Raw genomic sequence first — 144,179 nt, forward strand, 5'->3', positions numbered from 1 at the left:
GAGTGGATCTGTCAGGGTTGCAGTGAACATATGCCACTTAATGGTATGCTGATCATGAAACAAGCAAAGATCTATCAAGATGAACTGAGAATAAAAGATAGCTTTGAATATTCAACAGGCTCAGAAAAGACATGGTATTACATTTTTTTTAAATTGTGGTGATAAAGCATCTGTTGTTCATGAAGCTGTGAAAAAATTCATTGATGAGTTTGCCAAGATCATTGCTGATGAAAATCTGACACCAGAACAACTCTATAATGCTGATGAAACATCACTGTTTTAGTGTTATTGCCCAAGAAAGACACTGACTAAAGCTGATGAGACAGCTTCTACAAGAATGCCAAAGACAGAATAACTATGCTGGGATGTATGTGCTAATGTGTCAGGCATGCATAAGAATAAAATCGGTGTAATATGCAAAAGCTTGTGCCTTCTCTGTTTTCAAGAAGTGAATTTCTTACCAGTCTATTATTATGTTAACAAAAAGGCATGGATCACCAGTGACACGTTTTCTGATTGGTTTCACAATCATTTTGTACCAGCAGCTTGCTGTCTCTGCAGGGAGGAGGCTGGACTAGATGATAACTGCAAGATTTGTTATTCCTTGACAGCTGTTCTGCTCATCTTTGAGCTGAAATTCTTATAAAAAATAATGTTTATACTGTGTGCTTTCCTTTAAGTGTGACTTCATTAATTCAGCCATGTGACTAGGCTATCCCTAGATTGATGGAGAATAAACATAAAAAACTTTCTTGAATGAGACTCCAGTTGTTCATTTGTTGACCAATAGTGAAATAGCCAAAAAGATTCTGAATTAAGGTAATGGTGATAATAGCAACAATGAAGATGATGCTGTTAACACTGCAGATAAAGTGTCTATAGACAACATGGTTAAAGTATGTGATGGACGTATTGAAGGACTGGAGCAGCAATGCCTTCGTAACAGAACAAGAAATCATGTCCATTTATAAAATCAAAGAGAGATTTCTAAAATAAAAACCATTGTTAATGAGGCAGAAGGCTCTGGAGGAAACATTGTTAAAAGCCATCCAGCAGATTCTCTCATCATCCCTAGAGCACCCACTTCCTGGTGTCTCAACTGCTTCTGATGTTACTTCTCACCTAAAAAAATAAAATACAGTGCACAGTAACCTATTAATCAAAACACAGCATTGTAGGTGGTGGCTGAAAGCCTGCTGTTGTTTGTTGTTGCTGTTGTTTCACAGCTGATACACATGTTCTGGTGAAGTCATCGGGCTGGTAAGTTACCATGAGCACGTGATTTTTTCAGTGTGTTAATGGTATGTCATAGTTTTTACTGTTAAGTACTTACGTATGAATAAGCACAAAAAATGATTATTGGTGGCATGTGAATTTAGAATCAGGAATAATGATGATGCCGAACAATCATAGACTGTTCACTTGAGTGGCTGAGATTTGACACCTTTGCTTTTTTTGAATTTTATTTTTATTTTTGTAGAGACAGATTCTCACTATTTGCCCAGGCTAGTCTCAAACTCCTGGGGCTCAAGTGATCCTCTCACCTCAGCCTCCCCAAAGTACTAGGATTACAGGCATAAGCTACCACACCCGGCCTCCTTTCCTTTTGTATATAGTTTGATACACACGAACTTTGTTTTGTGAACAAAATCATTTAAAATATTGTATAAAATTACCTTCAGTCTATGTGTATAGAGTGTATATGAAACATACAAAAATTTTTTATTTAGACTTGGGTCCCATCTTCAAGATCTCTCATTATGTATATATAACTATTCCAAAAATCAGAAACAATGCAAAATCAGAAACATTTCTTGTTCCAGGCATTTCAGATAAGGAATATTCAACCTGAATGATACCATAAGATATATTAGGGTGTATTTGTATATCATATGTGACATATTGAATGCATATGAGGGCCGTATAAATAATGCTAAACTAGTTTATCTGGGGACACATTTTGTTCCTTTCCATTCATCTTCACTTTGAGGTCTACTAGGAATAGAAGGGCTTCATTTGTAAGGGACAAGTTTTGAAGGATGTTTATTGTCACCATGCTAACAATAATGATTGTAACAATAATTATAAAAATATATTTATGGACATTCGATAAATTCTCTTTTATGCTCTTTTAAAACATCTAAAACCAATTCTGAATAGCATATCAAGAGCTAGAGGCAGTTATCTGAAAGTGAAACTAAAGCAGATTTAGATCCCGTTGGATAAAGTCAAGTATTAATGAAGCTCAACATCTTAATTTCTACATCATTAAAACTGTTTATAAAAACATGATGTCTCACATAATACAAATAATATGATGCCACGCTTGATAAAATGGTCAAACTTCAAATTTCTTCCCTTGTATCTGAAAACCAGACAGTAGTAATAGCTTCTTTGGATGTTTGTTTTAGCCACTTTAGAATGATTTTAAATGATAAGCTTTCTATTTTGTCATACAAATTTATTTTCAAATTGGACTTTTAACAAAAGCCTCCAGGAGTGTTATGCCAATCCTCCAACTTTACCCTAGTTATCTGATAGGCCACACAATTTCTATCACATGTGGCTTAGCAGAAGGTGAGAGTAATAGCGGTTTAGACTGCGGATAGCTGAAGGCTCCACACAGGCTGAATGAGATAAAACCTGTAATGTCCTGTACGCTGTAACTGGTCTAAAGGAAGTGTTCCATAGATGATTGTTTTTAATGTTATTATGTCTACAATTTTTTTCGGTCCCTAAAGCCTTGGATAAAAAACCTCCTCATTATAAAATACATAGTCACATATGCACATGGCAAAAGAAAAAAAGCCTTATCTGGCTCTTGCTTCCACAGGGCTTCATTTGCTGTGATTTTTAGATAGAGGTGGTGATTGCAAAACATATGACTAATTGTGGTTGTCTTTAATTGTTCACTTTAAAATTATTAGTTACATTATGTAAATTTCACCTTAAAGTGTTTTAAAACAAAAAATTATAAAACATACAGATTTTCAGCCATTCTAATATTTATCAATTGTGTTTTTCTTATCCCAATATCTAAGCAATTTTTTAAAAAGTCTGTCAACTTAATAAAAAAAGGTTCTCCTGTCATTAAGCTCTCACTATTACAATTATTGTACATTAATGTTTGATTCCATTTTGAAATTTTCATATTTTTATTTTAACTTTGTGTCTACTAAGCCTAACATTATAAACTAATGAAGTTTTCGGGAACAATATATTTGCCATTTTTAATCCTTTTCCTTCAGAATATATTGTTACTATGTTGGTTAGCATATACAAATGCAACATTGTTGAAATATTTTTGTTTAATATAACTTCATATGCAAGTTAACTTGTTTAATATATATTTAAGCAGGAAGCCATCAGTGTTGGGGTGATCAGACCCAACACCAGGTCATGGGGGTGACAAAGTCCTGCGGAGTCAAAGGATTGAGAAAAAGACAGTTTGAGAGAGGAAGCTGGGACCGGGGGCCATCGCTATCATGGAGGCTGCGAAGGCCCTGAGCTCTGGGAGCCCACGCTATTTACTGGTAATCCAACAGGTAAACAGGTGGTGAAAATGTGGAGGTCAAAAGGGCAGGTGCATGATCTACAGCTGTGATGGTTCAGCATTTATAAGGAACATGTTCTGCTACTTGAGGTAATGGAAATACAATCGATCTAGGAGCCTAGTAAGGCTAGAAGCAAGGAGTCAGCAAGTCTAAACACATTCCAGAGGACATTATGCAAGCCCTGCCTCAGTTTCCCTCCCAACACTCAGCTTTTCCTGAACACGTCAGTCTGAGCTAGCTCTGTACTTTGAACTCCTACTTAACAAACTGCTATCTTAGTAGGTAAACAAACCAAAACCTAATTAAGGGATATAACAAAGAGCTGAGTTTCAGCCAATCACAAGCAGCCAAGTTTCAACAAATCACATGCAGCCACATTATTCCATCATGCCCAAATTAGGCAAATGCCTAGCTGTAGCCAATCTGGTGATTTACCTATTTTGCTCCTATATCTTGGCTATAAAATCTCACTGATCACACTGCTAGGCAGAGCTCTCTAAGTCTATTCTGATTCTGAGTGCTGCCCTATTTATGAATCATTCTTTGTTCAAATAAGCCCTATTAAATCTAATTTGTCTCAGGTTTTTCTTGTGAAAAATACAATAGTAACTTGTTAATCTTTCTAAAATTTTTGTGCCACAGTAGAAATCTCCTTTTTAAAATTTTTATTTTTATTTTTGTATCTCTACAGGCATGGCTGGCTTTAAATTACCTTTTGGATTTTATTCCGTTTACATTTTAATTTTAAGTGTGTTTCTTATAGACATCAGATTATTGAATTTTGTTCAGTGACTTATGCTTGTTATTAGAGTTTAATTTTTTTACTTTATATGTTTTAAATGATAGCTTTCTACTACTTCCTTTGCCCTGCTACTTTTTCTTTACTATTTTTTATTCCATTTTATTATGATGGTTCTGCAGTTGATTTGAAACTTTTTATTTTCCATTGAAATGATTATCTGCCAATCTGATTATATATCCTTAACAACATATTTTGATGTAGTTATCATTACTTTTAATATATATTTCAACAGAGTAAGTTAATCTTGAATATCTTTTTGGGTGTGATATGAAACCCAAATTCCATGCTGGCTTTTACCTTTGACACAGTTTGGAGCACTTGAAAAATATTATTTATATTTTGTGCTTCTCAAAATATGATCTAATGAACTCTTTTGTTTGATATTTCTAACCATTTCTTTTCCTAATCTTGCATTCAACCAGTCCTTAAGTAGATTTCAAGTCCTTGAAATCTTTAATTGTTTTAAACTCTCCATTTATCCTTTTGGGATTTTTTTAGCTGTGAGACATTATAGATAATTTTTTAAGGTTTGCTACCATTTTAAAAATGTACCTCTAGTCTTCAATAGAAAAATTGTCTTTTCCGATTGATTTCCTTGGGAGCCTGCCTTGTGCCTAAAGTCTGAGCATCAGGTAATTCTCGTCTATAGTAAGACATAGCTTGTTCCTTGAGGCTTTCAGTCTCCAGAAAAACAAGACAGTCGAAAGACACAGATGGACAAGAACAAGTGTTATCTGCCACATCAGACTGGACTTGACTTACCAAACAATTTCTATTATATGTTACATATTACGTACCTTTGAGAGGTGAAGCCAGCTGTTTCACTCACGTCCGTGTGAAGAGACCACCAAACAGGCTTTGTGTGAGTAATAAAGCTTTTTAATCACCTCGGTGCAGGCAGGCTGAGTCCGAAAAGAGAGTCAGGGAAGGGAGATGGGGTGGGGCCGTTTTATAAGATTTGGGTGGGTAAAGGAAAATTACAGTCAAAGGGGGGTTGTTCTCTGGTGGGAAGGAGTGGGGGACACAAGGTGCTCAGTAGGGGAGCTTTTGAGACAGGATGAGCCAGGAGAAGGAATTTCACAAGATAACGTCATCAGTTAAGGCAGGAACAGGCCATTTTCACTTCTTTTGTGGTGGAATGTCATCAGTTAAGGCAGGAACTGGCCATCTGGATGTGTACATGCAGGTCACAGGGGATATGATGGCTTAGCTTGGGCTCAGAGGCCTGACATTCCTGTCGTCTTATATTAATAAGAAAAATAAAACAAAATAGTGGTAAAGTGTTGGGATGGTGAAAATTTTTGGGGGTGGTATGGAGAGACAATGGGCGATGTTTCTCAGGGCTGCTTCAAGTGGGATTAGGGGCAGTGTGGGAACCTAGAGTGGGAGAGATTAAGCTGAAGGAAGATTTTGTGGTAAGGGGTGATATTGTGGGGTTGTTAGAAGAAACATTTGTCATTTAGAATTATTGGTGATGGCCTGGATACAGTTTTGTATGAATTGAAAAACTAAATGGAATAAGAGAAAGAGAAAAACAGGTATTAAAAGTCTAAGAATTGGGAGGACCCAGGACATCTAATTAGAGGGTGCCTAAGGAGATTCAGCATAGTCCTGCCAGCAAAGATTATTTATTTACTTTAAGAGTTAAGAGTGGCAGTTTGGGGATAGCACCAGGAGATATTAGCTGTGATGGCTTGGAGAAACAGTGAAAACCATCAGTGTAAACAAGAGCAGGGCATGTATGAGTAGTTGAGAAAGGTGAATAGGAGTATGACCAGACAGAAGATAGTAGGGATGACAAGTTTTCTGGGGCACAGTCCAAGTTGGTCTGGTGTCTGGAATGAGACTGGGGCCTAATAAAAAACAGCATCCATACAGGAGCTCAAATGGGCTGTACCCTGTAGCATTCCGAGGACAGGCCTGAATTCTGAGAAGGGAAAGTGGTAAAAGTATTGTCCAGTCCTTTTTAAGTTGCTGGCTGAGCTTGGTGAGGTGTGTTTTTAAAAGACCATTAGTCTGTTCTACCTTTCCTGAAGACTGAGGACCATAAGGGATATAAAGGTTTCACTGAATACCAAGAGCCTGAAAAAATACTTGGCTGATTTGACTAATAAAGGCCGGTCTGCTATCAAACTGTATAGAGGTGGGAAGGCCAAACCAAAGAATTATGTCTGACAGAAGGAAAGAAATGACCGTGGTGGCCTTCTCAGACCCTGTAGGAAAGGCCTCTATCCATCCAGTGAAAGTGTCTACCCAGACTAAGAGGTATTTTAGTTTTCTGACTCGGGGCATGTGAGTAAAGTCAATCTGCCAGTCCTGGGCAGGGGCAAATCCCTGAGCTTGATGTGTAGGGAGGGGAGGAGGCCTGAGCAATCCCTGCGGGGTAGTAGAATAGCAGATGGAACACTGAGAAGTAATTTCCTTGAGGATAGATTTCCAGGATGGAAAGGAAATGAGAGGTTCTAAGAGACAGCCTAGTGGCTTGTAACCTACACGGAAGAGGTTATGAAATTACGACAGAATAGAATGGGCCCGTGAGGCTGGAAGGAGATATTTTCCTTGGTCTAAGAACCATTTGCCTTGTGTGGGAAGAGATTGATAAGTGGAAGTTTCAGCGGAGGAGTAGGTGGGAGTGACCGATGTGAAGGAGAAAAACTAGCCGTGAGGGACAGAAGTTGGAAAGCTAGCTGCTTGTCTAGCCACCTTATCAGCATAAGCGTTGCCTAGAGCAATGGGATCTCACGCCTTTTGATGGCCTTTGCAGTGAATGACTCCAGCTTCCTTTGGGAGTAAAGCAGCCTTGAGCAGAGTTTTTATTAAAGAGGCATTAATGATGGAGGACCTTTGCATAGTGAGGAAACCTCTTTCAGCCCATATAACAACATGGTGGTGCAGAATATGAAAGGCATATTTAGAGTCAGTATAAATATGGATGCATAGTTCTTTTGCAAGAGTGAGGGCTTGAGTTAAGGCAACTAGTTTGGCTTGCTGAGAGGTAGTGGAGGGAGGCACAGCGGTAGCCTCAATGACAGATGTGGATGATATTATAGCATAGCCTGCCTTTGCTGGTGAGTGGCGATTAGGCCTTGTGGAACTGCCATCAATAAACCAAATGTGATCAGGGTGAGGAACAGGAAAGAAGGAAATATGGGGAAATGGGGTGAATGTCAGGTGGATCAAAGAGATACAGTCATGAGGGTCAGGTGTGGTATCCAGAATAATGTGGGAGGCCGGATTGAAGTCCGTGCCAGGAACAATGGTAATTGTGGGATACTCAGCAAAGAGAGAGTATAGCTGAAGGAGCCGGGGAGCAGAAAGCATATGTGTCAGGTGTGAGGAAGAAAATAGATTTTGGAAGTTATGAGAACTGTAGAGAGTGAGTTGAGCATAGTTTGTGATTTTAAGGGCCTCTAAAAGTATTAGGGTGGTGGTGGCTGCCTCACGCAGACTTGAGAGCTAGGCAAAACAGTAAGGTCAAGTTGTTTGGATAAAAAGGCTACAGGGTGCAGTCCCGGTTCTTGTGTAAGAATTCTGACTGCACAGCCCTACACTTCAGCTGTGGGTAATGAAAAGGGTTGGGATGAGTCAGGAAAAGCTAGGGTGTGGGCAGTCTCTAAAGCTGTCTTCAAGGAATGGAAAGAGGAGTGGGGAAAGGATTTAAGATCTATGGGGTCATTTAGGTTCCCTTTTGTGAGTTTATATAATGGTTTTGTTAGGATGGCAAAACCAGGTATCTAAAGTCGAAAGTATCTAACCTTGCCTAGGAAAGAAAGGAGTTGTTTTGTAGAAGGTGCTGGGGTTTGAGAGATCAGTTGGACATGATCGGCAGGGAGAGCACATGTGTTTTTGTGAGAATTATGCTGAGATAGGTAACAGATGAGGAAGAAATTTGGGCTTGACTGAAGTAATGGGGGCTGTCTGTGAAGCCTTGCAGCAGTACAGCCCAGGTAATTTGCTGAGCCTGATGGGTGTCAGGGTCAGTCCAAGTGAAAGGGAAGAGAGGCTGGGATGAAGGGTGCAAAGGAATAGTACAGAAAGCATGTCTGAGATCCAGAACAGAATAGTGGGTTGTGGAGGGAGGTATTGAGGATAGGAGAGTATATGGGTTTGGCACCACAGTGTGGATAGGCAAAACAATTTGGTTGATAAGGTGCAGATCCTGAACTAACCTGTAAGACTTGTCTGGTTTCAGGACAGGAAAAATGGGGGAATTGTAAGGGGAGTTTGTAGGCTTTAAAAGGCCATGCTGTAGCAGGTGAGTGATAACAGACTTTAATCCTTTTAAAGCATGCTGTGGGATGGGATATTGGCATTGAGTGGGGTAAGGTTGATTAGGTTTTAATGAGATGGTAAGGGGTGCATGATTGGTCGCCAAGGAGGGAGTAGAGGTACCCCATACCTGTGGGTTAAGGGGGGGGATACAAGAGGAGGATGCAAAGGAGGCTTTGGATTGGGAAGAAGGGTGGCAATGAGGTGTGGCTGTAGTCCAGGAATAGTCAGGGAAGCAGATAATTTAGTTAAAGTGTCTCAGCCTAATAAGGGAACTGGGCAGGTGGGGATAACTAAAAAGGAGTGCTTAAAAAATGTTGTCTAAGTTGGCACCAGAGTTGGGGAGTTTTAAGAGGTTTAGAAGCCTGGCCGTCAATACCCACAACAGTCATGGAGGCAAGGGAAACAGGCCCTTGAAAAGAAGGTAATGTGGAGTGGGTAGCTTTCATATTGATTAAGAAGGGGACAGACTTACCCTCCACTGTGAGAGTTACCCAAAGCTCGGCATCCGTGATGGTCTAGGGGGCTTCCAAGGTGATCGGGCAGTGTCAGTCTTCAGGCACTAAGTCGAGAAGAACTGGGAAGGAGTCAGTCGGAGAGCCTTGGGCCAGAGTTCCAGGGGGTCTAGGAGTGGCTGCCAGGTAAGTTGAACAGTCCGATTTTCAGTGGGGTCCCACACAGATGGGATATGGCTTAGGAGGAATCCCGGGCTGCGGGCATCCCTTGGCCTGGTGGCCAGATTTCTGGCAGTTGGGGCAAGCTCCTGGGGGAGGCGGGCCTGGAGGAACACCTGGCCACTGTGGTTTAGGTGTTTGGAAGTTCTTGTGTGCTGGAGATGTGGCTGGAGTTTGTCTCACAGTGGAGGTGAGGAATCGCAACTCAGAACTATGTTGCTACTTGGCTGCCTCTACTCTATTATTGTACACCTTGAAGGCGAGGTTAATTAAGTCTCGTTGTGGGGTTTGAGGGCTGGAATTTAATTTTTGGAGTTTTATTTAATGTCAGGAGCAGATTGGGTAATAAAATGTATATTGAGTGTAAGACAGCCTTTTGACCTTTTAGGGTCTAGGGCGGTAAAGCATCCCAGGATTGCTGCCAAATGAGCCAGGAACTGGGCTGGGTTTTTATATTTGATGAAAAAGAGTCTAAACGCTATCTGATTTGGGATAAAGAAAAAGCATTAACCTTGACTATGCCTTTAGCTCCAGCCACCTTTTTGAGAGGAAATTGCTGGGCAGGTAGGGGAGGGCTAGTCGTGGAATGAAACTGTAAGCCAGACCAGGTGTGAGGAGGGGAGGTGATAAAAGGATTATAGGGTGGAGGAGTGGAGGTTGAGGAAGAATTGGGACCTAGCTCGGCCTGGTGAGGACAGGAGAGGTCAGATGGGTCTGTAGAAAAGGAAGATTAGAAAGACTCAGTGATGCTCGGGGTTGGGACTGAGGGGACAGGCAAGAGGGAAAGAAGGAAGATTTAGGAAAAGTTGCATGGGAACAGAGATTAGGGAGGGACTGATGTGTGAAAGAATGCCTGGACGTCAGGCACCGCAGACCGTTTGCCCATTTTACAACAAGAATCATTTAGATCTTGTAGGATGGAAAAATTGAAAGTGCCATTTTCTGGCTGTTTGGAACCACTGTCAAGTTTGTATTGGGTTCAAGCGGCATTGCAGAAGTAAATAAGGCATTTAGGTTTTAGGTCAGATGTGAGTTGAAGAGGTTTTAGGTTTTGAAGAACACAGGCTAAGGGAGAAGAAGGAGGAATGGAGGGCGGAAGCCTGCCCATAGTGAAGGAGGCAAGCCCAGAGAAAAGAGAGTAGAGACACAGAGAGAAGGGGTCGGGGGTTTCTTGCCCCCTAGAAAAGTGGTACTTGCCTCCAAGGTTGAAGGAGAATGGGTTGGGGGGTTCTTGTCCCCCAGAAAAGCAGTACTTGCCTCTAAGGGTGAGGGAGAAGGGGTTGGGGGGTTCTTGCCCACCAGAAAAGTGGTACTTGCCACTAAGGGTGAAGGAGAAGGGGTTGGGGGGGTTCTTGCCCCCCAGAAAAGTGGTACTTGCCGCTAAGGGTGAAGGACCAAGGCAGGCGTCCCCAAGTGTTCAGACACCTCTGAAACGTGGGTAAATAATCAGGCAGGCGTCCCCACATGATTAAACACCAAGAAAAGACTGTCTTCGAGTCCGTGACCAGTGCCAGAGTTTTGGGTCCATGGATAAAATGCGTCTCTTTCATCTCTACCAGAAAAGGAAAGGAACAGAAATTAAGAGAAGGGAGAGATTGAAGTGTGGCGCCAAGATTGAAAGGAGAAAGAGGTTGAGGGATAGTGAGAGAGGTTGGAGAAGAGAGTAAAAAGAGGCCGCTTACTGGATTTAAAATTGGCGAGATGTTCCTTGGGCTGGTTGGTCTGAGGACCAGAGGTCATAGGTGGATCTTTCTCATGGAACAAAGAGCAGGAGGACAGGGGATTGATCTCCCAAGGGAGGTCCCCCGATCCAAGTCACAGCACCAAATTTCACTCGTGTCCATGTGAAGAGACCACCAAACAGGCTTTGTGTGAGGAACAAAGCTTTTTAATCACCTGGGTGCAGGCAGGCTGAGTCCGAAAAGAGAGTCAGCGAAGGGAGATAGGGGTGGGGCCGTTTTATAAGATTTGGGTAAGTAAAGGAAAATTATAGTCAAAGGGGGGTTGTTCTCTGGCAGGAAGGAGTGGGGGTCACAAGGTACTCAGTAGGGGAGCTTTTGAGCCAGGATGAGCCAGGAGAAGGAATTTCACAAGATAATGTCATCAGTTAAGGCAGGAACAGGCCATTTTCACTTCTTTTGTGGTGGAATGTCATCAGTTAAGGCAGGAACTGGCCATCTGGATGCGTATGTGCAGGTCACAGGGGATATGATGGCTTAGCTTGGGCTCAGAGGCCTGACAAGCTGGACTTCCTGGGTCGAGTGGGGACTTGGAGAACTTTTCTGTCCAGCTAGAGAATTGTAAATGCACCAATCAGCACTGTTAAAACTCACCAATCAGCACTCTGTCTAGCTAAAGGATTGTAAATGCACCAATCAGCACTCTGTAAAAACACACCAATCAGCACTCTGTGTCTAGCTAAAGGATTGTAAAAGCACCAATCAGCACTCTGTAAAAACGCACCAGTCAGCGCTCTGTAAAATGGACCAATCAGCACTCTGTAAAATGCACCAATCAGCAGGACGTGGGTGGGGCCAAATAAGGGAATAAAAGCTGGCCACCCAAGCCAACAGTGGGCAACTCACTCGGGTCCCCTTCCACATGGTGGAAGCTTAGTTCTTTCACTCTTCACAATAAATCTTGCTGCGGCTCACTCTTTGGGTCCACACTATCTTTATGAGCTGTAACACTCACCATGAAGGTCTGTGGCTTCATTCCTGAAGTCAGCGAGGCCACCAGCTCATGGGGAGGAATAAACAACTCTGGACGCACCACCTTTAAGAGCTGTAACACTCACTGCGAAGGTCTGCAGCTTCACTCCTGAAGTCAGCGAGACCACGAACCCACTGGAAGGAAGAAACTCCGGACACATCTAAACATCTGAAGGAACAAACTCCAGACACACCATTTTTAAGAGCTGTAACACTCAGCGTGAGGGTCTGCGGCTTCATTCTTGAAGTCAGCGAGACCAAGAACCCACTGGAAGGAACCAATTCCAGACACACCATCAGTAAGGAAGTGCCTGCCTTGCTGTTCTTTGATCTCTGACTCACTGCTTTCCAAACTGTGCCATCTTAGCTGCCAAATAAATTTGGTTATGATTTCTTCTCAGCTGGTGGCCTGAAAAAATATTATTGCTTTTGTGAAATTATGGCAAAATTAATACTTCAGGTCATTCATTTGCCAGACCTTACTTTTAACTCCCAAGAATCCAGACATACACACTTTATAAAAGTAATAGTATTTCAGCTGGGTGCTGTGGCTCATGCCTGTAATCCCAGGACTTTGGGAGGCTGAGATGGGCAGATCACGAGGTCAGGAGATTGAGACCATCCTGGCCAACGTGGTGAAATCTCTTCTCTACTAAAAATACAAAAATTAGCTGGGTGTGGTGGCACACGCTGGTAATCCCTATTACTTGGGAGGCTGAGGCAGGAGAATTACTTGATCCCAGGAGGCAGAGATTGCAGCAAGCCAAGATGGTGCCACTGCACTCCAGCCTGGCAACAGAGCGAGACTCTGTCAAAAAACAAACAAACAAAAGTAATAGTATTTCTCAGCAGAAGGCTCTCATGAAAATTTTATCCATTGACTTCTCTATAGCAGTCTCTCTAAATGTATGTACTCAGGCAATGCATTCTATAGAAACCAATCCAAAATATCCCATTAATTACATCTTTATCTTTCTCTCCTTTCTTCTCAAGACCTCATATTATTCTGCTCTTTTGTTTCAAACTTTTAAAATGTGACAAGTAGGTGCTGGGATGCATTTCAATGAGGACTGTCCCCAAATGGATTTTCATATTCCTTCAAGATCTCTGTATTAGAATTTGATGTCTTGACATTCTATAAAATGTGACATCTTGACATTCTATAAAATTTGATGTCTTGACGTTACATAAGATTATATTTAATTCACTACCTGTGAAAGGTTGACAATTTGCTTGCATTTCTATGTCTTTTGGTACTCTGATTATTCTCAGTTTGGATTTTGTTGGCTTGTTCCTGAGTTCTGTGATTTCTTTTTCTCTGTCATTAGCTGTGTAACTTAGCTGTGCTTTCACTTGCTCTGTTAGTCTGTTTTTACCATCATGATTTCTTCCTTCAGGATGTTGGTTTTGCTCCTACTGGACTGCTCTGCTATGTGACATCTTTTATAGGATTTATAAATTTCACACAATTTTTTATAGCGTTTTTTGTAATCTGTTTTGGTAATATTTTCTTTTAAGTACTCAGAGTAAATTACTCTACAATCATGTAAAGTCATTTTCAGGTGATCGGTATTTTTTTAGTTTTTTTTTTTGTCCCTGTAGTAGTTGCCCTACTACTAAAACAAGGGTTTTCAAAAATCTTACTTGTGTTCTAGGGTAGCTTGTTGACATTTGCTGCTGTTGCTGTGTTTTCCTGTTTCTAGTTGTATCATCTTGTGTGTTTCTCTCTGGATTTCCTTCTTTCTTGGATTTTCTCTTTTTTTTTGCATTCAGCTAGGAGGAAGTAGCTTGTCACCTGTTTGTCTATTCTTTTCAAAACTTTCTTTTGCCTTAGCTGAACTGGGAGACTGGGGGAAACTATTGAGGCATGTTTATGTGAGAAGGCAAAGAGTGTCATTCACCCCAATTCATCTTTCCCTCATGTTCATCTCAGATGCATTATTCTAGAATAATTCTCCATACTATATGACTTAACCAAAAGAGTTGTGATAATAATAATGGCAATAGTAATTGTGATCATTTGTATACACATAGGAATGCTACAAGTGTAGAGTGCTTTCCCAACTGTTACCTATTTTTTAACCTTGCAAAGCCCTTGGGTGTTTAGTGGGATGGGCAAATGGTTTCCAAATTTACAAATGAGCAAACTTAGTCCAAGAGGTTCAGTGACTTGCTGTTAGTCATATAGCATTGTCAGTCCTTGAACTTTGCTATTCTGGCTATAAAATTTGAAATTATTCTACTATCACATCCTAACTTTTAAGTTAATGCTACAGCTTTTAATTAAGCAGAAAAGATTCTCTCTTCCTCCAGTGAGATAGATTAATGTTACTCTAAGAGCATCTTCCTGACCCTTTGAAGTTGTGCTGAGTTGATAACTGATCTCACTGCTCACTTGTAAGTGGGATACTCGGAAGACCAGCAGCATGAGTACTTCCTAAAAAGAGTTAACAGCATAACTTAGATGGAGTTTATGTTCCCGAAAGTTTGGATGACTTTTGGAACTTGCGTTCTTAATTTTGATCAGTTAGCCTGTCAAACCACACAGGGGACCACTACTAATCAAGAATAATTATTCAAAATATGCTAGTGACAAGAATCATTTCATCTTTCACATTTCTATTTTATCTCAAACAGCCAACTGTAGGCTGTCAGCATTTCCACATGTTTGATCAATAACTTTTCCAAGCTGTAGTGAATAGAGCATGCTGATTAATTGAATGACATGACATTGAATTATAAGTGTGTCTACTTTCCAGTTGTATAGAAAACCGTAATGAAAAGTTAAAGGATAAAGGAGTCATTGTATTTTGGTTAGAGCAAAAGTGAAAGGCAGTCTACAAATTAACAACCTGCAAGGAATAACTGCTGTCTCTGAACAACTTCCTTCTGCCTACAGAAGCCGCCAGGGTTCCATCATCTTACTACTTGTCCAGGCCAAAATACCTGGCAATCATGTTGACTACTGTCACTTCTTCACAGCTGCCACAGTCAAGCAATCACCGGGACCTATAGTTTTGATTTTTTAATTTCTCTAGAATTTCACCCCTTATCCTCTTCCCCACTGCCAACACCTTAGTGAAGGCCCTCATCCTGTCTCACCTGGATTACTGCAAATATCCTCCTATCTCGTCTCCCTGCCCCAGCTCTTGTCCCTCTGCAGATCCATCTCCACACTGCTGCCACTTGATTTTTCTAATTGGCTTAAAATACTAAGTGATTTCCTGTAAACTTTAGGGTAGAGACTAATATTTCTTGGCAAGGTATGTGATTGTAATCTGGCCTTTGCTGATCTTCTCAGGCTCATCTCTTGACACAACACCTCCCTTGCCCTTCCTCTTTACCATTAGGCACTATCCATCCTAAATTATTTTCAGTGTCCCAAATATACCAAGGTCCATCCTGCTCAAAGCTGTTTCACGAGCTTCTTCCTTTTCTGGGAACATCCTTTCTTTTACTCCTAGCAACTGCTGCTTCTCTGTTGCTTCCAGGACTTCTTGCCGGAACTTTCTTATCATATGTCACTTGCTCTGTCAGAGTAGCGGCATTTATATTTCTGTGAATATTAATCTTTAAAAACTGGACTCTTAGACGCTTAACTGTGGGAAGCTCAGATGAAAAACAAACAAAAATCGTGAGTTAATTATGATCCTGCAAAATGTTGGAGCCAGCAGTAGACAATACAAGTCAGCAGTTTTAGAGACAGACGCGAACGTTGTGTGTAACATGGCCAATCTCCGCCCCCTTGTGATTGAGGGAGAATGTAAGTAGTGTGGTGTATGCTTGATGGAAGATGTTCTGCCTTTTTTAATATTGAAAACGTTGTCTTTTGTATCTAAATAAATGGATACAATTGGATCCATGGGGAAAGAACATAAAGACCTCCCTCAACACTGTGTTATATTTATGAAATATAGTGTGGATGAGGAGATGGAATAGATTTGCTTAAGTGGGTGGATCTGTTTCTGCTCTAGAGAAATATAAGAAATGGCTTGTGCTATTTTGTAGGAAAACAACAGGATAGGAAATGACAGAAAATACTATTTACTGAAGAAAGCATTCACCATTTTTCCTTGGAAAAAAGCTTTCCCCTGACTTTCCATTTTCTATTGATGATGTCACAGAGACTCGAACCCTCATGTTTTCTTTGTGACTGCTTTACTGGCTTCACTCTACCAGAAACAACTGCTCACAGGACAAATCTGGCCCCCATGTCTTTTTGTAAGGCCCCCAAAATTGTTTTTACATTTTTAAATGGTTGAAAAACTCTAGAGAAGGATAATATTTCATGACATGTGAGAACTGTATAAAATCCAGACATTAATATCCATAAATGAAGTTCTGTTGGAATACAGACATGCTCATTCATTTACATATTATCTATGTCTGCTTTCACGACGCAGCAGCAGAGCTGAGGAATCGCGACAGAGACCATGTGGCCTGCAAAGCCTAAAATATTTACTCTCTGGCCCTTTACAGAAAAAAATTTGCCAAGCCTCTGCTTTAAGTCTTAGTAGACTGTAAGCTCCTTGAGCCTAGGTATTGTATCTTTCTAACATTTACATCTTAAGAAACCTGTAACAGGCTGCTTAGCATGTAGTAACTTCTCAATAAACGTTTGAAGAAAAATAGCATTCAAAAAATAATACAGTACAAAATGAGTTTCTCCTTTTCCCTGCCGCAACTAACCCAGGGCCTTTACTAGGAGGGTCTCAGTACATGCTTTTTTGAATTGAGATTATTCTCCTGTTTAAATCAGTGCTTTTCAAACTTCACCATGAATCAGAATCACCTGGAGGACTTGATAAAGCACTGATTTCTGGGCCTCACACCTATGAATATGTGGTTCTAAAATGTACCCAGGTGGTGATGCTGATGCTGCTAGTCCCTGGACCAGTACATCCTGGGTTTGGGCCTGGGAATCTGTGTATCTAATAAGATGCTTAACTGTTTCTGGGATTTCTAGAGTCACCCCTTTGGGGATCCATGAGTAGAACAACATTCTCTAAGATATGAGTGCAGCTCTGTATTCATATAGTTAGTGCTGTATTCACAGAAGTAATCTTGTTTGCTCTTTTAGTTTTAAAACTCACATGACACAGTGTTAGGGTGGATTATTCATTTTTTAAAATCTTCAATTCTAGAAATGAAAGGAAATCAAGATAAGGTGAAGAGGAGATCAGTTGCCTCTGCAGAAGGTGTCTGAGAAGGTGATGTTGAAGGTAACAAACTTTGTCTCTGGATAACAGATCAGAAGTTGGAAAATACTGATCCAATGTAATTGGTTTTTTACTTCTTTAAGAAAATGACATAATCCTACGTATTATGTTTCCATTAAAATCTTCAACTGCTGAGAAGCCTATGGAAGTTAAGGAGAAAATCCTTTTCTTCAAAAATTGGAACATAATGGCAAAAATAGTTCTCATAATGACAAGAATGCCAGGATTTAGTGAACACTGTGTAAAGCTCTTAATTTAAAATTGTATTTCTTGCTGTGTGAGGCTCTAACAAAACTTTTCAGCTGTGTCGTTCTCTATCGGCTGTGATGTTAAAGGCGATTCTATGCTCATTGTCAACTCCTGTCAGTCCTGACTGAGTCCCAGGGAAGCTCAAGTTCACCTGGGCTGCACTGCTAAATGAACAGCCAGGGTCTAGGTAGGGACCTTCACAGAAGCAATATTTGACACAACATATTCCCTGTCCATTCTCCATAAGAATTAAGAAGTAGGAATGAGAAGCCACATGATGCAGTGAAGAGAGAATGGATTTGGAGCCAGACAACCTAGTGTTACATGGGACCCTGCTGTGTGCTTGGAGTGACCTTGAGAAAGTCACAACAACCTCTTTTGGCTGTTTCCTCCATTGTAAAATTTAAGGGGTTTTGTTGGTATCAGATGATTCTTATACGAAAGTGCTTTGTAAACCAGAAAACATGGGACCCACTTACTGCATTGTTTAATAGATAAACAAGATTCATTTCTAGAAGTCTGGAGGCCTGGGCCTGATGCTGAGTGTATATTAGTACAAGGTTGCTGAAGGAAAACAGAGAGAAAAGAAATATATAGATTTAAAATAAATGTTAAATGCTTTATAGAGCAGAACAAGACTCTATGTAAGAAATGAACCAACTATACGTTTTGCAGAGGGGCTCACTTGCTTTTTGGTAAGTGTGTGGTTTAGAATTTCTTAGATGTAGTTTATTTTTATTTTTTACCCCTATTACTCTATCTCTGTCAATAAGATAACTGTAGTAATGCCATATACAAAATTCAGTGAATCTTAATGCATTTCAGATTCCCTTTATATGATCCAGGATAAGAAAAGTCCTCATTTAAGCTGCTGCATTGTTCAATGCAAAATAAAATAGAATCTGGTATAACTTTACTTGCAAATTGACATCTCTGTAGCCTATGATTAGGACAGAATTCTTACGCATTTTGTGCTGGTTGATTTCACAAGGTGCCACGGGGTTAGACAAAAGGAGCAGATCTTCAGTGTGTGTCCTCAGCCAGATGCTGGAACAACTGGAAGGATCGCAGGTACTTTTGCAGAAATGTAGACATATAAGGTGACCTCAGCAAGAGCAAAAAGTACAGACTTGAAGTATTTCCAAACTTGAAGGGATTATTTTAATATAGGGTTGATTTAGCAAAACCGATGGAATCGATATTTATTTACTTAAAGAGCTGGCTGCTAGAGAAATAATATATAAAAAACACAGTCCCTACCCCCAAGCAGCTTCTGTTTTAGTGGGGAGGACAGGCACATTTATGCCCCAATGCTGTGAAACAGCAGCCTGGCTCAAGGGGTCGGGGGTTGACAGGGAAGTCTCATCAAGAATAGTGACATCTACACTACGACCTGAAAGATCAGGAGAGTTGAAATTCAGCAACTTGTGAGACTTGATTCCAAAAGATGAGGTAAACCAAACTGGTGCTGTTCTCAGGAATTCAAAGCCTGAGGATGTGGCAATGTTTATGAAGACTGAAATGACAGGTGTGTAAAGAAAAGAGAAAAGGAGAGGCTGGGGGCTGGGCGTGGTGGCTCACATCTGTAATCCCAGCACTTTGGGAGGCCAGGGCAGGCAGATGGCTGGAGTTCAGGAGTTTGAGACCAGCCTGGCCAACATGGTGAAACCCCGTGTCTACTAAAAGTACAAAAATTAGCCTGCCATGGTAGCGGGTGCCTGCAATTCCAGCTACTCAGGAGGCTGAAGCAGGAAAATCGCTTGAGCCCAGAGGCGGAGGTTGTGGTGAGCTGAAATGGCACCATTGCACTCCAGCCTGGGCAACAAAAGTGAAACTCTGACTCAAAAAAATAAATAAATAAATAAATAAATAAATAAATAAATAAATAAATAAAAATAAATAAAAAAGGGAGAGGAGAGGCTGGGGACATCCCTCTGACTAGTTATGAACAAGCAGGAGAAGCCCCTGAGCAGAGAGGGGAGGTGGGGCAAGTGCGCAGAGTGAAGCCAGGCAGCTGTGCAGGAGGCCTGTGGCTGGGAGAGAGGGTGCTACCTCGCTTCCACGCCGCCATCTGGTCTGGTTTCCAAGATGCTTCATGTTCCTATTATTTCCTGCCCTTGGCTTCTATGAGATTCCTCTATTCTCAGTCAACCTTATCTTTACTTGAACTACCCTGTATGGATCTTTGCGCTTTATAAGCCAGAAGATCTTGAAGTCAATGGGAGACCAACCAGAGAATTATTGGTCACTGCACTCTACGTTTAATGTCAGTGAGTGAGGTACATGTGGATGAGTGAGTAGCGGTGATGCCAGCTACTATGAGGACATCCAAAGGGAAGCTAACGGGGAACCTGCAGAAAGATCAGGATTGAAATAAATCTCATTGTTTACAGAAGAGTGAACCTCTGCCCAACTGAACCTGTGATTTGGTTATTCATACTTAACTGATTTTAGAGCTCAGAGGTGATAAAGAACTAGACAGAAAAGAAACCAGGTCTTCTGGCTCTTTAAGTGACTCAAATTCCTGAGATCATCAGGAAAACAATATCTCCCCTAACTCAATGCACCATCTACTTAGCTAGAAATACAAGAGTTATGCAGGACCCTGGAGCTCATCTAGCCCAGTTCACCTTGGGCTAGAGCTATATGGCCTTAAGCTAATATTCTCACCACAACATCCTTGAGCAGCAAGTTTCTTTTCATAGTCCCAAGCTCCTGCAGCCAACAAAAGAACTTCTTTTCTTCCCTTACAACTTATTCTATTCTCATATGCTTTATTCTGGCAAAGCACTACCAATTTCCACTCACCTAAATTAGAAACTGGAGTCATCTTCAACAAATTCCCTTTCCTTCTTGTACATTGGGATCAGAGTCCTGGCTATGTTTTGCTTTGTTGCCTTGAAGCAGCCTTTCTTCTCTTTCTTTCTTCTGCTACCACTGTCTGCCTGCATCAAGACCATCCCCATTTTGTGCTCTATTAGTAAGTTTCATCCCAAATCAATCTTCCTATCTTACTGATTTTTCCAGATCTCCTTTTCTATTTAAAATCCCCTCTAGAGTCAACTGCAAAAGCATGTTTTATTATACCACCTGGAATTTAAGGTTCTCTGCAGCCTGCTAAAAATGGCCATCTCTCCAACCTTATTTCATAATTATTTCTCCTATATAGTACACAATCTGAACCGTAATTTTATTGTTCTACAGAAATGTCACATTTGTTCATAATATAAAGCCTTTTTTATTTAGTGGCCTTTGCCAGGTCTGTTCCCATCCCTCCCTTCCACCTGTCTAAATTTTGTCTAGATAATTGACAGGTTTGGTATTCCTACATTCTTTATCAATCTTTCATTTCTTGAACTCCACTGATACTTGCTGTTGGTGACACATAAACCATCCAACCATGCATTGCGAGTGTGTGTCTGTGGGGGTGGGGGGGTGGGGGCGGCAGTTATCACTGTTGAGTGTAAGCATAAGGCAGGTTCTGCACATCTATTGAATTTACATGGAAATTGTGGTTCTATTGAGAAGAAAAGTGCTGATAGTAACTTTCTTTGGTTGGTCTTGGAGAAGGTTACTGACAAGATAATGAGTTGCCAAGGATGTTCATGAGCAGAAAGCAAGTGAGACCTGCATCAACCTATCGTAGCTGGTGCCAGGTGAGATCTGGAGGCCCTTTAAAGCATCTGTGCTAACACTTGGAGTGGTGAGGGCAAAAATAGAGGGCAGCCTAGGCAGGCAGGTCAGATCGCCAATGCCTGGTGAGCAGAGCAGAAGGAGCTAGGGCAGGGTGAGCTGCTGCATGCTGGTCTTAAAGCTATTTGAAATTGAGGCTGGTGTCCTTGACAAAGTAGACAATGTGCTTCCCCACAAAGAAGAAAGCTTATAAAATAGGTCAACCTACTACGTCTTTATAGAAACAAAGGATTCATAAGTGAAAGAATCAGATGGATCTTTTGATTTTGAGCAGCAATATTCTTATATATAGCAAACAATTACTGCTTAAATGTTTTAAAATGTACTTGCATATGTACCTATTGCAGGCATATTCATATGACAAAGAAATATTTTGGGCTTCTGTTATTTCTTCACTGAAAAGTTTTCTCAAAGGCAGAACAACAGAGCTCTGATTATCTTTTTGAACTTAATTCATTCTGGATTTTTAATGTTTATTTTCTTGATTAAAATGATTTGAATTTAAGGGGGCCAGACAATTTAATTAAGTGCCAGTGGATGAATGCCAACTGTCCCACAGTTTCATCTTCCCTTTTCCTTTCATGTATTTTTGTTTTGAATTTCTTTAGTTTTTTTCTGACTAACCAACGAAAATGCATGACTAAATCATTTATGCTTAATTCCTGGCTTATTTTTGCTGTATATTCTGTTTTGTTGGCAATATATTTTAATGGCTTTCTTCCCCTTAGCAGAATTTGTGGTAGAAAATTGCTTTTAAGGAAAAAAAAAAAAAAAAAAAAAGACCGGGCAGGACAGAAATTTTAAGCTAATCACTTAGTTTCTGAAATTTTAGCAGAAATAAACAAGTTGATTAGTTTGAAATGTAATTCATAGGCAATGAGTTAAAAAGAAATACTTGAGTTGCTGATTACAGCTAGTTCAAATAGACCCCCTGAAATGTAATTCACTCTTGGAGTGATTCCAAATGGCTTCTGTATTAGTCAGGCTTCTCCAGAGAAAAAGAACCTACAGGATATATAGAGAGACATGTAAGAGGACATTTATCATGCAAATTGGCTGATACCATTTTGGAGGCTGAGAAGCCCCACAATATGCCATTTGCAAGCTGGAGAACCAGGAAAGTCAGTGGTGTAATTCAAGAAGCAAGCTTATAAAATAGATCAACCTACTGTGTCTTCATAGAAACAAAGAGTTTCTATAGGATTTGTCAAGAAACGAAGGGTTTCCCCTTGAGTACTGGGGGAGAGAGGGTGGTTGGTAGAAACTCTGGAGTCTGAAAACCCAAGAACCAGGAGCACCGATGTCCAAGGGCGGGAGGAGATGGATGTCCCAGCTCCAAAAGAGAGAGAGAATACGCCCTTGCTCTGCCTTTTTGCTGTATTTGGATAGGAGCCCAGAGGTGATAAAGAACTAGTCAGAACATAACCCAAATCTTCTGGTTTTTTTAAGTGACTCAAATTCCTGAGATCATCAGGAAAACAATGTCTCAACAGATTTTCCTCAACGGATTGGTTCTTGCCCACCCATGTTGGTGACAGCAGATCTTTTTTACTCAGTCTACTGATAAAAATGCTAATATTTTTCAGAAACACCATGACAAGACTGACAAAAACAATCAAAAATAATGTTTTCCCAAATATCTTGTTGTCCCTTAGCCCAGTCAAATTAACACATAAAATTAATCACTGCAGTTTCTTTCTCTTCAAATTTTCAAAATTTTCCAAATGCTGTGATCATATTTCAAATAGTACTGAAAGAATTTTTAAGCAACATTAATCTGACATCAAATGCACTGAAAGGTAGTTTGTGTCTTGAATTTTCTCAGCACAGTATACATGTATTGAAAGGGGACATCCATTTGGATAAAGGATATTCCTGATTCTTCCTAGTATATCTGTATCTCTCTTCCCTTTTCCCCCTAATGTTTTTTTTCCTTTGGATAATTTTTATTATAGATAATTCCAAACATAAACAACAACAAAAAAAGAGCAGCATAGTAAGCCTCCAAGTACTCTAATACTTAGCTTCAAGAATTATCAACTCATGACCAATCTTGTTTCCTCTATACTCCTACCTATTTCTTCCTTCTCAAACATTGAGTTATTTTGAAGCAAATTCCAGACATTTAAGTTGTTTCAAGTATAAATATTTTAGTTTGATCTCTGAATTACAAGGATTTCTTTAAAAATGTAATCCAAATGCCATTACTACATCTTAAAAAAATTGAGATTATTGACTTCATCAAATATCCAACTCAAGCCTCATATAGTTTTTATAGATGTTTATTCAAATCAGGATTTAAACAAGATCTGTATTTTGTATTTGGTCTATATGTCACTTAATTCTCTTGTAATTATAGGTTCCCTTCTCTCTTGCTCCTTTTTTTCCATCACAATATAGTTGTTGGAGAAACTGATCGTTTATTTCTATAGATTTTCCCAGTCTAGATTTTGCTGTTGTATTCTCATGGTTTTATTTAACATCTTGTTCTGTGTCCTGTATTTCTTACAGTCTGGTATGTAGATCAGGAGGCTTGACCACAGTCTTCTGGCAAGACTACTCCCTAGATGTTATTCTGAACTCCTGTTAGGAGGCACATATCTGGTTGTCTGTGTCACTTTTTGTAACGTTATTATTGATCATTGGGTTCAGGTGTTGTCAGCCTTATGGATCTATTATAAATCCTCCATAAGTTTTTTACTTTACAAATTCAGTAGCCATTACTCTTGATCCATTATTTGAAGAAGGGTAGATTATTATTTAAAAAAAAACAATTTTGGGGTTCAGGTAATGACTTAATGACTAAACTATGTGGTTTTTCTGAGAGTTTGTTGTGGTTCAACCCTTATCTTTGTACATTTTAATGCGAACTCACAAGGAATCTTGAATTAACTGGTAGACACATAATATTGGTCTAGATAGTCTGTACAAAAACAAGCCCAGAGTGACCCCTGAGTCAGTGAGGAAAACATAGCTCCAAGTCTAAAAAAAGGTAAGATGTAAAAATAATAATAAAAAACTGGAATCAGTATATACTGCATTATTTATACATTAATATGTTTATAAAGAATAATACCACAGTGAGAAACACTACTGAAATATCCTCACCTTCTGCATCTTTCATTTCATTTAACTCTTAGCCTTTGAGGATGGGGGAGTGAATAATCCAATGCATTGATTCCTACCCTGATAATCATTGATGATTTTCCATTGCCCACCCTGGAGGACTAGGAGAAAATGAGAGGAGATCAGGTGGGAAGAGCTGAGAGTAATGATCCAAATCTATAGCTATGTGTGAAGCTGATTCATAGATAAATTGATTGTTAAGTGTGAAAGGTAAGTTAGAATAATCGGGTCTGACATATATCCCAATTCAGAAATCCCTCCCAAAGAATCTCTGTTAGATGCAAATTGACCTGTTTTTACACTCTGCCTTTTTATTTGCTGAACATTCTTATTTTTCACCATTGATTCATGTGTTCTTTGAGGGCAAGGGCTTAGTCTAATTAATCTTTACATTCCTCATAGGGTGTAGTACTGTTTAGCTTACTACAGATGCTTACTAAGCTTGTCCCAACTGATCAAAATTAAATACAGATATTTAATATCTTTTCAGCTGTAAAGGGGGTGGGGGTGGGGGCTCTTAGAATGCCTTCCACTTCGCCTTAGTGCCTAAACACAGACAGAAGACAGAAATGAGATAAACACTTCAAGCTACCCCTGCTATCCATCAACCTCTGCCTCTGGGCTCACTTGCCCTTTCTTACCAGTGATGTCAGGAGTTGATAACACGCTTCTGAAGGCCAGCTATGCCACGTGTGGGTTTTATCCCCCTTCCCATACTGACCTATTTAGAATTTTTTAAAAATTCAGTTGAGTTTTCAATTTCAGTATTCCAGATACTATTCAAGTGACCATAACAAGCCCACTAATCTCTCCTTAGCTTTTTCTTATTACAATTGCTGTTTCCAGTGGTCAAATAGGTAGCACATTATGGGAAGCTTAGAGGCCAGTGGGGAGAGGAATTATAGTGGGATGGGAGATACAGGAACCCAGGTCAGAAGTGGCAACCCAGAGGTGCAGATTGTTCCACCAGGCGGGCAATTTGGATAAGGCAAGTAATGTCAAGGAAACATGTGAACCTGGACTTAGTGGGAACTTCAAGGGGTGCCACCGGCTTCTACTGCCATGGGTGACCCAATGGTTAATCCTGCTCCCATTAGCCAAACCACCTTATCATATAGATTTAGTCTCCTTTCCCCGAAGGTCACCATTTTATTCTTAGGGAGATGCATAGACAACTTGCATAAGTTACGGCACTTTCATCCCCAAAGCATCTCATGTTGAAACTACTGTACTGAGGACATCTCCCAGAGTGACACATCACTTACCAATATCAAATCATTCTCTTTTCTGAACCTCAGTTCCTGCTTTCTGAGTACCATGGTGCCTTTTGCCTCCATTTACATATTTTCCCACTAAAATTTCTCACAGGTTTAATTCACATTTTCCTGTTTTACATTAACCACACACACATACTGGATAGCCCACCTCTCCTCCTTGCCCCATCTCTAGTCCAGGCTACCTTTGCTTCTGTGTCTACTTCTGCCTCTTTCTACACATTCTTCACCTGGAGTCACTATTATTCACATAAATTCATGCCCATTCAATCGTATCAGTTACCTTCAACACCACCGCCCAAACCACCACCACCGTGCTCCTTCTGTGGTTTCCAGCTGCTCTTTGGACAAAGCCTCAAACATTTATCTTCATCTACAACTGCATGATCTATTGTGGCTGATTCTTCCATCTCATCTCACAAGGAGCTTTCTGTACTTTGCCCACGCCAGAATTCATTCTCTCTAGTTAGAATGTCCTTTCACTGCTCAGCTCAAATGTCTCTTTCTTAGGGAAGAACACCCCATCATATGCTCTTATAGAACTTTTTATCTTTTAGCAATTATCTTTGTAACATATTTGCTTGTAAGCAAATTATTTAATATGTGTTTTTAAAAACCCTGTCTTCTTTTAGTGTACTATTGAATAGTCAGTACCTAACATCATAACTACTAGATGTACCAAAAAATAATAAATTTATAAATAAATTCACAAATTTAAATGGATCTATGTAATAAATTCTATCTTCCCTTATCTTCCCTTTTATGATAATATTATCAGTTCCAGAAATGTTATTTAATACAAATGAGGTGATTATGAGTTGTGTTTTAATTATTCTCTTTTTCATTCCTACCTCCTGGCCTTCAACTCGTGGTTACTTTTACCACGACTCCATGATACTACCAGCAGGCCATAAGTATCCCTCTGCGAGGTGCCATACAGGACCAGTGGGGTTTTGCCACCATCCTTCTGTTGGTCATGATGACCTGGTGAAGTCTGCAATGCTTAGCAGCATTCAAGGAGATTTTCTCTAAATGCAAATGAACTCTCTCTACGTGTAAAAAGAGATGCTTATAGTCATGTATTAGTCAGCTTGGGCTGCCATAAAAATACCACGGCAGGAATTAATTTTCTCATAGTTCTGGAGTCCAAAAGTTTAAGATCAGTATGCCAGCAGGGTTGGTTTCTGGTGAGGCCTCTCCTCCTAACTTGTAGATGACCACTTTCTTGCTGTGTCCTCAGATAATTTTTTTCTCTGTGCGACACACTCCTGTGTCTCTTCCTCTTCTTATAGAGACATCAGTCATATTGGATTAGTGTCTTATGGCCTCATTTAACCTTAATTACCTCCTGAAAGGCCCTGTTTCCCATTGTGAGTCACACTGGGATTTAAGACACATTGGATTTTGGAGGGACACATTCATTCCAGAACAACTCTTCAACATTTTCCCTAGGGGTCTAGGTCTAAATGGAGTCTACTCTCCTAACTACAAAACTTTTTCTCTTTTGGCTCTCACTGATAGGTAACCCCTATTTTAAAAGGCTCTATCAGTAGTTAAAGGATCACTTTCACTGTAGCATTCTTTTGTCTGTTTATTATCAACTCTAGGAGAATTAGATCAAAACTTTGAAATTAATATATATGCATTATTTTGCAATTGTCTAACTTTTAAGTTAAATATTTGACTTAATATAATGATAACATAATTTTAAGTACTAAAAATGAAGTTAAACAGATACAAATAGAGCAAGAGCAGGGATAAATTTAGAACTAAGATTTGAATAAAAACAATATTTATTTCTGAAAGTTTTGTAAAGTACTTAGGATATCCATACTTAAATGGAACCATAATGTAAATACTTCTGTAAATCTATTTATAAATGGGCTTTTTAAAATAATGCAAAAAAAACCATCCTTTAATAAACTCTGTGATACTAATTAGTTATATAAGCCAAAGCTCAAATTTAATTTTCCCAGTAATGCAGACCCTGGCCTTTTTATTTAAAATGGATTCATGTTTCTTCTCCCAAAATACCCATCTTCTTTTCATGCTTTTCTTTTTTCAATAACACTTACCATTTTCTGAAATATCATATGATTTGTGTATCTTGTCTACTGTTTGTCTATTTCAACTAGAATATAAGCTCCATGAGGTCAAGGTCTGTGTGTTTTGTTCACTAATAAATCTCCAGCCTCTAGAGCAGTGCTTACCATGTGACAGGCACTCAATATACATTTGCTAAACAAATACATAAATTAGCAATGTCAACTATCTGTTCAATGGGATTTGGATAGCCAGATCTTTTCTTTGTGATGTAAGCTAAATATAACTATAAAGTGGTGCATCAGAATCACCTGTAGGGTTTGTTATAGCAGATTGTGGGGACTCCACTCCCAAATTTTCCAGTTCCGTAAATCTGGGGTGACCCTTGAAAATGCGCATTTCTAACACATTCCTGGATTTTAATGATTCTGAGAGTAGAGAAGCCACACTTTGAAAAATACTGCTTTAGGGAAACCAACACGCAACAACATCTTGAAATGCTGGGAATAAATATGAATTGTTAACATCTGACTTGAGCTCCTGGTTTGGTACATCTGCTATATTATAATGAACCTGAGGAACACATAGAGTGGAACACTGGACTGCTATGCCATAGGTGGTTTCCTTGACTCCCTCCAGCTAATTAAGTAAAGTAGTGAGTCCCCACAGGCTGTCGTCTTGGTCAGGTGTGTTAAATGTGGAACTTCATGATGGCAGCAAACTCACATTCAGGCACGCTTTGGCCCTCCCCAGAGTGTCTTTGTTACCATGATGACTGAATGGAAATTTCTCATTGGAAGGCAACAAGACTTTGCTTTTGGTGGAATCTTTTTAAAATAATTTCTAATGCAGTGTTTAAAAATAAAGCAAAGTGGCTGGGTGCAGTGGCTGATACCTGTAATCCCAGTACATTGGGAGGCCAAGGCCAGTGGATCACTTGAGGTCAAACGTTCGAGACCAGCCTGGTCAACATAGTGAAATCCTGTTCCTACTAAAAATACAAAAAAATTAGCTGGGCCTGGTGGTGTGCGCCTGTAATCCCAGCTACACGGGAGGCTGAGGCTCAAGAATCGCTTGAACCCGGGAGACAGAGGTTGCAGTGAGCTGAGATCGCGCCACTGCACTCCAATCTGGGTGACAGAGTGAGACTCTGACTCAAAAAAACAAAACAACAAAACACACACACACACACACACACACACAAATAAAGAAAGAAAAGTATTCTTTATTGAGATGGTAAGATTTAGCCCTTCCATGGTGGCTTTCATCCTGAAATTTTGCTGCAAACATTCACTAATGCTTCAGGCAATCCTTGGAGGCAACTTACATTCTCTGTATTTTGTTTGTTCAAAGGTTGGAGACAGAGGTTTGGCTTCTCTCACATGTTTTTGTGGCCAGATCTCTGTCTTTCATGGTTTATTTATACATTGAAAGAGAGATGAGAATCGGCCCTTAAATGTCAGATTCTCCTGCTAGTTAGTAACCTCTGGCAGTGGGTTATTTTTTGCCTCAATTGTTATTTCTGACAATTCTATTTTTCATGTGCAGTGACTAGTTATTAAGGTGATGATTTTAAGAGCTCTATTTTTTATCATCCATTGGGCTAAACTTTTAGGAAAATAAAGGTTCTGCTTTATGGACATTCTTCTGTTTAAAAAAAGTGAAATATGTGCAAAATTGTCAGCAAAATAAGCACAACTCTTTTGATCTAGAAATTTTTCAGTAATATGTACACTGTGTTTAGTGTATTGGGTTAGATTTATTTTATAATCCTTAAAATTTTTGAGAAGGTGGGGAATCCATTACCAGAAAGACCTTCTTTTATTGGATAAGAAAGCACATACATAGAGTCTTGAAGATTAGACAAAATGTTTCTTTCATTCTCAATCCTATCAAATTCGCCTTGACCAACAAAGTCTTTCTGTCTCTTTCCTTCACTTAATATTTGTTGTGAGCCTACTGTGGGCTAGGTACTTGTCTAATTGCTGGGATAAGAGCATTGGGTAAAATAAAGATTCTAGCCTCATGAGTTTGGATTATAGTGGAGGGGAATAATCAATAAAGAAAACTCTATATATGTGTCCCAGAATTAAGTGCTGATAAATGATTTAGAGATGTCAAGACAGGGCTCTCAAGATGACACTTGGCACAAGTCCAGAAGGAAGTGTGGGAATGAGTCATTTGGATACATGTGGGGAAGGGTATTCCGGGCAGAGGGAAAGTGCCAGTGCTCTGAAGAAGCAGCATGGCTGACATAGTCAAGGAGCAAGAGGGAGATGATGGCTGAAGCAGAGTGTCAGGGGTAGAGTGGTACTCAATGAAGGCAGAAGGATACAGGAATGGGAAAAGAAATGAAGAGCCAGTCTCCTCATTTTTTTTAACTCCTCCAAAATCAATAGAATTGTTAACATAAGTTGGATATTGAAATGATAGATGTTTGATTGTTACAAGATAGCCAGGTACCAGCCGCTGCAAAATCATGCCAAAATGTAAAGACCATTGAGACTAGGAAGAAACTGCATCAACTAACGAGCAAAATAACCAGCTAACATCATAATGACAGGATCAAATTCACACATAGCAATATTAACCTTAAATGTAAATGGACTAAATGCTCCAATGAAAAGACACAGACTGGCAGATAAAGAGTCAAGACCCATCAGTGTGCTGTATTCAGGAAACCCATCTCATGTGCAGAGACACACATAGGCTCAAAATAAAGGGATGGAGGAAGATCTACCAAGCAAATGGAAAACAAAAAAAGGCAGGGGTTGCAATCCTAGTCTCTGATAAAACAGACTTTAAACCAACAAAGATCAAAAGAGACAAAGAAGGCCATTACATAATGGTAAAGGGATCAATTCAACAAGAAGAGCTAAATATCCTAAATAACTACCCAGATTCATAAAGCAAGTCCTTAGAGACCTACAAAGAGACTTAGACTCCCACACAATAATAATAGGAGACTTTAACACCCCACTGTCAACATTAGACAGATCAACGAGACAGAAAGTTAACAAGGATACCCAGGAATTGGAGTCAGCTCTGCACCAAGTGGACCTAATAGACATCTACAGAACTCTCCACCCCAAATCAACAGAATATACATTTTTTTCAGCACCATACCACACCTATTCCAAAATTGACCACATATTCGGAAGTAAAGCTCTCTTCAGCAAATGTAAAAGAACAGAAATGATAACAAACTGTCTCTCAGACCACAGTGCAATCAAACTAGAACTCAGGATTAAGAAACTCACTCAAAACCGCTCAACTACATGGAAACTGAACAACCTGCTCCTGAATGACTACTGGCTACATAACGAAATGAAGGTAGAAATAAAGATATTCTTTGAAACCAATGAGAACAAAGACACAACATACCAGAATCTCTGACACATTCAAAGCAGTGTGTAGAGGGAAATTTATAGCACTAAATGCCCACAAGAGAAAGCAGGAAAGATCCAAAATTGACACCCTAACATCACAATTAAAAGAACTAGAAAAGCAAGAGCAAACACATTCAAGAGCTAGCAGAAGGCAAGAAATAACTAAAATCAGAGCAGAACTGAAGGAAATAGAGACACAAAAAACCCTTCAAAAAATTAATGAATCCAGGAGCTGGTTTTTTGAAAAGATCAACAAAATTGATAGACTGCTAGCAAGACTAATAAAGAAAAAAAGAGAAGAATCAAATAGATGCAGTAAAAAATGATAAAGGGGATATCACCACCAATCCCACAGAAATACAAACTACCATCAGAGAATACTACAAACACCTCTACGCAAATAAACTAGAAAATCTAGAAGAAACGGATAAATTCCTCGACACATACACCCTCCCAAGACTAAACCAGGAAGAAGTTGAATCTCTGAATAGACCAATAACAGGCTCTGAAATTGTGGCAATAATCAATAGTTTACCAACCAAAAAGAGTCCAGGAACAGATGGATTCACAGCCGAATTCTACCAGAGGTACAAGGAGGAGCTGGTACCATTCCTTCTGAAACTATTCCAATCAATAGAAAAAGAGGGAATCCTCCCTAACTCATTTATGAGGCCAGCATCATCCTGATACCAAAGCTGGGCAGAGACACAACCAAAAAAGAGAATTTTAGACCAATATCCTTGATGAACATTGATGCAAAAATCCTCAATAAAATACTGGCAAACCGAATCCAGCAGCACATCAAAAAGCTTATCCACCATGATCAAGTGGGCTTCATCCCTGGGATGCAAGGCTGGTTCAACATTCGAAAATCAATAAATGTAATCCAGCATATAAACGGAACCAAAGACAAAAACCACACGATTATCTCAATAGATGCAGAAAAGGCCCTTGACAAAATTTAACAACCATTCATGCTAAAAACTCTCAATAAATTAGGTATTGATGGGACGTGTTTCAAAATAATAAGAGCTATCTATGACAAACTGACAGCCAATATCATACTGAATGGGCAAAAACTGGAAGCATTCCCTTTGAAAACTGGCACAAGACAGGGATGCCCTCTCTCACCACTCCTGTTCAACATAGTGTTGGAAGTTCTGGCCAGGGCAATCAGGCAGGAGAAGGAAATAAAGGGTATTCAATTAGGAAAAGAGAAAGTCAAATTGTCCCTGTTTGCAGACGGCATGATTGTATATCTAGAAAACCCCATTGTCTCAGCCCAAAATCTCCTTAAGCTGATAAGCAACTTCAGCAAAGTCTCAGGATACAAAATCAATGTACAAAAATCACAAGCATTCTTATATACCAATAACAGACAAACAGAGAGCCAAATCATGAGTGAACTCCCATTCACAATTGCTTCAAAGAGAATAAAATACCTAGGAATCCAACTTACAAGGGACGTGAAGGACCTCTTCAAGGAGAACTACAAACCACTGCTCAATGAAATAAAAGAGGATACAAACAAATGGAAGAACATTCCATGCTCATGGGTAGGAAGAATCAATATCATGAAAATGGCCATACTGCCCAAGGTAATTTACAGATTCAATGCCATCCCCATCAAGCTACCAATGACTTCTTCACAGAATTGGAAAAACCTACTTTAAAGTTCATATGGAACCAAAAAGAGCCCACATCACCAAGTCAATCCTAAGCCAAAAGAACAAAGCTGGAGGCATCATGCTACCTGACTTCAACCTATACTGCAAGGCTACAGTAACCAAAACAGCATGGTACTGGTACCAAAACAGAGATATAGATCAATGGAACAGAACAGAGCCCTCAGAAATAACGCCGCATATCTACAACTATCTGATCTTTGACAAACCTGAGAAAAACAAGCAATGGGGAAAGGATTCCCTATTTAATAAATGGTGCTGGGAAAACTGGCTAGCCATATGGAGAAAGCTGAAACTGGATCCCTTCCTTACACCTTATACAGAAATTAATTCAAGATGGATTAAAGACTTAAATGTTAGACCTAAAACCATAAAAACCCTAGAAGAAAACCTAGGCATTACCATTCAGGACATAGGCATGGGCAAGGACTTCATGTCTAAAACACCAAAAGTAATGGCAACAAAAGCCAAAATTGACAAATGGGATCTAATTAAACTAAAGAGCTTCTGCACAGCAAAAGAAACTACCATCAGAGTGAACAGGCAACCTACAAAATGGGAGAAAATTTTCGCAACCTACTCATCTGACAAAGGGCTAATATCCAGAATCTACAATGAACTCAAACAAATTTACAAGAAAAAAACAAACAACCCCATCAAAAAGTGGGCAAAGGACATGAACAGACACTTCTCAAAAGAAGACATTTATGCAGCCAAAAAACACATGAAAAAATGCTCATCATCACTGACCATGAGAGAAATGCAAATCAAAACCACAATGAGATACCATCTCACACCAGTTAGAATGGCAATCATTAAAAAGTCAGGAAACAACAGGTGCTGGAGAGGATGTGGAGAAATAGTAACACTTTTACACTGTTGGTGGGACTGTAAACTAGTTCAACCATTGTGGAAGTCAGTGTGGCGATTCCTCAGGGATCTAGAACTAGAAATACCATTTGACCCAGCCATCCCATTACTGGGTATATACCCAAAGGACTATAAATCATGCTGCTATAAAGACATATGCACACATATGTTTATCGCGGCACTATTCACAATAGCAAAGACTTGGAACCAACCCAAATGTCCAACAATGATAGACTGGATTAAGAAAATGTGGCACATATACACCATGGAATACTATGCAGCCATAAAAAATGATGAGTTCATGTCCTTTGTAGGGACATGGATGAAATTGGAAATCATCATTCTCAGTAAACTATCGGAAGGACAAAAAACCAAACACCGCATGTTCTCACTCATAGGTGGGAATTGAACAATGAGATCACATGGACACAGGAAGGGGAACATCACACTCTGGAGACTGTTGTGTGGTGGGGGTAGTGGGGAGGGATAGCATTAGGAGATATACCTAATGCTAAATGATGAGTTAATGGGTGCAGCACCCCAGCATGGCACATGTATACATATGTAACTAACCTGCACATTGTGCACATGTACCCTAAAACTTAAGTATAATAATAATAAAAATAAATAAATAAAATAAAATAAAATAAAATAAAATAAAATAAAATAAAGATAGCCAGGAAGGGGCCCTTACAAGAAACAAGTTAGTCCTACCTTGATTTTGGATTTCCAGTTTCTAGAACTGTGAGAAGTAAATGTTATGTAAGCCACATAGTCTATGATATTTTGTTATGACATCACAAGCAGACTAATGTATCATATACATATTTTTCCTGGATTCTCTATTCTGTTCTCTGATCAATTTGACTATTCCTAAACTGATAAGATATTGAATCAATTATTATTTATTATAAATGATGATATCTGTTAAACTAAATTCCTCTTGATTCATATAAATATTAGTTTCACAGAAAAAAAAACCCTTTGGTATTTTTAATGAAATCATATTGAATCTGAATATAAATTTGGGGAATATTGTCCTTAAAAATATTGAAATTTCAAATCCATGAACATGTTATATGTTGTAATTAAGCCTTCTCTGTTGTATTTCAATAAAGCTTTGCCATTTTATTCATAGAACAAAAATGATATTGTCTATGATTGGGTCAAAGAACTAAAATATGTTAGCTTTTCTCTGGAAACAGTTGCAGATTGATTATAGGGATTGTTTCTAATTTGTATCATTTCTTCATAGCATTAGAAATTTAAGACCTCAAGTTCAGCTTCTTACTTGTCACAAAACAGCTCATGTTGCATCTCTAGAAACTGTGCCCTTTATCAGGAATAACAATGAGAATTTGGGTACAGAATTTGGCTTATTCCATACTTCTCCATCAGATCCTCCTCCTATACCCATTCTACATGCACTAAGACTGAATTCAAGCATGTATTACATTGTGTAAAACAGTAATTTAGGAATTTAGATTTTGGTTGTGTTCTTTGTAAGCAATACTTTTTAAAATGAACTAATTTGCTGTTGACTATTAGGATTAGAATAATCACTCCATTGGAATGTCTGTACTATAGTGATAAAGGGAAATTAAAGATATAAAGGTTGATTATTCCATTTTCTTCTACCAGCAGTTAATATTTATACCCCGTGAGGACCATAGTCTGAACATGCACTAGGGATTTTCTTTATGACTCTTGCAGATTTAGGCTGGTCTAGCCATGTTGATTTGCAATAAATAGTGACATAAATCATGAAAATAGCCACTGTAATTTTGATTGGGAAAATTAATGTCATTGGATCTATTTTTATAGTTTGCTATTGCCTATGTCATTGAATGTGGTTTCCCTGCACAACAAGAAGAAACAGAATTAACTTTCACTTATGAGTAATATATTTGGTGTTGGTTTTCATTACAGTCTCACATGGTGTCTTGGGTTTTTTCATTATTATGTATTTTACAGTCATGGGTGTACTTGTAAATGTAGAGCCTTGGGTGGGTTAGGGATAGAAGAGAAGATCTATCTTGCCTTATAAAGACCAAAACAATGTCCTTTACTCATGGTATGAGGCAGTGAAGTCCCCCTTGGAAAGGTGATTTGAAGGCTTTTTTCCTAGTAGAGGTGAACATCTGTCCAAATCCATGCATCCATCCATCCATCCATCAATCCACCCATCCATCCATCCATTCAATCATCCTTCTATTCATCTTCTTTCACGTCATTCCCTTCATAACTAGCACAAATCATTAGTTATAGCTTTGGCACTGGGGAAACAAGCCAATTATTATGTCCATGTGGGGACAAATCTGCAGCTTGACCAATGGAGGGGACCACTAGCAACAATGTAGTGGAAATGGTAGGTGGAGGTTGGGTGCAGCTAATACATCTCCTCACTTAAGGAGGTGGCTTTGTCATCTCATGGATTTCTCTTCATGCCAGTTCTCAGTCTTGTCATTAATTTGCCTCCACACTGGTTCATGTCACAGCCTCCCAGCAATTTTCTCTCCAAAAGATCAGACTGGCACATGGAGGTAGTCAGACACACATTTCTCTCAATACACACATGCACGAACATACATGTATACACAAGTAATACAATTACATTGTTTACCTTTGTATTTATATCCGTACCTCACTGCAAAATGGATTTGGAGTGGGTTAGAAAAATGCCTATAGAATAATAGAATAGACTATTGTATGACCAAAGACATGCAGAATGAAACTGGACATTGATGTTGCCAGGAAGACACCTTGTATTTGGATCTAATATATTAAAGGTTTATATATTTTTATGGCATGTAGGATACTTTGTAGTACTTCTAAATTGCAGAATAAGCCATTGGGAAACCTGATAGAATAAATACCATATTTTAAGAAAAAAAAGGTCTTACCTAGGGAAAGAGAATGAATATATTTTCCACATTTTGTAGTGATGGTTCCATGACAAAGTTGATAATATTTTCCGTTCCAGCCTATGTTCCTCTGCAATTCCCTCACTGTCCAAGAACCACACTTTGTATTTTGTAACATCAGTTAACAAAAATTATTTCCATGCTATTACATGTAGAGCTTTTATAGTTTATACATCAGTCAGCCCAGGTGTTGTGTCATGTAGCGACTCTTATCGTATAGAAAGCTGTGACCAGGACTTGTCATTGTCAGTTCATCTACAACCACCATTGCCTTGGGCATTGTAATTGTTACTGTGTCTCTGGACTAGGCTTCAATGTGGCCTCTTGGTTTCATGCTTAGCCAGCTCACTGCTGTTTTTCTCTACCTAGCCCAGACTCAGTTGACTTCTCCATCTGCCGGTCTATCATTTATGTGATTAACTTTCCGCTCTGTTATTGATACATTCTCCTATTAGTAGTTACTGCATATTCCAAAGCTAAAGTTATTTTAAATCATTTTTGGTGGGGGTAGACTTGACTCTGTTGGAAAATATAGAACATAGATTTGCATCTTATCTTAAAAGAGAACATATCTGAAGATCTTACATCATTGCCCATCCAAAATAGTGTTTATGTCATTGTTTTGCTATGTGATACAAATCGTCACTTGCCTTTTCTATGATACTCTCACTTTAAATCCATGACCACAGACTTCATGTGGGCCTTTGGTACTCCCTTGATACCCTGCCCATTACCTTGGCCCACTCACTCTCCTTCGTTCTTAGACAATAATTTCATCCCTTCTTAATCTCCAACATATATCACTCTTAGGTGATGATTTTCCTTTCTTTTTCACAAAAATATAAATAATCAAAATGGGACATTCACAAACTCTCACCACCGAATGTCCCAGCTCACCTGCATCTGGACCATGCATTCTCCTTCCTCTTGTGTGCTACAGCCCATTCCCTCTCACTTACTCAAACGTCATGCATCATTGCTTTACTTGCACTTATTGAATCGTGACTATTAGCATACAAGCATGCTGCAATATCTTACACTTGTAAAAATCACCCTTTGGTCTCACATCATCCTTCAACTACCACCTCATATCTAATTTCCACTGTTACAGAAAAACTTCACAATTATTGCATATATATATATTGCCTTCATACCTCTCATTCCCTTCTTTTATTGTCCAGGCAGGCTCTCTTTTCACCACTCCATGAAAGTAACTTTACTGAAGTGACCAGCCATCTCATTTTCAAATCCAGTGGCCAATTCTCAGCCTCCTTTTGACCCTTCAGGATTATTAGGCTCAGCTCACTTTTCCTTTTTCTTTCAGACACTTCCTTCCCTTGTCTTTACTGTCCACTTAGGTTTCGTTTGGGCCTCACTGGACACCTTTTTTCAGTAGCATCCTCATTTTCCTGAATTCTAAATTCAATAATAACACAGAACAATAGCACCCCAGGGTCCATGGGCTTCTAACCTCTCAATGATCTTCTCTCTCTCTCTCTCTCTCTGAGGATCTCATGTAGTCTCAGGGCTTTAAATATCATCTACGCAGTGTCAGTCTCAACATTGATGTCTTCGGTTCAGACTTCTCCCCTTAACTCCCGATTCATATCTAACTGCCTACATTCCATCTCCTATTGCATATAAAATATGTATCTCAAATTTGCTATGTTCAGAACTGAACTTCTGATTCCCGCTACCCAAATCTGTAATTACCAGGCCAATTGTTCTAGTTTTTCAGATCAAAAATTGTAGATTGTCATAGACTTCCATTTATCTAACTTAATACATTTAATCCATCATTAATCCTCTTGACTGTTTTTAAAAATACATTCTGTCTTTCACCCTCCATCACTGTCACCCTATTTCAAGTCACCATCATTTCTTGCCTGAGACAGTTTTCTAAAGTGGTTGATCTACATTACATCTCCACAGCAACATAGGAGAGTTGCAGTTTCTCCAAATCCTAATCCTAATCAATATTTGCTATTATCAATCATTTTCATTTTAGCTAATCTAGTGGGTTTGAAGTGGCATGTCATTGTAATTTTCATTTTCATTATCATTAATGATGTTGATCAGGTTTCCCATGCCACCCTCCTGATACTCCTTATCTGCTCTCTCTCTCTGTTTTTTTCATTATACTTCTCACCTTGTCACATGATGAAAAATTGACTTACTATATTTATTGCTAATTTTTGACTCCCTGACAATCTCCCTTGCCAGCTAGATTGTTGTCAGGGAATTTTTCTCTCTATTCCTTGTTAATGTATCCTAGAGAACCTAGAATAGAACCTGGCATTTATTTGCTATTGGATGTGTATTTCTTGGGAGGATAGAGGATAAATCATTAGTGGTTCTATATTACTAGGAGCACTATTGCTGGAAATAGGAAAGTTTTCAAGAAGATTCACACAGAAGTGAGGTGGAAGGGTTTTGTCCACTATTTCCATTAATCATTCTTTCCCCCTTATGTTTTCTGTGTCTCTTACGGACAGAGACCAGCGTCTCAGTAGCATGACTAGTTGCAGTTAGCAGCTACATATGTAGCTGTATGTGCTGAACCATATGGTAGTTCTGAGAATTTGATGGAAATGAAAAATTACCATAAAACTGGCAAAGAATTCAAGGAAAGCAGACAGCTTTTATGGGAGTGGGAGGAATATACATATGCAGGGCAGTGCCTCTGCAGGAAGCAAAAAAGAAAAAAAAAAGAAAAAAGAAAACCAGTGGAAAATTATAAGACAAAGTACTCGATTTTATGTTAAGTGTAGTAAATAAAGCTAGAATAAGCCCTACTAGCTGCCTTGAGGAGTTTGGTTTTCCCTACTTGCCTTTCATCCACTCCACCATGAGTAGGATCTAAACATGCCACTCCCCTGCCAAGAGATAGTCATGATTCCTTTGTTTTCGATTCCATATTCCCTAGCAGAGCATTCAGGGCCTTCACTGGTTGGTCCCAACCATCTTTCCAGTTTCAGTTCTGGTTATTTCCCTTCATTTACCCAACCTTGCAGCAACACAGAAGTTCCAGGTTTTGAGCTCTTTCTTACCTGGACTTTTCATTTCAAGTCTACTTGTCTTCTCTTTGCTCCATTGGCATAAAATTTTTCTACCCTCCTCCCTTACATCTACAGACACACACACACACACACACACACACACACACTTCTGTATTTAGTAAAATCCAGCTTCTTTTATGAGACCTGATTCCAGTGTCCTTTCTTGTTGCAACACGCTTCCTTGATTTAAGCAAAATGAATTTCTTCCCTTCCTGTCCTGTTATGATACCTAATATGATATTAATACTTATTAATAGGACTTAATACAGTCCTATTTGGATTTTAGTTTTGTTTATGCATATCGCCATCAAATGAAACTGGAAACCATAATTCTCAGCAAACCAACACAAGAACAGAAAACCAAACACCACATATTCTCAGTCATAAATGGGAGTTGAACAGTGAGAACACATGGATACAGGGAGGGTAACATCACATACCAGGGCCTGTTGGGGGTGGGGGGCTAGGGGAGGGATAGCATTAGGAGAAATACCTAATGTATATGAAGGGTTGATGGGTGCAGCAAACCACCATGGCACGTGTATACCTATGTAATAAACCTGCACGTTCTGCACACGTGTCCTAGAAATTAAAGTATAGTTTAAAAAAAAGATATGAATTCCGAGCCTAAGTGTAGAGTCATAGCCATGTTTTTGTCTACTCCTTACATATAGTGAGTGCTTGTTAAATGTTATTGTATTGAAATAAAACTAAATAGAAAATAATGACTCATCTTGCCTTGTACTTAGAAGATGCTGAATAGATTTTTAAAATTAAACTACAATAACAATAAAATACATTTTGACATAGAGTGACTGCATCCTATGCAAGTTTATACAAATTCAACATATCAGATCCATTTTTTAACCAAATGCAGAAATAAAAGAGAAAGAGAGGGAACAAAATAACAACTTAAATAGTGTGGGTAACTTTGTTGCTATTGCCCTTAGTGAAGGCAATCCTGGGAGAGGGCAGGAGGTGAGAGATATGGAATTGTCCTTCTCTTAGTCAATTTTAGTTCCTGTGAGCCCTGAAAGTATAAGCAGGATTCTAGTGTTTAAAGATATGCATTTTTCATAAAACATGACCTCTGAGAAGAAAGCCAATTCCTGTATTTTATTTGATACAGCCATGTGTTCCAGATCTAGAGGGCGAGGTATCTCTTTGGGGCATCTTTACATATGGCCTGTCCCCCTCCACCATCAAGCTTTCTAATAGGGTTTCAAGAGTACTTTTGACTCTACATGATTTTGCTTTATTTGCTGACTTTTGAACTTAACTCCCACACAAGGTATCACTCCGCAGTAACCTGTAAGCATCATAGTACCAAGTGCAGGCCACATTTCTGGTAGAATATGTAAATTTATGGTCTGTTTGACTTAAAAGGTAATGGAAAAAGTAGATGGCTCTGAGTAGGGTAACAGATAGTTAACACTTATGAGAGAGGCATACCTAAGAAAGACTCAGCTACACATGGTGGCTCACACCTGTAATCCCAGTGACTTGGGAGACCCAAGTGGGAGGATTGCTTGAAGCCAAAGTTCAAGACCACCTGGACAATATAGGGAGGCCCCATCTGTAAAATAATAATGTTGAAAAATAAAGATTCAATCATTGTACTTATTCCCATTGTGGCAAAGAATGTAGATGGATATCCTAATAAAGGTCTCTAAGTGAATAATGATTTCTTGCATAGAAAATGGTGACCAGCTGTTCTTCTCCCTGAGTTCTAAACAGAAGGAAATGTTTAAAAGGATGCATGGAAGATTTATCTCAGACACAGAAAAGATTTTCTGTCTGCCAGACACTGAGATAACTTCTTCAGAGAAGTTATAGAATCTCCTAATGTGGAAACTTTTATTTTTAACCTCATTGTGTCTGGGATAGTTTATGTCAACATTTTTCAAAGTATGTTTCAGCACTTTCTGGACTGTTAAGAAAAGTTTTCCAAAGTATTCTGTTATAAAATGTATTTTAAAATCACTAAGTTTAACAAAGGTAAGCAGATTTTTTTTAACTGAAGTGTTTCACAGGGCCTTCACTATGGTCTCTGCTTTGTGCATTTCTGATGGAGGTAGGGGCATGTACAGTGAAAGCATTTCTAAAATCAACTTGATTCTATAACCCATTTTTCTAGAGGCATCTTTTGGGATTGGTGTTCCGTGTGACATTTTTGAGCTATGTTGATATTTGAAGGTAGTAGATAAATTAGTGGACTTTAGTGCAATGTTTGAAAATTTTCTCACTTGCATATTCCTGCTTTCAAAAACAACAACACAAAACTCCATGGAGATATCACTTTTTAAAGAGTCACCTAAATAAAAATTTCTTTGGAACCATGTATCTTCTAGTTTTAGACGTTTCCAGTGAGCTGCAGTGGAGTGACAACAATGAGTGTTCAGGACCAGAAATGAATGGAAAGATAATTCTCATTTTGGTTCCTGAGTACGTTACTTTTGATACCAGGAGTAGAGGCAGAAGCTATAATTATAAACAAGCATGGCTGTTTTTTTTCTACAGTAATGATTGTGGCTCTGCAGACTCACAATAAAGTGAGAGGCAACTCCAAGGCCATTCATGAGATGCTATAATAGGCAGAGGAGAGTTTTACCTAGAAGAGCTTACTCTCTACTATATTACATGGTAGCTTCTCCACGAAAAGCCAAAGATTCACCTTATATACTCTTCACATACTTATTATTACTGTAGTAAGCTTTCAAGTTCTTGAGTAAATCTTTTAAGAACTACACAAACATAACTGGAAAGATACATTGAAGAGAAGTTCTCTCAGTATCTGCTTAATTCTCAATTTGAAACGAAGCCAAAAGAGTAAATAGAAGGTGCAGTGAGGGAAGAAACACACACAATGAGATGGTATATTGTCTGTGTGGTCATTTACTTTAACACTATGTTGAAAGTGTGTGAAATAAGTTATCTTTAATAAAGTGCACTTTAGAGGCATTTAGCTAGCATGTGGAGTACCCAAATCAAGTCTGTGCTCCTTTGGGATCTAAATTAACCTAGATTATTTAGAGAAACTTTGTGTGTGTGTATGTGTGTGTGTGTGTGCGTGAGAGAGACAGAGAGAGAGATTTTAAGGAACTGGCTCACATGATTTTGGGAGCTGGCAAGTTTGAAATTTTTAGGACAGACTGGAAATTCAGACAAGGAGGGACTCTATGTTGCAGTGTTGAGGCAGAATTACTTCTTCCTCAGGAAACTTTAGTCTTCGCTATTAAGGTCTTCAATTGATTGGATGAGGCAAACCTACTTTATGGAGGGTAATCTTCTTTAAAGTCTACTAATTATAAATGTTAATCACATCTAAAAAATAACTTCACAGTAACATCTAGACAGGCATTTGACCAAACCACTGGACAGCATAGGCTAGCCGAAATGACACATGAAATTAATCATCACAGAGTCTACATGAGCACTTCCAATCCATCCCAGAGTATGTTCCTCAGTAGGAAGGTTGTTAGAAAATAATCTTATATTATTGAAATAAGTACTGGGCAAACCAAGCAATTGACTGGCAAGAGTGTACCAGCACCATAGCCCTTAAAAGAGAAAGGCCCAGCAGCCTTATAGATATAGAGCTGGAGCTCAGATTTGACTAGAAGGCGAGCTGGTACTGCCTCAGAGTACTGGACAATCTCAGAGTGAATCTGTCATTCAAGATTCTTGTAAGAGAGCCTGAAGGCAGAGCAGGCTGACAAGAGCTTACAAGAGCTTGCTCTTAAGCTTACAAAAGCAGGTGGTATAGGACTTTTTGTATCTTCTTGCTAATAAATGTTTCCATTCCAGCAGAATTTTGTCTAAGACTTTCTTTCATTCTTATATCTCAACTGACTCATGGCCAGAGGCTACAGGTTTCACAAAGGCATTGGCCTTTTGCAGATGGTCAAATTGGCTTATCTTGGTTCACAACAGGAGAACTTTGGTATTCTGTATTAAAAAGTGACTCATTGGAAGGAATGCTGGGGATTTCCTGTCTATTCCAGTTCACTACAGTATTTTTTTTTTTGGATGATTTGGGTCATTCTTCTGACTCCTATAGATTTAGTTCTTCACTATGTACTAAATATCTTTATGTAGAAATAATTGAATGCCAAGAGTTGTGGGAGAAATGGTCTTACGCTATTTTTTCCTGCTGTCTGAAACTCTTAAAGTTCTTAAAGGAATTTTCTAGGAAAGAAATAACCGTCAACTAGTAATTAATGTGTTTGGTTTTCACTCTTTAATACAATTTTAAGACTTATATGAATTGTGAAAAGCTCCTTCTTTTTTATATATGTTTAAGAGATGTAAGTTGATAAAAGGCAGTCCTTTTAAAGATGCATTTTTAATGTCATGAAACAGTGAAAATAGGTGTATGGATGTCTGAATTCAGAAAAATAAAGATACAGTCATGTGTGGCTTAATGACAAGAATATGTTCTAAGAAATGTGTTGTTAGGTGATTTTGTCCTTGTGCTATCATCATAGAGTGGACTTACACAAACCTAGGTAGTAGGGAGCTTACTACACACCCAGGCTATATAGTTAATATGGTTTGGCTGTGTCCCCACCTAAATTTCATCTTGAATTGTAGCTCCCGTAATCCCCAAGTGTCATGGGAGGGACCAAGTGGGAGGTAACTGAATCATGGGGGCAGGTTTTTCCAGTGTTGTTCTTGTGATAGTGAATAAATCTCACAAGATCTGATAGTTTTATAAAGGGCAGTTCCCCTGCACAGGCTCTCTTGCCTGTCACCATGTAAGATGTGCCTTTGCTCCCCCTTTGACTTCTACCATGATTGTGAGGCCTCCCCAGCCATGTGGAAGTGTGAATCCATTAAACCTCTTTTTCTTTATAAATTACCTAGTCTCAGCTATTTCTACATAACAGTATGAAAATGGACTAATACAGTAAACTGGTAGTAGTAGAGTGGGGTACTGCTATTAAGATACCCAAATATGTGGAAGCAACTTTGGAACTAAGTAACAGGCAGAGGTTGGAGAAGTTTGGAGGGCTCAGAAGAAGACGAAGATGTGGGAAAGTATGGAGTTTCCTAGAGACTTATTGAATGACTTTGATGAAAATGCTGATAGTGATATGAACAATAAGGTCCAGGCTAAGGTGGTTTCAGATGGAGATGTGGAACTTGTTGGGAACTGGAACAAAGGTCACTCTTGCTGCACAAGGAGACTGGTGGCATTTTGTCCCCGCCCTAGAAATCTGTGGAACTTTACACTTGAGGGAGATGATTTAAGCTATCTGGGGGGAAAGTTTTCTAAGCAGCAAAGCATTCAAGAGGAAGCAGTGCATAAAAGTTTGGAAAATTTGCAGGCTGCTGATGCAACAGAAAAGAAAACCCCATTTCCTGGGGAGAAATTCAAGCTTGCTGCAGAAATTTGCATAAGTAAAGAGGAGCCAAATGTTAATTGCCAAGACAATGGGGAAAATGTTCCCAGGGCCTCTCAGAGACCTTTATGGTAGACCCTCCCATCATAGGCCTGGAAGCCTAGGAGAAAAAGAATGGTTTCCTGGGCTGGACCCTGTACCCCCCTGCTCTCTGCAGCCTTGTGATGTCGTGTTCTGCATCCCAGCTGCTTCATCTCCAGCAGTGGCTAAAAGGGGCCAAGGTACAGCTTGGGCCATTATTTCAGAGGGTGCAAGGCCCAAGCCTTGGTGGCTTACACATGGTGTTGGGCCTGCTGGTTCACAGAAGGCAAGAATTGAGGTTTAGGAACATTCACCTAGATTTCAGAGGATGTATGGAAATGCCTCAATGTCCAGCCAGAAGTTTGCTGCAGAGGTGAAGCCCTCATGGAGAATTTCTGCTAGGGCAGTGCAGAAGGGAAATGTGGGCTCAGAGACCTCACATAGAGTCCCCACTGGGTCACTGCCTAGTAGAGCTGTGAGAAGAAGGCCACTGTCCTCCAGACCCCAAAATGGTAGATCCATTGACAGCTTACAACATGCACCTGGAAAAGCCACAGACACTCAATGCCAGCTCATGAAAACAGCCAGGAGGGGGGCTGTACCCAGTAAAGCCACAGAGATGGAGCTGCCCATGGCTGTGGAAGCCCACCTCTTGCATCTTCGTGACCTGGATATGAGACATGGAGTCAAAGGAGATCATTTTGAAACTTTAAGGTTTAATGACTGCTGTATTGGATTTTGGACTTGCATGGGGCCTGCTCCCCTGTCATTTTGGCCAATCCAATTTCTTTCTATTGGAATGGGTGTATTTACCCAATGCCTGTACCCCCATTGTATCTAGGAAGTAATTAGCTTGCTTTTGATTTTACAGGCTCATAGGCGGGTGAATGCTGGAATGAATTAAGACTTTGGGGGACTGTTCGAAGGCATGATTGGTTTCAAAATGTGAGGACATGAGATTTGGGAGGGGCCAGGGGCAGAATGATATGGTTTGGCTATGCCCCCACCCAAATCTCACCTTGAGTTGTAACTCTCATAATTCCCACATGTCGTGGGAGTTAATTGAATCATGGGGGCAGGTTTTTCCCATGCTATTTCCATGATAGTGGATAAGTCTCACAAGATCTGATGGTTTTATAAAGGACAGCTCTCCCGCACACACTCTTTTGCCTGCCACCATGTAAGATGTGCCTTTGCTCCTCCTTCTCTTTCCACCATGATTGTGAGGCCTCCCCAGCCATGTGGAACTGTGAGTCCATTAAACTTCTTTTTCTTTATAAATTACCCAGTCTCAGGTATTTCTTCATAGCAGTATGAAAATAGACTAATGTTATAGTAGAGCCTATTGCTCCTAGGCTACACACCTGCACTGCATGTTACTGCACTGAATCCTGTAGGCCATTATAACACAATGGTAAGTATTTGCTTATTTAAATGTATAAACATAAGAAAGATACAGTAAAAATACAGTATTATAATCTTGAGGGAGCACCATCATACATGTGGTCTGTCACTTACTGAAGTCCCATTATGTGGCACATGATTGTACTTGAGACATTTTAAAACACAGGATCTTTTCTTTATTTTATTAGTCTGTTAACATTTCCTGTCTAAGCATTAGAATGCAGGTATTTGACGGCACAATTAAAAGTGGAGAGAGGACTATTCATTCAAGTGAGTTTATTTTGAAAATAGCTTTTTAACTACTTCTTAAGCACCTAAATAATCCATCATACTTTATCACCATGTACTTAGAAGTAGGAAAGTAGATCTTGTCCAAAGAGATACACTATATTTTGATTTACGAGATACTTTACTTTTGGATAATACTTTGATTCATAATAGGAATCAACTACACTATTAATAGTAGTTCCCTGCAAAGCTCAGTTATACAAATAAATCTCTCACATTTTTCTGAGCAGCTAAGATAGATGCTTACCAGATTTATTGTTTCTTTCATACAATGTGTCCTGGAAGTAAACCAGAAATTTCTCTGCAAGTTTGTTGAATAAAGCTTGCTGAATTCTTATCTGCCTTAAGGAAACATTTCTCCAAATTACTAGTATCTTCACCAAGTGAATAAAACTAGAATTTTAGTCTCTGTCATTTGTTGATTTTAGCTGGTAGAATAAAGACATTTTCTATGTGTCGAAATTTAGTGACAAATGAATAACTCAAGTGAGAGTGACCCAGAAGATTTTGGTGGACAAATATTTTCCTGAGCAGTACTAAGTAATGACAGAAGGCTACTTGTGCCAGGCATATACATTTTCATAGGAACAAAACTATTAATGAATGCGTCTAATTTGCACAGATGTACATTAGCTCTCTTCATTTTCTCTACCCGTTTTCTCCATTTAATCAAAGCTAACTTCACCAATGGCTCCACTTGCAAATTTAAGCATTCTGAACCTAGGATTTCATGGTTTAGGACTTGCCTGACCATCATCATCTCCTTTGCTGCCAACCAGACTGAGGTGTGTTGAACAAGATGTAAGGCCTGGGTCTCTAAGCGGCCCCTCAATTGTAGTGCACCTTCCTCCTCCCACTGAGCTCTGGATTGGCTCTGAGCACAGGACTGGCATGTGGATGTGACAGGGGTCCTGGTATTTCATCCCATCTCCTGCTTGATGCTTAGTGTACCCAGCTGGCTTTGCTCCTGCCACATGTGAACACATCTCTCTTAGACCAGTACCACCATTTAGACTTCCCAACTCCACCTGCCTGAGTGAATGAATACCCGGCATTTACTGCCTGGTCTCAGCACACATTCCCCTCCTGTTGCCCCAGAAGCCATACTGCCTGTGATGATTAATTTTGTGTGTCAACTCATAGGATGTTCTTGGATAAGAGTAACAGTTAAATCAGTGAACACTGAGTAAAGTAGATTCTCCATCATAGTGTGTGTGTGTGTGTTCTCATTCAAACAGTTGAAAACCTGAAGAGAACAAAAATTAGTCTCCTTGAGCAAGGAGGAATTCTCCAGCTGACTGCCTTTGGACCTCATGTACGCTATAGGCTTCCCTGAGTCTCCAGCCTGCCAGCCCACACTGCAGATTTGGACTTGTCAACCTCCGTAATCCCATGAGCCAATTCCTTATAATAAATCCCTTTCTATATATGTACACATCCTGTTGGCTCTGTTTCTCTGGAGAGTTTTGATGAATACACTACCTTGTGCTGTAGTCCCTCAAACTGCAACACTATAATAATTGTATGTGTTCATATTTGCCTCTGTATATGTACATTATCTACCGTGGGAAAATGAAGCTTCATATTGACTTTGGATTAGAGGTCTGATAGATGATTTTATTTTCTATAATCATAGCAGAGAGTCAGCCAAAATGCCATCTAGCAACAGACCTCAGGTCTTTGCAGTTGTTGTTTCTTCTGCCTGAAATGCTCTTCCCTCTTCCGCTTATAATTGTTTGGTTATTCCTATATTTTAATCTAGATCTATACTTGAATGATCTTTTCAGAGAAGCTTTCTCTAACTACTGCCTAAAATAGCACTTTCTGTCATCCCACATAGCTTTTTCTGGATTGCTATTCTGTCATGACACTTACAGCTATCTGACATTTTATTGTGCATGTGTGAATTTATTTGTTGTCTAGCTCCCCTGTATCATGTAAAGTCCATGGACTTTGTTTTGTTCACCAATGTATCCCTGGTGCCAGGAGAGGGATTTGCACAGACTAGATTTTGGAAAATATTTGTTCAGTGAGTGAATAATTGGATGCACTTTCTATTTATTAGTAGTAGAATAATTGGCCCAAGGCTTGCTTACTTAATTTGAGCAAAGTCAGAATCCTAAAGCAAACGTTATGTGATTCTAGTGAAAAGTATAATACCCTGTAACAAATATGTTACAAGATTGAGAGATCATGAGAAGATTGTCATAAGGTATTACTGAGAAATTAACAAAAAAACTTTATGGAGTGAAGAATTGTATACTAAAGGGAAACATTGTAGTTGTGATGACAAGTAACGGAGTTTGTATGGATTTAATGTTTAGGAAGACCTTTATCCCGCCTGGCTGATTTCCAACCATGCTGTTTGTTCCTAGAGCCTCTGTGGTTACTGGAATGTACATGTTCTCCAGCCTTCTCTAGCTTTTCTTATTGAGAAGAGCAATTTCAACAGAATATTTGCATTATGTATGTTAAGATAAATAAAAAGAGAATAATATTCATATATAATTGTTTTTATTCCTAAGGTAAAATATTAAGGCTGCAGACACATGCCTGTGCCTGTTATTCCAGATGCTGAGTGCTAACATAATCCTGTAAATTAATGGGACAGGCTAATTGGTAAACACCTCATATTCTTTTGTTTTGTTTTATTTTTAGATTCAAGGGGTGCATGTGCAGGTTTGTAACATAGATACATTACATAATTCTGAGTGCTAAGATCTGGACACCTGTTGTGCCCATCACCCAAATAATGAGCATAGTTCTTGATATGGTTTGGATTTGTGTCCCTGCCCAAATCTCATTTCAAATTGTAATCACCAAAGTTGGTGGTGGGGCCTGGTGGTAGGTAATTGGTTCGTAGGGGTGGATTTCTCTGTTTGGTGCTGTTCTCATGATAGAATTGTCACAAGATCTGGTTATTTAAAAGTCTGTGGTACCTTCCCCGTCTTCTCTCTTCCTCCTGCTCTGGCCATGTAAAACGTGCCTGCTTCCCCTTCACCTTCCACCATCACTGTAAGTTTCCTGAGGCCTCCCAGCCATGCTTCCTATATGGCCTGCAGAACCATGAGCCAATTAAACCTCTTTTCTTTATAAATTACCCAGTATCAGGCATTTCTTTATAGCAATATGAGAACAGACTAATACAGTACCCAATCGGTAGTTTTTCAACACTTGCCTTCTCTGGAATCCCTACTGTCATATTGCTTATGTCCATGTATACCCATTGTTTATCTTCCATGTGTGAGTGAGAATGTGCAGTGTTTGGTTTTCTGTTTCTGCGTCAATTCACTTAGGAGAATGGCCTCCAGCTACATCCATGCTGCTCAAAAGGACATGATTTTATTATTTTTTATGGCTGTGTAGTATCCCATGGTGTATATGTACCACACTGTCTTTATACAATCCATTGCTGATAGGCATCTAGGTTGATTCCATGATTTTGCTATTGTGAATAGTGCTGTGATAAACATACAAATGCAGGTCTCTTTTTGGTAGAACAATTTATTTTCCCTTGGGTAGATAGATACTCAGTAATGGGATTGCTGGGTTGAATGATAGTTCTATTTTTAGTTCTTTGAGGAATCTCCAGCTGTTTGCCACAAGAGATAAACTGATTTACATTCGCACCAACAGTGTATAAACATTCCCTTTCTCCACATCCTTGCCAACATCTGTTATTTTGTTGACTTTTTAGTAATAGCCATTCTGACTGGTGTGAGATGGTATCTCATTATGGTTTCAAATTGCATTTTTCTAATGATTAGTGATGTTGAGCATGAACCTAATTAAACTAAAGAGCTTCTGCACAGCAAAAGAAACTAACAACAGAGTAAACAAACTACAGAATGGGAGAAAATATTTGCAAACTGTGCATCCAACAAATGACTAATATCCACAATCTCATATTCTTGACATGTAGTATAGTTGCATCTCGCTAGGTTATAGCATTGCTATGTCTGCATTCAGCTGGGAAAGTAAAGCCATAATGTTCCATGTTAGAGACACACAGTATAGAGACATTCCTAAAACAACATGATCCAGTCTGCCTGGCAGCCCCTGCATTGCAGTGTCTCGTCTGCTGGCAGAGTGCATGTTGGCTACATAACAGGCAAGCAGTAGACAGACTGAAATTACTTTCCATATTTAAGAATGGCTCTGGGGGCTAAAGTCAGAAAGCTGTGAGAAGAAGACAGGCTTTGGAGTCACGCAAACATCAAATGGAAACCAGCATTTTCTCTCACTGTTTGGATAAACTTGGCTAAATTATTTAATCTCCTTAAGCTGCAGTTTCTATATGTTTAAAGTAGGAATAATTTTACTTACCCGGTAAGTTTACCATGAAGGTATAAGGCATATAAGAATTATATTGTGAGATGATAGTTTTTCTCTTACTGTCTACCAGTTGCAGCTTATTAGATGTTTTGTTTTTATTTGTTTGTTTATTGTTGGGTTTGGTTTCTTCCCTTTGACTTGTCTGAGTCTAACCCTCATAGCACTTATAGAATTTATAATTTGGAAGAGACCTGATAGGACATTGAGGCCAACCTCCTCCTTTCATCTCCTTTTTCGGTCTTCTTAAAACACACATGTGTGTGCATTTGCACATGCACAGAGTTCTCTGCTTGCTTCCCCATTTCTGACTGTAACCACACTTAATGACGATAAAGTAACTTCATGTTATCAGATACTCCCCTGATGTCCACAGAGCCCTGAAATGGTTTCTTTCCAATTGGAAAAAGATTTATTCATGTTTATAATTCACTAAAGTCCTCCTGCTTCTCCTTAGCAATTGCTTAACTCAACCTGTGAGTGGAGTTTCGGTGCTGCACTCTGTCCTTTTCCCATCTTGCCTTTTCTAGAGAAGTGAAAAAGGCTGCATCTTGCTTCCCTTTGAACGTTCGAAAACATATAAACAGAATATATTTCACATTTCTATAAAGAGCTATTACTTGTTTATTTATGTTTGTAGTAAAAAAAAATTATAGCTGCACTCTCCCACCCTACTTTACCCAGAAAAGTAATGTTTTGCTCTTGGAAGATCAACAGTTCTATCTTTAACTGAGGTATAATTTATGCATAATAAAATGTACTGATTGTAATTTTCAAGAGGTAAGGAGTTTAAACTCATGACCTAGTTTTTGAGAATTTTAATCCTACTGATTTAAAACAAAATAAGACCAAACCAAAGGGTGATACATAGAGATCTGCTTCTGGCCCCAAGAACAGAAATGTAAAGTATCACTGTTTGAACACTCTGAATTTTCATCTATCTTCAGCTTTCTGATCATTATTGCATGTGGTAGTGCCTCTTGCAGAAGAAATTTGGCCTTTGGAAAAGCTAAATTGTAAAATTTGTAAATTATAAAATCTGCAAAATTGTAAAGGCTAATTCATTGGTGGTATTAACAAGTATAAGGTTAGTGAATTAAAAGTTTTGTGATCTTTTAAATAAACCTGGCCCTCTGCTTGACCCAATTAAAAACTCCCTGTTCCATTTTCTGTAGACAACAGCAAAGGCTTTGGACCACAGAGACTTCTTAAAGCAAAAGATGGCCCCAGAGTGTTGCCATCGGAAGATCTGCATGGCCTTCACATTTACTGGCTTAACATTTGTGATGAAAATTATTTGTGAGGGACCCAAAGAACTAAGACATATAGCAATTTTGTATGTAGATAATAATACTTACTTCTATCACATTGCTGCGAGGATCAAATAAGAATTTAAGTACCTGGCATAAATTTAGATTGCCAGGCTGCAAGATTCATGAATAGGAGTCACTTAACTAGCAAATATCCTATTTGATGGCCCAATCTCATGTTACTGGATTTATGAACATATTTCTCAAGAATGTCAAGAAAGAATTGTACAATCTGATGATGTATGGTGAGTTTCAGTTGATCAAAAATACTTATCATTTTCTATTTAAAAGCTTGTTTTGATTAATGAAAACAAGAAATATCTCTCAGACACGTTGATTCCTCTAAGCAAAAAAGTTATTATAGTCATTAGGGAATAAGGAGTAACAAAGAACCATGAATACAATTAAAAAATTTCAAACAGCACATGCATTACGCTGATGAAAAATATTTTCTGCAAGTGTCAATTCTGTTAAACTATTATGAGACACTCTTGTGCACTCAGCCTGAGAAGACGCCACCTCAATTTATGTCACATCTACTGTGTGTTAGTGGATTACAGACATGGAAGAGAACCTTAGTGAGAAGTTCCAGAGAGCCACACTAGTGCCTGAAAATCCTGGTGATAAACGTACAACCTGAGCCACTGATTTTTCCTAGCATATCACATTGTTATTGATGTGGTAGGACGATCGTTATTGAGGACCTATTAGGTATGTGCCTGCTCCTGAGATGAGAAATTTGAATAGATGGTGCATGCCTCAAAGAAACTTACACAGTAACAGAAAACACAGCAACATAAACGATAGAAAGCAGTGAGTTAAGACCAACAATAGAAGTTTGTACTGGGTACTGGAAATACCTTGAAGAGGTGGATGGTGGAGAGGGAGGTGTGTGTGGAGTAGAATAGTCAAGGAAGCTTTCCTGGATAAGGGAAGGTGAGTCTCAAAGGACGAGTGGAAGATCTAAAGCTTCCATGACCTGTTTGCTCAAAATCACCACTGTCTTGCTACAACATAAAAACTCAAATATGCTGTTTAGATCTGTATCCTCCGAGTTTCACTCTATGGATTGTAATCGATGGGAAGGAGGAAAGAAGCAGTATCTTCGTTGCTGCGAGAAGAGAGGCAGAAAGGAGAGGAGACCCAAGAGAGGAATGCTGTGACCCCCTAATTGCAGGCTTGTCTGTGTGTTGAGGTTTTGCCTCACACCTGTTGGGCAAACCTTTTCTGAACCGCTGTGTCTAATACATGTTGGTGGGACAGATTACGAATTTTCAGAATATGTGGGCTTTGAAGTAAATCCAGTGGGGAGTCTAAGTAAGCAGAGACTCGCCGTACTAGTTGTCAGCTTGGCAAGCGTCTTAATCCAGGGCCTGAAGGGAGAAGCTTTACTGTCATCAGCTCCCGGGAAGATGGATAAATTGGATGCAGACAGCTAGAGCCTAGAGCTGCCAAATAAATTCTTAGGACTGAAATATAACTGTGCTATACGCACAACTGTGAGAAATAACCCCACACTCCAGATACATCCGGATCCCGTTTAGAGTTAGAACATGTTGTATTAGAAATAATAATATTAATTAATATTATGAGGCCTATTTTCTGCCTTTGTGGGAAGGCAGCAGCCTGCAGTGGATGAAGTTCATGTTGTATGGGGTAGGGTGGCTGCTTCTTCTCTTGTACGTGCACCCCACACTGCAGGCCATGACTTGTGGCTGGGAAGAGTGAGTAGGTCTGGGTGTCTATGTGGATTTTTGTGTGTCTGTTTCTGTCTCTGTGCAGGTTTGCATGTTTGTGTGCATATATGTCTTTGTGTACATGTGTGGATGTATATGTACGTGTGTCTGTCCATGTCTGTCTTGTCTATATATGTGTGGGGTAGTATAAGTCTGTGCATCTGTTTGTTTGCCTATCTTTGTGCACATGTGTGGGCATGTGCATTGATCTGTGTCTGCCTTCATCATTTACATGCATGGAGATGTGTGGGGTGTGTACGCATCTGTGAGTGTGTGTCTGTCTGATTGTCCATGTCTGTATTGTCTGTGGATGTGTAGGAGGATTGTGCATATATATGTGTATGTGTGTGTGTGTACCTTTGTGTACATATGCAGACACATTTTATATCTCCGTGTATGTGTCTGTGTGTCTGTCTGCTTGTGTCTGTGTCTCTGTGTGTGTTTCCCCACTGTGCCCTGTGCTCTGCAAGCTGCGCTTTCAGGTGACTCTTCAGCCCCAGGCTGGGCTTCCTCTGCAGTGATTTACAGCCTGAGAAAACCTGCTGCTCTTCCCTGAGTTGCCTGGCCAGATGTGCGGCTGTGCTGCTGGTGTCTGAGTGACTCTCTGGGCTTATCCTCAGTCACCTAGGAAACCCTGACAGGAGTGTTGAGAAAAAATATTTACCTCCTTACAGCTCAGAAAGACTTGCCAGAGCTAGAAAATGAAATTCAAGCTTGCTAATACCTACTACAGGGCATCTATGAATATCACACCATTTATTTTCACAGGCTTACTTGAGGTACAATACGTCAGCAATGATCAACTTTGTTAATATGTAGGTAATAAAGTATTAAAAAATTTAAAAGTCACATGGTTAATCAAAGGCAGACAAATACTGTGTCAAAGTTGGCTGTATCATTAGCTGTTTTAATTCTCATATCTCTTCCCTTCTTAGTGTAATTAGGAATATGTACATTTCCATTGGTCTCTTTTATCTGATATGAATGGACTATGTTTATTTTGGAAAATGCCACAAATGCCTTCTTTCTGGTCCCTCACATTGTGTTTAAGTTTCATCTGAATTTATTTGGCTGAAATAAGCTGTAATTTTTTAGACGGTTTTGTCAAAATAAGATATAAAAATGTTTAACCAATTTTTGATCAAAGTTTGATCCCAGTAGCAAGAGTGGGCTCTCCTCCCAGTGTTCCTTATCCTTGAATATGCAGACATATCTCAGTGACATATTTTTGCCTAATTTTCCAATTCTTTACTTGGCAGTTGCATGTGAAACTTAAAGAAATATCTTAAATATTTTAAAACCAACTTGGCTAATTGGGGGGGAGGGAAGAAAAATAATGTGAAGAAAAGTAGAATGTGATGTTAAAGAAGAATTCATGACTATTATTATTTTCCAAAATTATCCTCATGGAATTTGGGTATTTTGTCACGGTCTTCAATTGAATGCTTTAAAAGTAAAGAAAAACACAGATTCACTCCCTGCATCTTCATGCCAGTGCCCTAGAAAAAGTGGAGACTGGTGGCCTCCACAGCTCACAGCTCACACTGAAATCTCCACCCTCCTTGTCTCATCATGGCCACACATGATGGCATAACATAACAGATCACAGACTTTCAGGGCTGAAGAGTCTCTGCAATCACTCAGCCCCACTGAGCCCTGAGCCTCCGTAGGCATCTAAAGACAGGAAGAGAAAAAGTACAGACCCACGACTTGCTTCTGGACCTGCTGCCTCTTGATCTGTGCACTTTCTTCCTATGCAATGGGACTCTTGGGCAGATTCTGAATGGCCACTGCAGAAAGGTTAACTCCACAGCAGGGAACGCAAGACCCTTACTTTCTCTCTTCTGCCCACATGTCTAGTTCAATTTTCTGCCATTCCTCTCTTGCCACATTACACTGAAAAAATACAGAATAGCCCCTAAATGCACTGTGGCATTTTATGTCTTCCTGTCTTTGTACATTCTGTCTTCTGCCTAGTATGCTTCTACTTATGGATATAATTGAGAGGTGCTGTCTTAGTCCATTTGGACTGCTATAACTAAGTACCATAGACTTGATGGCTTATAAACAACAGAAATTTATTTCTCACAGGCTGGAAGTCTAAGATCAGGGTGCCAGCATGGTCAGGTTCTGATGAGGGCTCTTTTCCAGACTGCAGGCTGCCGACTTCTCATTGTATCCTCTGCAGCAGACAGAATGAGAGAGAGCTCTGTGAGATCCCTTTTATAAGGAAACTAATTCCATTCATGAGGGTCCCACCCTCATGGCCTCATCTAAACCTTACTATGTCTCAAAGGCCCCACTTCCTAATACCTTCCCATCGGGGGTTAGAATTTCAGCTTATGAAATTTAAGGGTATAAAATTATTCAGTCTATATCAGGTGGCAAGCAAACTCTCCAGCTCAAACAGTCTCCCAGACTGGCACCAAAACCAATAACATTAATAATCAATTTTCTTTATATACAGCTTTGCTTCTCCTTGTGCTTCTCCTCTTCCCCCATAAGTCATCTGAGAAGACTGCTTAAATATTCCACGCTGCCTTAGTGTGACTGAAATTTCCAGCTGTTTTGCTGCCAGGAAGAACCGGGTGCCTTGGGAACAGTGAGGCTGAAAGGAGCAGGAAGCAAAGAATGAGGCTGTTGAAGGTAGGGTCTCCTTTGATTAGGGTTTTACTTAGGCTCAGCCTAGGGACTCTATTATACTAATATCCAATGTTTTTGGATGGTGATGTTGTGTCTGAGTCCCACATGTGAATGTTGAGGTGTCAGGCTTTCATTTGAGGGCTTTCTCTGTTGAATCCAGCACACTGAAGGTTTACATTGGTCTTTACTTACCCTGCCCTTCAATGAAAATTTGAAAATGTGGAGACAGTTGAAAGCCAATAAAGAATTAAATAAAAATTAATTTTCCTTCCTGACTGTACCTTTCAAAACCTGGATGTTCTGGTTATCAATAAACAAGTGGCAAACCATGAAAGTAGTGGCTTACGATGACATTTATTTTGCTCCTGAATTTGCAATTTAGGCTGGACTCAGTGAAGATAGCTCATCTCTGCCCCATTTGGTGTCAGCTAGGGCAGTTCTAAGATGGGAACTAGAAACACTCCAGGGCTCCTTGACTCACAGGTCGGGCTGGGCTGGAGCTGTCAGCACGATTACCTCTAGGTGGCCTCTTCCAGGGGCTTGCGCTTCTTCAGCTATGGCTGAGTTCAAATGGCAAGCATCCTGAGAAAGGGATCAGGCAAACTGCCGTATCTCCTTTATGACCCAGCCTTAAAAATGATGCAGAATCTGTTCTGCCACTTTCCATTCATTTAGGCACAAAACTCCACTCAAATTCAAGAAGGAGCATGTGGGACCAGAAATACTGCTGTGCCAGTTTTAGAAAATACAATCTGCTACACTGGAGCATAAATAAATTTTAATTGACTTGTTATTCCTGGTTTTCCCTTTCATTCCAGTCAGCAAACTCTTCTTCGGGTAGGTTTGTGGTGGCCAAGAGAGACTTTTACATGCCTACATAATTATTGCATTTGATTTCCTCTTTAATGAGATCTGCTGTCCATCACCATCATTTATTTGTTCAGAGAGAAAAACTTTTGTGCATATAAAAATTAGGTCTATAAGGATTTAAGGTTTTTATTACAATGGCTTTAAAAACAGCCTCACAGACTGTTGTACAAGATTAAATTCAAGCCCATTCACTTTACTTTATAATGGTTTGTGCACAACTGAAAGATTTATAGCAAATTTGAAATATTGATTTGAGTACATGTAGGTTTTCAGCAGCAAAAGTTTTTGCAAAGTTTTTGAGCAGACATGTACATTTTCTGAAATGTAGTTGAAGTAGTTGTCTATGTTGATTTGCATAAAATGATTGTGTTTGATTATGTATTATTTTAACTAACCTTTCTTTTTTCCAAAAAAAAAAAAAAAACAAGGAAAATCTCACGCCAATTTGGCCTTGACAAACATAAGGTTTTAAAGTTACAAACAGTGTTCAGATATTGGTGATTACATAATGCCACTTAGATTTGGAATATTTGTACTGTTCTGAAGCTTGTCTTTTGTCTCATTAACCTGCAATCATCCTAAGTTCCTCTTCAGATGCCTAGAAAATTCCTAAATCAGGAGATAAATTGGTTCTTCCATTAATCGGCTGTATGATTATAAGCAAGACACAAAAGTTCCTTGTGCCTTGTAAATAAATTTTAATTGTCTTATTAATTCCTGATTTTCTCTTTCATTCCAGTCAGCAAACTGGAATGGGGTCATTTGACTAAACAATCTCTGTAATTATTTACTTTATGAATGATGTATCAGAATGACATTTACTGAAAGAGAGTGCTATAAACCAAAATAATTTGAAGAAATAATTTTTTATTCTGATGTTGAACTAGGAATTAGAAATGACAAAACCATATATTTTACTTTGAAATGGATTTCAACCCAGCTACCTGGGAGGCTAAGGTGGGAGAATTGCATGAGCCTAGGGGTTCAAGTCCATCCCGGGCAGTATAGTGAGATCCTGCCTCTTAAAAAAAATTTAAGAAACTTTTAAAACTTAAACTTATCAAGTTTTTTCAAATTTATCAATTTATTAAATGGATATCAAAACTTTTTCATTTCCTAACAATCAATTACTCAAACTCCCTTGAGACTTTTCAGTGTCTTGTTCAAATGATTTTATTTAGGGAGCAGTCAGCCCTTACCTTGTTTTATATGACTTCACTACAATTTTGGAAACAGATGGTTACTTAATCAATACAATTTGATAAGGGCAAAAATAATACAAAGTTCTTTGCATCTTAAATGTGTCTTAAAATAATAGTTTTGGGAACCCTTGCCAGTGATGAGGGCTGTACCCTTATTACATACAGGCAAAAGGAGACAGGGACTTTTGTTCTAGGCCAGCTGCTAATGCCCAGATTTTCTTTGGGAGTTTCAATGCTTGTGATAGATTAAATGTGGACTTCATTAAATATTTATGACCATTCTGAAAACTTTTATTTCAACTTATATTTATAGACCTACTCTAAAATAGGCACTCAGTACTAGAATTTGGGGCTAAGAAAGAAAATGGCACTCAGTGCATGTCTTCAAGGAATCTAGTGGCTGTCAGGATGTCAACACTTAACCAGAACATGTAATAAGCTATAATATCCCTTAAAATGTTATTATATTAATTTTCTTTTGTATTAATCAAACATTCTTCTGATATTAAAAATAACTACAAGCTTTTTCTAAGCCTCAGATATAATACTAAGCACTTTATGTTCATTACCTCAAATATTACCCATTTTAATGGGTGTTTTGAGCATGGCTTCTACAGTCAGAGGTTCTAGATTCGAACCCTAGCTTCACCAGCTGTGATAATGACTTCAAGCCTCATCATAATGAGGTGTTTTGAGGGTTAAAATACTTAGCACACTGTCTAGAATAGTAAAGTTTCCATAAATGCTAATTAATTATAATTGCCATTGTTATGGTCAGTTCTATCAGGTAGGTAATACTGAAGAAAAAAGTGTGGCTTTGATCAGTCGAGTAACTTGCCTAGTGCCACCACTCTTACATAGTCTACTTGGAATGTTTATTTTTGTTTAATGCCAAATTCCTTAACCTCCAAACTATATTTGGAAATTATCCAGTTAATTTATATAGTTCACTTAACCTGTATAGTTATATTGTAAAACTTAGTAAAATATTTAATTTCTTTCAACTCTGTGAAGTGATCAAAACTTGATCCTTCCAACAGTCTTGTGATCAAAACCTCATGTTGTATGGTTTTGTGTGGCAAAGTTTGCTAGTGAGCAAACTGGTTTCTCATCAAGAGTTGTGTGTATCTTTCTAAAACCAAAAAAAAAAGAGCAGGAATTATGAGTGTCCTGTTTGAACAGGCAGGAATCTTTGTGGCTTGGATTATTCTTTCCAAAACTTTGTTCTCTTATTCTTATGCTAAGATTACATATTTATGCTTCTTTTTGTCTTTTATAAAACCCACATTACACTGTGCTAAATGTCCAAAATTTCTTAGGATTAATGAAGCAGAAATAGTTGATGAGGGTTCTCAAAGTAAAATTATAGAATGTGATCAGATATGCATTCACATGCCAGATTAAGGGTGATTTATTCACTTCAGTGCCAAAGAGCAAATTCCTAAGCTACTTTGGGAAAACATGGCTGAGAGGAATGGAAAAATAGACTGGTATGAGAAAAACTGAAACAACATCTCTAGATAGAATTAATCAAAAATAACACAGAATATGAGAGTAGAAATTGGATAATATTGCTAGAGAAAGAGAAAAATTAAAAATAGCTATAAGCTTAGAAAGAGATGCCATTTGACTGCTTAGTTCTTAAATTCATGCACACGAGACATGGAAAAATTTGAAGAGTGAGCTCTGTTATTCTTAGTTATGAGAAAATCTTCAAACCTTGGTAATCAATTTAAGGAGCAAATTTTTACCAAATAAGAATCTCTACAAAAACAATGCTGCAGTATCTATTTATTACAATACATAATCAGGGATGTTACTGTTGAAGTCACACTATTTTTGTTACTTGAAATGCAAGACCTCTTTTGGTGAGACCTCTATAAATGATAAATGTGAACCCCTGATTCTTCACAATCCTTAGAGGAGATAGATGGTTGATTGAGATTAAATATAGTTGTTGCTGATATCACCACCAAAATGGAAATCATTATCATGATCAGAAACCGAATTTAGCAAATGTAGTAAAAGAAACGTTGAACTAGAAATTGGTGTGCCCCAGTAGGCCATTGGTTGGTTAGTAATCCTGAATAAATGAATCATTTTCTCATCTGTGAAACAAGAGGCTTGGCCTTGCTCAGTGACTTCCCATTGCTGGGTGGAGTAACATTTTCAGGCTACGAAAAAGTTTTCAGGAGTGTGAGACCAAGTGAAATATGAAAACAAGAAGAAAAAGACAATATAGTGAATTTTTTATAAAGTTTATCTATGTCATTTTTACATTCTGAGATTGTTTATCCTACATTGTTAACAATGTCCTTTCTCTTATTAAATAATGGTAAAATCTGACGTCGCTTGTTAGGGCAAAATACCTTTTCTCTCCTTGTCCTTCCTTTTTTTTTTTTTTTCTTCATTCTACTTATTTGGAAAATCTAAAATTCTGGGAACCACCACTTTGTCTAACTTCTAAGGCCCCTTCCATCTCCAAAGTTCAATGTGTGTGTGTGTGTGTGTGTGTGTGTATCTGTGTGTGTTTGTGTGTGTCTGTATGTGTGTTATACAAAGTAATATAGTCGAGACTATGTGGGATTTCCCCACTGCATACATTGGACATGTCTGCCTATGTTTGATTAGATTAAGCCAGATGGACTCAGAAGGGAAAGGCATGGATCTGGAATCCGATGCTTCCTCTGAGGTGAGGCAGGAAAGAGAGGAAATCCATCTGCCGCAAGACAGGCTCTCTGGAGGGCCTGACAGTGGTCAGGAAGCTTTGGTGTGGAGCCTCCACTGTGAGGTTATGGGGTGTCCCTATAAGCAGCAGGAACAGGCAATGCTTAGACGTTCACATGGACAAGCAGCAACAAGGAATGTGTTTCAGGAGGAAATGGGGCTTTGGCCACTGAGGAGGACAATACGAGCAATGTCAGATGCCCCTCTTCTAGAGAGGACAGTACAGGTGGCTTACCAAAAGAGGCTGCAGTTCACAAGAGCAGGTTAGATGTCTGCCTGTCCATACAAGGTCATGAGGTGGACTCCACAACCAGGCTGAAGCCTAATAACTAACTGAGCAGAGGCTCCAGACCAGGGTCAGACTGCACAAGAGAGTGAGTGGTGCTCTGTCTAGAGTGTTGAGTTAGACTGTGATCCTCTGTATAAGGCATATTTGTTGGGAACTGTACAAGACTGAACCTTCTGAAATGACTTAAGTAGTCCCAGATTAAAAGGGGCAGGTCATAGGTACAGTAGGAAGCCCAGGAATCGGGTAGAAGATTTGAGCAGGATGCTTTGTTTGATATCTCACAGTGCCATTTGTTCTTCCCTGGGCAGGAAAAGTAGCTCAGGCTTGTCAAACAGCCATTCTATTGAAAACATCCTTAAGTAACTTCGTATACAATTTCATTGCTCTGAGGTCCACTGCATCACCCTCTGTATCTGTATATGCCTATGTGTATGTGTATGTGTATGGCTAAATTTACATTTGCTATGTATTCCTTTTAGTTTGGTCTTTCCCTCTGAAGTTTTTTTTTTTATTTCTTTTCTCAAGTTCATCAGACAATTCATTGCTTTCCTCTGCATAGATGCTGCGAACTCATAGATCTTGTAGCTGCAAACATTTAGAACCATATCAGACAGTGCTATAATTTTTGCTTCAGTGTAACTTAGAAAACTCAAGAAGAGTCTGGAAAGTCTATTTATTTAACCATATTTTTGCTTACCATGTTCTTTCTTTCTTCCTATGTCCCAAATTTTCTTCTTCTATCATTTCCTTTGTTTAGGAAACTTTCTTGAGCCATACTTTTAGTGCAAATCTGCTGGTGACAAATTGTCCTAGTTTTCCTTCTTCTGAGAATGCCTTGATTTCCCCTTTATTCCTGAACAATATTTTCACTGGATATAAAATTGTAGGTTGACAGTTTTTCTACTTCTTTCTGCACTTTCTTTCAGCACTTGAAACATGTTTTTCTGCTTCCTTCTGGTCTACGTAGATTCTGATGGAAAATCTAAGGGTATTCAAATTATTTTTTTCCCTGTAGGTAATGCATATTTTCCCTCTGGCTGGTTTCAAGAGTTTTTTTCTTTGTCTTAGTTTTCTGAGGTTTTTGATAAGCCTTGGTGTGAATTTCTTTGGTTTTTATCATGTTCTGGATTTACTCAGCTTCTTCAATCTATGGGTTCAGGTCTTTTGACAAATTTGGAAATATTTTAGCAATAATTTATTCAAATCCCTTTTTAGCTTCACCTTCTTTCTCCTCTCCTTCCAGAACTCCAATGACATGAATATTCAATGTTTTGGAATAATCCAACAGGTCCCTGAGGCTGTTCATCTTTTTCAGTCTATGTTTTCCTCTGAACTTCAGATTTGGTCATTTCTATTGTTCTACCTTCCAGTTCACTGATTCTTCCCTCTGTCCCCTCCATTCCTCAAACCTATCCAGTGAGGTTTCTTCTGTCAGTTATTATATTTTTCAGTTCCAAAATTTCTATTTGGTTCTTATTTGCATCTTGTATTTCCTTGTTGAAACTGTCTATTGCTTTGCTGAAACTTTCTATTTTTTCATTTCCTTGAAGCGTGTTTATAATTACTCACTGAAGCATTTTAATGATAGTTCCTTCAAAATCTTAGTCAGATACTTCTGACATCGCTGTTATCTCAGTGTTGGCATCTGTCAGTTGTCAGTTTTCACTCATTTTGAGATCTTCCCCGTTCTTTATTTGATTTGTAATTTTTATTGAACCTGAATATTTGGGGTATTATGTTGTAAGACTCTGGATTTTATTTCAACCTTCAGATTGAGCTGTCTTCCTTTGACACCTCTCTGACAAGGGAAGTGGGGGCACCATCTTGTTAATGCCAGGTAGGATTCGAATTCCAGATATGCTAGTGGGCCTCTGTTGATACCCAATGCGGTAATGGTGGAAGGCTCGTCGTGACTGCTGGGTAGGGGTGGCACTTCTGACTCCCCACTAGGTCTCCACTAACACTTCCCTAGCTGGGAGGAATAAGAGTGCCTGGTTACTGCTCCCCTGTAGCCTGCCTGACACTACATGAGTGGGGGCTGCCTCATGTCCACTGGTTGGTGAGAAAACTCTTGACTCTCCATTAGGCCTCTCCTGACTCCACCCAGGGGGAAGACGGAGAGATGCCTCATTACTGCTGGGTGGAGGTAGAAGCCCAGCCTCCCCATGCATGTGGTCTCCACTGACATGGGAGGTAAGGGGAAAAACAGGATTTGTTGCCACTCAGAGGGGATAAATGTCCCAGCTCCCTATTTGGCCTTCTCTGATACCACCTCAATGGGAGGGAGGTCAGGTAGGGGGCAAACTGAATCGGCTCCTAACAGCCCAGAGAAGGTTGAAGCCTAGACTCTCCACTTGGCATTTGTTGGCATGGGTGGTGGGCCAGTTTTTTTTTCCTGTGGTGTTTGGCTAGAGTAGAGCAATGGCTAAAAGTTCTCTGTTTTATCTGGCTGCCTCTTTCCTTGTCCTTTAACTAGAGAGAGCAGGCTTTCATTGGGCTTTTTTTTTTCTTTTTTTCATCCTTGTTGGCATTTTTGAGTTGCTGACTTTCCTAGTTCCAAATCTGGGATATATAAAGCAGAGAGAAAAGCCAGAGATCTCACCACTGTGTCACTCCTTGAGTCCCAAAATTCCTAGTCATTCTGCCTTTATCTCACCACCTTTCAGAGTCTTCTTAGATTTGTTTTATTTATAATATCTGGGCTTTTTAGTTGTGTTTAGCAGTAGGAATAGGAAAAAGTATGTCTATTCTGTTTTCCCAGAAGTGAAAGTCAATTGCCTACATTTTACATAAAATAACTTAAAAGATTGGTTATTGTTCTTGCAGTTGTTCTTTTATTTACTCACTCACTCATTCATGTAGTAGCACTGCCAAAGTGCAAACCACTTGCCACCTCTCGGTGCAGTAAGACTCAGCACTTCCAGGGGTTAGTGCTGGGAGGAAAGGCTCTGGGGGAGAGGGAAGCCAGGCCTGGCCTCTTTCTCCCCAAGCACGACTTCTCCTTGGCTTCTCCAATGTTCCAGCTAAGCCTGCTGCCACATTGGCTCTTAGGTTTCCCTAGACTCAGCTGGAACCAAATAAGACTGTAATAAGGCAAGGGCAGTAAATATTAAACATTTATTTATAGTTACATAACTAAGCTTGTGAATCCACGAAAGAATTTTCCAGGGAACAAAGTGCTGAGAAAAAAATTTTATAACATGCCATTTTAGAAAGCTATTTATTAGAAATAATCTCCAACTTGTCAAAAAGTTGCAAGAATAAAAATAGTAAAATGAAAACCATATACCCCTTACCCAGATTCACCTCTTGCTAATACTTAACTCCATTTTCTTTATCATTTGAACTCTCCCACACATGTGCCTGATCTCTCCTTTATATATACACACATGTGATATTTTAACATGCCATTTGCACTCTAATTCTATGAATTGACTCACTAATGTCCTTTATAGCATTTTTATCACTCTGGTACAGGATCCAGGCTGGGATCAAATATTGCATATATTTGAAGTGTCTCTTTAGTCTGGAACAGTTCCTAACTGATTTGTTTTTTAAACAATAAAATGGTAGTACTGTATCTGTCTCATATCATTAATGCCATTTATAGGTACTCTCAGCAGATTGTGAACTTCTTAGCACGAAAAAAGGTAGAATTCCAGTACTCTTTAGTAGAAAAAAAGGATATTTTAGCTGCATGTAATTAAATCAAAAAGGAAAGCCATAGCGAAACCATAAAAATTTGAAATACTTGAACCGAAATTAGAAAGTGGTTTATGTAAATTAAAATGGAAAGTAGTGTTCTTTTATCACTTAAAAACATCTGAGAGTAATTAATGGAAGTGTATTTGTACAATTTACACAGCAACTAAATGCTCACAAAGTTTTAAAATGACAGGTTTTAAAACTTGGCTTAAAAATTGTTTTATTCTAACTTGAAGAGTCAAATGTTGCTAATTTGCTTGTTTTGATACATCACCTTTGGCTGTGCATCATAAAAGTTTAAGAAAGGAAAGCACAGTATTTTTATTTATTTTAAGTACTGTATTCTGTGCAGCTTGTCAATAAGAACATATCCAAAATTAGAGGTACGATTAGTTGGCAAATGAATGATTGTTTATGTGCCAGGGATCACCCCACTCCCTCAGACTGCAGTGGTGTTTCTCAAACATACTTTGAAAATATACTTTAAATGCATCTTCACAGTATGGGGCAAAACTAAACACTTGGCAACCAGAGCTTGTCTCTTGGTTCTTGCATGTTAGTGGTTCATTTGTGCTGTGTATGGAAGGCTCTGGTCAGCATCCTAGCATTTTCCTTATAACCAGGACCAGCTGAACTCTGATTTCATCTCCCAGAAAAACACATTGTTTCTTATTGACTTGAATTTCTATTTTCTAAAGAAAGCCTTACTTTGCCTTGCCCTTAAGGACGAAGAGAGAGTGCTTCTCCAAATACCTTGAACTGACGAGGTCTGGATTGAACTTGACATTGAAAGATCTTTTGCACTGGAGAAGCAACTTAATCTCTGATTTATTTTAGGATTTTAAGCAATGTGAAACTTGCCAAGATATTTTCAAATCTGAGTAAAAATTATTTTATATGACTTATGATTTCTTTAAACAATATCTCAATTCAGTGGTTATCTTAGTCCATTTTGTGTTGCTATAATAGAATACCACAGATAGGGTAATTTATAAAGAATTTATTTCTCAGTTCTGGTGGCTGGAAAGTCTAATATCGAGGTGCTGCCATCTGGTGAGGGCCTTCTTGCTGATAGAAGGCAGAAGGTGGAAAGACAAGAGACCATGAGACCACAAGATGGAAGTTGTACACACTTTTATAACACACCTACTCTTAATGATAATGAACCCACTCCCACAATAATGACATTAACCCATTCATGAGAGCTCTGCCCTCATAAGCCAATCACCTTTTAAAAGTCCCACCCCTCAACGCTGTTGCACTGTGGGTTAAGTTTCCTAGACATAAACTTTGGGGACACATTCTAACCACAGCAGTGGTTTTGAAGAAATTATCTAGTTTTTATTTTATATCAGTGTTCTTAAGTTACAGCATATTATGGGACATGTTCTGGTGTCAGATTGCCCTTATCAGATGCCATCACTAGTAGGCAAGTCACTGAACTCCTGTGTGTCTCAGTTTTCTCATCTGTAAGAGGATAATAACAGTAGAGATTTCATGGGATTTTAAAAGCAGTAAAATGTTCAATTAGATGATTCATATAAAGCCAGTGTACTTCAGACCCGGGCATGAGGTTTTCATCCTGGGCTCTGGAATTCAGAGGGAACTAACCATTTTTATCTTCCCATAGTAGTGTTCTTTCCTCCAAAGTGAGAAATCTAGGAAATGTGGAGAGGTGTCAAAAAAGTGTTTGCCCCGTCCTCCAGTTCATGTTCATGTTACTCCTTCTAGAACAAGTTCTGGGCACCTGAACTCTAGCTTCCTGCCCTAATGCCTTTACATCTGCTTCAGAGCCTTTGCAGGCTTCTTTTTGGCATCTGGCTTCCTGAGGGCTGATGTATTAGTCTGTTTCACACTGCTGTAAAGATATATCTGAGACTGCGTAATTTAGAAAGAAAAGAGGTTTAATTGACTTACAGTTCCGCATGGCTGGGGATGCCTCAGGAAACTTACAATCATGGTGGTAGGGGAAGCAGGCACTTTCTTCACAAGGTGTCAGAAGAGAGACAGAGTGAGAGTGAAAGGGGAAGAGCCCCTTATAAAGCTGTTGGATCTCATGAGAACTCACTCACTATCACAGAAACAGCAAGAGGGAACCGCCCCCATGATCCAATCACCTCACACGAGTCCCTCCACCAACACATGGGGATTACAATTGAGATTACAATTCAAGATGAGATTTGGGTGGGGACACAGAGCCAGACCATATCAGCTGACTACCCTGCCTGTGCGACCATCTCTCCTCCTGAAGGAGGAGCAGTTAGCAAGGGTATTGGGGGGTGTTTGGATTTGTGGACTTGGATGTTGACCTGTACACACTTATGTCCCCTTGCAGAGTTGCACAGAGTGAGTGGGAAGAGAAGGAGGTGAACTGAGGTTGTCTTTTCCTGTGCTCCCACACTCCTATACAGAGCTTTCAGGAGGGTGAGAAGGCATAACTCCCAGACTCATGGCCTTTCAGGTTTTTATGAAGGAATATTTGTCCAATAGGAAAACAGAACGTGGTTTATAACTGTTTATCTTGATGAATAATTTTGAAGTAGACCAAAATAGGTCATGTGACCTCCATTTCTACTCTTGCCCCAGACCCTACAAATGCTGGGGTGACAGTAATTAAACCAGCGAGTAAGTGACACATAGTAAGAACTCAGTGAACACTCACCACCATCATCATCATTATTGTCCTCATCATCTTCTGCTCTATGTCACATGTAGCCATTTCTCTAAAGTGGGTGGAAAAGCAGCTCCTTCCATGTATTGTCAGATACCAGCTCTATTTCTTAATGACTGTTGAGATTTTATGAAAGAAGTCTTTAGGAATGCAGTGGGAGAAGCAGTGTGATAGGGGTTCAGCTGGGCCTATCACCTAAGATGACTCTCCCAGTCCTTTGCCATGGGTTGTGTCTGGTCTCTATCACACTGTAGGTCTCCATTCAGTTCTCAAAGACTCTAATGGCCTCATTCCCTCAGGTTATCCGGTACCGAGGTCACTCAGTAAACATAGATATGCTGACATTCAGTACTTCAACCTTTTTAAGGCTCTGCTTAAGATTTTCTTTCATATTTTACATGTTGCTGCCTTTAAAAGAAAGTTTACGATAGTTCTGTCTCATGGTAGGCTCTTGTCTCAATAAAGGTACCCACAGTCTAACAGCAGCCATGCCTTGGGGACTGAATTGTTGGCAAGCCACATTTTATGTCAAGGATTAAGGATTGCTATTCAAATCTTCCATAGATGATGCCAATAATCCAAAGATATCTCATCAATATTGCACCTAGTATGGTTCTGTTCTTTGTGATGGAAATATATAGTAAGTCCAAAGTTGATTGTAGAAACATAACCATTACATATAATGTGATTAAAGAGAATGCGTAACCCAAAAGGTTGCTTATGAGCAAATGAAAGAATTTTATATAGTATGAGGAGCAAGGTTATCAATATTTTTAGAAACTAAACCTATCTTTTTCTCTTATTCCAAGTCCTGAGACTTTAAGTAAACTTATTCTCTCAAGCCCTCTTATTTTATTCAGGAAGAGTAATGTGAGGATTATTCCACACAGGCTGTGAAGTATAATCTAGTGCATTGGTTTATGTAGGGACTGGAGTGGGATAACCTGACCTGAATTTCCTTTCTAGCTTAGCCACCTGTGCCTCCATTTCTCATACATAAGTTGGGGTCATAGTATTGTCTACCTCATAGAAACATAAAATAAAATCATATTTGGAACTGCTATATGATAAAAAAAGAATAGAAGCTATTAATACTACTTCTATGAAGTAACCACTAAGATACAAAAACAGGTGAGGCAGTGTTCCTGTCCTGTGGGAGATGGAAATTTGGGGCACAGACCTCTGAGTCCGTTTCAGGTAATGAGATAGCAGGTGATACAAATGAAGCAAGGTCAGGGTTTGTGAAAGAGCAGGCAAGTCCAACCAAGTCTTCAAGGTTATTTGTGACCATTAGTTAAAATTTGAAGGATGAGTATACCTCAAATTAGACATGATGAACAAAACCCAATAGCTTGCAGTACTATATGTCAGTGATTCCACCCACTTGCATGTTGAGGAGCTACCTGCCAATTTTTTTCATGATCCACTTCAAAAAAGTAGCAGAAATGTCAACCGTTTGGGTGAAGATGATATTTTGGGTGAAGCCCTACTTCAGTTTCTCTTCTGTTTCAAACTATAAACCCACTCAACCATTCCTGGGACATATGGCTCCACCAAGGCCTCTCTAATTATGTGAAGTGGTTTTGTTTGGCAATACTAGATGCAATCTTACTGAATACCTTAGCATAAGCCTTTGTGTTGGAGAAAATCCAAGTTTGGGTAAAGTTTCAGCCTTTTCAAATGAGCTTCTTTGAACACACACAAAAAAATCCCACTGTCTGATGCATTTTCAGGAGAGACAGCCACAAGGCCCCCCTTCAACTTTGTGAGTGATGCGCTCCCACTGGCAAGAACTACAAGGACCACAAGAACAGAGTACTTGGCTTTCATCAAGCTGGCTATTGCTAATTATAGATACCATTTATGGGGGCAATTACTGTGTGCCAGCATTGTACTTGATGATTTCTACATACTGTAAATTTAACCTATGAAATCCCATGAAGAATAAGGCAACTAACTTGTTCAAATTAACAAAGCTAGTAAAAACAGGAGCCAAGGTTTAATCCATATGTTATTTAAAGGTAAAAGATGTTAAACTTTATTACTTATTTTGCTTGGGAAAGGAGGACATTTTCCAACCTAACCTATGCCCAATGTAAGTAAAAGTATATATTCATAATCATAGCTGAAAGGAGCTTTATTTTTTATTAGCAAGAAGCTAGTTTTGTTATCTCCTAGCATCAGTGATGACTGCTGTATCCAGCCAGTTACAGTCATAGTTTATATTCCCTTACGTTTGTTTGGAGTAAAATAAGATGACAGAATTTGAAAATGTTTTTTCTCCAATCTTCAAACTACCAGGTAAACAAAAATAAAACATTTTCATTTTTTCCTCTTTCTTATTAACTATCCTTCCCTCTTGCCTGCCCTTTTCACTTTGCCCCCTCAAATCCAACCAACAGCAATTCCAAACTCTTTCCTCCCATGTAGTTCTCAAAATTATCTACTTTTATATTTCCCACTGTGACTACCTCAGTCTGCGCCAGGGAACAGACTTAGAATCAAACTCCCCGGGTTGGAATTGCAGTTCTACCACTTACCAGCGTGTGACTTCAGTCAAATAATTCAGCCTCTCTGTGCTCCATTTTTAATCTGCAATTTGGAAATGATAGTACATAGTTCACAGAGTTATAAAGATAACGGAATGTATAAAAGTACTTAGAATAGGGCAGGGCATGACATATATAAACTGCCATCTTTCTTAGCTTATTGTAAAAGGTCTAAGAAACACGGTCTCATTAAATTAACTACTTTGGTAGTTAATTTTACATGTCAACTTGACTAAGCTAAGGGATGTCCAGATAGCTGGCAAAACATTTTTTCTGGGTGTGTCTGTGATGTTTCCAAAAGAGATTAGCATTTGAACTTGTGGACTGAGTAAAGCAGATGGCCCTCTACAACGTACATGGGCACTATCCAGTCATTCGAGAGCCTGAATATAAGAAAAAGGCAGAGGAAGGGCAAATTTTCTCTCTCTCTTCTTGAGCTGGGACATCATCTTCTCCTGCTCTTGGTCATTGGAGCTCCTGGTTCTTGGGCCTTTGGACTCCAAGATTTACACAAGCACATCCCACCTCCACCACCAACCCCAGTTCTCCCTTCAGACCTGGACTGAATTATACCACCAGCTTTCTCCATTTGTAGATGGCAGATCATGGGACTTCTTGGCCTCCTAATCACATGAGCCAATAATCATATACATATGATTATTTTCATATATATTATATATATACGTATATAGGGAGACAGAGAGAATATATATACTTTATGTTTAAAATTTGTTTCTAGTATTTTCTTCTTGCTTTCTGTTATTCCATTCCTTCTCATGCTGCCTCCTCCCCATCACAACAGGCACCATGTATCCTATGACTATGGAGAATACCTCATTTTCTGCACTAACCTAGCCCTATGACTCCCCAAACCTGACACAATGCTCCTCCTTGATTTTAGCGTTAATAGCAGTTTGTGTCCTGAATCTTCCCTGATGACCATCCTCTCCCTATTCCATAAAATAACACCTACCAGTTCTGATCCTTCCTTCCTCAGATCCTCAATAGCTGATAACAGTTAATATGAAATAATCATTCATTCATAAAGGAAATATTATTTGCTGAACTCACATGAAGTGCCAGGCACTGTGCTAGGTGTCAGAGATAGGACAGTGAAGAAGACAGAGATCATGACCCCAAGGAACTTCCAGTCCACTGAGGGAAATCAGTGAACCAGTGATTTGGATATGGTGTGTAGGGACCCTAACTGGGGTAAGGATGGGAACCTATGGGAGCAAAGGGGACAGCCTCACAGAGGTGAAACTAGAGATTGAAGACCATGAGAGATGGCAGGAGGGGCATTTTTGGAAGTGCAAATCCCCAGGCTTGATACCCAGGAAAAGGCAAACAGGGCCCTTCAAGCTGAAGCAGCTGCAAATGACCAAAAGACCTCCCTTGTGTTGCCTTCAAGGATGATGGCCTCAGCATGGAGGTGCAGACAGAGAAACTTCTAACCTCCTATTTCTGTGTCCTTGCTGATGGAAAATTCCACAGGAAACAGGACAAAATGAAACACATGCTTCTGTGAGACTTGAGAAAGGTCTGGAGAAGGGGAGTTCCTCTACTCGGGGAAAGCTTCACATCCCCCTCCTGCCAGCAGCAACCTCTGGCAGCATTTGGGTGGCTGCACCTCCTGCACCTCATTAGAGAACATTATGCTCTTCCTGGTAATTAAGGGCAGGGGCTGTAACATTCATCAGATTGAGTTTCATATCCTGGCCTCTCACTTGCTGGATTGTGGCCTTGAATAAATCATCCAACCTCTTAGAGAAAAGCCTTCCTTTCCTTACCTGTGAGTCCAAGGACAATCCTACTTGCATTTATATGAGTGCTTGGCACAGTGCCTGGCATGTTGGAAGTGATAACGAAAGGTGACAATATTCGATTCTCCAAGTAAAGCTTATCAATAGTCCACAATCAGCACAATCTGTGCCGTGACTAGCAAAGTTTTGTCTAAACAAAGATGCAGAACTGGGCACTATATGATAGCACAATAGCATGACTATAGTCAATAATAACTTATTTGTGTATTTTAAAATAACTTATATAAGGTAATTGGATTGTTTGTAACTCAAAGAATAAGTGCTTGCTGGGACAAATACCCCCATTCTCCATGATGTGCTTATTTTACATTGCATGCCTGTATCAAACATCTCATGTACTTCATAAATGTATACACCTACTATGTACCCACAACATTTTAAAATCTAATATTAAAAAATTAAAATAAAGAAAATCAAGGAAGTAAACATGCAGAACCCTTTTTATATTTGCCAGTTTGGAAATATGAGAATGATAAGTTCAAAACCATCTATTGCTGAATGGATGACAGATTTTAATGCAGTGAGGAATTTAGTGATACTGAAATATTCATGTATTATTCAACTTAGGTGTTTTATATACCTTTGAAAAGTAATCATCTCTGTGCCCTTTTCATGTATGTATCTCAGCTCACTGCATTCCTAGTCCACAGTGGAGATGAGCCAATTTGCAACTTTCTCTGTCTGGCACTCTTCTCCCAGGTCATTTCAGGACTGACTTGAAGGGATAGCAAAAGGGCTGTAGCAAGAGTTGTGCTGTTTCTTTAGGCCTCAGTGTGCGGCACCTCTGTCTTTCCCCATTCACAGCTTCCCTAACTCAAACTGCATTGCCTCTTGGTATTATGCAACACAACAATGCCCGGCACCTATACTTGCTGTGTTTCCTGGGAATTATGAACAACTTACAAACCTTTGTGGGAATATGCCTATATATGTATTCTTATATTTAGAACACTCATTTCAACATAATAGTGTCAACAGCAGTGTTAGGAAGAGGAGCTATAAAGACAAAGATATCATGTCTCTGCCCCTCCACTTCCAGAGTGCAAAGCTGAATAAGAATGATTTGCCTGTACTGACTAATCATGTATGGATGTAATTGGGAGTAGAAGCACTAGGCTGGTGACCGAGATGACCAATCTTCTCTGATAAGATGAGCAGAAAAGGAAAGTCACCATAGTTTTCATGGAAGAAATAACATTTTGGTCGGACTTTGAGAGATGAGCAGGATTTCATCAGGTGGAGATTGGGGAAGATCGTACTGTCTGCCACCGGAATGTTGAGGCTAATGTCTGCAGCAGCAATAAGAGGAGGAACAGTAGTTGGGTAATGATTCTGGGTAAGGTAATCAGTGGACAGTGGGCTGTGGAGAGGGAAAATCTAAGGAAGATTACTGAATTAGGGAACTGTATAAAATATGTGATGCTTGCCTTCTTGTATCTTGATACCCTCAATGAAAAGTGGTTGAAAACCTGTTATTATTCACTTAGCAAAGCTTAGGGTATTTCCTGTATAGTGCTCTGGAGTGTTTCTATACCAGTAAAAGACGATAGGCTTCTTAGTCTACCCATGATAATTCCCCACTATGTAAGATGTAAATGAGGGAGCTGACGTGGCTCTGTTGCTGTCCTTGTTCATAGGTTAGTTCCACCTTCCTAATGCAGTCAGGGAGAAATCAGTACAATTCCCATAACTTCCTGAGACTTTCAAGACAGAGAATTCTGATTTAGCTATTTCAGTGCTTTGCCTCCTACACCCATTCATTCCTACCTCCATTTTCCTTAATTTCCAATTACCACGGCAATATGGAATACAAGGAGAAAAGCAAGATTTTAATGAGGGGAAGAGCTATTAATGAGTTCAGTGTTCCCTTGTTAGTGCACAGTCCCTGCAGAATGTCAGAGCTTGGGCTAATAGACAATCATGGGAACTAATTTAGAGCTAGAGAACCTTGCACAGCTGAACCCAGCTGTAACCCATGACTGAGTGAGAAAGGAGGATGGGTGAACTTGTTGAGGATGTTCACGAGTGACACCTTCATCTCTATGACATGATAAGCAAGGTCTTCTGCTGAGAACAGGAAAATCAGGTGGGTTGGGGCAATAGAGGAAAGCAATAAATGTTTGGAATTATATTAGATAATTGAATGCTAGCTGGCAAGTAGCAAGTGAAGGAATAACTGAGCAGCACTCATGTCTAAAATGAAGTGGAAAACGATGGGGTTATGGGGTGTCATATTATTCAGTTACATAGCTTTCACTAACAATATTTGATACCTGCCTTAATCCATTTATATTGCTATAAAGGAAACACATGAGGCTGGGTAATTTGTAAGGAAAAGAGGTTTTTCGGGTTCTCAGTTCTGCAGACTGTAGAAGCATGGTTCTGGCCTCTGATTCTGGTGACAACCTCAGGAAGCTTCCAGTTATGGCAGAAGGGGAAAGAGAGCAGGTATCACGTGGAGAGAGAGAAGGAAAGAGGGAGAGGAGGAAGATACCAGACTCTGTTTAACAATCAGTTCTCTCATGAACTAATAGATCAATACCTCACTCATTGCCATGAGAAAAGCACCAACCCATTAATGAGGGACCTGCCCCTATGATTTAAATACCTTCCACCAGGCCCCGCCTCCAATGCTGGGATCAAATTTCAACATACAATTGGGAGGGGACAAATATCCAAACCATATAAACAATCCAGGAGAAAGCAGAAAGTTGGGTTAATTCAGAGTTGGGGACTGATTAGGCTTGTACTGCAGAAAATCAAGGAGGACTTCTCTGCTCATGCTACAATGTGATTTCAGTGCTTGATGACTTCAGGCAGTGATGCATACGTCCCCACCTACCCCACACAAAAGTATCTAGGTGTATCAGTGTGAATGTATGTATCGTATGTATACTAAAGGGAGCTCATTTGTTTATGTAACAGGATTCAAGATTGGTAACATGCCTCAAAGCATTGTTATAGGGATTAAATAACCATATAATCTGTATGAAACAGCTTTTATGCCATGATAGATACTCAATAAAGAATCTAATATATCAACATTGTCATCCAGAACCCATATCTTTGTATCTCTACATTCTGCTACCATGCCATCAACTTTTTCCTTGTTCATATCCAGTGAGAAAAAAAAAACAACAACTCTTGCAAAGGGTGAGGAACCATTTTTCTCAAACATCTCATAACTTATTAGTAGGATTTGGATCATATTTCTATATCATCGTCTATGTCCAAGAGAATTTCATTTGCTTATTAACATTGTCTGCCATAACCGAGACAATCATTGTGGCTGGGGAAATGGGTTTAACATGGGTAGATTAAATAATAGATAGAGCTGACCAGGTGCAGTGGCCCATCCTGTAATCCCAGCACTTTGGGAGGCCAAGGTGGGTGGATCACTTGAGGCCAGGAGTTTGAGACCAGCCTGGCCAACATGGCAAGAGGCTGTATCTACTAAAAAAAAATATACAAAAAGAAAAAAAAAATCAGCCGGGTGTGGTAGCGCACACCTGTAATCTCAGCTACCTGGGAGGAATCACTTGAACCCAAAAGGCACAGGTTGTAGTGAGCCAAGATAATGCCACTGTACTCCAGCCTGGGTGACAGAGTCTGTTTCTAAATAAATAAATAAATAAGTGGATAGATAGATAGAGCCCACCCTAGAATTGCAGGTGGAGTTTACTTCCCTGTACAGATTCTGTGCCTATTACATCATGGCAGGGTGAGGGGTGCAGTGGAATATTTACCAGAGAGACAATCACAAAGTTCACTGTAATGGCTGAATTATTTAAGGAAAAAACTGTAATTTGCATAACTAAGATTAAACATAAAAGTCTCCTAGGCCCCCATGGAATTGTTTTATTATCACAAGATAGGAATGTTCTGCGTCACACTTACTGTCAGAAAAGCTGCTGTATTTGTTTATCGTGGGTGCTGTAACAAATTACCCCACATTTGGTGGCTTTAAACAACAGAAACTTATTCCGTCATAGTCCTATGGATCAGAAGTTTGAAATCAGTATCAATGGGCCAAAAATCAAGGTGTCAGCAGAGCTATACTCCCTCTGGAAGTTCAAGGGGAGAATCTGTTCCTTGCCTCTTTCATCTTCTGGTGGCTGCTGGCATTCCTTGTCTAGTAGCCACATCACTCCACTCTTCAAAGTCAGCATCTTCAAATCTCTCTCTGTTCTGTTTCACATGACCTTTTCCTCTATGTATGTCAAATATCTTTTTTATAAGTATACACGGGATTGCATTTAGGACCCACCCTGAGAGTCCGGGATAATCTCTGTCTCAAGTCCCTTAACCTAATCACATTTGCAAAGATTTTGACATATAAGTAATAGTCACAGGTTCTATGGATGGAGACCTCATATCTTTGGGGGCTATTATTCAGCTTATATTTAACTGTCTTTAGATCAATTCCTCTAAAATAATATTCAGTCTTGACAAAAAAGAACCCTTATATAACTAATAAACTAGTACAACAGGACAGCTAGAAGTACATTTTGCAATTACCATATTCCCTTAATTGTAAGAATTCATCAGCTAAAAACAGCTTTAGAGAGAGAGAGAGAGAGAAAGAAAACACCGACTATATTAAATGTCCACATCAATCCTGATTTTAGAAACATTATAATGTGGGAAAATACATATTTAGAATTGAGGAAATGTGGCAATTTATATTGGACATATCACCAGGGAGTTACATTGTTTAAAACTAGATATTTTATGGGTAATTACTGGGATTTTTCTAAAGAGCTATTAAAGGTGAATGGTAATGATTCCCTGAAAGTGTTTCAGAGTAAAGTCACCAAGACTATGACTAAAACACAGGAATCACAACTTTGTTGGTGTGTTGGAGATCCCAGAACAATTTCTAGAGGTAAACCTTGGCCATTTACTCAGGTTTTCCCTTAAGTCACTTCTGCTCTGATCTCTTTATGTTTTCCCTCTTGCAAAGAATGGTCAGCCACCTATTTAAAAAAAAATAGTGCAAGCCTCTAAGTAATGAGTAAATGAAGGAAAGAAGACAGGAACAAACTGAATTGACTGAGCATGCAGAGTGTTCTCCAAAAAATCATCTATCACTAAGTTTGTTACTCCTGCTTTCTGAATCTTCTACTTCTCTATCTCACTGTGGGAGGCAAGAGAATGACCCCCAACAGATGTCAACACCTTAATCCCCAACCTGTGAATATATTGTTACATGGCAAGGGGGAGTTAAGGCTGAAGATGAAATTAAAGTTGCTAATCAGCTGACCTTAGGATAAGGAGATTAGCCTGGATTATCCAGGTGGGCACAATGTCATCTAAGAACCCTTAAATGGGGAAGAGGGAGGCAGAAGAGTCAGAACCAGAGAGAAGGCACTATGCGAAACAGTGGGCAGCCACTGCTGGCTTTGAAGACCAAGGGAGCCATGAGGCAAGGAATGCAGCAGCCTCTACAGCCTGGAAGCAGCCAGGAAGCAGATTCTTCTCTACACACTCCAGAAAGGAACACAGCCCTGCTGACTGACTTCAGGCCACCAGAATGAGGTGATAATAAACTTGCATTGTCTTGAGCCACTAAGATTGTGGTAATTCTTTTGGACATTACCTTTCTTTCCTAGATTCCTGAAATAAGGCCTGATGTCATTTTCAGTCTTGTCTTCTTGTGATCCATGTCCACCTGCAGTCACAGCTGCCTTTCTAGAAGGGTATACAAGTAGTCTTACTCATTTATTTAATGTCATCCAGTGACTCTCCACTCTGCAAAATAAATCCCAAATTCTCTAATGTGACTCATAAGGTCCTTTCTGGGCTGCTCCACTTCCAGACCTTCCCCTATGATCCAGCCATCCAGCATTTCTTCCACTCCCTCAACCACCTCATGCTATCTTCTCTCTGGCTCCTCTGCTATAGATATTCTCCATCCTCCAAAGGCTCCTCCCCTAGAGGCCAATTTCTACCTCCTCTTCAAGTCTCAGCTTGGCTGGCACTGCCTCCTGAAAGACTTGCCTGGTCCCCACGTTTGGGTGAGGTATCCTATTCCCTGCTCCCCAAAGACCCTGATCACCCATCCTGACAGGCCATTTTCTGACTGCCCATATTTCCTGTCCTCATGTAAACTCCTTGAGGGTAGAAACTATAACAGTGAAACAGCAAAAGATCTAACAGAGCTAACCCCATTTTTTAAGGGGCCTTTACCCATTCCTGCATATAGGCTAGGATAATTTTAGAGCCCCGAGATACTATGCAAACACTATGTCCTTTTTAAAACTATCTAACTCTGAAATTAAAGGAGAAGTATGTCAACAACTAACTATGTTTTGCTGAAGATTTATAGGAGCATTGTGACCTGACAAAGGACAAAGAAGTTCCCAACCTCCTTGGATCCCCACTGGTGCCCAGACGTCTGCAGTCATTGGTCACCTCTTGATCTCAACCCCCTCCTCTCCCTGGCCCTTAACAACAACAACAACAACAACAACAACAACAACAACAAAATTCATAAACACGACATTTGTACTGACTTAAGATGGTACTTGAGGATACTAGTCCACCACCTTCTCAGGTTTTGGCTTTCCAAATAAACCTGCTTTTCCTCCCACTAACTTTTGTCTCGGGTTTTCACTTTTGAGCACAGCGCAGCTGATCCTGGGTTCAGTTACAGAACTCTAACTGTCCCCAGCATGTAGCTTAGTGTTTGGCACGTAATGGGACCTGCATATATATTGAATGACTGTACCCATTAATTCAGATCAGAGAAATGCATGAAATTAATTTAGCCAAACCATCTGGTTTCAGACGTGTCCCCCTTCTAATTGTTCAAGAAGGGCTCACAGATGCCTTTAGCTTTTCCTCTCTTCTCTCATTACTTACAACTGTACTCTTCACACTGTTGTCCAGGCCAGGCATGTCATAATTACCTCATTTAAGCCCTACTTTACCTCCCACCATAACTGTGTCCTTGAGATGATTCACAAATCCCCTGCACAGCCTCAAGGTCTGGAATACATTTGCTTTTTTTCTAAACATGGAGCCCCTGAGATTTGTGCAAACGAAAGCAAAAACATGTAGGTGGAGAGAGACCTTGAACCTTCATATTCACCATTGAATTGATTCTAATAATGGAAGAAACTAGAATTGAGGAAATAATCAAGTTAATAAAAGCAGAGACTAAAGCTATTCTGCATGTTATAGCTAATTTTTTTTATTTTGCAGAGGAGGTTGTGATTACAAGCTATTTTCATTTTTAAAAATAACTTAATCCTTTGTTTCATTGTACTGACATTGATTAACTGAGACCATTTCATCAAATATCCATGATTAAAAAGGCTGCCCTTTTAGAAAAGATAGACATGAAAAGAAGAAAGCATTTACCTAATGCTGGAATTCCCCCTAGAAGGATAAACTTTTATAATTATCCTCTGCAGGATCTAACTCTGAAGCAGTGCTGTTGCATCTTCTGCCCAATGCACCCTAAATTAGGAAAGCCAGATTGGCCTGATAATTGGAGAGTTACGTTTCCCTTGTGTGCCCTCAGATCTATAATTGGGCCCTGTCGTGTTCTGAGAAGATGCCTCAGGTAAGATGACAGAACCCTGAGCTCTATCTGCATCTCTGGCACATACAAAGAAACTTATATTTACATGCTAAGGCATTTTGTTCATATGCAGGTAGCAGGCCTGTTCGAATGAGCACAACTTCTCCATGGTTTTGAGTACAGGCTTATTTAATAAATCGCATTTTCGCTTATTTTGGAAGTCATGGCTTTCATAAAGATAAAGTACCATTTCAAATGCAAGTTCATAAAGCCATGAGTAAAGGCGTAATGTAAAATAACAAATTTCTAATTGTTATGGTTTTGTCTGTTTTCATTATTTTTTTGCTCAGAAGTTCCACTCTGCCTGTAATGCCTAAGTACACTACTTCCATGGTAATTTCCTGAAAGCCCAGGCTTTGAACAGGGAAACAGTCTACCACTGCCCTCAAATAAGTGCATGATACACATTTATACTTTTCAGACCATTGTGTATTTCACTCATCTCCTCCCACTATATGACATGGTTTTTTGTTTGTTTGTCTTTCTTGACAATGAATATGCCCTTGGAAGTGGCATAGTTCTTGCACTTCAAGTTTGTGCTCAGTATTTATGTCTGTTATTAAATGTGCCAACTTATCTTGTATTTTAGTTTTTCTGTATTTATATATAAAAATTTCTGTAGTTATACCTTAAGAAATGAAAATGTAACATCCAGTTGAATACATGGAGGTAAACAGGAGGTGGTTGTTTTGGGGCCATGCATGGTGGCTCACACCTGTAATATGAACACTTTGGGAAGCCAAGGTGCAAGGATCACATGAGCCCAGGAGTTTAAGATCAGCCTGGGCACTACAGGGAGACCCCATCTCTATAAAAAAAAATAAAAAATTAGCCAGGTATGGTGGCTCATGCCTCTGGTCCCAGCTACTTGGGAGGTTGAAGTGAGAGGATCACTTCAGTCCATGATCAGGCCACTGCACTGCAGCCTGGGCAATAGAGCAAGACCCTATCTCAAAAAAAATGGTGAGTTCTCAGGATATTTTTCTGAAAAATCACTAATGACACAATTCAGTATACAGTAGGCACTCACAGCTTGAGAAGAATTTACATGGAAATACTTTATAGCAATTAAAATATTCTACCAGATTAGTTACATTAGATTTAAAATAAAATGAGATAGTACTTTATTGCCATGCTGGAAATGTGAGACTTTTTAAAAATCCATATGCATATTTATATTGATTAAAAATGAATAGTTCTGACACTCTCCTCATATTTTTCCACCTGGAGGCAGTATAGAAAACATGATATGACTTATTGGGGAAGCAAAGATTTGGATACTGTGTTAATCCACAACTGAATGTAAAGCTCTTGGGTACTCCATTTACATCACTGTATTAGTCAGTGTTCTCTAGACGGACGGAACTAATAGGATAGATAAATATATAAAGGGGAGTTTATTAAGTATTAACTTACATGATCACAACGTCCCACAATAGGTCATGTGCAAGCTGAGGAGTAAGGAGAGCCAGTCTGAATCCCAAAACTGAAGAACTTGGAGTCTGATGTTCGAGAGCAGGAAGCATCTAACACAGGAGAAGGATGTAGGCTGGGAGGCTAGGTCAGGCCAGTCTTTTCATGTTTGTCTGCTTGCTTTATATTCTAGCCACTCTGGCAGCTGATTAGGTGGTACCCACCTAGATTAAGGGTGGGTCTGCCTTTCCCAGCCCACTGATTCAAATGTTAATCTCCTTTGGCAACATCCTCACAGACACACCCAGGATAAATACTTTGCATCCTTCAGTCCAATCAAGTTGACACTCAGTATTAACCATCACAATCACAATACTGAATTTTCGTGGCAGTCATCTTGAAAATGTTTCAGATCATTAATGTGTTTAATTTTGAACTTGTAGCAACTTGATACATAAACTTTGCTTTTGAATCATGCAAATGTGAGCAAGACGAAGCAGGGTAAATCCTCTTCTGCATTTAATGCTATCAGAAACAAGCAGAAACAAGGCAAAGATGTTTTTGTTTCATTGCTTTGCAATATCTTACTAAAGTACTAGCTAATACAATAGGACCAAAAAACAAAATAAAAGGTGCACATATTGAGGAGGTAGAAATCAAATTGTCCTTGTTTGCAGATGACATAATTATCTATATAGGAAATCTGAAAGAACTGCCAAAAAAAAAAAAAAAACTCCTGGAACTCAAAAGTAATTATAGCAAGGTTGCAGGATACAACATTAATATACAAAAGTTAATTGCTTTCCTATTTACCAGCAACAAACAAGTGGAATTTGAAGATAAAAACACAATGACATCTATGATACCCCTAAAATGAATACTTAGATGTAAATATAATAAAATATGTACAAGATCTGTGTGAAGAAAACTACAAAATTCTGATGAAAGAAATCAAAAGATATTCAAATACAGTAGACCCCCCTTATCCATCATTTTACTTTCTATAGTCTCAGTTACCTGTGGTAAACCACAGTCCAAAAACAAATGACTACAGTACAATAAGATATTTTGAGAGAGAGGGAGACCACCTTCACTTAACATTTATTATGGTTTATTGTTATAATTTTTCAATTTTTTATGAGTTGTTAATCTCTTACTCTGCCTAATTTATAAATTAAATTTTATTATAAGTATGTATTGTTAGGAAAAAAACATAGTACAAAACAGTCCCTGACTTATGATGGTTACACTTACGATATTTTGACTTTAGGATGGTGCAAAAGCAATATGCATCTAGTAGAAATCATACTACGAGTATCCATACAACCATTCTGTTTTCACATTCAGTGCAGTATTCAGTAAATTGCATGAGATATTCGAGATATTCAACATTTTATTATAAAATAGGCTTTGTGATAGATGACTTTGCCCAACTGATGTTCTAAGCACATATAAGTTAGTCTAGGCTAAGTTATGATGTTCCATAGGCTAGGTGTATTAGATGCATTTTGACTTACGATATTTTCAACTTACAATGAGTTTACCATGACTTAACTGTATTATAAGTTTAAGAGCATCTTTATACATATGGCTTTGTACTATCCATGGTTTCAGACACCCAGTGGAGCTCCTAGAACATATGCCTTATGGATAATGGGGGATTACTATAGATGGAAGGATATATTTCATATTCATGGATAGGAAGGTACAATATTGACAACATGTCAATTCTACCCAACTTGATCTATAGATTTTAATGCAATCCCAGTGAGAATTCCAGCAAGTTATTTTTTGGATATCAACAAAGTGATTCTAAATTTTGTGGGAAAAGGCAAAAATAATTAGAATAACCAACACAATACTGAAAAAGAAAAGCCAAGTTTGAGGGCTGACACTATCTGACTTCAAGGCTTATTATAAAACTACGGTAATTAGACAGTGTAATAAACAACTAGATCAATGGAACAGAATAGAGAGCCCATAACTAGACCCAACTAATCTTGACAAAGAAACAAAGGTAATAGAATGGAGAAGATAGTCTTTTCAACCAATAATGCTAGAACATTGGATATCCACATGCAAAAAAAAAATCTAGACACAGTACTTACAGCCTTCACAAAAATTAATTCAAAGTGAGTCATGGACCTAACTGAAAACAGAAAACTATAAACCTTTTAGAAGGTAACATAGGAGAAATATCTAAATGACTTAGGCTTCAGCAGCGACTTTTTAGACACAACACCCAAGACACAATCTGTGAAAGAAAAAAATAATAAGCTAGGCTTTATTAAAATTAAAAATTTATGACCTGCAAAAGACACTCTCAAGAGAATAAAAAGGGAAGCCACAGACTGGGAAAAATATTTGCACAAGACCTCTGATAAAGGACAGCTATCCAAAATACACAAAGAACTCTTGCAAACCCAACAATAAAAATAAAAAAAACACCAAATTTTAAAACTGGACCAAAAACCTTAAGATGCCTCACCCAAGAAGGTAACAAGACTGAATTAGTTCTCACAAGAATGAATTAATCCCTATGAGAATGGGTTGTTTTAAAGTGAGGTCGTCTCTTGAGTTTGGTCTCTTTACACACACCTGCTTTCCTTTCCACTCTCTGCCATGTTATGGGACAGCAGGAAGCCCTCACCAAAAGCCAAGCAGATGCCAGCCCTATGCTCTTGGACTTTCTAGCCATCAGAATCATGAGCCAAAGAAACCCCTTTTCTTTAAAAAGTTACCCAGCCTTAAGTATTCTATTATAGCAACCCACAGAATGGACCAAGACAGCAGGGTTTTGTTTGTTTGTTTACAAAACTAAACATACACTTACTATGCAATCTAGCAATTGTGGCCCTTGGGATTTACCCAATGGAGTTGAAAACTGATGTCTAACACACACACACAAACTGCATGTGCTATAAAAGTTTATAGCACTTTTATTTGTAATTGGCAAAACTTGGAAGCATCTGGAAACTCTTTCAATAGGTGAAGAGATAAGCTGTGGTACCTCCAAACAATGAAATGTTATTTATTGCTAAAAAGAAAAAGCTATCAAGCCATGTAAATATTATTAAGTGTAATAAGCCAGTCAGAAAAGGCTACCTACTGTATAATTCCAAGAATATGATATTCTTAAAAAGTAAAACTATGAAGAAGTAAAAAGATGAGTGGTTTTCAAGGGGTAGGGGGAGAGGGAGAGACAAACGGGCAGAACATAGAAGATTTTTAGGGCAGTGAAACTACTCTGTATCATAATATAATAGTGAATACATATCATTATGTATTTCTCTAAACCCACAAAATTTACAACCAAAGAGTAAACTAATGTAAACAATGGACTTTAGGTGATAACGATGTATGTCTTCATCTATTTTCTATTGCTATGACAGAATACTACAGACACAGTACTTTATAAAGAAAAAAGTTGTTTATTTAGCTTATGGTTTTGGAGGCTGTTGAGTCCAAAGGCCTGGCGCTGGTATCTGGCAAGGGCCTTCATGCTGCATCATAAGATGACAGAGTGCATCACATGGCAAGAGGTCAAGAGCAAGAGAACCAGAGAGAGCTTGCTTTGATGACAAAGCCGCTCCCACAATAATGAACCTACTCCTGTGATAGTAGCATTAAGCCATTCTTGAGGGCACAGCCCTTATTAATCCGTTAACCCATTCATGAAGGCAGAGGGTTACGTTTTCAGCACATGAAGTTTTAGGGGACACACTCAAACCACAGCAATGTGTCAGTGTAGGTTTATCAGTTGTAAAAAATATACTACTTGGTGGGGGATGTTGATAACATGGAAGACTAGACATATGTGAGGGCAGGCAGTATACAGGAAGTCTCCATATCTTCTACTCAGTTTTGCTGTGAATCTAAAACTGTTTTATAAATAAAGTCTCTTTCAAAAAAACAAAGTGTTCATCAGAAATTTTCCCAACTGTCAGAGAAATATAAATTACAAAGAAAAAAATCAGACCAAAGTTTCATGTTTTATAGAGGAGTAAAACATATGTATAAAATGTATTAAACATTCATATATCTTCACTGGGAGACAGTTTACCAAAATTTACATGACTATCTCAGGGTTATAAAATTATTCTTGTTTCTATTTTCTCTTTAAGATATTTTATTTGCCAAATGTTCTGTAATGAATATCTCATACTTTGGCTATTAGAGAATGTCATTCTAAACTGAACGGACACAGAGTAGGTGATATTAACTTTAACAATTAAAATTTAGTCATTTAAATGGCATTCTTGAGTGAATAGAAGAGTATTATGTTCCTCTGAAAACTATAGAATGGAAAGAAATGTTTTAGTAAGTTCTTTTTATTATCAAAGTGTATTTTTCTGTCAGATTCAAACTGAAAAATAATGCTATCCTTAAATCAAAGCTCAGAATAAGGATATAAAATTAGCAAAAATCACCAGTAGTTAATTTTACAGGATTATTGAAGCTGGTTAGGTACTCTCAGTTTTTCTCTGCTTACATTATAAAAATAAATTGTGTTTTATCAGCTATGCTCCTGGAAAGAAACATGTCTCTGGAGAAATGAAAAAAAAAAGCTAGAAATATACTGCATAGTAATTTTTGAAATATTTTATCTTCTCATACCAGGCTGCAAATACTTTCTGCTTTGACAATATCATTTTTGTGTGGAGCTCCTTATTGCAAATAGTCAAATGATGTTGGTCTTTTCTAAATAAAACATCACCTTTTAACATGCACTAGAGAGAATGGAAAAAACACAAGGACTATTAATCATTTTAATGGTTATTTACACAAGTAATTGGAAGATTGTCTTTACTTTGATATTGCTGGTTTTGTAGAAGTTCCTGAGGGAGAGATTATACCCCTTCTTATTTGTCCCATTCCCATTTTAACTACAGCATTTTTTATGTTCTCCATATACACACACAGCAGGCAGGATAATAATTGGGGAAATTCAGGGCTAAGATTATACTGTCAAAAACCAGTTCTAACGTATGTTTGTTACCGCTACAGTGACACACTGATTTCAAAGACAATAGTTAGACTTGACATCATGCTTATAGTAATCTATAATAATCAATCTGTTGCGTTGCTTATATTTTTTCAAATTAATACAATATTGATAGACAGGATGACCATTCTGCTTCTTTAACTTTTTTATTTTATTTTAAAAATATTTCAGAATTACCGCTGCCAGTTCCCTTTTTAGCATAGCATATTTTATTTCTGCAGTATGAGCAAAATCTGCCCTGGAAAATGTTGCCCCTACGGTTATGGATTTAATTTAAAACCTAAATTTAAAAAAATATCAGAACTATTTTCTTAAAGCTTTAACAAGCATAAGTACTAGCTTTCCTTTTGTGTGTGTGGTGGGGGGGCAAACTTTCTTATTTTTACTGATGCTAGCGCATTATAGCTTGTGGTTATATATTTCAGGAAATCAGAGAACCACCTGCCAGAGGCTTCAAGGCTCTGTAACTATTTGGTTTGGGGATAGTTACATGCTGTTGTGTACCAAACGACTCTAAGAATTAGTGGTTTAAAAAAACAATTTTTTATTTGCTGAAAATTCTACAATCAGTCTGGGCTCAGCTGGGCAGCTTGTCTCTACTCATTGTGGTGTCAGTTGGGCAGACTCATGTATTTGCAGTGAGCTGATGTCACGGCTGGGTCTGGGGCATCCAAGATGGACTTGCTCATATGTTTAGCACCTCATCTATGATGACTGGAATGAGTGGATGCTGGCTGGTCTTTCTTTCTTCAAAGTGGTCTTTTATCTTTCAGAGTCTCTCTCTGTACATGGCTAGAGATCCATGAGGAGAGCTTGAGCATCTTTGCACAGCATCTCAGGGAAGCAAGCAAGCAAAAGCAGAAGGTCCCAATCCCCTTAAAGCTTAGGCCTCATAGTTGTACAGCATTGCTTTTGTCATATTCTATCAGTCCATGAAATTAATATTAGAAGATACTACCCAAGTATATGAAATCAGGGCAGAGTGACTCATTTGGAGCCATTGTGTAACAAAAAAAAGTCCACTCATCTGACAAAGGGCTAATATCCAGAATCTACAAAGAACTCAAACAAACTTACAAAAAAAAACAAACAACCCCATCAAAAAGTGGGCGAAGGATATGAACAGACACTTCTCAAAAGAAGACATTTATGCAGCCAAAAGACACATGAAAAAGTGCTCATCATCACTGGCCATCAGAGAAATGCAAATCAAAACCACAATGAGATACTATCTCACACCAGTTAGAATGGCTATCATTAAAAAGTCAGGAAACAACAGATGCTGGAGAGGATGTGGAGAAATAGGAACACTTTTACACTGTTGGTGGGACTGTAGACTAGTTCAACCATTGTGGAAGTCAGTGTGGCGATTCCTCAGGGATCTAGAACTAGAAATACCATTTGACCCCGCCATCCCATTACTGAGTATATACCCAAAGGAGTATAAATTATGCTGCTATAAAGACACATGCACACGTATGTTTATTGCGGCACTATTCACAATAGCAAAGACTTGGAACCAACCCAAATGTCCAACAATGATAGATTGGATTAAGAAAATGTGGCACATATACACCATGGAATACTATGCAGCCATAAAAAATGATGAGTTCATGTCCTTTGTAGGGACATGGATGAAGCTGGAAACCATCATTGTCAGCAAACTATCGCAAGGACAAAAAACCAAACACCGCATGTTCTCACTCGTAGGTGGGAATTGAACAATGGAACACATGGACACAGGAAGGGGAACATCACACACTGGGGACTGTTGTGGGGTGGGGGGAGGGGGGAGGGATAGCATTAGGAGATATACCTAATGCTAAATGACGAGTTAATGGGTGCAACACACCAACATGGCACATGTATACATACGTAATAAACCTGCACGTTGTGCACATGTACCCTAAAACTTAAAGTATAATAATAATAATAATAAAAAGTCAGTTATCCTGAGGAATGCTTCTATCATTCTATCATTCCATTACAATAGATGCAAATAATAAATTAAAAGTATCTTCCTCCTCTAGTTACCATTCAAAATCAACTCACTATTCCTACACGAGAACTTCAAAATAGTCATCCAGGAAACCACAGAAGTAATACAATAAAACCTGCCTGAATAAAATACAGAAGTAACCCCCTAAGTGATGTGTACTTGGCCAACAGTTGGCTGATTAATTTTTAAAGTAGGGAATGATGAAACAAATTTTATGTGACCTTAAACATTTCATTTTAACCTAAAATGAGCAAACAGACATTTATTCATGAACATTTTAATGTAAGGCCAAGGGCTTTTCTTTGAATAAAATTCTATTGGTTAGAATACATGATATGGTTTGACTCTGTCCCCACCCAAATCTCATCTTGAATTGTACTCCCGTAATTCCCATGTGTTGTGTGAAGGACCCCGTGGAAGATAATTTGAATCATGAGGGCAGCTTCCCCCATACTGTTCTCATGGTAGTGAATACGTCTCACGAGATCTGATGGTTTTATCGGGGGTTTCCGCTTTCTCATCTTCCTCATTTTCTCTTGCCACCGTCACGTAAGAAGTACTTTTATGGTGAAACCTCATCCCCCATCTCTATTAAAAATACAAAAATTATCCAGGCGTGGTGGCATGCGCTTGTAGTCCCAGCTACTCGGGAGGCTGAGGCAGAAGAATAGCTTGAACCCAGGAGATGGAGGTTGCAGTGAGCCGAGATTGCGCCACTGCACTCCAGCCTGGCAACAGAGCAAGACTCTGTCTCAAAAACAAAAAAGCAAACAAACAAAACAAGAAGTGCCTTTAGCCTCTTGCCATGATTCTGAGGCCTCTCCAGCCATGTGTAAGGCCGATTAAACCTCTTTTTCTTCCCAGTCTCAGGTATGTCTTTATTAGCAGTGTGAAAGCGAACTAATACAATACCACTTCATCTTTCTTGGAAAACCCCACCAATAATGATAACTAATGATTATCAATTTTGATAGCTTTGAACTGGAATGAGAAACACAGTTGCATCTCAATCTGTTTAGAAAACTTCGATTTTTATACTTTCTTCCAGTCTCTTACGGTTATCTTACCCACACCTGCTTCAATAGCACAAATATTTAAGCAACCTCCTCATCATGATATTATCTTTCCATTTCACTTGCATAATTTTCATAAAAATTGCAATTAGTCCTTTTTACATTTATATTTTACCAACTTTCAGATAATTTAATTTATGTAATATTGATAGGAAGTACAACAGGATTAACTTTGGGAACCAACTCAGCTGACTCTTAGCAACTGTACAACTCAATACAGTGGGAGCAGAAGTGCACAGGCTTACTAGAGAATGTTTACTAGGTTGTGGGCAACCACAGTATGTTTTACAGAGGAAATGAGAATGTCTGTTAATCTGGTGACATGATAAGTGGAATTGTTTAAGAGTTTCTATTATAGGTGAAATACATCCTAGGTAAATTAGTAGTACAAACTATGAGTTTCACTATTATTCAGATTCTTCCGTGTGACTCAATTTTTGGTTGATTCATATGGGCTGGTCATCAATAACCTTGCATCCAGGAATGTAAAATAAAATTCTCTGTTGCTTGAGTGGTTATGAAGGTTTCAATGCTGCAACAGCAGATTAAGTTCTATTAAACATTTGTTCATCTAGATGCCCTTTCTCCAACTCTGCTCCCGTAAGATCGTGTTGTACCCAGGGTCTACACAATTTGCTCATGTGCCACAGTATTTGGTTATCAGCCATGGGCAGCCTGATAAAATGTCTATGATCCTCAGTCAACCTAGAAGGTCATTTTCTTCTGCAAAAGTATTTATTTCAGCACAAAAATGTATAGATTAAATAAGATTTGTTTGTTGTGGACAAATAAGGGATATGCTGTCATGCTCTGAAGGAAACCCAAATGTACTTGCACAGTCAAAGGGCTTTTGGAAATGTCTGGTCAATTCTCTATCTATCTGTTACTGAGTTTTTGAACAACAACAACAACAACAACAACAAAGCTGGAAGAAAAATGTGTTCAAAGAGTTTCAAGTCCTTTACTTTCTACTGGTAAACTAAAAGGAAGAAATAATGCTTTTGAGTAAGGAGTCTTCATTTCCATTTTTAATTTGCTAGCACATGAGGCAGGAAAGGACTGAAACTGTTTTGATTAAAATTAATTTAATACATAAGGTAGAGACTTTCCATGAGAACAGTGTCCATTAGTATTAAACTTTGTCATTTCTCCTGTAAAAAAATTCTATTAAACTGTGATAAATGTGGATTTAGTAAACAAAGTAACAAATGAATGGATATTGAAAAAACACCATATTATTTGTATTGTAATGCAATCTCCAAAAATCTAATCTGTTATAAATTAATCTCCTCTTCGATGATATCCTATGATATCACTTAATAATATTATTTTATTACAATTTTAAATGCAAAAGTTAAGTCAATAAATTTCCTGATACGAATGTTAAAGATTACAATTAACTGAATATTCTTAAAAGGTCTTTGCTTATTTGGAAGAACATTTAAAATAGCCCTCTTATAGCTATAGGTGACCTTGGATCCCAGCTGCCATGTGTTTCTGGAAGAACTAAAATACCAATGCCATTTGTTAGCAGGGTTTAACAAGCAGAGAGGAGTTCCCCTTTGGAGTGGTGGTGCCATTTTTGGATTCATCTACAGAGACCCCCAAATATCCTTTATGATGTTACAATTAAGAGAGTTGAAATTATTTTTCTCTTCGTGTTCATAAATATATGTGTTGCATCAAGTCTGGCAAACTAATAAATGGATGTTCATTAAATAAAAGAAATGAAGACTGGGTGCAGTGGCTCACATCTGTAATCCCAGCACTTTGGGAGTCTGAGGTGGGTGGATCATCTGAGGTCAGGAGTTCTAGACCAGCCTGGCCAACATGGAAACCCCATCTCTACTGAAAATACAAAAATTAGCCGGGCATAGCGGTGCACACCTGTAATCCCAGCCACTCGGGAGGCTGAGGCAAGAGAATTGCTTAAACCCAGGAGGCAGAGGTTGCAGTGAACTGAGATTGCACCAGCACACTCCAGCCTGGGCAGCAGAGTGAGACTCCGTCTCAAAAACAACAAAAAAGAAGTTAAGTGTTTCATTTTAAAAATGAACTAGAATGTCAAATTCATAAAGGTTGCACTTGTAAAGTAAATCGCATATTTTTTATTCTAAAGGGTTTGTTTTGGTTTTGGTCTCATACCTCTCTTTCACTTCACAGTTGAATGGACATTCATGGATCACTCTTCCGTGTGAGGTTCCAAGTGAAGGCTCAAGTCACTCTTCCATTCATGGAGTTCTGCCTACCCCCACCTCATGCAGAGTGAAAGCCCTGACTATCAGCCCTGCCTGACTTGTCCCTTCTCTGTCCCCATCGTCTGCTGCTAACTCTGGGGTCCCTCATTTCCAGCCACACAGGGCACCGTGAGACCCCTGGAACTCATACCACAGGTACAGCCCTGCCTGCCAGTGAATCAAATAGTATAAAATGTAAGAAAAACAAGGAAAGGCTGCATGTTCCTGTATGTTCCAACACTCTAGGTTCTCATGTAGGATAATATTTGGTGATTGAAAACTTCATAATCCCAGAATATTCAAAAGTGCTATTTTCATATTCCTTATAGATATGTATAGATGTACAAAGACTCTTTTTTTTGGTTGATTATTTTCATTTTTTTTTTTCCATGAAAGAACCTTTCAGAACTCAAGATTTCTGTGAGGATTGTAGGTGGCTATTCTAACCTATCTACTTGGGGTTCCAGATGGGAGGTCTGATCTAGTCTTGCCCAAAGCAGAACCTCTGCCCTGTCCAAATTGCTAGAGAAGGAATGCAGGAAATGCGCCTCCTCCCTGTGTCTTTCAAAGGACAGTTATTGACTAGGTACCTACTTTTCCTGCTACCACTGTCTGTTCCCTGAGTCAGGCCACTAACCAAAGTGCTATTTATGCTACAAAGTGTTATAACAAGAAAGGTTTCATGAGCACATTGACCTATCACATAGAAACCTGACTGACCTGTGAATGTTATAACGCTAGATGTAGAGTTTTAAATTGAGCATGCCTGGAATTCCACTTGATGCTGGCATTTTAGAGAGGCTTCAAGAAAAACTGTTCAGGTGCCTGTGAGATCATCTGCTTTGGATAATGAAGGATTGACACACATCAAAGTGTTCTCAACACACATTCTCTTATAGTCTCGAAATACAGAGAGACAGCTACTCATCTTTCACACCCAAAAGCACACAGTGTAAAAGAAAGTTGTCTCGAGTGTCACCGAATGTCACTGGGTTAGTGATGGAGAAATAATGGATGATATCTTGACTGACCGGAGGAAGTAGAAAGCCGTTAACAGCAGTGAAGAGAATCATTTTGGGAAATGAAAAAAGGATAGGAGAGAAGCAGAGCATAGACCTTCAGCGTAGTGTGGGTTCACTAAGGCTGTGGAGGCAGCTGAGTGCCACCACCCAGAGGTTCTGCAGTTGGACAAGCTCTGCTCCATCTACGGGTGACAGAGCCAAACTCCACAGGCCCACAACCCCCAGGGGTAGGATCAGAATGGAAACAACTGCAATCACAATTAATGCACATATTGCAAATACATAGTGGTGTGTGGTTTTATAGAAATCATATCATTTGTTTGTGTGTTATTGGTGTATAAGAATGCTTGTGATTTTTGTACATTGATTTTGTATCCTGAGACTTTGCTGAAGTTGCTTATCAGCTTACGGAGATTTTGGGCTGAGACAATGGGGTTTTCTAGATATACAATCATGTCATCTGCAAACAGGGACAATTTGACTTCCTCTTTTCCTAATTGAATACCCTTTATTTCCTTCTCCTGCATGATTGCCCTGGCCAGAACTTCCAACACTATGTTGAATAGGAGTGGTGAGAGAGGGCATCCCTGTCTTGTGCCAGTTTTCAAAGGGAATGCTTCCAGTTTTTGCCCATTCAGTCTGATATTGGCTGTGGGTTTGTCATAGATAGCTCTTATTATTTTGAGATACGTCCCATCAATACCTAATTTATTGAGAGTTTTTAGCATGAAGGGCTGTTGAATTTTGTCAAAGGCCTTTTCTGCATCTATTGAGATAATCAAGTGGTTTTTGTCTTTGGTCTGTTTATATGCTGGATTACATTTATTGATTTGCATATATTGACCCAGCCTTGCATCCCAGGGATGAAGCCCACTTGATCATGGTGGATAAGCTTTTTGATGTGCTACTGGATTCGGTTTGCCAGTATTTTATTGAGGATTTTTGTATTGATGTTGATGGGGGTATTGGTCTAAAATTCTCTTTTCTTGTTGTGTCTCTCTCAGGCTTTGGTATCCGGATAGTGCTGCCCTCATAAAATGAGTTAGGGAGGATTCCCTCTTTTTCTATTGATTGGAATAGTTTCAGAAGGAATGGTACCAGTTCCTCCTTGTACCTCTGGTAGAATTCGGCTGTGAATCCATCTGTTCCTGGACTCTTTTTGGTTGGTAAGCTGTTGATTATTGCCACAATTTCAGAGCCTGTTATTGGTCTATTCAGAGATTCAAATTCTTCCTGGTTTAGTCTTGGGAGGGTGTATGTGTCGAGGAATTTATCCATTTCTTCTAGATTTTCTAGTTTATTTGCGTAGAGGTGTTTGTAGTATTCTCTGATGGTAGTTTGTATTTCTGTGGGATCGGTGGCGATATCCCCTTTATCATTTTTTATTGCATCTATTTGATTCTTCTCTTTTTTTCTTTATTAGTCTTGCTAGCGGTCTATCAATTTTGTTGATCCTTTCAAAAAACCAGCTCCTGGATTCATTAATTTTTTGAAGGGTTTTTTGTGTCTCTATTTCCTTCAGTTCTGCCTGATTTTAGTTATTTCTTGCCTTCTGCTAGCTTTTGAATGTGTTTGCTCTTGCTTTTCTAGTTCTTTTAATTGTGAAGTTAGGGTGTCAATTTTGGATCTTTCCTGCTTTCTCTTGTGGGCATTTAGTGCTATAAATTTCCCTCTACACACTGCTTTGAATGTGTCCCAGAGATTCTGGTATGTTGTGTCTTTGTTCTCATTGGTTTCAAAGAACCTCTTTATTTCTGCCTCCATTTCGTTATGTACTCAGTAGTCATTCAGGAGCAGGTTGTTCAGTTTCCATGTAGTTGAGCAGTTCTGAGGGAGTTTCTTAATCCTGAGTTCTACTTTGATTGCACTGTGGTCTGAGAGACAGTTTGTTATAGTTTCTGTTCTTTTACATTTGCTGAGGAGAGCTTTACTTCCAACTATGTGGTCAATTTTGGAATAGGTGTGGTGTGGTGCTGAAACAAATGTATATTCTGTTGATTTGGGGTGGAGAGTTCTGTAGATATCTATTAGGTCCGCTTGGTGCAGAGCTGAGTTCAATTCCTAGGTATCCTTGTTAACTTTCTGTCTCATTGATCTGTCTAACGTTGACAGTGGGGTGTGTGAACTCCCATTCACAATTGCTCCAAAGAGAATAAAATACCTAGGAATCCAACTTCCAAGGGATGTGAAGGACCTCTTCAAGGAGAACTACAAACCACTGCTCAATGAAATAAAAGAGGATACAAAGAAATGGAAGAACATTCCATGCTCATGGGTACGAAGAATCAATATCGTGAAAATGGCCATACTGCCCAAGGTAATTTATAGATTCAATGCCATCCCCATCAAGCTACCAATGACTTTCTTCACAGAGTTGGAAAAAACTACTTTAAAGTTCCTATGGAACCGAAAAAGAGCCCGCATCGCCAAGTCAATCCTAAGCCAAAAGAACAAAGCTGGAGGCATCACGCTACCTGACTTCAAACTGTACTACAATGCTACAGTAATCAAAACAGCATGGTACTGGTACCAAAGTGGAGATATAGATCAATGGAACAGAACAGAGCCCTCAGAAATAATACCTCACATTTACAACCATCTGATCTTTGACAAACCTGAGAAAAACAAGCAATGGGGAAAGGATTCCCTATTTAATAAATGGTGCTGGGAAAACTGGCTAGCCATATTTAGAAAGCTGAAACTGGTCACTATTTTTCATTTAAAAGAGCAGAGAAGTACAATTTAAAAATAGAATTTCATTCAATAATTCTCCTACCCACTGGTACTTAGTTAACCCCTCAGCTATCAGGCCAATTCAGTTATTTATCAAAATTCATTCCCTGGAGGGAAACAGACAGCAATGGTCTAAGTGTAAGTTGTCTTGGAAAATAAACAGGACAGAGTCCTTCTAGGTCATTCCTAGAAGTCATCTGTATTAACTCATTGTGTGAGGTCAGGTTATTTAGTGGACCTCTCATTTGAGAATGTGTCACACTTTCCTAAATCACCTAAGAATTTTCTTGGATCTGTCTATTATGGACCAAGAAGGAGTACAATTATAGCAGAAAGTGACTATCTGAATTATTAATAATGATTAAGAGGCAGGCCATTAGGATTACCTACTTTTATCAAAGGGAGATTTATTGACTTGATAATTCAAATGTTATGGCGGGAACAAGGTTCAGTTTAAGATCACAGACCAAATGCTTCCCATTTGGAATAAAAGAAGATCTAGGCACTTGATGAATGGCAGACAGTAACATGAGTGAGAGAGTTTATTTGAATAATTTTTAGTTTTGTGAAAGTCAGGTTTATGAATTTCTAGTCATATTTTCCCTTTGATTTTTTTCAATATGAAATAGTAAATAAATATCTTATTTTAAGCATAGCTACCACTTTAAATAAATTAATGTGTAAGAATGGCAATCAGACAAATCATGGTGTGTACACTCAGAAAGGAAATTGCAAACAGGAGTAAGAAAGTTGCTGAAATAATAAAAAATGACCAAACTCTTTGGGTTTTGAAAAGATTATTTGAATATCTAAAGAAAATGACTGAAATCAAATATATAATTAAACTTTAATTATATAGGTTTCATCAATAAGTAATCTTTGTTTATTGTCTGGATTATAGTCCAACTGTATTGTTTTCTGACCTCAGCCTGTGGACTTTTGGTTGACATTAAGAATAATAGAGCTGAATGAATACGTATTTTAATTTACAATTTTCTATAACATGTAGAAAGCCAAGTTTTATACACTTTCTTAATGTCATCTATTCTGAACTGGCTTTCCATAATGCCATATTTTTCAGGGATGTAATATTCATGTTGTATAATAGGAAACAAATTTCCTACTGAAGAAATTGTATTAGTCCATTCTCACATTGCTGTAAAGAACCACCTGAGACTGGGTCATTTATAATGAAAAGAGGTTTAACTGGCTCATAATTCCATAAGCTGTACTGTATAGGAAGCATAGCTGGGGAGACCTCAGGAAATTTTCAATCGTGGCAGAAGGCGAAGGGGAAGCCGGCATGTCCTACATGGCTAGAGCAGGAGGAAGAGGCCGAGGGGATTGGGGGTGCCACAGGCTTTTAAAACAACCAGATCTCCTGAGAACTCACTCATTATCATGAGAATAGGAAGGAGGAAGTCTGTTCTCATAATTAAGTCACATCCCACCAGGCCCCTCTTCCAACACTGGGGATGACAATTGGACATGAGATTTGGGCGGGGACAGAAATTCATACTATGTCAGAAATGAGATTTCAGTAGCCCAGTTTCTTGAAATGTGAGTTTATTTCACTTCTGTCTCTGAGAACTGGCCCCTAAAAGCTGAATACATTGTCCAATGAAATGAAGTTAAGTAATTATCCCAGTGGAAGATTTAATTAGTAGCTATGTATTTATCATCCTCTTAGTGGGCTATTATCCCTGAAAGTTTAACTGAATCATCTTTTGAAAAACTCATAGATTTACTAGAGACACTGTCCTCCTTATACTTTCTTTAAAGAACACTGGTTCTTAGTAATATGACTAAAATAATAATTTATGTATTTTTAAATGATATATAGTTTACTTAATTTCTTCCAGCTATGGTTTCCTCACCTGTAAGGTAGGGACAATAATAATTTTAAAGGATAGTGAAGACTAAATAATTGAATGAATGGAAAAACACTTCATAAACTGTAAAATATAATGCAAAAAGAAAGTATCAGCCCCATTGTCATAGCTTATTTGGACTTATTTTGTTGTTGTGTTTCCTTCCTTTCATTTTTCCCTTAGGCACCTCCTCCCTCCCAAGAATTATGTCCTATTCATACGTCACAGATACTGTGGCTAGGATAGAAGGGCATAACAGTGCCCTTGCCTGCTAATTTTACTAGTTGTGATTAAGGAAATGGTACTAGGCACAAATAAAGAGCACCTTAAATTACCGGAGTTGTGTATATTAAGCCTTTAAGTTTTCTAATGCTTTAATTTAAAAGATTAAAATTCTCAGTGGATTAGAGATTATTTCTATGACTCCTAACTTATTCCTTTTCCTTCAGCCACTCAATTATGTTTCTATATTTATTGTGGCTTTTAAATGAAAATAAACTTTGTTCCACTGCAAGACTCCTTAAAACATCAAACACAGTATCTTATAATTAATTTTAAAATCTTAATTCGCAGGAAAAAAATGGAAAAGCAATAGTAAGAGAGTCACAATAAACAATAAAAATGTTGAATAGGACGGTGAAAAGTAAGCTACACAGTGGCTGTTCACAATGGTCTTCAAAAGAGAGCTTAAAAATCACTATTCTGTTTCAGTTCAGTGAAGCATTCGTTGAGTTATATAGATGAAACTCTTTTTTTTTTCCTAAAGATGGGATAGGGGATACTTACCAGCAGGATTTTGTGTGACATACCTGTGGCAGTCAAAATCAGGATGAACTTAAATTTATTCTGACAGACATCTCTTGAATTATTCATCATTTTTATAGAAAATACCCCCTTGACACTTCTGAAGACCTCAAGCCCCGATCTAATTCAAAGGCTTAGTTAAAGGATAAATACACAAAGTGTGTTTTGTGTCTGCATGGGTCTGCAGTACATTTAAAAGGTGGCTGTTTTAAAAATATATATATTTTATAGAAAATCAAAATTAAAAGTAATTTTTAACCTGATTATTGAAGAATTCTTCAAATGAAGTTAGGCTTTGTTTCATAACTAATGCAATGCCACCACGATGATTACATAAAACCCAAAGGAATTTTCACCTAATCAGATACCTAGTGAGAGAGGCTATTGCTTCCAGACCCTTACCATTACCAGGAACAAAAAATATCTGCACATTATTCAGATGGAGGGCTGTGCATGGTAATAGAATCAGGAAGTTGCTATAAATATTAGCAGTCCCACTTTTAATAGGTCAGGGCTAATTGTTAAAGCAAAGTTCCTGCTTTAACTATGGCCATGCTGGAGTCCTCTCCTTGTAAGCCTCATGATTCTGCAACTGCAGTCAGTCTTTGAGCTCAGGATATATGAAAGGCCTTCTCTGCTCTTCTGTGATGAAAGAGGAAAGAGTCCCAGGGATGCTTTCTATTACTGTGCATCTGAAGGAAACAAACAGCATGGGGATTAACTCACCGCGTTTCCTGGATACTCCTTGAATCTGTCAGTGGCCAGACAGCTGAACTTAGCATACATCAATCAATCAATCAATCAATCAATCAATCAATCAAACTTTGAATTACAGTCCTGGCTGCACTGTAGTCATAACTGTGTCCAAGAAGCACTAAAGGAATTCTTAAACACAAACTGTCCAGGAGAGTTTCTAGGGCAAGGCCAGAGTGGGTTAGCACAAGAGTATTTTGTGCTGTAGCCATAGCTATGATATCCACTAGCTGCCTCTCAGAGATGGCACCTGAAATTTGCTATCCCTTAGTTACTTCCTACAGTGTGGTTGGAGGGATAAAAAGGCCCTTGAGCTTTCTTTGCCAATTAAAGATGTCCAGAGAGAAGCAGTGAGACTTTCTAAGGCTCAATGTGTTTTCTTTGTCTGGCTGCCTCTCCTATGTCTCCCAAAACAGCTTCCTAAGCTCTTGTGTAGTCCTTTTAAGCTCATGCAGCTTGTCTTCTTTGGCTTTTTAATAGAAACTCCTTCTGCCCCCAAATTAAATTCATCTTAGATGGGGCAGAAGTGTGTGTGGGGGAAAGTATGGCATTTAATTGTCTAGGAACTTGACAAGGACTGATCTTGTTTTTATGACTGAGGCATTATCTCAGATTTCTGCATTAAAAGCTAGCCTCATAAGCTTATTTCTAGTATGGTGGGTGACAGAGATGGGAGGAACTTACTAAATGCCAGCTACATCTACTCTAAATGCAGCAAAAACAGCTAAGTCATATAATGGTGCTGATTTGGCTTCTTTTTAGTTTTGAGTTAAGGAAGTAAGCAAATTCCTTTGCTTCCTCAATTCCTGCAAACATGGTGTACCGATGGACGTACAGCCAGGCCTCCTTTGCAGCTGCTTCTAAACAATGGGAATGTTGACCTATTGGATTTTTTTTTTACCCACATAATTGTGCATCCCTTAAGTGTTTTAAAAGTGTTTTAGTAGGATTTCAGTGCTCTAAAAATATATCATTCCAGGCAGAGTCCAGTGGCAGAAAGGAGAAGTGAAATAAAACAGAAAAGAAAATCAAAAGTTAAGAATCGTTTTGGCAGACATTGTGTACATTTTTCTGTCTGAGTAATGTAGTTTGTTTACCCAAGGAACTTCTGCCATCTTGTACAAATAGCACTACATGAGCAGTGGTCAGCAGCCCCACCAGGCCCAGAACTCAGCCCCTGAGGCAAGAAGGATATTCTAATGCAAGAACTTGAAATGTATTTAATGCTGGTAGCTTTTGCCTAGTAGTTCCAAATCATACATGATTGGATGGTTACTTATTTTAATACTTTATGTCAACAATTTTCTTGTTGAGATGAAACTCACCATTGTTTGATTTTGATAGTGGAATATGGAGAGACAAAAGAAAAAGCAAATGTGCCTACCTTAAAACTTGATGTACAATCAAATGGCTTAACATTTTCACTTTTTTTTTTGTTCCCACCATACAAGTGTCCTGAACAATGGGCACAACAGAGAAAGAGATATTATCAGTGTCCTTCAGCTAGGTACATTTTACATCTTGGAAGTATCTTTAAGGAAATGGAATGTCAAGGGCGCTGTAATTTCAACAGTTTTAATTATGGTGTCACAGTCTCTTCTTCAGGCAGAATAATTAGAGTTTTCAAGCTTTGGGAGACTGTAATATCCATCTGAATTAACTCTTTCTCTTCTCAGTCAACATTTCTTAACATGTCTTCCTGAAAATACTACTTCTGAGGGTTGTCCATGGCTGTTCTTAAGTGAGTGAGGTGGAAATGCAAAGTCCATTGGTCAGAGAAATTTAGAAAATGGCGGGTTAAACAAAGATAAATAGATTTCTTTATTGTAGTAGCCATGTGAAACTTTTTAAGAAGAAAAGATGAATACAGCATTGCCCAAGGAATGCTTTTGGGGGAAAAGCATTTCTCAAAACAAGTGTTCCAAGGGATACAATTTGGGAAAATCGTTCAGGATTGTAATTCGGTTATCATACTCAGCTTATGTTATGAGTAACGAACAAGTGAGCTGAGATCATAAGTGATAACTTTGCCTTTAGGGGTAGAGTTTTGGTTTTTGCTTACTGCCATGTTTATGAGTTGATAATGCAGTTACATCATTGCAGACTGGGTTAGATTGGAGTCTTGAATCTTGTATATTTATCAATATAAACCTTAGGTGTGTGGGTGATGTTGTTAGTGATAATAGTAACAGTAATGATATTTAACTTCTAACCTAGTCAGAATGAAAACAACTACTACAAAAAAACAGAAACATTAACAAAATGGTGGGAATAAAAAAAGTAATGGATTATTTATATATTTATATATGTCTCATGAGAAACTGAGAATTCACACAAATAATGAAATTATTTCTGTATTTACAGACTTCTAGGGGAAAAGAAATATGCTTCTTCATTTTTGCATATCCTCCAGTACTTGCCCAGGGATCCCTGGTATTTAATAGATAATTGGTGATTGCTCTTAACTGCATTCAAATAATCCATTCAGTAGATGAGTTATTTAACAGATAATTGATGATTTAATTATCAATTGTATTAGATACATTGATGATTGTTTTTAACTGAATTGAAATAACTCATTAGAAATTCAGTTATCACATACCATGCTAACTGTAATATCCTCCTTTATCTACACAGTAGAAAACTAAAAGTAACAATAAAGTGTTCTGTAAAATATATTTTGAGTTTAAAGCTTCAGAAACAAAAATAAAAAACTTTAAAGGGTTCTCTTTTAAAATTTGAAATTTAATAAACTAATATTGATAAGGCAATAAAACTGGTTTTTATTTTTAGCTTATAAATGCTTTTATCCCATCAGAATGAATAATTATTCTAAAAATTCTCATTATTCTAAGCAGATATAATCTTATCCCAGTCCATTCCTATAAGGTCATGGTTGCCTAGCTCAGTATGCATCGGCGTTAATTATTGTGTTTACCTTCAATTTTGACTTTCATTAATGTTTTGTCAAGGGCTCTCACCAGATCCCCCGTAAGCTTAATGGGTTGTTTGTGCTCTTCCAGCCTCTCCATAATGGAATTGACAAAATTGCCTTGGTTATGGCAGTATAAATGCATCTTCTCCACCTGCTGGATTACTCCCTGAATCTTGGGATCATATTCACAGAGAGGCATGTGCTTTTTACTAATGTGTTTGTGTGTGTGTCTGTGTGTGTGTGCGTGTTCATGTTTTTCTTTAATCCTGTTAAGTGGAAACATTGCTGTTGGCTAATTATGAAATAATTTTACTATCGTGCATGACAATAACATTTATCATGGATGTGAAGTAAGTTTTAAGTTCAAAAATGGCCTCAGCTCTCCTGATGCAATACAAAATGAAGGGGATGCAACACACACTGAAAAATCCCATTACTATACTATTAAAGAAGATTTAAGAAATACAAATCAGTAATTTTTTTAAAAAACTGAAGTTGAAAACTCGGTACTATTTGACAGAAATTGAGAAGGATGAACGCTGAGGATGGATGAAGAAATGCATACTGAGACAGAAATGCCATTTCAGCACCAGAAACCTCCTTCATAGAATAAAGGAAATCAGCAGATGAAACATGAGCACAGCAATTTTAGCATTTATTTAGATTGTAAGATTATATGGTGTTTATTATTTTATTCTACTGCTTTTAGGTTTTATGGCCATTTATTTCTTCATCTGTAATTCTTAGGGCTTATTTTTTAAAGTTATAGCTATTTCTCAATATGTTTTACTTAAAGCCCAAGTAACAAGAAGGCTGGAAAATTTTCTTCTCATGCCTATTTGGGTCCCTGGATCACATAATATAATGAAAAAATTGATTTCAAGTACCATGTAGCTGTGCATTTTTTTTCTTGGCTAATTCTTTTCAAAAAAAGCCAGGTTTAATGGCCTGGCTACAAAGTGCCATCTCATTCTTAGGAAAGAGCCCCCGCAGTGATGATATAACACTGTGCTGAGTGTGGCTGTACAGGAGAAGGATGGCAGAGATTCTTTTAAATTTCATTTTGCCAAGACCTAAGCAAGAGATCGATACTATGTTCTTTCTTTTTCAATTAACACAAATTGCCAGTAACTGTTTTCTTGTATTAATACACGTGAGTCCAACTTAGAAAAATATCATATTTTGGATGGTGAAAATGTCTCCTTTTGACAATAAAAAGCAGTTCAAACAAAACATAGGATTTTTTTTTTCTAATTCTATTTTGGTAAAGTCAACTTGATGACTATCCCTGCTACATAGTACTTTGTTGTTTTCAAAGTGTGGATTGGTCTGTATGTCATGAGGATCTTGCCAGTCTGTGAGAATGATCCTGTAAGAGAAACCGAGGCCCTGAGAGAATAAACGACTGGTATAAACTCACACAACTAATTGGTGACAGGACCTGGATGGTCACCGGGTTTACAGTCTGGTTGATTTTGTTGTTTGTTTGGTTTGGTTTTGCTTTTTAAGTAGAATGGGTACATTTCAGTGTAGAATTTAATCCAGTAGATTAGAATGGTTATAATAGTTAAGATGGATGTAATACTTTCTGCTTTCCAGAGTTATTTCATGTCTTTTACCTTATTTAAGAGTTAGGGTAACTTCAGTCATAGCAATTATTATCATCCTTCTCCCCATTTTACAGTTTCGGAAACCAAGGCTTAGAGATCTCGTGTGACCTTGGTGCAGATTGTGGCAGACCAGGATGGAATCACTGCCCTTGGACTCCTTGTCCTGTTCACATTCCATGATCCATGCTGCCCAAGTAGCTTTCCCATCCAAAAATTGTATTTAAATTGAATGATTTGTGTTTTCCTTTTTGGAAGAAAGCATCCTTCAAACTGTGTTTTCCTGAAGGAGGTATTGAATTTCATTTATATTCCCCCAAGCCACCACCTCTGAGTGGCAGCGAGAGGTGACCCAGAAAACAGGCAGGGCTAAACAACATTTAAATAATGCTGAGCTTTCTTTCCACCTTTTTTAAAGATATATTTCCTTCTAAGTAGCAGTAGATCACAGTCTGGAAGCAATGACTATATCTTAAATTGATTTTTGACTTGATTTTCTTTTGGCTCTTTTTTTTTTCCTGTACCTCACAACAGAATGCTGCTTACTTTTTAAATTATGTCCTGTAAAATTATTGTCCTTTTTTAAAAAAAAATAACCGAACCCTCATGTTTATTCTAAGAATTAAAGTTAGCTCCTTGGATGTAAGCAGTTTAGATTAGATTTGGACACCCCCACAAGGTACAGGATTGTGCCTGTTTTTCTTTTATAAGTAAGAAAATTGTGCACAGAGGTCCCAGAAAGAAGATGTGAGAATAGAACCAAGATCTGTTCACTCTGAGCTCTGTTTCACCATCATGCTCTGTGGTTTCCCTGCAGCCATCTTGAGGCTAGAATACTTCCCAGAGTCATTAATGACGTTCATGGAAATAAATGTGAGGCTTTGACCAGCCTAGAAACTCTAAAGATGAGGGCCTATCAGAACATTCCATTCCTATGGAAAAAATCTGGAGCTCTGGGGGCACATTTCACTGGGTCCTCGGAACCACACAGCAATTTACTAGGTCTGAATATTTTCACAGTAACTGAACTCTGAATATTATCCAAACACTTTAACTTCTTCCACAGACATTTGGGTTCGTCCATGAACCTAGAAGGTAGTCTGCTAAGATTCTGTACAACATAGTTCCAGACTGATAAAGAATAGGTTTCATGTTGATATTCCTTTTTTTAATTTAATTTTAGATTCAGGGGATACATGCGCAGATTTGTTTTGTGCATATACTGGGTGATGCTGGGGTTTAGGCTTCTAGTGAACCCCTCACCCAAATAGTGAGCATAGCACCCACTAGGTAGGTTTTTAACCCTTGCCTTCCTACCTCCCTCCCCTTTGTGGAGGCTCCAGTGTCTACTGTTTCCATCCTTACGTCCACATGTTGATATTCTTACTTTACATTAATCACTATCGGCTTTGTTTATAAATAAATCTATAGCAAAATAATCTTTTCCTGAAAATAGGCAAAATTAAAATTATTTTGTATGGCTATGCAGAAGTCCATAAAGGCCAGGAAAATGTAATAGAATTTTTAAATTTGGGACATGAGAAAATCATTCCTGTGGATACTCGGGTAAAATATTTGTTAAGGTTTATTTTTGAAACCAAAGATGAAAGAAAAACAATCTTTTTGTTATATAAAAGGTGGTAGTTATAATAAACCTTAGAAAAAATTCAGAAGAAAATGTAGCAGTTAATTAATCAAGAAGTATAGAAGACTGATTTGATAATGCAATATATTTAATGCTTCTTTAATCTGATTCTTTAGCAAATTGATTTTAAAGAGAATGAAGGATCAAGAAAAAAATGACAACCATTATTTTTGAAATCAGTTTAAGTATTTGGGGGAGTATTTTTCTTTTTGTCTTTGGAACAAGCCATACAACCTTTTCATTTCAAAAAAGGAAGCTTGGAAACAAGACAGCAGATCTCTTCTTCCCTGCTGTCTTCCTGAAGACTCAAAAGAATCCAAAATTCCAGACCCAATGGATATGACCACATTGTCATGCCAACATTCTAATTAGAACTCTGGGATTGGCAAGTTCTGTGCGCACGCGCGCACACACACACACACACACACACACACACACACACAGTGACACGTGAATATCCAGGTTGCCTCCAGTCGTCTTTATTCTTCATCTCACTCCCATTATGTTCCTCTCCCCTCCTCGTCCAAGTCACACCTGCCCTTTCTAGGGTTTTTTCCTACATTTTTGAAGATTATTCCAACATCTCATAGCAGTCACAGTCCTTATCAGTGCCATCTCACAGTGTCCTGAACTTTCTCCTTTTATCCTCACAGACTTGAGCATCAGGGCCATAGTTTTCTGTTGCTCTCTATCTTATTCTGTCATCCTTAGTAGCTACCAGTCCTGGTCCCTCAGTTCCTCTACACCCTGCACGCTATGGCCTTTCATCTCGTCCATTTCAAGCACTCACCAGCATGGCCAAGGCACGGACCTCTTCTTTACTGAGGTCTTCTCTTCCTTAATGACTAAATATGGAAATGCTCCTCTTTGACTTTCACCCCCTATCTCTCCTGTTTCTTCCTTTCCACCACCCTCTCTCCTATTGACCCAGATCTTTAAAAGGGTTATGATTAATATCTTCACCCTCTCAACTTCTCTGTGCTCATTTTTCCTCCTTCAGGCCCTAACTTTGTTTTTGCTTCTTTCCTTCCCGAAGCACCTGTGTTTCTCCTCCTCACTCCATCATCTCTGCTTTTTACCACGCTCTTTCCAACTGTCCAAATCTCTGGCCTCAACATTTCTTTGTGTTCGCAACCTCTAAGTCCATCTCTCATCTTACCTGGCCATTGAGTAGCACATATGGTGTCCCCCACGAAGGGTCACACCTGTCCTTGTAACTGTCACAGTAGCCCCCTGACTCTAGTGAGTACCCCACTGCCTGCTTTCTACTTTCCCTAACCCTCAATGGAGCTTCTGACTAGTAATGAATCAAAATCACAAATTCGAGGTGCATGGGATTTTCACAATGTCCCCTCCAAAAAAACACTAATAATAAATAGAATTCAGTTTAGGACTCTTATCAATTCGTCTTTTGTGGGCTTTTGATACCTCCCAAGTATTGTCTAGCATATTGATATATGTTTGGTATATATACCTCCTGTTGCCATATATATACATGTAGTACCAGAAAGAATGACTCTTAGTTTTAACTAAAAATATTGAAGTCACTCAAACTGAATAATTGCATTTTACCTTTACTCTGCCTCAAAGTGTCCCTGTTTTTGAGTCCCTCTTCTGTTGCTCTTTATTGGGAGAACAAATTGTCTTATTTTTGTAAGACTGCACTTCCACCTGTGTTCCTTTCTCTATTCCTCCCCACAACCCCACCATCCATGATGGTTACTCCTTTTCTCATGTCTTCAGATTGTCCCCCTTCCTAGCTTCAAAATGTTGAAGACACTCCCAAGTTTCTATCTTGGCATGAAGAGGAGCCAGCACTCATTGCTTCTCCTTCCTCCCACCCACTCAGTTCAAGCTGCTTTCTTGAACATCCCTTGTGAATACCTAAGTTCCCTCAGCCCGCCGAATCCTTGAGTTTTATGAGATGAAGAATGTGACATTGTTGAATGGCCCTCTTTTTCAAGCTGTCTCCTTTGCTCATGTGGTGTTACTGTTCTGCAGCCTTTGCATCTTGTCATTACTTTTCTTCTACCACCTCTAAATGTAGGGGCATCAGAGATAATCCATGATTGCCCATTGCTGCACACATAAAAAACCTTAGCAGGGCAGGCACGGTGGCTCACGTCTATAATCCCAGCACTCCAGGAGGCCGAGGCGAGCACATCACTTGCGGTCAGGAGTTTGTGACCAGCCTGGCCAACATGGTGATATCATGTCTCTGCTAAAAATACAACATAAAAATTAGCCGGGTGTGGTGGTGTGCACCTGTAGTACCAGCTACCTGGGAGGATGAGGCAGTAGAATCGCTTGAATCCAGGAGGTGGAGGTTGAAGTGAGCTGAGATAGCACCATTGCACTCCAGCCTGGGTGACAGAGCAAGACCTTGCCAAAAAAATAATAATAATAATAAAGAAAGAAAAAAAGCCTTAGCGTTTAAGGATTTCAATAATCCAGCCACTTTCTGTGGCTATGTTTTCACTACACTCTGAAACCTCATAAACCCAGCCCTCCGGCCAAACCGAATACTTGGCAGTGGAAAAACAAATCTACCTAAATACAACTTGAGGGAATACAAAGGAAATCATTGAAGAATTTGGTTAAAGTGGGAACTCTTCTGGGTCATCTAAAATGTGTTTCATTTAAATCTTTTTAATTTCCTCATATTCAGGTTTCTCTGTAAACCTGACTTATCTATAAAAGAATAAGAATGCTTATTTTTCTATATATCCACCCAAAAACTTGTTCACAAACGCTTAAAGAAGCATTATTCATAATATGCAAATGGTAGAAACAACCCAAATGTCCCATCAACTGATGAATAGACAAAGAGTCTGTGTGGTGTATACATACAAGGGAATATGATGCAGTAATAAAATATGATTCAGTAATAAATACAAGTGGACTATTATTATACATGTCACCACAAGGATATGCACTGAAAACATGATGTGAAGTGACAGAAGCCAGTCACAAAGTATCACATATTGCAAGATCCCATTTACATGAAAAATCGAGAACAGGCAAATCTCTAGAGACAGAAAGTAGAGTAGTTGCTACCCAGGCAGAGAGGGCAGGGGAAGGATAATTGGGTGTGACATCTAAGGGCTGCAGGGCTTTGGAGGTTAATGAAAATAATCTAAAATTGTGGTAACAGTTGCACAATTCTGTGGATATACTGACAGCCACTGAATTTTACACTTCAAAGGGGTGAGTGTATGGTATGTGAACTATATCTCAATAAAGCTGTTTTTTCAAAAAAGAAAACACAGGAGCCATTTGGAACCTCTATTTTAGGGAGATAAGCAAGCTTCTTGGAGACTAGTTTTTCAAGGGTTACTTAAATGTAAAAGGAGAAAGGATATTTCAAAATCATATAAAATGATGTGATTATTACTTATTGCAGGTCTGTATTGAAGTATTTCGTGTACCCCATAAAAATATATACCTACTATGTACCTGTAATTTTTTTTTAATTTCAGAAAAAGATTATGCAATTTCTTAATAATATGAATGACTGTTTACTGTGACAATACAGATCACCTCTGGGATAGTATCAGATTGCATTAAAACTTCCTAATGCATTTATTTTGACTATGTAATAAATAATTAAAGAAAACCAGAAGCCAAATATGGTTTTAGACTCCATCTGTAAGGAGTATTATATTAACTATTTGAACTGGATTAGCAGATGTCAGAAAGAAAGTGTAGTAAACTAAAATACTGTCTTAATTGGCCAGGTAAATGTTACAGGTAACAAAGTCTAATGGTCGTTTTTCCATATTATATTAATAACATCTGAAATCCCTAGGCCATATCTGTTGAAAAAAATAAATGCAATAAAAATGGTTGAATGGCTATACAAGTACATAACACTTCAGTACGTACTCTGTCCAGTCAGCCACAGGCCCACTTTGGTCTGAAGTCAGAGAAAAGAATGCCCTGAATCGTTGATGATTCATGGTGTAGAGTAGGTCCTGAGGATATGTTATTCTTGAGTCCCTCTCCTTCACTCCTTTTGGAATAGCTCTTGATTTCTTTATCATCAGCTCAGTGTGGTCACTGCTCTGCATTCAGGCAGCAGGACACCTGTCCTCGTTCCTTGCTTCTGCATATGTGTGGCCAGTTCTGTGCCAGGAGTGTGTGAGGTGAGCTGAGAAAAAACAAGTCCCAAGCCAGGGCCACTTGAAAGTGCGTGCAAATATATGTGCTACGTTCTTTCGGGGCTGAGGAAAAGCATAAAAACAATGCTCTGACATTGGGACCTGGATGAGAAGGCAGTTAGGAATATCCCAATTTAGCCAGGTTGCATTTACCCCATAGCTAAATGGATGCTTTGATGATGCAGTTTAGTGCATGTCCCTAGGTTTAGACTTAGGGTGGTGGCTGTCTAAATCCTGGATCTGCCCTCATAGCTGAATGATGGGTTAAATGCTTCACCTCTAGGAACCTCAGTGGCTGAAGTGAAATGTGCTTTTTAATCTCTGCCCTATGTGGTATCGAGGACAACACACTAATGACTCTCAGGACTTCTGTTAAGAGTGTTCAGTTGGCACTGGGTGGAACCAGGGATCCTGGTTCAACAAGACAAGCAGTTAAAAGTATAAATTGCTCCAGCGTAAAGCAATGTGATTTCCCTCTAGAAAGCCGCATTTCCTTATCAGTTAAACAGCATGAATAGGTAAGGAATTATAATCCTCTATGACCTTTCCCTTATATCAGCAGTTATTACATTTTAGAGCCTTAAGTATCACTTGGAGTGCCTGTTACAATGCATATCCCTAGGCCCCTCAATGATATAATGGATCTGGGGAAGGGATCTGGGGATCAGCATTCGTAAGCCTCACACATGATGCTGATGTGAGTGAGGTTGAGACTACATTCTGAGAAACACTACTAAGTAGGATTCTCCTGATCACTTTATGCTTGATAACAGACAGTGTATCAAGACGCTAAGAGCTAACGAAGGAAAAAAAAAAAAAACTTCTCTGTGGAAATGTGAGCCAAGGGCACAGTGGCTGACTGACTTTCCATAATAACTCTGGTTGCCTTGGTGATGAGAGGAGGTGGGGGTTGGGGGGGAGAACCATGGCACTGGGAAATGTTGCAATGGCAAGATAAATTTTTCTTTCGTATAAAAATTCTGTTCTGATTGTCCACTTTTGGTTAGGTGAGAAATAATCATGCTCTTGGTCCCATGAATCCAAATGTCTATCATGACATAAATAAAATATCTCCCAATGTTTTGCTAGCAACCCTCTACATCCCACTCTCTGTGTTTCCCCCAGAGACTTCCAAAAGGTCACATCTCTGAAAGCTGGGTACTGGGACCGGGAACAGCTTCATCATAGATTTTATAGAAGGAGCAATTACTAGAAATTAGATTATGATCACATGGTGCAAATTTTTCCAGTAAATATTTCAGAGGGTTTCAGAGGGAATTTTGCCTTTGGTTATCAGCAGTGAATCTTCTTTCTCATGTGTTGAATGACTAAAAGCATTTGCACCATCTCAGTTCCCTGGCTCTGTCTTAACAACAAGAAATTTAGCAAAAGCAGCTTCTTCACATTTTCTTTTGGTTATGATGGACTTGTTAGTTTATCAATTTAGATAAAGTGTTTAGCTTTCTATTTAAGGCTGTTAACACATTTATTTAAAATGACAGCAGATAGCTTGTTTTGTAAAAATATTGACATTTGGGGAGAATTTAGGAAATGCCAGTAGCAGAAATAAAAGGGTTTGGTCATGTGCTTGGCAGCAGCAACCCTGGCATGCTGGGAAGCCCTCTAGATTACTACATCTTGGTTGTCTTTCTTTTGTGGTAGAAGGAGGGGCTGGATCACAAAACAAAGTCGCTTTCAATCAAAAAAGATTATTGCTTTCTTTTGTCTGACAGATGAACTTATTGATTAAGTTAGATATTAGTACTTTTCTAAAATACCAAATTTTGAGATTTAAATTCTAAACAGTCTGATGAAGGGTATCTTCTTAAAGCATCCGTTTTCTCTAATAACTCTACTATATAGTCTGAATGTGTTCTTCATACAGAAAGAACAAATGGATAATAGGCTGTGTATCACATCTCTGGCCAATGCAATGGAAATATAGCATCCAGTTTATTGGCTTTTTATAGCGTTTGACCTTTTACAGAAGCCACACAGAACTGTATAGGGACAGATTCATACTATGTGGTGTTGAAGAACAATTCTGTTTTTTCAATCTGAAGATCACACTTACTATAATTACCATTAAGTGATAGATTACCTGCATGCCCTCCCACCCCCAGTGGATTACAGGATCAGATTCGGGTCACTGTAGCAACAATGGGAGGATGTGGGGTGCTCACTCTATGTGGTGTGCATAGTCAAACTTCAGCCACCTTTAACATTTCTCCCCCCAGTTGGAAACTGAGGAATGGAAAGATGGAAAGTTCTGACCCTGTCTAGTCATAGAGAAGCAGACATGGAGATGCAGCTCACACACAGACCTCACATGTGGCCTGGCACAGAGTAGGTCCTGAGGAAACGTTAGTCCTGAGTGTCTCCCCTTCACTCCTGCTCTATTGGAATGACTCTTCATACCTTTATCATCAGCTGGGTGAGGTCACTGCTTTGCACCCAGGCAGCAGGACACCTTCCACACTGTGCCTTGCTCCTGCATATGAAGGGCCAGTTCTCTGCTGCTGTGAGTGTCTGGAGGTGGGCTGGAGGAAGATTAGTCCCAAGCCAACGTCACTCCAAAATGCACACAAATATATATGTTAAATGCTTTTGGGATTGAGGGAAGCATAAAAACAATGCTCCCAGGTTGGGACCCAAAAGGGAAGGCAGCTAAGAATATACTGATTTAGCCAGGATTCATTTACCTCATAGCTAGAGGGATACTTTGATGATTCAGTTTCATGCATGTCCCTGGGTTTAAGCTCAGGCAGATGGCTAAATCCGGCCTCTGCCCTCACCAGCTGAATGATGGGTTAGATGCTTCACCTCTAGAAGCCTCAGTGGCCAAAGTGAAATGTGCTGATGAATCTCTACCTCTCTAGGTTCTTGTAAGGGTGGAATAAAAGAACATGAGCAGTGTGCCTAGCAGAGTGTCTGGCACATAGAAGGAGGCAATAAATGTTGGTTCCACTTGTTCCTTCCCATGCTCACTTAAAATTTCCACCAGAAACTCTGTGAGCTGATTTTCCACTAGGAAGAGGATATCACAACGAAAACAGACACTGTCAAAAGCACATGTTGCCCCTGAAGAGAAATGGGATGGATCTTTCCATTTTTCTTGCTGCTGTGCTGGTAATAAAAATAACTAACTAATGTGTATTGCAGCCTAACTATGCTTCTGGCACTGTGCCAACCATTTTACATACAGCCTTTTAAAATACAACATTTCTAGGATAGAGGACTTATTATTGTTATTTCTTATTTTATTTATTATTATTACTCTTTGTCTACTTTCTTTGGGCTCGATTTGCTGTATCTTTTTTATTTTCTTGAAACGGAATTTCAAATCACCAATTTAGTCTTTTGTCTTTTCTAACATGCATTTAATACTAAAATTTCACTCTAAGCACTTCTTTAGCTACACTTTAACAATTTTAGTATGTTGCATCTTCATTTTCACTTACTTTAAAGTATTTTCTAATTTCCAGCATGATTCTTACTTGAACTAATGGTGAAATGTAGACATGTGCTTTTAACTTCCAATCAGTTGGAGATTTTCTAGTTATTATTCTGTTAATAATATGCAGTCTAATTCCACTGTGATCAAAAAACATACTCTGATTGCTTTTAATCTTCTGAGATGTGTTGATGTTTACGTTATGGACTGGCATGTGGACAGTTTTGCTAAGTGTTTTATTAGGCACTGGAAAAGAGTATTTTCAGTCATTGTTGGCAAGGGTGTTTGTTCTATAACGTCAGTTAGGTACGTTTGTTAATTGTGGTATTCCAATTATCTATATTCTTCCTGATTGTGTGTGTGCATGAGCTCATTCTATTAGCTATTGTGAGTATTAAAGCTTTCTGTTTTTGGTGTGAGGCATCACTTTCTATTTTTTTTATCAATTTTTTCCTTTATATATTTTGAAACTATTATTACTGGTTTCATGCAAATTAAAATTATGATATCATCAGTAGATAGATCTCTTTATCATACTTAAATGTCCTTCTTTATTGATGGTAATATATATTGCCTTAAGGTTTACTGCCTGATTGTAGTGTAGCCAGGCCATCTTTCTTTGGGTTCCAGCTTGTAAAATATATATTTTCCTGTTCTTTTAGTTTTAAACTTGCTGTGTCCTTATGTTTCTGATTCTTGTAGAAGTTATTTGAGATATAATTTGCATATCACACAATTCTTTCATTTAAAGTATAAAATTCAGTAATGTTAGTATATTCATAGAACTGTGCAATTATTATTGCCACTATCTATTTTAGAATATTTTTGGTACCCCAGGAAAAAAACACCATACCTGTTAGCTATCACTCTCCATTGTCCCCCCCATCCTTCCTAGCCCTAGGCAACCACAAATCTACATTCTGTGTCTATAGATTTATATATTCTGCACATTTCTTATCAATGGAATCTTACAATGGTTGGTCATTTATGACTGGCTTCTATCACTTAGCATCATGTTTTCAGTGTATGTTTGTGTTGTAGCATGAATACTGACACTCCATTGCTTTTTATTGCCATATCATATTTCATTGTATGGATATACTGGATATTTGGGTTACTTTCACCTTTTGACTATTATTAATCATGCTTCTATGAGCATTCATAGACAAAGTTTTGTGTGGATGTATGCTTTCCGTTTTCTTCTGTATACATGTAGGAGTAGAATTTTTGGGTGAAATAAGTCTATGTTTAACTTTCTGAGAGACTGCCATTGCTTTCCAAAGAGGCCATACCATTTTATATTCCCACCAACAGTGTTTGAGGGTGAGATTTCTCCATATCCTCAACAACACTTGTCATTATATGACTTTTTCATTATAACCATCTTAGTGGGTTTGAAGAGGTATTTCATCACAATTTTGATTTGCATTTCCCTATTGACTAATAATGTTTGGCATTCCTTCATGTACTTATTGGCTATTCACATGTCTCCTTTGGGAAAATATCTAGTCATACCCTTTGCTTATGCAGGATCCCATTCAGATATTTTAATTGGGTTCCTTGTCTCCTCTTATTGAGTTGTAAAAGTTCTTTATGTATGCTAGATACAAGTCCCTTATTAGATATATAATTTTCAAAACTTTTATCCCATTCTGTGAGTTGTCTTTGTACTTCCTTGGTAGTGTTCATTAAAGTACAAAAGTTTTTATTTATTTATTTATTTATTTATTATTTTATTATTATTATACTTTAAGTTTTAGGGTACATGTGCACAATGTGCAGGTTAGTTACGTATGTATACATGTGCCATGCTGGTGTGCCGCACCCATTAACTCGTCATTTAGCATTAGGTATATCTCCTAATGCTATCCCTCCCTGCTCCCCCCACCCCACAACAGTCCCCAGAGTGTGATGTTCCCCTTCCTGTGTCCATGTGTTCTCATTGTTCAATTCCCACCTATGAGTGAGAACATGCGATGTTTCGTTTTTTGTCCTTGCGATAGTTTACTGAGAATGATGATTTCCAGTTTCATCCATGTCCCTACAAAGGACATGAACTCATCATTTTTTATGGCTGCATAGTATTCCATGGTGTATATGTGCCACATTTTCTTAATCCAGTCTATCATTGTTGGACATTTGGGTTGGTTCCAGGTCTTTGCTATTGTGAATAGTGCCACAATAAACATACGTGTGCATGTGTCTTTATAGCAGCATGATTTATAGTCCTTTGGGTATATACCCAGTAATGGGATTGCTGGGTCAAATGGTATTTCTAGTTCTAGATCACTGAGGAATCGCCACACTGACTTCCACAATGGTTGAACTGGTTTACAGTCCCACCAACAGTATAAAAGTGTTCCTATTTCTCCACGTCCTCTCCAGCACCTGTTGTTTGCTGACTTTTTAATGATTGCCATTCTAACTGGTGTGAGATGGTATCTCATTGTGGTTTTGATTTGTGTTTCTCTGATAGCCAGTGATGGTGAGCATTTTTTCATGTGTTTTTTGGCTGCATAAATGTCTTCTTTTGAGAAGTGTCTGTTCATGTCCTTCGCCCACTTTTTGATGGGGTTGTTTTTTTCTTGTAAATTTGTTTGAGTTCATTTAGATTCTGGATATTAGCCCTTTGTCAGATGAGTAGGTTGCGAAAATTTTGTCCCATTTTGTAGGTTGCCTGTTCACTGTGATGGTAGTTTCTTTTGCTGTGCAGAAGCTGTTTAGTTTAATTAGATCCCATTTGTCAATTTTGGCTTTTGTTGTCATTGCTTTTGGTGTTTTAGACATGAAGTCCTAAAATACAAAAGTTTTGATTGTGAAGTCTAATTTTTTTATATTTCTTTGGATGCTTATGCTTTTGGTGTTATATTTAGGAAACCACTGCCAAATCTGAGATCATGAAGACTTATACCTATGTTTTTCTAATAGTTTTGTATATTTAGCTTTCACATTTAGGTCTTTGATTTGTTTTGAGTTAATTTGTGAATATGGTGTGAGGTGTGAAGTAAGGGTCTGACTTCGTTTTCTTGCATAGGCTATCCAGCTATCCCAACATCACTTGTTGAAAAGATTATTCTTTCCCCATTTACTTGCCTTGGCAACTTTGTCAAAAAGCAATTAATTGTAAGTGTGAGAGTTTATTAGAGGATTCTCTATTTCATTCCATTGATTTACATGGTCTACTCATATGCCAGTACCACATTGTCTTGATTAGTGTTGCTTTTTAGTAAGTTTTGAATTTGGAAAGTGTGAGTTCTCCAACTTTGTCCTTCCTGCTTATGATTGTTTTGGCTACCTTACGTCTCTTGAATTTCCATATACATTTTAGGTTCAGTTTGTCAGTGCAAGCAAAGAATTCAGCCAATATTTTGATAAAGATTGCATTGAATCTGTACATTAATTTGGGGAATATTTTCATTGTAACAATATTGAATCTTTTGATCTATGAACATTGAATCTCTTTTTATTTATTTAGATCTTCATTAATTTCTTTCAACAATGTTTTGGAATTTTCAGAATATAAGTTTAACATTTCTTTTGTTATGTTTACTCCTAAGCTTTTAATCCTTTCTGATGCCATTCTAAATGGTGTTGTTTTCTTAATTTCATTGCAAGTTTGCTTATTGATACTGTACAGAAAAACAATTCGTTTTTGTACATTGATATTGGTATGGTGCAAACTTGCTGAACTCATTTATTAGTTCTAATAGTTTTAGAGGATTTCATAGGATTTTCTGTCTACCAGATATTACAATACAGATAGTTTTACTTCTTCATTTCCAATCCAAATGCATTTTATTTTATTTTATTTTATTTTATTTTATTTTATTTTATTTTATTTTATTTTATTTTATTTTATTTTATTACCTAATTGCCCTGGCTATTACCTGCAATGAAATGTTGAATAGAAGTGGCAAGAACAGATATTAGGGGGAAAATGTTCAGTCTTTCACCATACTGTTTATTTTTTTCTTAGCTAAATATTCAGTCTACAAAATACAGATTCACTTCTTTGCCTGACTCTAATGTCAGCTGAGTGGACTGTGAGCTATTGGTTTGCCATTTAGACTCCCTCACCTCAGTGTTTACCTGAGAATGGGGTTTCCACAGTTAATGACTCTAGTTTGTTAGTGGTGTTATTTTACATTTATTGCAATTCTGTGGTTTATACATGTATTTTATACATGGATATAATACAAAGATTCTGTCAAAAGTCTGTTCAGATATTTGAAAATTCTTACACAGAGAAAAACTATTCTGAAGTGTTACTTAAATTTTCTGTGGGGCAGTATGAAACACAATATCTTCCTTGATTTTAGAATGTAATTTTAAAAGTGGAAAGATAGGTTTTAATTGAAATTTTAAAAATGTTTTAATGAGATAGATAATAGTAACTTCCCCCACCCAACCCCTAAATTGCCTCATACGTGCCAGGCACTTTTCTAAGCATTTCCAACTGCTTAATTCTCATGAATTATGGAGGTACTATTATTACCCCATTTCAAAGATACAGAAACTGAAACACATGAATCTAAAATAATATACCTGAAAAACACAGCTAACAAGAAGGAGAGTTGGGATTTGAACCCAAGAAGTCAGGATTTAGAGACTGTGCTCTTGAACATTAAATGGGGATAGGGTAAACAGCAAAGCCTGGCAAGTAGTAAATGCTCAATAATTGGAGGTTCTAATTGTTAGTTTCTTATTATTCCAAGTGAAGTAGGGATTACTTTGTTTTCTTTAGGAACATGTCTCTGCCATTTGCAAGGCTACACCAATCCAGACACATGAACAAAGTAACTAAAATGTTCACCAACATCATTTGAAAACAGGATAACTTACATAGGAAGATATACAAAGAGTTAGAAATATACAAAATTATAACACTCTTTTTTATCTATTTAGCAAACATTTGTTGACTTGCCACTATGCACAGATCACTGGGGTCAAGGAGTTGTAATAAGTTAATATGATACAGGTCTGATTAAGGAACTGGAGTGAGGCATGCCAGGTTCAAATCCCAGTGTTGTCACTAAGTAAGTAGCTCAGCCACTGGGCAAATGCTATGATCTCCCTAACCATTTCGTTTTTTATTTTGGAAAGGAAGTACTATTGTCTATTTCAAAGTGTTTAATGAGAATTGTGACACATTATAGATCACTAAGCATGGTATCTGGGAGAAAGAAAATGGACAGTAAATAGGTAAATTTCTGGGGTGATGGGAATGATTGAGGTGATGGTTACGTGGGTATATATCTATTTATGAAAACTCATTGAACTGTATACAGAATTGCACACATTTATTGTCTGTAAATATACCTGAAAACATTTGATTAAAAGATAATCAATTACTATCAACACTCCTCTTGGGATGGATGACTGTCTTTAGAAAATTTTTTTTTAACATCTTTCAAAGTGATGTGAACCAAATTTGTTGGTCTTCAGTATCAATTGACTCCACAAAAGCTCCCAAGCAAACGTAGAGTCAGTCAGTCTGCAATGTAGATCTAAGAGGAAATATTCTCTGTACCTGAAGTCTTGGCATCCTGTAACACTCCAAGGCTGAATTAAGTTACGTGATGGGATGCTTTTATTTGTAGTGAATCTGTCCTTCATGGGCTTTTTAGAGGTACAGATTCCCCCAAAGAAATAGAGTGTCCAGTGAGTGACTTTGAAAATACATCTTGATATGACAAATAAATGTTTAATGGGGATCTGAAATATTTAAATTCGTCACCCCTGTGAAATGCCAGGTACTGTAACAGGCTTGTTATGTAAGAGGTCAGTCCTTGGATAAAATCAAATAAATTAAACACTATCAAATTGCTGTCTTTTCTGTTTTTCTGCTGAATTTGAAAATCTTTCAAGTTAAATTGTTGTGGAGCCAATAAATCCTACAAAGTTTCAGCATTTGTTTGTTTTTCTTTTTCTTTTTCTTTTTTTTTTTTTTCTGAGATGGAGTCTTGCTCTGTTACCCAGGCTGGAGTGCAGTGGCACGATGTCAGCTCACTGCAAGAGCCATTAGCATCATGTTTTCAGTGTATGTTTGTGCCTCCTGGGTTCAAGCCATTCTCCTTCCCCAGCCTCCCCAGTAGCTAGGACTGCAAGTGTGCACCACCAAGCCCAGCTAATTTTTGTATTTTTAGTAGAGACAGGGTTTCACCATGTTGGCCAGGCTGGTCTCAAACTCCAGAACTCGTGATCCACCCGCCTTGGCCTCCCAAAGTGCTGGGATTACAGGTGTAAGCCTTCGTGCCTGGCCTCAGCATTTGATTTCTAAGTTTACTCTTCTTTGAGACAGATTTTCAAGGAAGAAATTGGTTAAAAGTTTCAAAATACTTAAACTGGAAGAACTCTATTAGCCATAAAATTCATAATAAAATTGCCAGAACTCAAACAACAATAACAACAAAAAACTTCATTTTAAAAATATGTGCTCATTGAAGAATTACTTCAGGGTATACTTTAATGTAAAAGCTGATTATGTATAAACAAAAAAGACTTCTTCAGTGTCTTGCACACATTCTTTAAATGTCTGTTAACTAATGAATGAATTGACAAGAAAGCAGCATTAAGGGAACTGCAGATGCAATTTTCTTATAAACAAACAACTTTAAGACCAGGAATTGGCTGAATCCCAATAAGCAGGGAGTAGCACTCCCTGCAAAGGCCACTTCCTTTGGGAAATCACTAAGGCCTGCACCTCACACTGTGCCTGGCACCGAAGACATGATAAATGTTTGCTAAAATGAATCATTACATCTAAAGTCTGTTTATGGGAAATACAATTTTTTCCAAGGTCTGTGAGAGCAAACTGCCTTCTACGTGCAATCACCTTGTAACGAGGGCACTAAAAAACAAAAATATATGGGTCAAAATGAGCTTTCCCTCTACAGAATTTCATCCTGCAAAGAAGGGAGATGTGGGGCTTTTGCAGCAGGTGCTGCTCTCTGCTGCTTTGATCATTCATGGAGTGGTTCCACTGAAATCCAGCAGGCAGACAACCTGCTGGGATCTTGTTAAAAGTATAGAGTCTGGGCCGGGCGTGGTGGCTCACACCTGTAATCCCAGCACTTTGGGAGGCCAAGGCGGGCGGATCACGAGGTCAGGAGATCGAGACCATCCTGGCTAACACGGTGAAACCCCGTCTCTAATAAAAATAGAAAAAAAAAAAAACATTAGCCAGGCATGGTGGCACACACCTGTAACCCCAGCTACCTGGGAGGCTGAGGCAGGAAAATCACTTGAACCCAGGAGGCAGAGCTGGCACTGAGTCGAGATGGTGCCACTACACTCCAGCATGAGTGACAGAGCTAGACTCCATCTCAAAAATAAATAAATAAATAAATAAATAAATAAATAAATAAAAGTACAGAGTCTGTCAGTGAGTCTGGGTGAAGCCTGAGACCCTGTATTTTTTTTTCCATTATGTTCTGGGATATATGCGCAGAATGTGCAGGTTTGTTACATAGGTAAACATGTGCCATGGTGGTTTGCTGCATCCATCAACCCGTCATCTACATTAGGTATTTGTCCTAATGCTCTCCCTCCCCTTGCCCCCAACCCCCCGACAGGCCCTGGTGTGTGATGTTCCCCTCCCTATGTCCATGTGTTCTCATTGTTCAGCTCCCACTGATAAGTGAGAACATGCGGTGTTTGGTTTTCTGTTCTTGTGTTAGTTTGCTGGGAATGATGATTTCCAGCTTCATCCATGTCCCTGCAAAGGACATGAACTCATCTTTTTTTATGGCTGCATAGTATTCCATGGTGTATATGTGCCACATTTTCTTTAGCCAGTCTATCACTGATGGGCATTTGGGTTGGTTCCAAGTCTTTGCTATTGTGAACAGTGCTGCAATAATCATACGTGTCCATGTGTCTTTATAGTAGAATGATTTATAATCCTTTGGGTATATATCCAGTAATGGGATGTCTGGGTCAAATGGTATTTCTGGTTCTAGATCCTTGAGAAGACCCTTTATTTGTAACAAGCTCCAGGTGATGCCGAGATGGACATTGATGGACTGCATTCTGTGCAGTGAAGGTGCTGGGAGAAGAAAGAGTTTTTTAAGAATGAAAGGGTACAGGGGATGCAGACACTGCACCCAGAGTCAGGACTGCCATGTGACCATACATGCCACTTCACTTTCCCAAGTCCAAAGCATCTCACGGGGAAAAGGGGCGTAATAGCAACAGGATGGTAATACTCAGCTCATGAGATCTTGTGAGAGTTAAACGAATAGCTTGACATAACAATGTAGGCACATGCTTTGTGCAGAGTGATGCTCAGTAAATGATTGCTTACCGTAAATAGTAAGCCCAGGTTAGATGCTCTCTGTGGTTCAGAGGGCTCCACCCTTCACTCCCCTACATGCCAAGGACAGTGCCCAGCACTGAGCAGGGGCTCAAGCAGCATTTGTGAGGTTCAATTAATAGCCCAGCAAACCAATGTCTGTATGTTTTGGCTGTAAAGACAATTATTAATACCTGGATAATGGCTCCCTGCAGCACCAACAAAAGAAAATCTTCATCAAGAAAGTGGTCACTTCTAGGACTTGGGTAACTTCCAGGTTCCTCTGAGCCAGCAGTGGGAGACAGAGGGAGCTTCTTCCAACAAAAATACAGCATTAGAATAGCTGATCTTTCTTTTCTGCTGATGTTGCACATGCCTCACGTTTCATAAATTGTGCATGAAATTTATCCATCCTTGATACATGGCCAGTCATGTCCCTGGCAGGTGTCTCTGCACCCTTGGAGTACAGCCTGCAGTGGTGTGATTACAGCCTTAGAGTCCCAACCATCTTCCAGAGCATTGTAGAACCGGCCTAGAGGACACCGGTATTGCCCCTGGAAGATGCTCTGCTGAAGGTCAAGTGAAACTTTTGTGAATAACTTGTATAATACCAAACAATATTCCCAAATAGCATAGCAGAAATGCAGTAGAAAAACTGGAGAATTACCTGAAGCCTCACTTGAATCTTAAAATCCCTTTCTACTGAACATTCAGAGGGAGAGAATTTGTTGGCCCCTTGAGAAAGCCTGGTTTAATTGACTTCAGGGGAAATTCATAGTAAATCACTAGCCTTAAAGAAAAGCAATGAAGTATTGAAGTCTATTCAAAGTATTTAGACAAAGTGTTATTAATAATATATAGATCTCAGGAGAAAACGTCTTAGTATTTAGATGAAGTGTTGTTAATAATCTACAGATCTCAGGAAAAGACACAGAAACCATAGCAGAAAGGTGATAGCTTATTGCTATGGTTTCAGTGGCTCCCCTCCAAAATTCAGGTGTTGCCAATGGGATCGTATTAAGAAGTAGGGCTGTTAAGAGGTGATGAGGTGATGAGGGCTCCTCCCTCGTGAATGCAATTGAAGGCCCTTATGAAAGAGCCTTCACACAGGGTTCAGTTAGGTTGCTCTTCTGCTCCTCTGCCATGTGAGAACACAGTATTCTCCACCTCCAGAGGATACGGCCCTCACTAGACAACCAAACCTGCCAGTGCTTTGATCTTGGACTTGCTAGTTTCCAGAATGGTGAGAAATAAATTTCTCCTCTTTATAAATTACCCTGTCTGTGATATTCTGTTATAGCAGCGCAAATACACCAAGACACCTTACTGAAGTGTTTAATTAAATATGGTCCAGAGTTTGCATATGGGTATTCAAGCTCTGCTGCTTTATTGATGAGCAGGTAATTGTTTCCATTTAATTTCACACATTTTCTTAATTTATTGTCAATTTTTATAAGTGATGATTTATAAAATGTATAAATTAAGATTTCTGTAAATACAGATTTTCATATAATGGCTTTAATTTGGAGGCTCTTAACTGACGCTAATCACCATGATCATTTGCTTTCGATAAAAATTATAAGCCTAGATTTCTTACACAAATATTTCTGACTGTAGAGTAGGTGAGTTTTAGGTCAGGATAATTCATGTTATTGATATATTCTCTATCATCTTGGGGAAAAGTATTTCATGAACAATAAAAGCTGTGATTGCTTGCAGCTTTTATTAATCTTTCTTCAGGCTTTGCTTAGGAATTGGTTACCTCACAACTCAAATGGATCGAATTTTATATTCTTATAAAATTTGCACCTTAATGCCTCTTAGAAGATCATGTGATGATGGCCTCCTAAGAGATAATATTTCTAATGGCCCCCTACACATGTGGTTTACTTCTCCTCCTTTTTTACTTTTATGTAAATGATTTGACACTGTTTTTCAATATTCTAGATGCATGTCCCCTCCTACTGAGATTAAAAATATAAATCACCTTCTCTAAAACAATTACATAGTTTTGGTAATAGTAAGAAGTACCCCAAATAGACAAGAGATCCTATGATTTTTTTTTTGCCAGAGATAATAACTTTAAAATCGAACTCAACTTTTTGACAGATGCCCCACAGCATTCAATCAGCTCATAGCTAGTAAATGGTTCTATGCAGTAGGTCAGTTACATAAGACTATAATATGTAGTCAGTTAATCCTGGAAGGTTTACCGTGAAGAAATTGGGACAGTCTTTGGATATTTTAGGAGACTTTTCCATGGCTGTGGTATGGGATTTTAAAGCAGGCGGGTGTTTTAAAAATATATCTTAACTGAAATAAGGTCAGCTGTGCTCTGTGGTATACACCACTGGGTCTCCTGCACCCATTTGCCAGTGTATTGAAGTAGACACACAACTGCTCTTTGCAGATGATATTGGTTCTGTCCAATATCTATCACTTTTGTGAGCGTCTCCAGGCCCACCTGGCCTTCTTTTATTTTCAAAAAGGACTCTTACCCTGCCTTCTACCTGGCTGATATTCAAGAACATGACATGTTCCTTAGTTTGCAGCTGAGCAGATTTCCAGTACATGTTCTCACCAGAGACTACATCCTTGGAACTCTCTTCTGTGAAATTCTCATCAAAACCCAGTTTTGAGAAATAAGATTTATAAAGAGGTTAGCCTACTGGTCTTCCTGCTATTATTTCAGTAGACCATTATTTAGGGTTTTGTGCTGTTTTCTATGCTCACTTTTATCCCAAATATCCCTATACCTTCCTTCCTCATTTCATTCATGTCCCTACTCAAGTATTATCATATGTAAAAGTGCTTTTATAAAGACTCATTCCAGAATAGCAACACCACCTCCTGGTTTAGACTTTTTCACAGCATTCATCATATAGCACTTACTCATTTGCTTTATTCATCCCCACAATAGAGTATAATTTACTGCGATCTGCCTAGTGACCATCACATAATAACTGCTCAATTAAATTTGTGGCAGGAATGAATGAGCACAGACTGAAGAATGTGTAGTTCTCCCCTCTTGTAGGTGTTATAAATTTTACTCTTGTATCAAGATGTCCAGATCACCAGAGATCTAGGGCATGCAAGGCACACTGTTTGGCATCCTTCATAAAATTGCTTTTAGCAGGCTGTGCCCCAGCTAATGTTCTTGTCCTGCGCTGAGAAGCATTATAAGAAATATTCATGTGAATTACTCATTAGAGTTATAGGTTTAGAGATGGTAAGGCCACCTAGTCCATCATCAGGTGATTTCTCTATGCAAACACAAGGACAAATGCCCTCTCCTGAATTATAGATCTGTTTTTCCCTACTGGATAAACATCTTTTTTAGCTGGATCTGTGACTCTGATGAATGGCCTTGTATACTGTGCTTTTCTGTTGGGTAGTCTTACATTTACTCCTGCATTTATTATTATTTTCCCTTAGTAATTAATTTTATACAATCTTTGTCTAGCTTTTCACATACTGCTTCAATTTATTTGCGGAAGGAAAGGACATAAGGGTAAGAAAAAAAATGAGTAAAGCATGCAACTAATAGTTCCCAGTTTGTTTCTTTTTCCCTCGCTGAACTCAGCGAGGATAGATGATAAACATGTAATTGCTCTCCCAAACAAAAATTACTTTTACCAAATAGAAATGATAACACACTCATGTATTTTGGGAATACTTTACAGATGTGAATGTGATTTATATTTACTCATACAGATTCATCTTCCTATGATGTCATCTTCCATGATTCCACCCATTCTCCAAGATCCAGTTCAACGTCCCTTTCCCCCAAAGAGCATTCTTACACCTCGCCAACTTTGTTCAGTATTCCTGAAACATTTCTGGTACATACATCAATGAGCAAACTAGTCATGTATTTTCTGTATGAACATATTGAACCGTGATTTAAATCTTGTATTGATTTCTAGGTTTACAGGCTTGTCTCCTGAGCTAAGGTGATCCATTTCTGGAAGAAAAGCACTATGCTTTTTGGTATATTTACTTCTCCCTCAAGAGCTTCACATGGTTTGTTGTATAAGCCAAGCACTCATTGTAGTGCAGTTTTTCCTGACTTAGTGTACTTTGGATTTCATTTACCCTTCCATGTGATGTACAGAGCATTCGATGGTGAACCTGGAGTCCTGGCTTTTAGATCTAGCTCCCCGAGTAACCAGGTTCATGGGGTACAGCAGAGGTTTGACCTCTCCGGGTCTCAGTTTCCAAAGACTAAAAAATATTCAAAATTAATTTTTCTCTTCCAGTTCCAAAATTTCATCAGTTCCTGCTACTTATCCCCTTCAATATCAACACAGTACAAATCAATATTGTAATGAATGACATAAATCTCTATTATAATTAGTACTATCTTCCCAGTGCAAATAAAGTCTAAATATTTTAAAATGGCATTTATGTCTTCAATAACACTCTGAAGTTTTAACCAAACCTTCTCAGATAATGCAAAATTGAACCTTAACCTTGGAATGATTATGATTCTAAGTTGGTGAACTCCACATTGCTGAAAAGTTACTGTTTTAAGTTGAGTGACCTTGAAATTGATTTCAGTTTCTTTTTGCTTATCTTTGCATTCATCTTACTATTGAAAACTTTTCAGAAGATGGAAGTTTTTAAAAGATAAAAAATAAATATTTTTGTCTTCATTTATGTTTAAGAAATGATAGATGTCATATTTTACAATCAATAATATGATAGATTTAATTTTAGTGAACCTCAAAGGTAAATTGATATGAAAGTGTTTATTTCACATATTCGAAGTTGTAAGCAAATTTAAAGAAAAAGAGAATTAGTAAGACCATAATCCTGTTCTATATCCAAAGGTGACATCCCTTGCAAATCTTTCTTATGTTAAATGTGACTCTAAAATGCTATGAGATCTGAAAAATAAATGCAAAATCAGAAAGATTTCTTCTTAAGCCTTTTGGGCAATTGACTTTAGCATCAAAGAGGCAGAATAGCCACCAGTGGGCATGACTCAGGATCAGCCACCCCTCTCTGACTTTCATAATTACATCATCATGTTTTGAATTCTGTAATAACTGGGGTATACTCCTATACCCATGCAAAGTACAGATAATCTATTAACAAAAAACCCTCTTGACCCAACATCCTTTAGAAACAAACAATTCCTTTTGTGATGCTACCACTTTTTTTAATCATCCCAGCATTTCAGGTACCCACACTATATGAAATCATTGTTTACAAATTTTCATCAATCTGTCACAACTTGTGAAGTCTTTTGTCTAGCCACCTGTTCTTGTTCAGTGACACTGTCTGTCCACACATGCACCGTCCATGCTTACTGTAGATGTGCGTGCATATCCAGTTACGGAGAGAAAAGAGGATTATAAGGACAGCAGCATACATCAGCATTATTTTTCTTTTCTGAATTCAACCTCCTACAAAATATAGGAATCCCATATATAACACACTGCAAAGGGAATTATCCAGCATTTGCCTGAAAACTTCCAGGAAGATGCATCTTACTGTTACACGAAGAAACATATTCTATTTTTGGACCAATCAAATGGTTAGAAAGCTCTTCCCTATACTTAGCTGAAATCAAGCTCCCTGTAATTTACACCTGATGGGCCCTGCCCTTCTTCCACCTGCAAGCCTATTAAGTTTCGGGGCATAGCTATCACATTGTTTCTCTAATTGTCTTTCCTAAACCAAATGCTCTATTTTTTAAAGTGTGTTCCGTATATACCTGTGTTTCCATACCGTTCTCTTTCTGGTAAAATTGCCTTGCCTAGCCTTCAGATTATTTATTTCTCCCCTCAAAACATGGTATACAGAATCTAAAATAACTTTCAAACTGTAGTTCGGTAAGTTCAGGGAACCAAAGAACATTTACTTGCTTGGCACTGGAATGATCTGTAATCTACCCTGAACAAATATTTTTTGCATCCACATGACTATGGCTCAGATGGGAGATGCAGCCAACATAAATCTCTATTCTTGTTGTTGTTTTAATGTGAACTTTTGTTAGGCTATGTTGCCACCATGGTGAAATAAATCTGAGTGAAAGCATTCACATTTGGCTGTATTTCATTTCAGTTTCTTGATTTCAGCTTGAAACTTTATGTTTCCTGGGATTTCTTGATTTTTATTCTGCCCATCATTGTTTTAACTAGCTTTTCTAGCTATTTTAATTTACAAATTTGATAAGAATGCCTTTTGAATATTTACTTAAGTCATTGATTAAAAGTATTAAATAGAGCAGCACTGATGGTAAGCTTGTGGCTTGTCTGTGGACTCTTCTCTTCAAACTGACCTCTATTTTAATCAAGATTTTTGGAGGCAGTTATTCATTCAGCTATGAATTTACCTACTTTATTATCATCCAGCTCACAGTTCTTAGTCTCATCTATGCTAATTACCATGAGATTTTTTTTTGGTCTGGTTCCTTGCTGAAAGCATTTCCCTAATCTAAGCTAACAAAGTCTATCAAAATTATGGTTACTTTGGAATGACTTGTTCTTATTGCTTCTATTGATCGTATTTCCTACCCTTAGTGACCAAAAAAACCATGGGTATCATAATTCCTTCTAATATTTTGCCTGTGACTGAGGTGTCCATTAATCTGTTATTTCTGGAACTCATGTTTCCAGTTTTTAAAAATTAGAAAAATATTAGGTTTAAATGGTCTGAGACCTTTTCCATTAGCCATAATTATTTAATAATTGTGCCGTTCTATAACAACAGTATTACTTAGTAGTTACATAATACCTTCAAGTATCTTCTTACATTGGTTCTTATTAATGTCTTCAGAAATTCCACAGATCTTTCCGTGGAAGTATCAAGAAGACCTAGAGTAAGGCATCATCAAATTGATAGACTTGAACAAAAGGGAGGAGTGAGACAGACGGATGGATACAGAGCATGGAGGTGAGCCCAGCATTGCTGGATCATAAGGTAGCTCTTTCTAAAATTTTGGGTGGAAACATCATATTAGTTTTTATAATGGCTACCAATCGACATTCCTACCAACAGTATATAAGGGTTCTCTTTTCTCGACACCTTCACCAGTACTTGTTATCTCTTGTCTTTTCTGTAATAGCCATCCTAATAGGTGTCCTGTGATATCTCATTATGGTTTTGATTTGTATTTTTCTGATGATTTGTGATGTTGAGCACCTTTTCATATACCTGTTGGCCATCTGTATGTATTTTTTGGGAAAAATGTCTATCAACTCCTCTGCTTCTTTTTTTTTAAATCAAGTTATTTGTGGTATTTTGTTATTGAGTTGTATGAATTCCTTATGTACTGTGGAGATACATATATACACAAGCATATATATGTAACCCTTTATTAGATATGATTTTCCATTATATTTTTTTCTATTACATAGGTTGACTTCATTTTTCTTGATTGTTTCCTAAGCTGTGCACACCTAGACCAAATTTTGCATGTACAATTCAACCTCCCTGTATGGAAAGATAGATAGAAGGAATTCTAAAGATGGCCCCACTAAGACTCCCATCTCTGCTTATTCCATTAGACACTAGTCTTGGGATTGCTGTTATGGAGGGACTTTGCAGATCTAATTAAGTCCCAAGTCAACTGGCCTTAAAATACAGAGATTATTTAGGCAAGCCAGATCTAGTCATGTGAGATCTTTGAAAGGCAGAAGAAGAAGGAAAGAGAAGTCAGAGAGATTTGAAACGTCAGAAAGATTCCAGGCACCATTGCTGGCTTGAAGATAGAGGGGCCCACATGAGAAAAAATGTGGGTGGCCCATAAAGAGCAGGACCCCAGCCATAGCCAGCAGGGAAATGGGGATCTCAGCCATAGAGACACAAGGAACTAAGTTCTGCCAACAACCTGAATGAACTTATAAGTAAATTAATCCTCCGATTCTCTAAATAAGAACCCAGCCCAGCCAACATCTTGACGTTGGCCTTGTGAGACCCTAAGCACAAAACCCAGTTGAACCCAGGACTTCTAACTTACAGAACTGTGAACTAATAAATGAGTGTTGTTTTAAGCCACTGAACTTGTGCTAATTAGTTATAGTACAATAGAAAATTAATATTCTCTTTATATATGCATATACATGTTAAACTACTTACAAATTTATAACCTATTCTATTGTCTTGTCTTTATATTATATAAAATTTGCATGTCTTTTATGTTGCTACATGACCTTCATAAATACCATCTTAGTGGCTACTTAGTAGTTACTAAATTCATGTGTTAGAAATTATTTAATCAGTATCCTCTTGTTGGTTATTTAGATCCCTTTCTATTTTCTGTGGAAATGAATATCTTAATGTGACAACTTAAAGATGGATTTTTGATAATTAAGACAGATTCAAAAAGTAGAATTTGGGGGTTAAAAGGTATGAGATATTTCACAGCCACTCATACTATCCTATGATGGCCAAGTCAGTCTAAACTAAATCTGAGCTGAAAGTGTTCAGGAATATGAACAGTTACTGTGCCTGGAAATATAGAGAATGCTGAACAAAATGGCATGAGATGAACCTGGAGAAGTAGACACTTCCATTGTATGCAAAATATAGAAAAAAAGTTGTTTTTGTTTTTCCCTTTTCATGTTCTCCTGACAGTGCTGTAGTTCCGTGGCTGCTGGCTCATGTCACACTTTTTCTTGAGCTTTTATTTGATAATGTTTGGCATTTCCTCTTTAAAGTGATAGTTCCCTCTTGCTTAAATTGTCACAGTTTGGTATTGATCACACACTGCTAGCTGCAGAGAAAACCCCAAATTAGAAAAGAGCCAACATTTGCTGAGTAGGGGGGTGGAGAGAATGCCAGATTAAATGATTCATTTCAGCCATATGTGAAAGATGCAGTAGAGAGCAGATACTGAATGTGAGTTTCTCAGGAAATGCCCATATTGATAATAGTTGAGAGAGAGGACTGTTTTCCAGAGGAAATCAGTGAAAAGATAGAAGATGAAAGAGACTGCATACCCATTATATCTTTTGAATTAGTGGATCTTGGATAGCATGTGCCTTAAAGAAATAATTAAAATGTCTTAATCCCCTTTGGCCTCTGTGATTGCCATTATGAGTTGCTACAAATTAATGACTTAGAAAAACTGGAACTTATTCTTTCACAGTTCTAAAGGTCAGAAGTTAGCAATAAAGTTTTGGCAGGGCCATTGCCCCCTCTGGGCACTAGGAAAAATTCTTCTTTGCCTCTTCCAGCTCCTGGTGGCTCCATGCTCTCCTCAGCTTCCTTGGCTTGTGGCCCCATCACTCCACTCTCTGCATTTGTCTTCACACTGCCTTCTCTTTGTCTCTGTCTTCATCTCTTTTATCTTTTGTAAGGACACTTGTCATCGGATTTAGGGCTCACCTGGGTAATCCAGAATGACCTCATGCCAAATCCTTTAATCAATTACATCTTCTAAAACCCTTTTTACAAATAAGGACACATTCAATGATTCCATGGATTTCAATGTGGACATATCTTTTTGGGGGGCCACAATTCAACCCACTACAGTCCTTAATATACCAGAAGTGTACTATTTTAGGATATAGTATATTTCAGAGAAAAAAATTGGTTCACGAGAGATAACTTATGACCGGTCATTAACTAGGGTGAAAATACTTCTGGAAAGTGGTTCAGCACATGTCCATGATGGCAGGGCACTAGAACGACCTTCCAGTGGTGACAGCCTCAGGTTCACCTCACTTTCTATGGCTCCTTCATGAGCTTGGAATACCAGCTCCTTCCCTTCTATGAAGTAAATATTTGTTATTAGAGAGTATCTTTAAACAACATTTACATGTTAACATTTCTAAGTGTAGCATTTTCTAATTTCCATGGTGTAAATACTCCTGCCCTGGCCTATTTCAGTCTGCCAGTGAGACAGCCAGGTTGGGGGGGGTCCCTCCACCAGCCTGCACACTGGGGTAGAGCCTTGGGAAGTTCATGCAGTTTGCAGTGGGGAAGAACCTGGTCCCTCCTCTTCCTGTGTTGAAACCTGGGATTCAAACTTTGAGGCGGGAAGCGCTCTAGCAGGGGACCCTGGCCTTGTGGAGAGTCCCTGTTTCCCCCTTTTTTTCCTTTTCATCCAATAAAATCCTACTTTACTCACCCTTCAAACTGTCTGTGAGCCTAAATTTTCATGGTCATGGGACAGACAAGGACCCCATATTTAGCTGAACTAAGGAAAAGTCCTGCAACACCAATAGGACATCACTGACCACAAAGTAGGGAATAGATGTGTCCAATTAGATCCAGCACAGCACTATCAGTAGACAGATTTCATTTTCATTAAATGAAAGAAGGACTACCTGAAATCAAGCTTCAATACATAGATAATAGTATTACTTGGGATAAATGCACTGCCTATGCCAAGAACAAAACAATAAATTGATTTTAAATATGTCATGTATTTTCTCCCTTCAGTGATTTCTCTTCATATTTTTTAAAAATGATGTCTTAATTCCTCCTTGCAATTCAGAGTCACGAGTGAAAGGAAAGGAAGACAAATAATGAGGACATTTTCCACTGAACCAGAATCATTAAGACTGCTCTTAGGGGTATGGAACTTAGACGTGTAGTTATTTGATCTTAATATGTGTGCAAATTTGAAGTCCCCTCTTAAAATTTTGAACTTCAAAATTTGTATTACTCATTGAAACCTAGCTGAGTAATGCAGTTTAGGAGGGAGAGGTGCTAGATAAAAATCTGTGCTCTCTGTGCTTATTTTAGAGCAGCAAAAAGCCAGGAGAAGTAAGATTAACTCAGGTAATAGTAATTAACTAATTAAGGCAATACTAATTAATCCAGGTAATAATAATAATTGCAGTATTGTTTATTCATATTCTGTGTTAGGAATTTATCTTGTGAGAGAACTGATTTTAATTTGTTCAGAGAAACACTTCTAGCAAGTTTGTTCGTAAGGGTGTTTTCTGAGATATAAAGTACCTGTGGATTTTTTTAAGTACATATTTATACACACATAATGGTAGGATTAGTGCTTGGGAGAAAGGGGAGAGGGGCTTGGGTGAGTTTTGGCTGTGCTTCCTCCCTTTCCCTCATTCCTCCCCAGGAATACAGAGTTTCCCCAAGATTCTCCACAATCTTCCCTGTGAAATCCTGATAGGGCTGCCCCTTGTCCTGGTTATGAAATTGCATATCCTACATCTCAGGATCCCCTTCAGTCCCAGGCAAACTTGGACTTGAAGTTTTGTCATGCTAGAACCTGGTGATGTTCCTAGAGGAAAATTCAGCAAAGATGTAGGACCGCCTTCTCAAGTCCATTGTCCCCAGGGGCTTCACTCTCCCAACTGGCCCATGCTCAGCCTTTAGTAATTCGTGAACATTTCTGGTTTGATTTTCCTGCTGGTTTATAGGGCACCTGCCAGCTTCTTCCCCATGCTCAAGTTCTGTTTCTTCCTGTAGGCATCTGGTTTTGAGTTGGTTATTTGCCCTGCAACCTCAGTTATCTGATGGGTTCAAGAAAGGCCATTAATTTGCAGTTTTCCCAGTTTTTTTCTATTTGTAAGAATGGAAGTGATGTTCTTTCCAGTTCTCTACATCTTCCAGCTGAAACCAGAAGTCGTTGAAGGGTTTTAATAACTGAATCTGAAGTAAATAAACATGGATATGCATTATTGGTATTTTTAAATAATTAATATTGACATAAGTGTCCACTATATTTATAGAGTGAATCATAGCTCCTGGTTCACAGTAGTTGCTCGGTGAATATTAGTTCTTTTCCTGTTTTACTCTCTCCTCCCCCACCACACCCACAGTGCAGATTATAGTGTTAATTTTTTAAGTTTTTCATGTATTTTCTTTGTTGTTCTCATTGAAAGAAGTAATTTAAAGAAGGCAAAGAAATGAATTATGCTGGAATAAAAAATTGTCTAGAGAGCTCAGACTTACACAACTATGGAGTTTCTTAGCTGACACTGACAGGTGAGATTAAGAAGAACCTGTTCTGTTGAGGTTAGATAACACTGATCAGGTCTAGCTATCTAGCAAATGGCAGTAACCCAAATAATGCATCAGAAATAAAATTCAGAGGGCTTGGCAAGATGCTCAGAATGTTGACAGCCATGTTGTGCCTTGGGACCATGATTTCTCTAGCTCTCCAAGTTCAGCTCAGTAAAATCTGCCCAGTTCTTACAATCATATCACTAAAGAAAACTCTCCAGGCTGCAGGAACTAGTATTGATGATTTATTGAGCAGCAGACTTCTTTTTACATCATTTGTAGAAGCTTTTATAAATCTACAATGAGGAAATGTTCCTCTACCATGATGCAGAAATTTCATTTAAATCTAGACTCAGATACAGGGTAGACACTAGCTTTTTATAGATGAACAAACCTCCAGCATTGCTCTTTCTTTTCTTATTTAATATACATTATAGAACTACATTTACTATACCTTATCATTGATAGAATGTGCTTGTACATCAGGCACTCTCTAAAATGTTCTTGCTGCTGTTTATTTAAAGCAACACTATATGGGAAGGGATTCTATTTGCTTTATGATCTGGGCAGAACCACATATACTCTTGAATATAATGGATACTCATAAATAATAAAAAGAAAAATTTTAGGCTTAATGCAAAAACATAACATCATTCTCATTACCCAGTGGACTTTCAGTCTTGCAGTAAAATTCTACTTTCATTATTTTACCAACCTCGATTGCACATAAAGGTTTTTATTTTCTGGTAAATTTGAAGGGCTTTTTTTGTTTTCAGGATTATAAGTTATATTTTTAATTTATTTAATATTGACCTGCCTAAGAAGTTTGCTTGATTTACACTTAAAATTGTTGTATATTTCTATGTGCTGACCTGTTAGTAACACAATACAAATAGTTATGCACTTTAAGAAATCAAAACCAGAAGAGTCTTCAAGGGAATTACTAGTTTAGCCCTCTTCTGCTTCAATAACAGACAAACCCCTAAAGCAGCTCACTGTTTATCTTGCCAACAGTATTCTTTCTCTTTGCCTTTATGTTTGTATGCTTACGAAGTTCCCCTAACTCCCCACTGCCGCTTACTGTGTATCTGTAGATAGACCTGTTTTTGTTACCTGCTAGTCAAACTTGCATTCTAAAATAGCACACCTGAAAAGATTACTGTACAGAAAATGAACATTCCACTAGGGAAAATTGTATGTAGGCAAGTTCAGTTACCTACATACAACTCACTAGGATGCTTCTTTGGAGAAAATTATCTCGACTAGAAAAAACTGATTCTGCTTTTCCCCCTGAACCTCACTTGCCCTGAGATCTTTGTCAAGGCATTTAACCTCTTTGTTCTTTAGTTTCTGTGTCTGTAAAATGGTAATTTTTGTCTACTTATTTAGATCTTTTGCATCCCAAGAGGAATTTCAGGTAGCTAAGTGGTTTTTAAAAAAACCGTTAGAATCATATGAGATCATGCAAATGAAAGACTTCGAATCCATACACTTCTCTAGGTAAATGCAAGACGGCCTTATCCTATGGTTAAAAGTCCTATCAGAAGAAACACTAGCAAAACAAAAATGTATGTTTTGAAAAGAAATTTTCAAGGTTCAACTGATATATACTTAAGGCAATATATCAATTAATGTGTTCAAGCTTAATTGAAACTTAATTGAAACACACCTTTGGAATTTGCTATAGGATGATTTTCTTTCTACAATACAGTTGGCCCTCCCTACGCGACCTGAACTGCCTATCATGAACTGGGTGCTTTCTGACTCATTCTAGATATAAAGTGGTTCGTGCATAGCAGCATTCCATCATCAAATGGAAGTGGTATATATGCGATCAGGCTCGAGCAGGTCCTGAAGGCACAAGTGAGTTACATGAGGAAGTGGCTCAAATGCCCATGGTCTCCACTCCTGCCACACTGTCTTCTCTCGCCTGCACCGATGGTCTCATGAGAGAGTTCCCTGTGATCAGCTGACAGAGGAAGAGAAGACTAGGGCCTGATTCACAAATGGTTCTGCATGATATGCAGACACCACCCGAAAGTGGACAGCTGCAGCACTACCGCTCCTTCCTAGGACATCCCTGAAGGACAGTGGTGAAGGGAAATCTTCCCAGTGGGCAGAACTTCGAGCAGTGCACCTGGTTGTGCACTTTGCATGGAAGGAGAACTGGCCAGATGTGCAATTATATACTGATTCATGGGCTGTAGCCAATGGTTTGACTAGATGGTCAGGGACTTAGAAGAAGCATGATTGGAAAATTGGTGGCAGATAAATTTGAGGAAGAGGTATGTGGATGGACCTCTCTGAATGGTCAAAATCTATGAAGATATTTGTATCCCATGTGAGTGCTCACCAATGGGTGACCTCAGCAGAGGAGGAGTTTAATAATCAAGTGGATAGGATGACCCCTTCTGTGGATACCACTCAGCTTCTTTCCCCAGCCACTCCTGTCATCTCCCAATGGGCCCATGAACAAAGTGTCCATGGTGCCAGGGATGGAGGATACGCATGGGCTCAGCAACATGGACTTCCACTCACTAAGGCTGATCTGGCTATGGCCACTGCTGAGTGCCCAATTTGCCAGCAGCAGAGACCAACACTGAGTCCCCGATATGGCACCATTCCTCAGGGGATCAGCCAGCAACCTGGTAGCAGGTTGATTATATTGGACCTCTTCCATCATGGAAAGGGCAGAGGTTTGTCCTCACTGGAATAGACATTTTCTCCAGATATAGGTTTGCCTATCCTGCACGCAATGCTTCTGCCGAGACTACCATCCATGGGACTCACGGAATACCTTATCCACCATCATGGTATTCCACATAGCATTGCCTCTGACCAAGGCACTCACTTTACAGCTAAAGAAGTGCAGCAGTGGGCTCATACTCATAGAATTCATTGGTCTTACCATGTTCCCCATCATCCTGAATCAGCCAGATTGATAGAATGGTGGAACAGCCCTTTGAAGTCACAATTACAGTGCCAAGTAGGTGACAATACTTTGCAGGGCTGGGGCAAAGTTCTCCAGAAGGCCATGTATGCTCTGCATCAGCGTCCAATATATGGTATTATTTCTCATATAGCCAGGATTCACGGGCTCAGGAATCAAGGGGTGGAAGTAGAAGTGGCACCATTCACCATCATCCCTAGTGATCCATTAGCAAAATTTTTACTTCCTGTTTCCATGACATTACGTTCTGCTGTCCTAGAGATCTTAGTTCCAGAGGGAGGAATGCTGCCACCTGGAGACATAATAATGATTCCAATAAACTGGAAGTTAAGATTGCCACCTGGACACTTTGGGATCCTCCTACTTTTAAGTCAAAAGGCTAACAAGGGAGTTATGGTGTTGGCTGGGGTGATTGATCCAGACTTTCAAGATGAAATCAGTCTATTACTCCACAATAGAGGTAAGGAAGAGTACGCATGGGGTACAGGAGATCCATTAGGGAGTCTCTTAGTATTACCATGCCCTGTGATTAAGGTCAATGGGAAACTTCAACAGCCCAATCCAGGCAGAACTACAAATGACACAGACCCTTCAGGAATGAAGGTTTGGGTCACTCCACCAGGAAAAACACCATGACATGTTGAGATTCTTGCTGAAGGAAAAGGGAATACAGAATGGTTAGTAGAAGGTAGTCATCAATACCAGCTATGACCACATGACAAGCTGCAGAAACGAGGACTGTAACTGTCAAGTGTATTTCCTCTCTTTGCCTAAAAACATGTTTGTGCATGTATACACTTGTACTTAGAAAATATCTTCATTTTATTGCCTTTTCCTTTATGATGTGACATGAGATTTGTTGACTTCATATTAGCATTTAAATATTGTTAACTTTATGTAATAGTATTTGGAATTGGTGCGTTTCTGGTTGTGTGAAGGATAGTTGTATTACATTAGGCATAATTATGACCTGATTATTGACTTTATTTGAAGATTATGTATGATCTCAGGAGATGTGTATGGGTTCAAGTTGACAAGGGGTGGACTTGTGATGGTTAATACTGACTGTCATCTTGATTGGATGGAAGTATTGATCCTGGGTGTGTCTATGTGGGTGTTGCCAAAAGAGATTAATATTTGAGTCAGTGGGCTAGGGAAGGCAGACTCACCTTTAATCTGGTAGGCACAATCTAATCAGCTGCCAGCTAATATAAAGCAGGCAGAAAAACGTGAAAAGCTGAGACGGGCCTAGACTCCCAGCCTACATCTTTCTCCCATGCTGGATGCTTCCTGCCCTCAAACATAGGACTCCAAGCTTTTCAGTTTTGGGACTCGGACTGGCTCTCCTTGTTCCTCAGCTTGCAGACAGCCTATTGTGGGACCTTGTGATCATGTAAGTTAATACTTAATAAACTCCCCTTTATATATGGGGGTATATATATATATATCTCCTATTAATTCTGTCCCTCTAAGAGAACTCTGACTAATACCGTTTGGGATCCATGGATTCAACCAACTGAGAATAAAAAATATTGGAAAATAAATAATATAAAGAAAACAATGCACTGTGACAACTATTTATATAGTACTTACATATATTAGATCTTAAATGTAACCTAGAAATGATTTCAAGTATATGGGAGGATATGCATAGGTTATATGCAAATACTACACCATTTTATATAAGGAAATTTTGCATCCACAGATTTTGGTATCTGTGGGGGTCCTGGAACCAATTCCTTATGAATGCTGAGGCACAACTGTAGTCTGTTACCAGATTCTCCTCTACTTAATAATGGAATTGCATCCAGATAAACCCATGGTAAGTCGAAAATACTGTAAGTCAAAAAATTCATTTAATGCTTGCAATGCAGCAGACAGCCTAAGATTTAACCATGGGTTTAACTTATGATTTTTTTATTTTATGATGGTGAAAGTGATAAGCATTCAGTAGAAACTGTAACTCCATTTTATGTCATAAAGAGCTCTTTAACTTATTGGTTTATGTCTTGATAAGCCCATCATAAAGTCAAAAAATTAGAGTCAAATCATCCTACGTCAGGGACCATCTGTAATTGTCTTAACCTAAAACAAGAATGACTTGGGTAAATAACAGCCACTGATGATTTCAGAATATCATATTAACTAGAATGTTGGCCAGTAAACATATTTATTAAACTTCCACAAATAAAAAAAGATGTGAGGTTTGTTTGTTTGTTTGCTTGACCAGACTCATCCTGAAGCTACCTAGAGGCTGCCACCTACCAGTCAACTCGTAAGCATACAAAAACATCACTTTGGAGTTTCTTAGGGTTTTAGAAGTTGCAAGCCAGGAAACGAGTTTGAAGACCAAATATATGTTCTTTGGTGATTGACATAAATAGTGGATGGTGTGAAGTTAGACTATGGCAGGAAGAAGAAAATCAACAATTGATGGCGTAACCCACTAAAGAAGAGAGATGGTATTAATTAAAATAATTAATCATTTTTAAATTAAGGAAGCTCTGGTATTAAAAAAAAACCGTACTGGCACACAATTTCCATTATTAATGGGTGATCAATCATAGCTCAGGCAATCACATGGTCATGGTGAACTAGAGGAGACTCTACAGGTTATTGGAAGAAAACTTCATGGCCAAAGAATGATAAAGATCCTTTTCTTCACTTTGCAAGTTGCTCAGAAACCTAAACATTGCCCATTAACCTTTCCGCTAGTTAGAAGAGACCTGCTCTTTAGTATTAACAATTTTCAAAACTTTAAGTAGTATCGATTCCCTTTCTCAAAATAAGAAATAAAACACTACAAATACTATTCTAATTAATGGATTATCAGCTTGCTGATTACAACGTGGTGTTAATGAAGCTAAAATTGGAATTCATTCTTCTCTATTTTATTTAAGGTTATGGTTTTCTCTATACCTCTAACAAAAGCTAGCATTTGTTTTAAATGGGATTTATATAAAAGACTGTGCATTAGCAGAATAAGTCTGTCCTTATTGATGATGATGATTCCTTGAGGTACTGCTTCCATATTGGCAACTCAGTAGAGAGTCATTCTCATATACAGAAGGTAGTGGCATCATTTTATTTTTTACTCTTTTCTAGATATAAGCTGAAACATCATAATAAAACATAGTTTCAGTCTACAGACAGTCCTTTTCAAATTTTTAACAGCATTTAGAAATGTATTGTTTTCAGACAAGTATGAATGCCAATTTAGTGCACTGTAAGTGACATGAAAACAGGTGAGATTATCTCCTTTGGGAGCAAGAACTATATTACAACACTGACAGTATGAAGATGCTTTGCAGACTTACAGGGAGGCTGCAGCACACAGGGAACTCCTCCTGGCACTGGTGAGTGGAAGACTGCAGAAAATAAAGCTGGAAAGATGAGTACAATGTGCAATATTGGGAGGCAGTGATAAGCCTCAAAACTGGAGCCAGAATATCCATAACAGATCTATTTTATAAATATTAATGTGAAAGTAACAGCAGTATTAGATCCTTTCACCAAAACCATAGACACCATAATTGCTTTTTTTATTTCAATTTTCAGTTTCATGCACTTCCTTCTCATTAAATATGCAGTCAATGAAATGCTTTTCCTACAAGGGTGCTCTTCTCTTTAAACCATATGAAGTTTTCCAGCACTGCGGCTCTGCATCATGATTTAACATAGTCAACTTTTATTGAAAAGCACAAGCACTTTATCTGGGTTTTCTGGGGCATGCTTGCTTGACTAGCATGCACATGCTACGCACGTGCTGTACACATGCTTGACACACATGCACATATACACATGCATGTGAATACATACTGAACTATAAACTGTGGTACATACAGCCCTCCCTGTGAGTCACTAAATAGATGCTGAGCATTTTTGTCAGGGACGTTTTCTGAATGCTTCTATTCAGGGATGCTTTGTTTGGTAAGGTAATACCAAAGTATCTGCTAAGCCAAGGTCAGAATGGTTTTGCAGGCTCTGGTTTGGCCATGATAGGTCAGACAATAGGAACTGAAAAGATGACAAACCACATTGTGAGACTGGATCACTTGAATGTTATTGCCCCTTGTCAGCAATCTACAACCAGCAGGACGACCATGGCAAGGAAGGGAAGGGCATTGTTTAAGTCTGTTTGGATTCATGGGTAGAAAGTAGTGTGTACCTAAGTGATTCTCCAATTTGCACATTTACAAGACTGAGGTATCTTTAATATCATTAGTTGACATATTCTATTTTATAAGTGCTTTTTTCCTGGTTTCCCCTTAATTCCTTAGATTTCCATCTTAAAATTTTCTTGGCTTATGTTTGGTGTAAAAATTTTATGGGTTATTATTTGAATTTGTTTTCAGCTATTTTTATTATGAGGAATACTCATATTTGTGTGCTTAATTGTTTGCCATGTTCTTCCTAATATATAGCCTTGTATTTGCCTTGTAAAAAGGCTTATAAAAACCCTGTGGAGCAGAGGAACCACCCTGTATATTATAGTAGCTATCATCATTATCTCCATTTTAAAAGTCACACAATCATTAAATTCATGAATTAGTTCAACAAAAATGTGCTGAATGCCTGTTGTGCTAGATTATCATGGGAGGTAACAGGAATAGAGTAGGATTAACAGAACAAGCAAAGGGAACTTCACTCATCCTCATTGAAACTTACAGTCCAGATAGGTGGCAGATGTTAGACAATCACACCATCACCTATTAAAATTATGACTGTACTCAATCATGACATGAAGAACGACATAGTCTCAAAGAAATTGTACACATAATGGCCCTACGAAGGTGAGAATGGGGCCTACTTAAGGAACTGAGAATGAGGGAATAGGAACATGATGGGAGGTGCAAATATAGGGCTGAGCCACATAGCTTGTTTATTATCCTCGGAATAGTGGAGATTGTGGTAGTTTTAAGCAGAAGAGCAACATGATCAGATTTTTGCTTTGAAGAGATCTCTGCTGGGGTGCAGTGGGTACTGGAGGCAGAGTGGGCACCGGGAACTGAGAGGCACATGGTCATGGCAAATGTCTGACCCCAAATTGTGTTTTCTTTCAGGTGTACCACACGACCTCCATGTAAAGTGATCAGGGATATCTCATTGTCACTCACTCACAGATGGAAAATTTGTGAATTTGCCAGGACCACATCATTTCTCAATGAGAAAGTCAGGAATAATGTGAGTGTTTTGATTCTCACCTCACTGCATTTACTTCACACACCATGCCAATTAATGCATAGGAATAAGAAGTATATTTTTATTTTATCAGCTCTCAACTTGTCTCAGTTTCCAAACTCTGTGGGCACTTGATGCTCTAGACCAAAGAAAAACCAAAGAAACCTAGAGTCATATACGAATTTTTTACAAAAAGGAAATCAACTAAGAGAATAGAAACTTCTTGACAAAGTTCTTGAGATATAAACAATTAGTAAAATTGAGACATGAAGTCCATGAATTAAAATTAGTACTCTATCAGCCTTAATGTAAACTGAGGCAGTAAAACCTAAGATCACTGGCATGCTTGTAAAATGAAATTTCCGATTAGCAGACATAATTTACTTTTCTAAATGAGCCTCTGTTTTCTTCTTCAAGCTCCCACACCACCTCTGGATTATCTTCAGAATTACTACCTTTAACTTGGTATACACAGCATTCCACATTTTGTTCTCAAACCAGCTTCTCCTCTCCCTTCTCCTCTCCCCTCTCAAGAACTCTACTCCTGCTGAAATATTACATAAATTGTTGTGGATCTCTTCACATCTGTGTACACATGTGTCCTTGGAATAGTTTCCCCAACCTTGATCTGACTCCCACTTATCCACCAAGAAACAGTTGCATCCTCGTTCCTCAGGAAGCCCTTCCTGCCCATCCCTGTTGCCAATGACCTTACTTCTCTCATGCTTTTAAAACACTTGGTGTCTATATCAATTACTTGAAAGCCATCATATATTGCATTGTCTGTAATATCCTAAACAGAACTGGAAGTTTCTTAAGAGAGGAAATGTTCCTTCTATGTTTACATTATTATGGAAAGCATCTTGTAGGTTGGTATTCAACAGCATTGAAATAAGATTCATACACAGCTCACACATTAGTATTTACAGATAAATATAAATGTTATAGAAACACCATGCCTTTTCCTTTTTCCTGCTAAAGCAATTAGGTTATTGAAGTTATTGAGGTCATAAGAATACACAGTTATGGCCAGGCACAGTGTCTCACACCTGTAATCCCAGCACTTCAGAAGGCCGAGGGGGCCAATCACTTGAGGTCGGTAGTTCGAAACCAGCCTGGCCAACATGGTGAAACACCATCTCCACTAAAAAATACAAAAGTTAGCCAGGCATGGTGGCACCTGCCTATAATTTCAGCTACTCAGGAGACTGGGGCAGGAGAATCGCTTGAACCTAGGAGACGCAGGTTGCAGTGAGCCGACATCGCACCACTGCACTCCAGCCTGGGCAACAGAGTGAAACTCTGTCTAAAGAAAAAAAAAAAAATGAATAGACAATTATATTTTGGGCAATGTTAAATTTCAAATGACCAAATTACATTACAAAATACTGAATTACTTTAAAAATGTTAGTATTATTAATAACATTATTAACAAAAAATTAGTACAGAGACGTTTGATGAAATAGATTTGAACCTGAACTCTCAACACAGAAAATCATGACAGTCTTGAAACAGAAATTATTTGAATACTTATTACCTGAAAAATACTTTTTTCAATAGCATATTTTTTCTTAATATTATTTTTAATCTACAAATTATAGTTGTCTACATTTATGGGGTACATTGTGATGTTTTGATATATATATTCCATATATACAATAAGAAGTAATTAAATCAAACTGATTAACATAACTATCATCTCACTCATCATTTTTTTGTGGTGAAACATTTGGAATATCTTGGTTATTTTGAGATTTGAATAGATTATTGTTGGCTATTATCACTATGCTATGCAATAGATCTCAAAATTTATTCCTCCTGGTTGGGCATGGTGGCTCACACCTGTAATCCCAGCACCTCAAGAGGCCAAGGTGGGTCCAGGAGTTCAAGACCAGCCTGGGTCCAGGAGTTCAAGAGGTCAATACCACCCTGGGCAACATAGTGAGACCCTGTCTCTACAAAAAATAATAATAATTTTAAAATGGCCAGGCATGGTGACATGTACCTGTAGACCCAGCTACTTGGAGACTGAGGTGGGAGGATTGTTTGAGCATGGGAAGTCAAGGCTGCAGTGAGCCCTGATCACACCACTGCACTCCAGCCTGGGCACCAGAGCAAGACCCTGTCTCAAAAAAAAAAAGAAAGAAGAAAATGTATTCCTTCTGTATAACTGAAATTTTGTACCCTTTGACCAACAAATCCTTGTTCCCTCCCTTCCTGCCCCCAGCCTCTGGTAAGCAGCATTCTGCTCTCTACTTCTATGAGTACAAGTTTTTTAGGTTCTGCATGTAAGTGAGATTATGCAGTATTTGTCTTCCTGTGCCCAGCTTATTTCACTTAGCATAATGTCCTCCATGTGCATCCATGTTGCAATGATAGGATTTCCTTCTTTAAGGCTGAATAGTACTTCATTGCATATGTGGTGTGTGTGTGTGTGTGTATACAATATTTTAACAATACCACATCTGAAACATATTTTAATAATACCATATCTAAAAAATATTGTAACACCTACCTTCCTAATTGATGTTCTATGATTAACAGCATAATTTTCTTTATAAATATAAATATACATGTATATACAAATAACTAAATACATTAATACATTGCTTTGAAAACAAATATATTAATAATTACTATATGGAGGATAAATATATAAAGAGTAGAATATTGGGCTAGTAATAATAGCTAAATTGTGCTGATCACTTACTGTGTATCAGACACTATTTTAGGACTTTTACATTTAGTCAGGCATGGTGGCTTCCTGTAGTCCCAGCTACTTGGGAGGCTGAGGTGGAAGGATCATTTGAGCCCAGGAATTCAAAACTGCAGTGAGCTGTGATTGCACCACTGTACTCCAGCCTGGGTGACAGAGTGAGACCTTGTCTCTAAAAATAAAACTAAAAGTTTGCATGCATTATTAATTTTCACAATAATCCTATAAGACATGTATTGTTGTTATCCCTATCCTAGAGATAAGTCAACTTATGGATAAGTAACTTGTCC

General features: G+C 38.5%; 1 long non-coding RNA gene across 1 annotated transcript; it reads left to right on the forward strand.

Annotated features, from left to right (window-relative positions):
- Positions 1 to 17,178: 17,178 nt before the first annotated feature.
- Positions 17,179 to 67,836, forward strand: LOC129525766 (uncharacterized). Its single transcript, XR_008670231.1, has 3 exons — positions 17,179 to 17,232; positions 18,470 to 18,549; positions 67,809 to 67,836. It is a non-coding gene; the product is annotated as an uncharacterized lncRNA (long non-coding RNA).
- The last annotated feature ends 76,343 nt before the right edge of the window (positions 67,837 to 144,179 follow it).

The sequence above is a fragment of the Gorilla gorilla genome, chromosome 10 (assembly GCF_029281585.2).
Source record: "Gorilla gorilla gorilla isolate KB3781 chromosome 10, NHGRI_mGorGor1-v2.1_pri, whole genome shotgun sequence".
Classification (NCBI taxonomy): Eukaryota; Metazoa; Chordata; class Mammalia; order Primates; family Hominidae; genus Gorilla; species Gorilla gorilla.